This window comes from Schistocerca americana, chromosome 1, assembly GCF_021461395.2.
Source record: "Schistocerca americana isolate TAMUIC-IGC-003095 chromosome 1, iqSchAmer2.1, whole genome shotgun sequence".
Taxonomy (NCBI): Eukaryota; Metazoa; Arthropoda; class Insecta; order Orthoptera; family Acrididae; genus Schistocerca; species Schistocerca americana.
Window position 1 is genome coordinate 144,611,353 of NC_060119.1, and position 144,179 is coordinate 144,755,531.

Sequence of the window (144,179 nt, forward strand, 5' to 3'; positions counted from 1 at the left end):
AGGTTGAGTGTAACAAGACGAGACAGATTGCGAAATGTGTATGTGAGGGAAAGACTAAAGGAGGAACCAGTACAGGACAGGATAGAAAAATCAAGACTGCAGTGGTATGGACACATGAAGAGAATGGATGAGGGAAGAATTCCGAAGAGGATGTTTGATCAGCAACTGGAGGGGAAGAGGCCCAGGGGAAGACCAAGAGATAGATGGGTGAAGGGAGTGAAGGAATGTGTGACGAGAAGAGGAGAGAACTGGACGAAGGTGGAAGAGGGGGAATGGTGGAAAGACAGAACACGATGGAGGGGCTTGTGTTCCCGACAGACCCAGCCAGTGGCTGGAAACTGTCCAAGATGATGATGATAGATTAGCATTTTAGTCATGTAGACTCAACATGGAAAAAGGAGTTGCTACTTATATAAAAACTGGACACAAAGTCAAAAATATTGAAACAAATAGTTTTTGTGTAGATCAGATCCTTGAAGCATGTGCTTGTGAGTTGCTACTGAAATATACTTCTATTGTAATTGTAACAATCTACAGATCCCCTCATGGTACTTTCAGCTATTCATGAAAAATTAGAGGAATTATTGAGCCACCTGTCAGACAAAAAGAAGCAGTCAGTGGTCTGTGGTGATTTTAATGTAGATTTCTTAAAAGACACAGATAGGAAAAATGAGCTAGGATCTTTGTTTGGTTGTTTCAATCTAATAAAGCACTGCGTCTTCAGGCCATGAGTGGCCTACCGGGACCATCCGACCGCCAGGTCATCCTCAGAGGAGGATGCGGATAGGAGGGGCGTGGGGTCAGTACACCACTCTCCCGGTCGTTATGATGATATTCTTGACCGAAGCCGCTACTATTCGGTCAAGTAGCTCCTCAATTGGCATCACGAGGCTGAGTGCACCCAGAAAAATGGCAATAGCTCATGGCGGCTGGATGGTCACCCATCCAAGTGCCGGCCATGCCCAACAGCGCTTAACTTCAGTGATCTCACGGGAACCGGTGTATCCACTGCGGCAAGGCCATTGCCTTGTTTCAATCTAGTATCTGTTGTAAATTTTCCACTTCGTGTGCAGCAGGATAGTAGGTCACTTATCGATAACTTTTTCATAGACAGTGCTCACACAGAAACAATTATTGTGTACCCAGCTGCTAATGGGCCATCTGATCATGATACACAGTTAATGGAAATAACACATATAGCACCTTAGAGGTTTCAGGCAGGTTCATACAAGAGAGGGAGGCTTATTGATACGAACAGTTTTAAGAGCAGCCTAGAAGAGGTAGAATGGAATGAAGTATACACAGAAAATGATGCTGATGCTAAATTCAATTTATTCCACCATAAATTTGTCTCAATATTTGAGAGTGTCTTTCCTGAAACGTTTTTCAAAAAAGCCGTTACAAAGTCAAGTAAGCCATCGATTACTAAGGGAATTAAGATATCATGTAAGAGGAAGAGGGAAATATATGGACAAGCCAGAATAAGTCGGGATCCAACGTTACTTGCTTACTACAAAAGATACTGTAATATTTTAAGGAGAGTCATTAAGAAGTCGAGAAGCTTATGTGTTCTGACAAAAATTAATAATGCAGACAATAAGATCAAACCTATATGGAATATTGTCGAATGGGAGACGGGCAGCCTGAAAGAGCACAGCATACCATAGCAATAAAGCTAAATGATGATGTTGTGAGTGATAATTCACAAGTTGCAAGTATTTTTAACAATCGCTTTCTGAATGTAGCAGCAAAAATAGGGTTAAAGGGTTCAGTTGAAGAAGCATAAAAATATGTTAAAAATGTCATTCCCCAGGACGTAAGGCCTTAAGAAATAACATCGATATCCCCCACTGAAATTAAGGGAATTATAAATATATTGAAAAACAAGAGCTCATGTGGTGTTGATGGAGTCTCTAACAGAATTTTGAAGTGTTGTTCTAATTCAGTAAGCGGAGTCCTTAGTGATAAATGTAATAACCGAATTTGGAAGTGTAGTTCTAATTCAGTAAGGGGAGTCCTTAGTGATATATGTATTGCTTCACTGGCACAGGGAAGTTTTCCAGACAGATTGAAATGCGCAGTTGTCAAACATCTTCATAAGAAAGGGGACAAGAGTGACTTAAATAATTATAGACCAATCTCATTGCCGACTTCATTTTCTAAAATGTTCGAGAAAGTTATGTATTCAAGAGTAGTCTCACGTTTAAGTGAAAATAATTTACTCAGCACATCACAGTTCAGAGTCCAGAAGGATTACTTGACTGAGAATGCTATCTACACATTGACCCATCAAATAGTATAATCCCTAAATTACAAATTATTGCCAGTTGGTATTTTTTGTGATCTTTCCAAGGCATTTGACTGTGTGGATCAGGTCACACACCTAAAAAAACTTGGGTTTTATGGAATTGAAGGCTATACACACAGCTAGTTTGGATCATACTTAACCAACAGAAAGCAAAAAGTTGTGCTGAATAACACAAATAATGTTGGGAAGGTGGTAAATTCTAGTGAATGGGGTGTTGTCACAAAGGGAGTCCCACAAGGTTCAATTTTGGGTCCTCTGCTGTTCCTTATTCATGTGAATGACCTCTCACTTAATGTTCAGCAAGCAGAACTAGTACTTTTTGCAGATGACACAAGTGTTATATATAATAAATCCCATTCCAGAAAAAGCAGCTGAAGATATTGTTAAGGATGTCTTTCAAAGAATTATTAAGTGGTTCTCAGAAAATGGACTCTCCCTTAATCCAAAAAAAAAAAAAAAAAAAAAAAAAAAAAAAAAAAAAAAAAAAAAAAAAAAAAAAATATATATTCACTGTATCCAGTTCTGTGCAGTGAATAGTGTCATACCAACAATTGATGTGGCATATGAACAGGGCTCAGTTAACAGGGTAGATTTCTCCAAATTTTTGGATGACAACTTGAACTGGAAGAAGCATATTACTGAGCTTCTCAAACAATTAAGTTCAGCTTCTTTTGCTGTTCATATAATTGCTAGTCTTCGTAATAAAGAGATCAGCCTCCTAACGTACATTGCATATTTCCACTCAATAATGTCTTATGGAATAGTTTTCTGGGGTAACTCACCACTTAGACAAAGTATTGATTGTGCAAAAGAGAGCAGTGAGAATAATTAGTGGTGGTCATCCAAGGATGTCATGTAGGCATCTTTTTAAGGAGTTAGGTATTTTAACTGCACCATCAGAGTACATATATTCGCTAATGAAATTCATTATAAATAATCCATCTCAATTTGCGAAGAACAGTGATGTTCATACATACGACACTAGAGGAAAAAAAATGACCTTTCTTATCCATTATTGAAGCTGTCAGTTGCTCAAAAAGGAGTACATTATTCAGCAACAAAAAATATTTCATCGTTTGCCCAACAACAAAAAGTGTATGGCAGGTAGCAGATTAAGTTTTAAATCTAGCTTAAAATCATTTCTTTTGGATGACCGACTCCTTCTATTCTATGGACGAGTTTCTGTTTCAGAACTGGTAAAAGAAAGAAAAGAAAAATAAAATTTGTACCTCTAAATGTAGTTGCATGTGTAGAACTAAAAATTTCAGTAATGTTAATATTAGCACTATTCTATCTTCTAATCTGACTTGTTCGACATCATATTGATAAAAGAATCATAAAAATGATCTACGAAACATGACATAACTAAACTAAACTGTATAATTGGCCATCTGGTTTCAGATGTTGTGTCTGTGGATTTTTATCAAAATATAATGAGCCAAAGGTGATCATAAATCTGACTCTGCTGATTCTCTGTTTTCAAACAGTGGTCCTTTCTCCAAGTAGTGATGGAATCGGAAGGATTTCCCATTATCTGTATTTAATGACATTGTAAAGAAGACAAGAATTTTTTCTACATTTACAGCATCCCCCATCCCTTATATTTTTGCTTACGAATATATTCACAGTGTAGGCAGCCGCAAAATGCACAGTAAATTCTGCACTGCCTCGCTCTTTCCACAGTCCTAACGAATGCATATCACTCGTTGCAAAAGAAAGGCGGTTGAAACTGAAAGTACACGAGTGATAAAAGTGGACTGTATTTGGACATTACATTGCAGGACACAGTTACGTATGCGTGTGCGCTGCTTGGCGGTCACGGCCCATCTCCTGGGCCTCGGCGAGTTCTGGCGTGCATTGTGTGGACGGGCGGGCAGAAAAAATTCTTACTTGCAGCAAGCGTCCGGTCGCTGCTGCGCCACTGTGGCACATTACAGCAATACAGAACATTCTGCCCACCTAATTTATATAAATTACGCAAATACAAATAATCATATGCAGCACAAGTTACACCAAACAAACAAGGAAATAAAATGATTGAAGAAATTGCGACCAGTGTAAACAAAAGAAACACTTCAGTTAGTAATTTAGTAGTTATGTGCACTAGAGTCTATGTTTTCTGTGGAACAACACAGATCTTCGACAGTGGTCGTTTATAAGTTCCCATTGCTGTGCACGCTGAAACAACTCTTACCATACCATCAGGACCAGGGCCCGTCCCAACAATGACCTCAATTAAATCATTTTTTGCATTCTTTAAGTATATAACAGAGGTGTTGAGTTGCAGACAGGCACAACAAAAACACTACTAAACATGTACGCTTCTGGCCACAAGGCCGCCTTCTGAAATAGACAAATCATACACTCTCACTGCAACTGTCTCTGCTGCTGAGACCAGACTGCACAGTCTGGCCTCGGCAGCCACAGGCAGGGGTCGTGTGTGTGTGTGTGTGTGTGTGTGTGTGTGTGTGTGTGTGTGTGTGTGAGAGAGAGAGAGAGAGAGAGAGAGAGAGAGAGACTGACCTTCTGGCCAGAAGCTTATGTTTTTATGAGTCTACTTGTTGTGCCTGCCTGTGACTCAGCATCTCCACTATATGCTGAGCAGCTACCTATCCTTTTCATAATACTGTCAAATGCTTAAAAATGTTAGCCAGATAGGACTAGTGGCTCCTGTTGATGTTTATAGGAACCAGCCACAGCGAAAGTGGTAACTTATAAGGATTACAGAAAACCAGAGAAATGCTGTACTTGATACTGCATTTCATTTGGTTCATTATGTTAAGTCTCACTTGGTTTATTTACTTATTTCTAGCAGTGAGGTTCTTGATCATTATCATCATTGTCATAGTCATTGTCTGAGTAAGCAATGTCACAAATCTTGTGAACTACAGGGGTGTGAGAATACAGGAGACTCAGTTTTCATGGTCGTGTTCAGGGGCAGATACAAAATTTTCTTCAGGGGGGAGTGGGGCACAAGGATTAGAAGGGTGAAGATGTCCTTATAGACTTTGTGAGTCTAATTTTAACACACACACACACACACACACACACACACACACACACACACACACACACACACAGTCAGTCGTAAACTGTCGCATGCTGTGCTGGTTGGTGATGACGTGTGTGTGTGTGTGTGTGTGTGTGTGTGTGTGTGTGTGTGTGTGTAGAAATAAATTTTATTACTGTCATTATCACACAAGATACACATATTACATTTATTAGTCATAATTTTATCAATCATTATTATATATGATGCAGTGGAAATATCCTATTTAAATGATCTTCTGTCATCCTGCTGGGAAGCTATGTCTTCAGATGTTGTAAGATTGAGAAAGATCTCTCTGCAGTACTGGTTTTTACATGAAATGTGCTCAACAACAGACACAAGACTCTAATATTTGGCAGTGGTGTTGATCTTTTACAGGCCTCTGCTGGAGACTTTTTCATATTTTCATCCATTTGATGCCAAATGGTCGTAGGCTGCGTTCCAAAAATGAACAGCACAGAGACAGAAGTGATGACACTTTCTGCAGGACCTGGCCATCATTTTGCAGGACAATGCTCAACCACATACAGTGCAAGCTGTTACTGATTTGTTTGACCAATGGGGCTGCTAAGTGCTATACCACTTACCGCACTCCCCTGACTTAAGCCCTTGTGAGTTCAACTCAATTTCTAAACTGAAGGAAACACTTCACAGCATTCGCTTCAGAACTGCTACAAATTCGTCGGTCAATAGACTGCACCACTCAAACTGTCAATACAACTGGCACTGCTAAGAGTGTCCTACGACTTCCACATCACTTGCAACAGGTTATACACAATGCTTGTGACTTCTTTGAAGGTCAGTAAAACTTTGAAACACTTATCTATTTTGTACGAGCTGTAAATAAATAGTTGCCATTATTAATGTTCCAACCCTCATATATGTAGAAACTTACATTGACATCCAACCATTTCTTCTGGGTACTTCATAATTTTTTTTGTTACTTAGTGTAGTTACATTGCTAGCAGTTTCAGAGTAAAGTGGTGGCAGCTCGTGAGTAATCCATATTTGTTTGGCTTACCAGTGTACTTGAATTTTGGAGTTGTTATTAAGCAGTACATTTGTTTTAAATTGTGTATCACGTATTGAGTGTAACATTAACATTTCAGTTTGAGCATCTTTAACTTCAAACTGAAAAGTAAAATGAAAAATAAAGATACAGGTTGAAACATTTCCAATGGCCATGCTAATGGGAGTGAAAGAGAAGGTGCAAACACACCACTCAGTATTGCATACATTTCTTATCTTTCAAGGACTCTGATAGGAGCAGGACAACTGGCACAAGATGTACTGAGATTCATTTGTCTAGTTTTTCAGTGATGCTGTCACAGGAGTACTGCTAGAAGAGGTAAAATGAACACTTAATTGGGACCCCTGGAAAGGAGCTGATATGAGTGTGAGCTTAATAAAACATCTGATGAGCTAGAACAATATCTAAGACAAAATAACCTAAGATTGTCTGGAGAACCAGAACAGTGGTGAGAAAAACGATGAAGTAGTGATTAACCATGCCCAAGAAATGCTAAGTATATAAAACTCTCTGTCCGAACATGCCTAGGATGGTTCAATGGCACCAACTGACCACCGTGTCATCCTGAGTCAACATGTATCAGTGGATGTGGATATGAAGGGGCATGTGGTCAGCACACTGCTCTTCCAGGCATTGGCAGTTTTTGTGACCGGAGCCGTCAGTTTCTAGTCAAGTAGATCCTCAATTGGCTACACAATGGCTTACCAACAGCGCTTGGCAGATCCAAATGATCACCCATCCACGTGCTAGCCATGTCCGACAATGCTTAACTTTGGTGATCTGATGGGAATGGTGTTACCGCTGGGGTTAGGCCACTGGCCTAAGTGCATAGGTGACAGAGAATGCAATGTCAGAAAATAGATTGCATCATAGGACCCTTACGATCAATGACACTGAAACTTACATAATGTTGCCATGTGTCTGAAGGTTGGTTTGAACACCTTAGTACATTTCTAGACATTGCACTATTGAAAGTGGTAGGCCCTTGCTCTTCTCTGGCCTTTGAAGTGACCTATGCATTTAGTTATGAATTGACTTACAATTCAACATGGACTCTGGACCACAGTATAACTCGAGCACTTTCATTTTTAACAAACATATCCAGAGGTAAAAGCAATGATAAGTAACAGATAAAAATTCTAGGACTGAAACATGGACATTTGGATCCTTAGTCTGTCATCACAGAGCTGTTTACCACTGTAAAATTTGCATTGTATCAGATAATGTCATAAATCTTCAGAGTAAAATGGAAATTTACAAAACTGGGTCTGAAAGAACACAAAGACCTCAAGTTTTAAACTTACTAATATCCAAATTTGGACTTCGCAATGTGTGGACAGGAGATCAGGAAAATGGCGAACACAGACCATGGAGAAAAATTGGAAAACTGTACAGCTAAACTCTAGAACCTATACTGTAAGAATTTAAGTGATGTTAACTAGTGTACCTCCTAGATTTTCTGCTCATCTAGTTGTGGTTTGTTACTATAAACTGGGTATACTTTGCCTGCCGCAATTACTTTGACCACTCATACACCAAAAGTTTACAGCTCTCTGTGGGTTCTCAGTTGATTGTCTAATACTCATTTTCAGAAAAAACAGAACACCTTGAATGACTAGACATAGGGCATTCAAACTTACGGGACATGTACATTAGTATGTTCTGAAGAAATAATTAGCATTTGAACCATGTTGGCCTGCAGGTTCAAGATCAACATCTTTATCACAGGGCAACAACACCTACTGGTAAAATGTGCTTGGGGCTCTAGTTGTCACTATAACCTGAAGATAATGGATCAGTGTGACTTAAGTAGATGTGCAGGTTGCCTCACAGACATATGCATGAACTGCACCTTCAAATCAGTAAGTTTGAAAGAGGGTGTGTTATTGGTGTGAAAGAATGTGATGCATCCATCCAGGAAACTGCTGCTTGTGTAGGATGAAGTGTTTCAACAGTGCAATGGATGTGTGCAGTATGGTTCACAGGAGGCTGTAGAATGCTGGACCACCCAGACCTCCCCCACCCCCCATCCTCCCGAGAAGATTGACACACTGTCCAAATGGCATTGCAGTACAGATCTGCATCCTCCTCAACTCTGGCACAACAGTGGAATGGTGGAACACATAGTACACTGCCGTTTATTATGGCATGGGTTACAAGCCACCTCTGTGGCTTCTTTTGAAATGTGCAGAAATATGCTAGATGGCAATGGTGTATGGAATGACATCATTGGGGAACGGAATGGTGTCAGGTAGTGTTTTTGGACAAAGCATGTTCTGTTTATTTGAAAATGATGGCTGTGTTTTGGTTCCACAGACAATGGGAGTGGCATCACGGTGACTGCATTTGCACAAGACATACAACACCAACTCAAGGCCTTGTAATGTGGAGTGCTACTGGGTACACCCAGAAATCATACTTGGTGCCTCCCCAGAGCACTGTGACCAGTGTGACCTACATGAATGAAATCCTGCGACCCGTAGACATACCCGTTCTGCACAACATCCAGATGCCATTTTTCAGCAAGACAATGCATGACCATCTGTTGCTGTCTGAACATGTGTCTTCTTGCTGTCAGAGGGTGTCAGCATTTCACCCTGGCTCATCAAATCACTACACTTCTCGCAAATCAAAAATGTGTGGGCTATGGTGAAACTATGGGTGCAGCTCTGTGACCCAATGCAAACCACCACAGATGAACTTTGGAACCAGGTGAATGTATGATGGATATATCACAAGACACCATTCACGCCTTATTTGTGTCAATGCCATCATGCACGGAACAAGTTACCAGGCCGATGACAGACCCTGTGCCTATTAGGCAACAGGACATAATGACAGAGTGGACTGAAATGGTAATCATTTCTGCAGAACATACTAATGTTCATGTCCTGTGAATATGAACATACTATCTCTAGTCATTCAAGGTGTTCTGTTGTTTTCTGAACATGATTGTACATAATGTTTGGTGGTAAAGTTCCAGCAATATACACTAAATGATGCCATGTGGTAACAATTTTCTTGTGCAGCTGTTGGCAAACTTGTTGGGACTTGTAATTGTATACAGAAAACATATTAAAATTACGTTGTGTAAAAGCCACCAATATCATTTAATTGCAAAGCAGTCAGTTTTTTTAACTGCTTCATGAATGTTGCTCGATTAATCCTCAAAACAAACCACTGATTAGTTTTTTGTTCACATGTATGTTGTTGTTGTTGTTGTTGTCTTCAATCCAGAGACTGGTTAGATGCAGCTCTCCATGCTACTCTATCCTGTGCAAGCTTCTTCATCTCCCAGTACCTACTGCAACCTACATACTTCTGAATCTGTTTAGTGTATTCACCTCCTGGTCTCCTTCTGCAATTTTTACCCTCCACACTGCTTTCCAATACTAAATTGGTGATCCCTTGATGACTCAGAATATGCCCTACCAACCGATCCCTTATTCTAGTCAAGTTGTGCCACAAACTCCTCTTCTCCCCAATTCTATTCAATACCTCCTCATTAGTTATGTGATCTACCCATCTAATCTTCAGCATTCTTCTGTAGCACCACATTTCGAAAGCTTCTATTCTCTTCTTGTCTAAACTATTTATCGTCCATGTTTCACTTCCATACATGGCTACTCTCCACACAAATACTTTCAGAAACGACTTCCTGACACTTAAATCTATACTTGATGTTAACAAATTTCTCTTCTTCAGAAACGCTTTCCTTGCCATTGACAGTCTACATTTTATATCTTCTCTACTTCGATCATCATCAGTTATTTTGCTCCCCAAATAGCAAAACTGATTTACTACTTTAAGCGTCTCATTTCCTAATCTAATTCCCGCAGCATCACCCGATTTAATTCAACTGCATTCTCTTCCAGCTCCTTTGCTGTCTCTGACAGAATTACAATGTCATTGGTGAACCTCAAAGTTTTTATTTCTTTTCCATGGATTTTAATTCCAACTACAAATTTTTCTTTTGTTTCCTTTACTGCTTGCTCAATTTACAGATTCAATAACTTCAGGGAGAGGCTACAACCCTGTCTCACTCTCTCCCAACTACTGCTTCTCTTTCATGTCCCTTGACTCTTATAACTGCCATCTGGTTCCTGTACAAATTGTAAATAGCCTTTCGCTCCCTGTATTTTATCCCTGCCACCTTCAGAATTTGAAAGAGAGTATACCAGTCAACATTGTCAAAAGCTTTCTTTAAGTCTACAAATGCTAGAAACCTAGGTTTGCCTTTCCTTAATCTCTCTTCCAAGATAGGTCGTAGGGTCAGTATTGTCTCACGTGTTCCAACATTTCTACGGAACCCAAACTCATCTTCCACGAAGTCGGCTTCTACCAGTTTTTCCATTCGTCTGTAAAGAATTTGTGTTAGTATTTTGCAGCCGTGGCTTATTAAACTGATAGTTCAGTAATTTTCACATCTGTCAACACCTCCTTCCTTTGGGATTGGAATTGTTATATTCTTCTTGAAGTATGAGGGTATTTCGCCTGTCTCATACATCTTGCTCACCAGATGGTAGAGTTTTGTTAGGCCTGGCTCTCCCGCACTGTCAGTAGTTCTAATGGAATGTTGTCTATTCCCGGGGCCTTGTTTCAACTTAGGTCTTTCAGTGCTCTGTCAAACTCTTCATGCAGTATCATATATCCTACTGCATCTTTATCTACATTCTCTTCCATTTCTATAATATTGTCCACAAGAACATCGCCCTTGTATAGACCCTCTATATACTCCTTCGACCTTTCTGCTTTCCCTTCTTTGCTTAGAACTGGGTTTCCATCTGAGCTCTTGATATTCATGCAAGTGGTTCTCTTTTCTCCAAAGGTCTCTTTAATTTTCCTGTAGGCAGTAGCTATCTTACCCATAGTGATATGTGCCTCTACGTCCTTACATTTGTCGTCTAGCCATCCCTGCTTAGCCATTTTGCACTTCCTGTCGATATCATTCTTGAGACTTTTTATTCCTTTTTGCCTGCTTCATTTACTGCATTTTTATATTTTCTCCTTTCATCAAGTAAATTCAATATTCTCCTGTTACCCAAGGATTTCTATTAGCCCTCATCTTTTTACCTACTTGATCCTCCGCTACCTTCACTATTTCGTCTCTCAAAGCTACCCATTCTTCTTCTACTGTATTTCTTTCCCCCATTTTTGTCGATCATTTCCTAATGCTCTCCCTCAAGCTCTCTACAACCTCTGGTTCTTTCAGTTTATCCAGGTCCCATCTCTTCAAATTCTCACCTTTTTTCAGTTTCTTCAGTTTTAATCTGCAGTTCATAACCAATAGGTTGTGGTCAGAGTCCACACCTGCCCCTGGAAATGTCTTACAATTAAAAACCTGATTCCTGAATCTCTGTCTTACCATTATATAATCTATCTGATACCTTCTAGTACCTCCAGGCTTCTTCCATGTATACAACCTTCTTTCATGATTCTTGAACCAAGTGTTAGCTATGATTAAGTTATGCTCTGTGCAAAATTCTACCAGGCGGCTTCCTCTTTCGTTTCTTCCCCCCAATCCATATTCACCTGCTACGTTTCCTTCTCTCCCTTTTCATACTATCGAATTCCAGTCACCCATGACTATTAAATTTTTGTCTCCCTTCACTATCTAAATAATTTCTTTTATCTCATCATACATTTCATCAATCTCTTTGTCATCTGCGGAGCTAGTTGGCATATAAACTTGTACTACTGTGGTAGGTATGGGCTTTGTATCTATCGTGGTCACAATAATGTGTTCACATGTATGTATCTACAAGTATATTATGATTCCTGGGGTCATGTGCATGATTTCTCTGTTGCAGGGTTACTTTGACCACTGGCCATTGTTACCCCAAGATTAAAGATACACATTTTATTAGGGCTGATGACAATGACAGTGTGAATGTAAGGAGTACATACATTAACCATCGGTATATAGTCTGAAGGCTCATTTGTAATTGTCAATTTGCCTAAAACTAAGAAAAAAAATGTCAGTCATATATTGCTCAAATTCAAGCTGTTGTGGTTCAGACAGTGATTTAGGTGCAAAATTTAATATCAAATATCTCCAGAAGCAAGGAATGAAGTTTGTTTGGCCACAAGTGCCTTATGTTGTCTCAATAAACAAATAACATATAACCTTAATTCTAACTGCAATGGATGTTCTGAAATGAGGATTTATGTCCAAGATGGATGAAACTGCAGGCATTACGCTCCGCGAAATTTTTAACTCTGTGTGTAGTACTCCATCTAAATACCTTTCAAAATTGTAGAAAGCATTCTTGACTGGAGCACAGTGATTGATATAAAAATGTTAAAAATCAATAAAAACAGTTTTTATCACATTTTCAGATTTTTTATTTGTTGGCAACCGGTTTCGGCCCTTTCCTCAGACCATCTTCAGGCTTACACCACTATTATGGGTCAGTGACAACCATACTTCTACAAATCTCGCTCTGTCTGCCGCCATCAACAGCCATAATGGTGGTGTAAGCCTGAATATAGTCTGAGGAAAGGGCTGAAATAGGCTACCAACAAATAAAAAATCTGAAAACGTGATCGAACTTCTTATTGATCTTTAATACGTTTCATTATGTTTATACTTTTGATGATGGATCACACTGTTTGATTTACGGACCATACTAGGTTTTTTCCCTTTATGAGGCTTAACAAAGCACTTCAGAAAACTATAGATCAATGTGGTCAAAGTTTCATTTTGTTTTTGGGCTACTGACCGCAAATGGAATTATATCTGACAGTTGTGGTGGAAATAGAAACTGGTGAATGTTTCCCCAAATCCATGCTAACTTTGACCACCTACTTTTTTTCCATTACTTCCTGTGCATTTTAGAAAATGTATTGTACTAATTAGTATGTAATCTTTTGGGACAAACCACTGTGTTCACTAACTTAAATATCACAGTAGTTCAAAAAAAGCAATTACGATAATCATGTTTAAATATGAAAATTGGCCAAAGTAAACCCAGTTTACAGTGCCATAGAATACAGGTGGTTCTAGCTTATTAACACAGTGTTGCTCGATTTTCACTTGTCACTTACAAAAAATTTTTGTCGTAACAACTTCGAGGGATAGTCTTATAATTTTGCCTATCACCTCAATAAGAAAAAATAGGTAATTAATTTTTTATTTGGTAGCAAATACATGTCTGCACTCCTGGTTCATGCTGAAATCCCCTCACAGCAGTTCCACAGCATGATGTTTGAGTAACCATAACAAAATGGTGCAGCCCATTGGTAAAGCTGAGATGAGCTGTGCCTTTCTTGTTTGTTTCATCTAGCACCATGCTTTAGAACTGTGGAGTGGGGATTTCATTGTATACCAGGAGTGCAGACATATACTTGTAAACAAATAAAAAATTAATTATGTAACTTAATTTTTTTGAGGTAATAATTAAATTTTTGTGACTGTTCATACCCCTCATATCAACATAGCCTTACATTCAGATATTATTATTCCATGTCCGCCTTCATAGCTGAGTGGTCAGCATGGCAGAATGCCATACGAGGGGCATGAGTGTGATTCCCAGCTGGTTCGGAAATTTTCTCCACTTGGGGGCTCAGTGTTGGGTTGTCGTTATTGTCGTATCATCCTCATCAACACGCAAGCCACTGAAGTGGCGTCAACTAAAAAGATTTGCATGAGGTGACCAGCCTACCCAATGGGAAGCCCTCACCACATGGCATTTCATTATTATTCCATTACTATTATTTATTATTCGTCTCCCAAATAAGCTGACGTACAAAACATTAGAATAAAAGTAACTTTTTCATGATGTATAACTACCAAGCAAAATAGTCCAATAAAACTTGGACCATATGCAGAAGGAACTGCAACAGTGTGGTAAATAAAAGAAATAAGCAACAGGCAAAATACAAATTATTCAAATACAATAATTACATGAAGTCAGCACAATGTATGGTGGCCCCCTGGTCATTACAAAAGGCAGGACATGGTTCCTAATAGGGTGTGTGATCACCATGGAGAGTAATGTATGCTCTGAAACATGGTCTCGTGTTGGTTACAAGTTTGGTAAGGGTTTCTTGTGGTAGGGTGGGTGAGCCATTCCTCCACCAGTGTGGCTGACAGCTGCTGGATGGTTGTTGGTGCATGTGAACATGCTGCAATACTACTTCTGAATGAACCCGACATCTGCTCAGTGGGATGTAAGTTTGTGGAATGGGCAGGCCAGTCCATTCACCGAATATCTTCTCACTCTGGAACTCTTCCACATGCGCTGTTCAATAAGGTCGTGCATTGTTATCCTCAAAAATGAAGTAAAGGATGAATGCACCTGTAAAAAGATACACATGGGAAAGAAGTGCAGTATCAAAATAACACAGGCCAGTCAGTGTACTATGTTCAAAGATTTGGAGGTCAGCATATCCATGCATTATTATGCCTCCGCACACCATTATAACTGGACCACAAAAAAAATCAAGGTCGACACTGTTCTTGGGTGCATTACATCTTTACACCACTCACCATATGAGGGTACATCCAGAATCACTACTCAAACTGAATCTACTCTCACCCAGGAAGAACACAGGACTCCATTCCTTACTTGTCCAGACCCCACTTCTTACTGGTCCTGTCCCTATGGTCTTGACACCATCACAAAAGAGTTCTGTCGATGTGCGGGCCCCATGGAATGTAATGTATTGGTTTTTGGGCAAAGAGACCACCCTCATGCAGTCACAGATGCTGTACCATTGCCTTGCAGTCCTGTTAAATGTTGCTGCAATTTCTCCCACTGTTTGAGTTGGTCACTTCTTGCCTGTTGCGCAATACAGTAGTCTTCTGCTGCTGTAGTTGACCATGGTCAACCATCTCCTCTCCTTTGGGGCAGCAGTGCCTGCAGGTTGGAATGCTTCCCATGCATGTGAAACAATATTTTGTGAGGAACACAAAACTTTTAGCCTGCACTCATTAAACTTCACTCTTCTCCCAGTTCCCTAATGATTATTCCCCATGCAATGTCATCCAAATGTTGTCTCTGTGCCATGTTATAATGAAGAATGCCACCACAGTATACTGTAACTGCTCGCTGATTGGTGCACTGATTTTCCCATTCCTTCAACTGCCCTGTGTTGTGGGGCCAGCCCCATTTGCCGCTATAGTTCCATTGACTTCACACCATATGACGCCAGCTTTCACCACATGACTGGGAGACCTGTGATAACATGCTCCTGCACTTTTCTTCATTTCAACCAAGTAGCTAATGCATTATATTACTTTATGTAGCATGTCCTTAATTCTTTCAGAATAGTGTATTAATAGTATGATCTGTTATTGTGTTTTTGAGATCATATTTAATGTATGATCTGTCATTGAGCTTTTGAGATCACATTTAATATTTTTGTTTCACTTTCCTTTTGTTGTATTAAGTGAAATTTGTTTCCTGCCACCATTTCACTTATCCAGAGACTCTTACAAATCCATTTGATCTCATTCACATCAAAGAACATCTATTCATACATGCTCTGGCCAACAATTTCTATCTTATGACCCTTCCTTATCTAGGGAACATCAGTCTAACAAAACACTCATTTAGACTACAAAAGAAGGCAGTCAGAATAATAAAAGGTATAGGATATAGAGACTCTTGTAGGCAAGCTTTCAAAGAATTAAAAACCATGACACTACCATCTTTATACATATATGAAAGCATATGCTTCTTAAAAGAACACGAGGAATTTTCTACATTAAACAGAGAATTTCACAACTACGAAACAAGGAATAGGAATGATTTTCACAGAGAAATTCATAAAACAGCTATGTATCACAAAAGTGTACTATACCAACCCAAAATCCTCTACAGTGCTCTCCCCAAAGAACTAAAAATAATACCAAAACTGTACATATTTAAAAGAGAATTAAAAAACATGTTATTGAGCAATAGTTTTTACAGTATTGAAGAGTTTGTGAATCGTTGATAATAAAAGCGCAGTTAATATTTCCCTGACATAATAAATATGTGTAATTGCTCACATTTAAATACTTGCTGTTTCTATGAAAGTGTGAAACTGTTAATGTAAGAATGTAAATAATCTTTGATGTGAGATCACTAACCTTTTTTTTTGTACGTTGTTATCCTACTTGTATATTTTTATGTTAATGTTCTAAAAGTTCTATTAAAATTGTAATGTCTAAGTGTCAAGTAAATTCAATTACAAATTTTCATGTATATGTATTTTAAATTGTAATGTTTATTGACAAGTCCTATATCATTTCGATGGTGTACTACAAGGACGCTAATAAATTGAATTGAATTGAATTGAATCCTTTTGGCACATCACCTATGTAATGCAGCTGCTGGATGCTTGGCTAATGTCAATCATTCCATCCAGTTTTGTAAATATAGATTGATAAGTCTTTCCAAGACATAGTGGGTGTGACAGATGACTATCTATATTACAGACACATGTACTTGTTACCCACCACATTATATCTAACAGAAATGAGGACAGATATATTGAATGTATGTTTACTGATACCTGGTAACAGAAACTGCCTCATTTTTGTCCTCCAGAAACGTATTACAGCAGGTGGGATGACCTGTTTTGCACTTCTGCTTTGGGTCTCTAATCAGCATACATACATATAATACTTCCAGTGCCACCAGTGTAAATTTTCTGCTCAGCAGTGCCTATGAGAACTACTTTAGATTATTTACTGGAAAATTTAGGATGGAATGTAACAATATAATGAAAAGGATAGTTACTACTCACCATATAACAGAGATTCTGAGTGGCAGAAAGGCACAACAAAAAGACTGTTGCAAAGTTAGATTTCCGCCAACAAGGCCTTTGTGTAAAAAAAAAAAAAAAAAAAAACAACCACACACACACACACACACACACACACACACACACGTGCAAATGCCACTCACATGCACATGATCACAGTCTCAGGCAGCTGTGTCACGATACTGGAGCATGCTGCCAGAGGACTCAAAGCAAAATGGTGTAAGCCCACCGATGAAGTGAAACTGGGTTGCATCATATTTTTCCCCCTGTCAGAATGCTATGGAACTGCAGTTTGGGGATTTCAATATGTACTATGACTGCAGACATATGCCTGCAAACAAACAAAAAAGTAATGGTGTGATTTTATTTTTTGAGGTGATAACACTTTTTGACTTCCCCTTGTAAAAGTTGCAAATGAACCCATTGTCCTTACCGAGGAACTTCAGTGGTATTGAACTTGACCACTGACCATTGAGACTCAAAGAAAAATAATGCTCACTGACTAGTTTGTGGGGACAATCAACAATTGCTGCAACAAATTATTTTTAACGTGTTATTATCAGAACCATAAAAAATTTGGCACCTGTGCTGGATCAGAAGCTACTGGTCTTAATAGCATTACTGTGCAAATAAGTGCATTTTATTATGGACCCTAACAGATTATCTTTGAGCACTTGATGATTTTTCCCAACAGCCTAGAAACAGGGTCTTGTCAAACAACTGAACAAGAATCTTTCTGCCATAGAATCCTCTGACTCAAGTCCAACTGCGGCATGTAGGTAAGTACTGAGCCAAGCACCAAACGTCTGATCCAGAAATAATCAACAAAATGTGTGTAGCAGCTATACAAAAGTAGTATAAAAGTTGGGGATTGCAACACAAATGCAAAAACAATACAGGTGTCTCATCATATACCTGTTTTTATTCTGTGGTAGTAGGTTTAAGTACAAAATGATACAGAATTTGAAGGAAATGAAACTTGTATGCAATGACTTTAACATAAAGAATGACACACTTGCCATTGTGCCCATTTTCACTGATTTCACACGGTTCTCATAAAACCACTTATTATTATCTTTTACAAATGGAATCATTTTAGCCAAATCCCTTCTCTTTTCATCAGATAACCTAGGTTCACAGTGTAGTGTTTCCAGCTGCGCCTGTTTAAAATTAGAAGGCTTCACATTCCTCTTCCAGATGTAATGTTCTTTGAACTCTTCAACTACATTGAGAGTTGATTGAACTTGCAGTACTCCTAGCCATTCACAGTCAGTCTGATGCACTGTGCTTTTGAAATATGCACATGGGTGAAATACACATATTTTCCAGCAGCTGACTTATATTCATATAAATCTGTTTCTTGCATAACAGCCACTGTGAACGGTGTTGTATGGGCGGTTTCAGCAATGAGGCAAACTAAATCTTTCAGAACCTCACACATAGTTACCCTCTCTTGTTTCTCAATGTGGGCAAAGTCATGATTGCAAGACATAAAAAAAGAGTGTCCTTTCACCAAAAACGTATGTCGTGTTTCTGTAAAGTAACCCTTTGCAGTTAGGTAAATCCACAGAAACATAATCTTATTTTTGTTCCGCCCATGATAGTTGTCACTCCACATTATCAGTTTCTTTTTGCAAGTAAGCTTTGATGTAAAAACCTTTGTGCACACAGGAAGCAATTTCATTCCTATTCCTGTCACTTACTGTCACACATCAGAGAAACATGCGGCTGGATTATAACAAAATGAATGCAGAAGTTGTGATCTCAGAGCTGCCATAAATAGTACATTTCACTGCACCTTGATGAAGGACAAGAAATCACTTCTTTAAATCCATTGCTGCTGTACGCACTGCTGGATTAGGCTGTTGTCTCTCGATTTGTGTCAAGTTTCATGAAAACCATAGGATTCTTTGCTTTTCAGTGATATAGTATATTCCCTTTATTATTTGGATCGCATCTAACTTTGGCTTTAAGGAGATCACTTGTAGAACACGTATCACTTGACAAACAATGAAATTTTAGTTTGGGGACTTTGTCTTTAAAAACTTCACGATAGAAGCAGTATGTGATTTTAGTGTCTTCATGTGGCTTTTGAAATTCCTTGAATAAACAAAAAACAGTGAGGTCTTAAGTATTCTTTGTCAGCTGATTTTTCCCATGAATAGTGGCTTTCTTGTTTTGGTATGGTGTGAATACGACGAACAACCAGCTTTCAATCTTATTCTGTATATTTCCAGTGTTTTGTCTTATTTCCTCACTTTTCTTCATGGAAAACCTCACTCTTCTTTTTGTCAAACACAGAATGTCACAAAATGTTCCTTTACATACTCTCTTATTACATCTCCCTCACCAGCAGGCAATGTGTAGTACATAATTACTACTTTCTTCTTTGGTCTCACTGGCTGTTCAGCACATAGCTCAGTAGAAAGCTGAAGTTTTATTACTTTTGATCTCCACCTCTCACTTTGCAAACATGTATGTGAGACATTGCATAGGTATTTTGCTTCATTGTATCTTTTAGTGAGTAGATGGCTGCCACTTCCCCAAATGTGCCTTCTAAGATCTCCACGAAGAACAAGGGCTTTGTGGCCAAGAAGTAATCACTATCAGACCATTGTACAAACCAAGTATTGCAGGAAGTATTGCTCTGCTTGCTGCTTAGCCCTACATTCCTCCCACGGTATAGCAAGGGAAGGCAACATTTTGTGGTTGTATCTCTCTGCATTGAAATGGGACTGTCCTTTCATAGTGACTGTTGTGGCCATATGGCCACCAGGAGGAGGTAACTTCATCTGCTTCATCTGCGGCTGATTTGCCAGAATTTCACTCACTCTTAATCGGGGCTCTCCCCACGGGTGCCACCCAACCTCAGCAACAGCTACCTGGCCAGTAATCCATTGCTCTGGGTCCCCATGCCCCAGTCACAATGAGCACATACTCCTCGGCATACATACTCCTTTCAGCTAAGGCACCAACAGTGCGGTCCATGCATGGTCAGGGGCCTACCACCACATAGGTACTTGAAGACGATCCCCCCCCCCCCTCCCCCCACAATGGGATGGCTACCATGGAAGGCTGCACAGATGGAAAGCACAAAGGTGGAGCACACACCACATTGAGCGACCTCCCCTGCGTGATCTGCACTTCCGGGGAATTTTGAAAATTGATGGCAGGTCAAGCTCTTGGGAACCATGTTTTTATTTAATAAAGAGTTGTAAAATGCGCTGGAAGTGGAAACTCAAGGCCGAATCACATACCAGGTCTAAGCAGGGTCAGCACCAAGAAAACCATCCGATGTAGAAGCAGGGGGGAAAGGGATAGGGGTAGTATAAGCATGCAGCACAGAAAGTTAGTAATGCTACAAAGGCTGGGGCATTGTGGTAGCCAGGCACATACTTGCAAAAGAGTTGAAGGCTCCCTGGGCGGGATAAAATTACTGATTCCACAAAAGCAAGCAGTATGAATAATATGTGGTGTTTACCCCCATTTGTCATGTAGATGCCTCTTCAAGGAGCTAGGCATTTTAACTGCAGTGTCACAATACATATATTCACTAATGAAATTTGTCATGATAATTCATCACAATTTGCAAAGAACAGTGGCGTCCTGAAGTCCACACATACGACACTAGAGGGAAAATGACCTTTATTACTCATTATTAAAGGCATCAGAGGCTCAAAGAGGAGTTCAATATGCGGCAACAAAAATTTTTGATCATTTGACCAATAACATAAAATTTCTGACCGGTGGTAAAGCAGTCTTTAAATCTAACTTAAAAATCATTTCCCTGTGGCAACTCCTATTCCACTTAGGAATTTCTACTTAAAACTTGGTAGCCACCAACTTTTGAAGGAGGGGGAGGGGGGGAGGGGGGAGAGGGAGAGAAGAAGCAAGCAAGTTTGTTTTCAAGTGCAGTTGCATGAGTCAGACTAAAAAAATAAGGTGTTCATTAATGTTAACACTAACCATGTATGCATATCCCATAAACTGACTCATTCCACATCATTTTGATAAAACAATTGTTTAAATAATTTACGGAGCATGTAATTAACCTACAATGATGGACTGTACAACCACCCTTCTATATTAAGTGGAAACAGGATACCACATTATCTGCAGTGCATGACAACACTTGGTCATTTCACAATATATTAGAACCTACCAGCAAAAGTTACAGACTTCTTCTTTACACTATTCAGCTGAATCTCGGAGACTTCAGTTTCTATGTTCATGGTGGCATGGGGCTACTGGAATGTCCTCCTTCTTGGGGGATTTTTCTTGTCTTTCTTCTCCTTAGAGGATTTTGATGACTGTGAGGGCTTCTCTGAATTGGCTTCAGTAAAGGAGATGACTACAAAGCCCTGCAACCAGCAGCCTGTTAATCTGTTTTGAAACTTGGGAGACAGTTATCTTACAGGTGTCCTCACTAGCTATGTAGCAATGACTCTGGAGGAAATTGTGAACCACCTTGTCTCGATTCTCCTTAGAAAATAGTCACTTCCAGTATAGATCCAGGAAATTACACACCATCACCAACGAACTTCCTCATCAACTTTAGAGGAGGATAGATCTTATTGACGCTAATAATCAAATTTGTTTTTGCTACACCCAAATAGTGTACAAATCCATCATAAAATAATTAGTAGTTACTGAACCCTGTCAGACCTTGGGTTCTTTAGTATTTACAATATGTATTGCCATAACCCTGTACGTCAACACCTTGATACACACTGCGGCACCAGGCTGCTGGCATGCTACACTTCAAATAGTCTGCCAACAGCAACTGTGTAGGCCAGCCACCAGAGGCCACCTGCGGTAAGCCACAAGACAGGTGCACACGGCATGACATCCAGCTCGCCACCTACTGGAGCCCTCGTGTATAGAAAGACACAACAACCTACACCCCTCAGATCATGTTGTACTTCTTATTGTGGTCAGCACTTATGTTCATGGAATTAGTGCTCTCTCATCTCCTCAAGCAGCAGCAGGCTCTTACAGTTGTTATCACAAATTTGTTGGCCACATTGAGCCAGGCTTCTATGCTGACGGCATACCCACCACTTTTCCCCCCTTACTATGATGTCGCCAAAGTCTGGGAGGCTTATGAGAAGCAGTTTCAGCAACACTTTCTCACTTTTGGTGTCACAAATACAAACATGTGTAAGGCTTTGCTCCTTTTTTCGATTTCTCCTCAGAACTACCACTTGTTGGGCCAGTTGGCCCCGCTTCAGGTACCTGTGTTTCTTGCAGGTTGTTGTCCAATTACCACTAAATATGCATGAATGTCAATGCACCATGTGTAAAGTTCTGTCATTGTCGTAGGCAGCCGCACCAGTCCTATCGGGCTTTGGAAGCTGAACTCCATGGCCTGTCACAAATGTCAGTTTGTTAGTGATGCTCATCATGATTCATACACTGATTCTATAGTCTGTGATGCCATAATTTGGTTGACTCCTGATAAAGAGGTGTGTCAACATGCATTACAATGCAAGAATCCACCTTTGGGTGAAGTGCTAAATACTGCTCAATCTTTCGAGGTATCTCAAGCTCCTGGTGATCAAATTGAGGCTTAGTGTCACACTGCCGGTGTGGCACCTGTTCATGATCATTGAGCATCAGTTAGTTCCTGGGGAGAGAGGGGGGGCATTGAGCATCAGTAAGTTCCCAGGGGGACGGTGACGGGGTGGGGGTGGGGTGGGGGAGGGGGAAGTGGATGACATGGCAGCTGTGCAAATGCAGCCTCCATGCCACAGTGGACAGTGACATGCCAAACAACAACCACAGCAGCAACATCAGCAGCAGCACTCCCATTTTGCCTGTAGTTTCATTCAACACGACAGAGCTGCATGCCCTAAGCATCGGGCAACCTGCAACCATTGTAGGAGAAGAGAACATATAGTGTCTGTGTGTTGTTTCCCGCCCTTTCCTGCAGATATTGAAATGAATGTTAATTGTGTGTCTCCAGTGCTTACAAATAATAACAAACTGTTTATTGATGTGCGAGCGATGGACAAAGTGCTCCGCCTACAAGTGGACCCATGTGCAGCTATGACATTGCTAAACACACAAACTTATGTGGACTTGGGACCTCCGGTGTTGTCTCCGGTTACTTGGTGTTTGTCGAGTTACAAAAAGCAACATATTCCAATTTTGGGGCAATTTATGACTTCTACTGTTTGTAAATTTGTGGTCATTCCTTTACGTTCCTGGTAGTGGATGATGCTGGTGCCGACAATTTGTTCCATTTGGATGCTTTCAGTGGTTTTGGTTAGTTTAAAGTGTGTGTGTGTGTGGGGGGGGGGGGGGGGGGGGGGGACAAAACTGTAAGGTCATCAGTCCCTTGTTCCCAGTAGAGCAATAACCCTAGGGAAAGAAGAAAACAAAGAAGATGTACAGCACAATAACAGGAGAAAGGAAGAACCAGAAGAATGACGGGACAACAAACACTACAATCGACAAAGCAGGACAAGAAAACCACAGACAAACACAAGAAACAGGGAGAAGGGATAAAAACAAGAAAGCAGATTACCATGGCTAGCTGACCATGAGAATAAAAAAGGAGAAGCCAGCCACTCTGCAAGACATTAAACCTCCACCCTAAAAGCCCTAGGGTGGAGGACGCAGAGGGACAAAGAACATGCGCTAAAACTGAGATCAAATGATAAAACCCACCCTCACGAATAAAATGTAAAACTAAAGCTGCTGTTGAGGCATTGTCACCCAAAACCAAAGGTAGGGTGCTGGGAAAGTTAAGAGATTGGCTGAAAGTGGGCAGTCCAGCAAGAGGTGGACGACCGCCATTTGGGAGCCACAGCGTCACTGAGGTGCATCCTCACGATGGAGGAGGTAACCATGTCTGAGCCACGTATGGCCAATGCGGAGCCGACAAAGGACAACTGATTCCCTGCAAGAAGCCTGTAGGGAAGACTTCCACACATTCGCGGTCTCTTTAATGATACATAGTTTGTTGTGCATACTGTTATGCCACTCCGCCTCCCAAGGGTGAAAAACCTTGCGGCATAAGACAGAATGCAGGTCAGTTTCAGAGATGCCCATCTCCAGGAGTGGTTTCTGCGTAGCCTGTTTGGCCCGCTTGTCAGCAAGACCGTTGCCTGGGATTCCAACACGTCCTGGGGTCCACAAAAACACCACTGAATGACTGGACCGTTCCAGGGCAGAATTGGAATCCTGGATGTTAGCTACCAAAGGATGGCAAGGGTAGTACTGGCCAATAGCCTGTAACCTGCTCAGGGAGTCAGAACAGAGAAGACCATTGAGATGCTACCTGCACTCCCACTTAAGCTGACAAAGATGAGGTAGCCAAGGCAATCGGGCATCGAAAACCAGTCCTAAGAATCGATACATCTCCACTACAGTGAGTGAATCGTCATTAAGATAAAGTTCAGGTTCCAGATGAACGGTGCGATGCCGACAGAAGTGCATGATACACGACTTTGCAGCTGAAAACGAAGCCGTGGGCTAGAGCCCACAAATGCGCCTTATAAATGGCTCCCTATAGGTGCTGCTGAGCAACACCAGTATTGGAGGAGCAATACGAAATGCAGAAGCCATCCGCATACAAAGAAGGGGAGGCCGAGGGCCCTATAGCTGCTGCTAGGTCATTAATGGCCACTAAAAATAGAGACACACTCAATACGGAGCCCTGTGGAATGCCATTCTCCTGAATACATGGGGAACTATGGGAGGCACCAACTTGGACATGGAAAGTACGGAGCGACAGGAAGTTTACAATAAAAACCTGGAGTGGGTCCCAGAGACCCCACTCATACAATGTGGCAAGGGTATGATGTCACCAGGTCATATCGTATGCTTTATGCAAGTAAAAAAAGACGGCAAGCAGGTGTTGGCATCTGGAAAAGGCTGTTTGGATGGCAGACTCAAGGGACAAGATTATCAGTGATAGAGCGACACTGGCAGAAGCCGTCCTGACATGGAGCCAGTAGGCCACGTGACTCCAGGACCCAACCCAACTGCCGACACACAATACGTTTCCAGCAGCTTGCAGAGAATGTTGGTGAGGCTGATGGGCCAATAGCTATCCACATCAAGCAGATTTTTACCGGGTTTTAGCACCGGAATGATGGTACTCTCCCGCCATTGTGATGGAAAGATGCCATCACACAAGATCCACTTGAAGATGACAACGAGATGTCGCTTGTAATCAGATGAGAGATGTTTAATCATCTGACTGTGGATCCAATCTGACCCAGGGGCAGTGTCGGGGCAATGTGCAAGGATGCTATGGAGCTCCCACTCTGTAAATGGGGCATTGTAGGGTTCACTGTGGCATGTAGTGAACGAGAGGACTTTTCTTTCCATCCACCATTTGAGGGTGCGAAAGGCTGGGGGGTAGATCACCGACGCAGAGGCTCGAGCATAGCGCTCAGCAATTGTGTTTGCGTCAGTAGAGAGCACACCATTGATGTTAATGCCAGGGACACCTGTTGGGGTCTGGTAGCCGAAAGACGCCTGATCTTTGTCCAGATTTGGCAAGGTGATGTATGGCACCCTCTGGTTAACACATACCTCGCCAACACTCCTGTTTCCGTCGTTTTATAAGCAGGCGAACATGGGCACGGAACTACTTAAAGGCTATTAGGTGTCAATGTAGAGCTCGCCGACGCTCTTTAATTGCGTCAGCAACTTCCAGCAACCACCAAGGGACTTTCTTTCACCAGTGGCACCCTAGAGAACGAGGGGTCGCATTTTCCGCCACAGAAATTATAGTTGTAGTGACCTGCTCAATCACAACATGGGTGGCACCACATGGGGAAGACGCAATGGTGGCAGCAGAGGTGAAGGCTACCCAGTCTGCCTTGTTTAAAGCCCATCTGGATAGGCGTCCACGGGCATGATGCCGGGAGAGTGACAGGAAGATGGGGAAGTGGTCACTACCACAAAGGTCGTCATGTGCTCTCCAGTGGATAGATGGGAGAATCCTGGGCTACAAACTGATGAATCAATGGCTGAGTAACTGCCGTGAGCCACACTAAAACATGTGGCAGCCCCAGTAATTAATAGCCAGAGGTCAAGTTGGGACAGTAAATTTTCGAAGTCTCTGCCATGGCCAGTAAGCATGGTGCTACCCCACAAGGGGTTATGGGTGTTAAAATCTCCCAAAAGTAGGAAAGGTTAAGGGAGTTGATCAATCAGTGCAGCCAATACATTCAGGGGTTCCACACCATCTGGAGGGTTATTCCCTGCGCCATACGTATCCTGACAGCCACAGCTACAAGAGGAGTTTGAAGGGACACAGGTTCATTACATACAGAGTTCAGGACATAAACGCAAACTCCACCTGACATGCTATTATATTCACTGCAGTTCTTGTAACATCCCCTGTAGCCATGTAGGGCAGGAGTCCGCATTGCTGGGAACCAGGTTTCCTGGAGGGCAATGTGGAAAGCGGGTGTAAAGCTTAACAGTTGCCATAGCTTAGCCAGGTGGTGGAAAAAACTGCCGCAATTCCACTGGAGGATGACATGATCATGAGACTTGGGAAGGCATGGAACATTCAATGAGGCAATCTACATCTCAGGGTCACCTGCTGCCACCGACTTATTTCCTGAACAGGCTATATCCATTGTGTCTGAGAGTCTGGCGATATCTAGGTCCTCAGCAGACGTCAGAATCTTCACCTCATCCTGACGCAAAACTTGTAGGCAGCGGTGGTTTGGGTACCACCGCAATTCCCTTGGTCTCGGGGGGTCTTCTTCTGGATTTCTCTCGCTGATCCTTGGATTTCTTTGGCTGGGAGGGCTTCACTGATTCAATCTCCAGGACTGAGGATGATCATGAAGCCCTATGACCAGCTGCTTTTGGACACTTCAGCCACTAGCAGAAAGCTGGACAGGGAGTGACCCAAAGGACCCCTTCCTAGTGAGAGGAGTCAAAGAAGACTTGTGCTTCTCTGGCTGAGAAGTGGGGACTGGTGTCCCTGATGGTTGGGGGGACAGTGCTCCCGAAGTAGGTGGTGCGAGAGCAACAGGGAGGGAAGTGCCCCCCCACCATCAAGGAGGCAGGTGTAGTCTTCCACCTCTGAGAACCGACTGGAACTCGCGGAACTGATGGGACTACAACTGTTCTCGTAGCGGTGGCATAAGAGGAGATCATGGCCACAGGATGTAGGCGCTCAAATTCTCTCTTGGCCTCCATGTAAGTCAGTCGGTCCAGAGTCTTGTATTTCATGATTTTCCTTCCTCGCTGTAAAATCCTGCAGTCTGGTGAGCAAGAGGAATGATGCTCTCCGCAGCTGACACAGATGGGAGGCAGTGCACATGGAGTATTGGGATAGGACGGACGTCCACAATCACGACATGTGTTGCTGGAAGTACAATGGGAAGACATATGGCTGAACTTCCAGCACTTAAAGCACCGCATTGGGGGAGGGATATATGGCTTGAAATCACAGTGGTAGACCATCACCTTGACCTTCTCGGGTAATGTGTCACCCTCGAAGGCCAAGATGAAGGCACCGTTGGCAACCTGATTATACTTCGGACCCCGATGGACACGCCGGATGAAATGAACTCCTCGTCACTCTAAGTTGGCATGCAGCTTGTCGTCAGACTGCAAAAGAAGGTCCCTGTGGAATATAATATCCTGGACCATATTTAAGCTCTTATGAGGCGTGCTGGTAACTGAAACATCCCCCAGCTTATCATAAGCGAGTAATGCCCTTGACTGGCCAGAGGATGCCGTTTTCAGCAAGACTGACCCTGACCGCGTTTTGGACAAGCCGTTCACCTCCCCAAACGTGTCCTCTAAATGCTCTACAAAAAACTGAGGCTTCATCGAGACAAAGGAGTCCCCATCAGCTCTCGTACATAGGAGGTACCAGGGCAAATACAGTTCGCTACCATCCTTAACCTGGCATTCCTCCCATGGTGTGGACAGGGAGGGAAACAATTTAGGATCATACTTTCTTGCATTGTACTGAGACTTGGAACACTTAGAGACTGCTGGCATTTGATTACCAGCAGGTGATTACGTGGTACATTTCATCGCGCGTCATCTGCCCTGATGCCACCCATTCCAACCAGGGGCCCTCCCCACGGGCGCCCACCCAGCCCCTGCAAAGGCGACCTGGCAGGATGGCCATTGCCAGGAGTCCTGATGCCCCAGGGTGACGGGCATCTACTCCCTGGCATATGTGGGGGAGTTAATGGTGCAGGCACCAGCAGAACGATCCCTGTGTAGTGAGGGGGCTACAACCAACAGGGCACATGGCAGTCCCACCACAACGGACAGGCTACTGTGCTGGATGTGAGGTGCAAAGAATTCCATGGTCATCGTCGGCGCAGAGTGGTTGGAGGAAAATGCTCCCAGGATGGTGTCCTCGCTCAAGAGATGGAGGACGAGCAAGACTGCATGCCACAACGAGAAAGTGGGCTAAACATCTCAATGCACAATGGATACGATGCACCATGTTAAGGCACCCTTCTGCAATTGGCTTGCTCTTCATGAAAATTTTGAAATATAGAGGTCTAACCCTACAGGGGACCATCACATAAAGGCCAAAAGGTGAGAGACTCCTGTTAGTCGCCTCTTACGAAAGGCAGGAATACCTCAGGCCTATTTTAACCTCCAGGGGGGAGTGGTTTTGGTTTTTCGATTGTGGATGCAATGCATCTTGTTCCTGACCAGATCCTTTACTGTGTGTTCTGAGTTCTCCTTTTTTTTTTTGGATGGGTTAGATTGTGCAACCCTCTGTTCCATCAGGACAACTTCTTGGCCAAAATGGCTGGGGGTCAAGTTTTTCTCTAAAATTGATTTATCTGATGCCTGTTTACAGGTTCTGTTGTATGAGAATTCGAAAAGATTTCTTGTGACTAACATGCCCTCTGGGTGGCGCCAATATCAGCAGTTCCCTTTTGGTGTGGCTAGTGCCCCTACGATTTTTCAGCATTTTTTGGAACAATTGACAATGTCCATTCTGGGATGCATCAACTGTCTCAGTGACATTGTCGTAACAGGTGCATCCACAGATGAGCATTCATGCAACTTATGCTCCTTGTTCATGATCTTACATACTGCAAGGTTGAAATGCAACTCGTCATGTCACCACTGTCATAGCTTTGCCTTGCTCTTCCAGTGTCAAAGAACTTCAAGTATTTTTTAGGGAAAAGTGCTTACTACCACAAATTCATTCTGGGTGCAACCATGTTGGCCCATCTAATCCACAAATTGCTCCAAAATGACATTCCTTTTTGGGGGACACCGGTTTGTGAGCACACTTTTGAACTCTAAACTGCACTCTGCTCCTTGTCTGGCTACCTTCCATCCTGGCCACCACCTTGTCTTGGCTACAGATGCCTCTCAGTATGGCCTCGAGGTCATTCTTGCACAACAATGTGAGAATGATTCTGAATGTCAAAAAACAGCCAACTCTGCTTAGCAGTAAGTTGAAAAGAAAGGGCTTGCTATTGCCAACGCACTCAAGTTTCATGTGGTCATGTATGGATCTACGTTCCACCTCATCATGGACAACAAGCCCTTGATTTTGTTGTTTAACCCTTCGGCTTCATTGTCCAATAAAGCAGCCGACTGCCTCCAGTGTTGGGCCTTGTTTCTGTCTCACTATGACTATGAAACACATTTTCAACCTATTACACAGCATGCCAACATAATGCCTTTCACTACTTCCAATGGGACTAGATCCTATTTTTGATCAGGATGAGCTCCTTTGTTTTCACTTAGATGTTGAGGTACAACATACTGTGGCACAGTTTCCTATTATAGGCTTCCGGAACACTGCTGCTGTTGCTGATGACCCAATTTTGCACCAAATTGTTCACCTCTTTCTTTCAGCATAGTTGGCTGTACAGGCCTCAGAGTAGGGCTTGGCATCTGTTACATAACTATTTTGACCACTATCACTGCCTTTCGGTGTTCGATGGTGGTGTCCTCTTAGCTACAGATGGGCTGTTGCCCAGTGTTGTGATCCCAGCCACCCTACGGCGGGATGTGCTTCAGTTCCTACTTTTGAGGCATTGGGGGATCTCTGGCCTGTCAACATGTGTTTCAGATAGACATTGATGGTGACATTGTGTGTTTTGTCACAGCCTACTCAGTGTGCTATGCAACAGATGCTCTGTGTGGCCTGCACAGCAGTGTGTGTGGGAATGTGCCCACGTTTATTTTGTGGGACTGTTCATCAATTCTTTCTCTAAATTTCAATATGTTATCCACAGTCCTTCCACATTAGCCACAGCTACGGTTCAGGCTCTCTCAAAATTTTTTTCTACTTAAGGATCGCCTTATATGCTTGTGACAGATATCTGTCCACAGTTTGCGTCTCAGACCTTCCACAATTTCTGTGCACGTCAAGGCATTGAGCATGTGACAGTTCCTCCTTTTTCACCCTCCATTTAACAGTGAGGTCTACCGCGTGGTCTACGTTAAAATGAAGAAGTACACTGCGGAGTATTTCATGGACTACGCCTTGACGCACTTCTCAAGTTCCTACAGTTCTATTCTCGTGGGGGATCAGAGTCAGGCTGAGACACTACATGGTCACTAGCCACATATCATCCTGCACCTGCTCAAGAACCCCTCCAACTTCAGTCAGTGTGGCCCTCGCACTCTTTGCTCCTGGCTCCATGGACTGGGCTTGAGGGTTTGGCCACTGAAGATGTGGATTTAGGCCACGGTCCACAGCTGCTGCGACCGCCACCTCTGTATGGTGTGCACCAGTGAGCGGCTGGTTGTGTGCCATCACAATCAGCTGCAGCCTAGTGCCACAGTGAGGGCTGCACGCCAACTGCCACATTCACCTTATCCCTCAGCGCCTGTCCCACCCCGCTGCAGGAACAGATCCACCCTGTCACTATTTCCTGCCTCTCCTCCTGGATAAAGTGCCCTGATGCTTGCTGCTGCCCCTTCACTTGATGCTTCGCTACCAACTGTGACTCTGTCAATGGGGAAATCAGTCCTCAGGTCCTTCACAACTGGTATCCCCACCCGAGTGGCTGGCACCTTCACTGTCAGTGCAGTACCACCGCACTGAGGACCCAGACGTCAAGATGCTGCCAGTATCCTTATTTTCAGTCCTCCCTTACAGTACTCTGGGGGAGGGGGAGTCTCCACCACTGTAAGTGCCTGCGGACGTGCCATTTCTGCCTCTACTAACCACTTTCATCCCAGAATATTCTTTTGCTGCTGCCGTCACCAGTGGCGCCCACTGCAAAGGCTATGGATGTGCCACTGGTTGCCCCAACACCAGCATAAGAGGAGCGCCCTTTCCCCACGAGGAGAGGGGTGCTATAAATGTGTACCTGGATATCTGCTGCAGCACCAGGCCGCCAATGCATTACACTTCAAATAGTCCCCCAATAGTAGTTGCAGGGGTGGCCATTGGTGGTAGGTCGTAAGGCTAGTGCGCGTGGCACATCTGCCACACCACCTACCAGAATTGTCTCCTACAAAAGACAGGGCAGCTGGTGCTCCCTTTCACAAAGTCCTCTACAGTGTACTGTAGTGTTCCTATGTTTGCCGTTTACTTGAATATGGATCAATGAACTCTTGTTCTTAGAGGCTGTTCTATTGGTTGTATCTAACATTACGACATGTATCTGATCTTGTAGCTGGCAACTACCAATTTGCCTTCACCTGCAAAAACATTTTGGTGGACAATGATTTGATGACAGATCACTGTTATTCAAGCAGCAAGCAACTGATTGTGACCCTATAATACAGAGCCTAATGTCCAGGAATACCTGATGACATAGACATTGTAATGATACATTTATTAATATCATTATCAATCAATCAGAATCAGTTTTAATTTCATGAGCAGGCAATGGATGTATTCAGTGTGGGTGACTGAGGTCAACAGCAAAGTTACAGTGAGTTATGTGTGAGCATATGCCACCTAGCAGCAATAGTACGAAACGAGGTAGAGTGACACTGCGGGCCAAGAGCTTTACTGTAGGGTGCTGTCATGTCAAAAACATGAAGTAATATAATGTGACTGCGCATGACAATCGTGTACAAAAGGAGCTGTAATGAGAGAGAGAATCAGATGCGACAGCAGTCGCAGCATGTTGACATTACCTGAAAAGGCGCTTTTAGTGAAGCTGTATTATCAGAATAGGGAATGTGCTAGTTCAGCATTACGATCATATCGCCATAGGAAGAGGATTCGAACGGGTAAAGGTCCGTTGACAAATGCAGCTGTGGCGAGAATGATTGCGAAGTTCGAAGCCATGGGTTGTTTAGAACGACAGACCCCGTAGTGGCCGACCGAGCACATGGCGTAATGCTGCTGACACAGTTCAGGAAGAAATGGAGACTGTAGCGGGTTCGTCTATGCACGGGGAAGTCAGAGCTCGTGCAGTCACACGTCGCACCGGCACTCCATACAATACTGTTTGGTTGGCACTTAGGCGTACCCTACGATGCTATCCGTACAAAATCCATCAGCATCATGAACTGTTACCTGGCGATTTAGTGAAGCGGAGGGCATTTGCAGTGTGGGCGTTTCAAAAGACGGCGGAAGATGACGATTGGTTGAGTAACGTGTTGTGGACCGACAAAGCTCATTTCACGCTCCGAGGGTCTGTCAACGCCCACAACTGCAGAATTTGCACAATGAGAAAGTCGCGGTATGGGTTGGATTTACCACATGTACCGTTATCAAGCCATTTTTCTTCGAGGAAATGCGCGATTTTGGTTTTGTAACTGCTACCGTGATGGGTGAGAGGTACACCGGTATGTTACAGAATCACATCATCCCCAGCCTGGCTGATGAACACCTCCTGGAACATACAATGATTAGGCAGGATGGCACTCCACCCCATATTGCTAGACGCATGAAAGATCTCTTGCACGCGTCGTTTGGTGATGAGGTGTGCTCAGCCACCACTTTCGTCATGCTTGGCCTCCCAGGTCCACAGACCTCAGTCCGTGCAATTATTGGCTTTGGGGTCACCAGAAGTCAAGTGTATCATGATCGACCGACATCTCTAGGGATGCTGAAAGACAACATCCAATGCCAATGCCTCACCATAACTCCGCACATGCTTCACAGTGCTGTTCACAACATTATTCCTCGACTACAGCTATTGTTGAGGAATGATGGTGGCAGTCGCAGAGGGTGGGCTTACTGGTAGTTGGGAGCTCCAACGTCAGGCGCGTAATGGGGATATGGCAGCAAGAGAGGGGAAGAAAACCAATGTGCACTCTGTGTGCATACCGGGGGGAGTCATTCCAGATGTGGAAAGGGTCCTTCCGGATGCCATGAAGGGTACAGGGTGCACCCATCTGCAGGTGGTCGCTCATGTCGGCACCAATGATGTGTGTCGCTATGGATCGGAGGAAATCCTCTCTGGCTATCTGATTTGGTGAAGACTGCCAGTCTCACTAGCGGGATGAAAGCAGAGCTCACCATCTGCAGCATCGTCGATGACTGCGGACCTTTGGTACAGAGCCGAGTGGAGGGTCTGAATCAGAGGCCGAGATGGTTCTGCGACTGTGTGGGCTGCAGATTCCTCGACTTGCGCCATAGGGTGGTGGGGTTTCGGGTTCCGCTGGTTAGGTCAGGAGTTCACTACACACAGCGGGCGGCTACACGGGTAGCAGGGGTTGTGTGGCGTGGACTGGGCGGTTTTTTTAGGTTAGATGGCCTCGGGCAAGTACAGAAAGGGCAACAGCCTCAAAGGGTGCGGGGCAAAGTCAGGACATGCAGGGACCAAGCAGCAATCGGTATTTTAATTGTAAACTGTCGAAGCTGCATTGGTAAATTACCGGAACTTCAAGCGCTGATAGAAAGCACCGAAGCGGAAATTGTTATAGGTACAGAAAGCTGGCTGAAGCCAGAGATAAATTCTGCCAAAATTTTTACAATGGCACAGATGATGTTTAGAAAGGATATATTGCATGCAACCGGAGGTGGCGTGTTTGTCGCTGTTAGTAGTAGTTTATCCTGTAGTGAAATAGAAGTGGATAGTTCCTGTGAATTGTTATGGGTGGAGGTTACACTCAACAACCGAGCTAGGTTAATAATTGGCTTCTTTTACCGACCTCCTGACTCAGCAGCATTAGTGGCAGAACAACTAAGAGAAAATCTGGAATACATTTCACATAAATTTCCTCAGCATGTTATAGTCTTAGGTGGAGATTTCAATTTACCAGATATAGACTGGGAGACTCAGACGTTTAGGACGGGTGGTAGGGACAGAGCATCGAGTGACATTATACTAAGTGCACTATCCGAAAATTACCTCGAGCAATTAAACAGAGAACCGACTCATGGTGGTAACATGTTGGACCACTTATAACAAACAGACCCGAACTTTTCGACTGTAAGTGCAGAACAGGGAATCAGTGATCATAAGGCCGTTGCAGCATCCCTGAATATGGAAGTAAACAGGAATATAAAAAAAGGGAGGAAGGTTTATCTGTTTAGCAAGAGTAATAGAAGGCAGATTTCAGACTACCTAACAGATCAAAACGAAAATTTCTGTTCAGACACTGACAATGTTGAGTGTTTATGGAAAAAGTTCAAGGCAATCGTAAAATGCGTTTTAGACAGGTACGTACCAAGTAAAACTGTGAGGGACGGGAAAAACCCACCATGGTTCAACAACAAAGTTAGGAAACTACTGCGTAAGCAAAGAGAGCTCCACTCCAAGTTTAAACGCAGCCAAAACCTCTCAGACAAACAGAAGCTAAACGATGTCAAAATTAGTAAGGAGGGCTATGCATGAAGCTTTCAGTGAATTCGAAAGTAAAATTCTATGTACCGACTTGGCAGAAAATCCTAGGAAGTTCTGGTCTTACGTTAAATCAGTAAGTGGCTCAAAACAGCATATCCATACACTCCGGGGTGATGATGGCATTGAAACAGAGGATGACACACGTAAAGCTGAAATACTAAACACCTGTTTCCAAAGCTGTTTCACAGAGGAACACCCCACTGCAGTTCCTTCTCTAAATCCTCGCACAAATGAAAAAATGGCTGACATCGAAATAAGTGTCCAAGGAATAGAAAAGCAACTGAAATCACCCAACAGAGGAAAGTCCACTGGATCTGACGGGATACCAATTCGATTCTACCCAGAGTACGTGAAAGAACTTGCCCCCCCTTCTGAAAGCCGTGTACCGCAAGTCTCTAGAGGAACGGAAGGTTCCAAATGATTGGAAAAGAGCACAGGTAGACCCAGTCTTCAAGAAGGGGCATCGAGCAGATGTTCAAAACTCTGACGTCGATCTGTTGTAGAATTTTAGAACATGTTTTTTGCTTGCTTATCATGTCGTTTCTGGAAACCCAGAATCTACTCTGTAGGAATCAACATGGATTCCGAAAACAGCGATCGTGTGAGACCCGACTCGGTTTATTAGTTCATGAGACCCAGAAAATACTAGATACAGGCTCCCAGGTAGATGTCATTTTCCTTGACTTCCGGAAGACGTTCGATACAGTTCTACACTGTCGCCTGATAAACAAAGTAAGAGCCTACGGAATATCAGACCAGCTGTGTGGCTGCATTGAAGAGTTTTTAGAAAACAGAACACAGCATGTTGTTCTCAATGGAGAGACGTCTACAGACAAAGTAACCTCTGGCGTGCCACAGGGGAGTGTTATGGGACCATTGCTTTTCACAATATACATAAATAACCTAGTAGATAGTGTCAGAAGTTCCATGCGGCTTTTCACGGATGATGCTGTAGTATACAGAGAAGTTTAAGCACTAGAAAACTGCAGCAAAATGCAGGAAGATCTGCAGCGGATAGGCACTTTGTGCAGGGAGTGGCAACTGACCCTTAACATAGACAAATGTAATGTATTGCGAATACATAGAAAGAAGGATCCTTTATTGTATGATTATATGATAGCGGAACAAACACTGGTAGCAGTTACTTCTGTAAAATATCAGGGAGTGTGCGTGCGGAACGATTTGAAGTGGGTAAGGTGGGTACCAGGTTGAGATTCATTGGGAGAGTCCTTACAAAATGTAGTCCATCAACATAGGAGGTGGCTTACAAAACACTCGTTTGATCTATACTTAAGTATTGCTCATCAGTGTGGGATCCGTACCAGGTCGGGTTGACGCAGGAGATAGAGAAGATCCAAAGAAGAGTGGCGTGTTTCGTCACAGGGTTCTTTGGTAAGCGTGATAGCATTAAGGAGATGTTTAGCAAACTCAAGTGGCAGACTCTGCAAGAGAGGCGCTCTGCATCGCGGTGTAGCTTGCTGTCCAGGTTTCAAGAGGGTGCGTTTCTGGATGAGGTATCGAATATATTGCTTTGCCCTACTTATACCTCCCGAGGAGATCACGAATGTAAAATTAGAGAGATTCGAGTGCGCACGGAGGCTTTCCGGCAGTCGTTCTTCCTGCGAACCATACGTGACTGGAACAGGAAAGGGAGGTAATGACAGTGGCACGTAAAGTACCCTCCACCACACACCGTTGGGTGGTTTGCAGAGTATAAATGTAGATGTAGCTGTAGATGTAGACATATTGAGCAATTCCTGTAAAGATCATCATCTTTGCTTTGTCTTACTTTGTTATGCTAATTATTGTTATTCTGATCAGATGAAGCACCATTGGACATTTTTTGAACTTTTGTATTTTTTTGGTTCTAATAAAACCCCATGTCATTCCAAGCATGTGTGTCAATTTGTATCTTTCTATCTACATTATTCTGCGATTTATTCAGTTTTAAAATTTATACTGACTGATCACCCGGTACTAACAATTATACTTGTGAAGATGTCTATATAAAAGCTGTACACTGACTGAGTGGATTAATTTTGGCTCAGTTTCTGGATGTATTGAGAAGCCAGTGTTACAATGATGATATGGACATTGCAAGGCCTCAAATGGAGGCTGGCAGCAGCCTGTATGTGTTGCAAGCAACTTTCAACAGCCACATATTTAACTGAAACAGCTTTGTGAATTTATGTAGCTTTTTTTGATGGAGGCAAAAGTAAAGCTCACTACTGAAACTGAACATTTAAGTATTTATATTCTGAGTGTTTTAGAATTTGTGAACAATTGGAAAGCAGCCATTACTTAAAGTTAAGTTGTGAAACAGTCTCTCTCTAGAGCGATATTTGAATTATTACTTCATTATTAGCAGAATAGCGTGTCACGTGTTTTTATTCACAAAGCGTGACCTATTTTAAATTTATGTTTCCATTCATTAAAATAGATTCCACGTTCAACAGTTACTAGAGCAAATTATTGCCATAAAAGCAATTTCCAACATCAAAAGATATTAAGAAATCATGTTTATAAGTTTCTAGCTTTCAATATCTAATATATCATCTAGCTTGCACTACACCAGGAAGTTGACATCAAAAGGTAGGGTGCCAAATTCTCTATTAAAACAGCTTAGGCACTTTGGTGATTAAAAATAGAGAACCAGTACATCTTTTACAAGTGATGAAATTCCAGTGTTCTTAAAATACAGATGCAGGTTGTTAAAATTATGTTCAGTAAGTTAACTGTTTTCATATCATTATGAATAATGACTTATAAATAAATGTGTTGCAAGTTTCTGATTAAAACTCCAGTCACCACAGTGCATACTGAGCCTTCAGACGAATGCAGGTTAACTATAGAATTACTTTCTGAATATTAATTACTTATGCTAAGTGTGCATTTTTAAGTTTTTGTTGTTATGGTTTATGTTCTTCAGTGCAGACAGATTCAATTGTTCTGTGGTTAAATTGATATATAGGTTATGCTATGGTCCCTCCAACAGTCAGCTCAAAAGTGAAGAAACAGTAGACAGATCAGATACCATTTCTTCATCTATGCACCTACAATTATAATTCATTATAATTATCTGTGTGGTAGCTTGCGTGCACAGTCGATTAACAAAATGCACTTTGGTAAAAGCAAAACTGAGCAGCTGCTGCACGCAATCAGTATCGTTTTAGAGTTTGATGCCTCATGGTCAAATGCAGGTCATTCCTAGTTAAGAAAGGATTAATTAAAAGAAAAGGAATGGTAGCTTTACAACATCTATCACGAAAAGCAAAGCATATATATATAAAAACAAAGATGAGGTGACTTACCGAACAAAAGCGCTGGCAGGTCGATAGACACACAAACAAACACAAACATACACACAAAATTCAAGCTTTCGCAACAAACTGTTGCCTCATCAGGAAATATATTTTCATTTTCATTTTACCTCATGTTACACTTTCCACCTTCTTAACCTCTTTCCTGATAAGGCAACAGTTTGTTGCGAAAGCTTGAATTTTGTATGTATGTTTGTGTGTCTATCGACCTGCCAGCGCTTTCGTTCGGTAAGTCACCTCATCTTTGTTTTTATATATAATTTTTCCCACGTGGAATGTTTCCTTCTATTACATATATATATATATATATATACACACACACACACACACACACACACACACACACACACACACACACACCTGTATCTACCAAACACACCTTAGTCAAGTCATTTTGCAAAGTAGAATTGATTTAGGTAAGCATAATCAGTCTTTTCTTTGTTTGACTTACCAATGACTAAACATGCAAGCCTATTTTGATGTGATTGAACATACATTTTGTTTATTCACAGGATTGAATTTCTACTCTATGTAAAGGCTGTTAGTGGCACTAAAGTTAGTGTCCAGTCCCTGGTGAATGAGATAGGAACTGAAACTAAGGATAGCAAATCAAAAGCTGAAATGCTTAACTCCGTTTTCAAATGTTCCTTTACAAAGGAAAACCTAGAAGAATTGCTCCAATTTAATCCTCATGCCACTGAAAAGACGAATGAAATAACTATTAGTGTCAGTAGTGTTGAATAAACAGCTGAAATTATTAAAACTGAACAAAGCTCCAGGCCCTGATGGAATCCCTTTCAGATTCTATAATGAATTTGTGGCAGAGTTAGCCCCTCTTGTAACTATAATCTATCATAGACCCATAAAAAAATAAAAAAATTGTGCCCAGTTCTTGGAAAAAGGCACAGGTCACATCCATCTACAAATACAATAGTAGAAGAGATCCACAAAAACTACTGTCCAATATCCTTGACATCAATTTGTTTTAGAATCTTAGAACATATTCTGAGCTCACACATAAAGAGGTATCTTTAATAGAATGACCTTCTTTGTGCCAACCAGCATCACGTGAAACACAAAACACACTTTTCTCTCATGACATACTGAAAGCTTTGGATCCAGGCAACCAGGTAGAGGCAATATTTCTTTACTTCCAAAAAGCATTTGACTCAGTACCATATCTATTCTTATTGTCAAAAGTGTGATCATATGGGGTATCAAGTGAAATTTGTGACTGGATTGAGCACTTTTTGGTAGAGACACAGCATGTTATCTTGGATGCAGAGCCATTGTCAGATGAAGTAACTTCGGATGTGACCAGGGAAGTGTGTTGGTACCCTTGCTGTTCATATTTTATATTAATTACCCTGCAGACAATATTAATAGTAAAATCAGGTTTTGCAGATGATGCAGTTACTCTTACTGAAATACTATCTGAAAGAAGCTGCATAAATATTTAGTCAGACTCTGATAACATTTCAACATGGTGCAGAGATTGGCATCTTGCTCTACATGTTCAGAAATGTAAAATTTTGCACTTCACAAAAAACCTGTAGTATCCTATGACTTTAATATCAATGAGTCACTGTTGGAATTGGCCAACTCATACAAATGAGTGAGTGTGACACTTTGTAGGGATAAGAGACAGAATGATTGCATAGGTTCACTCATGGGTAAAGCAGGTGGTAGACTTTGTTTTAATGGTAGAATACAGGGCAAGTGCAATCAGTCTACAAAGTAGATTGCTTACAAATCACTCATACAACCGGTTCTAGAAGACTGCTCAAGTATGTGGGACATGTACCAGATAGAACTAACAGGTGATAATGAATGTATACAGAGAAGGGCACCATGAATGGTCACAGGTTTGTTTCATCTGTGGGACAGTATCACAGAGATACTGAAGGAACTGAACTGGCAGACTCTTAAAGACAGATTTAAACCATCCCAAAAAAGTCTATTAACAAAGTTTTAGGAACTGGCTTTAAATGATTGCTCTTGGAATATACTACAACCCCCTACATATCGCTCACATAGAATTGTGAGGATAAGATTAGAATAATTACTGCAAGCACAGAGGCATTCAAACAATCATTGATCCCATGCTCCATAGTGAATGGAATAAAAAGAAACCCTAGTAACTAATACAATGGGACGTACCCTCAGCCATGCACCTCACGGTGGTTTGCAGAGTATAGATGTAGATGTAGATGCAGAACTGCGTAACACTAACACTACTATCGTTATGCAATACCACACAGCAATCTGTATTGTGCCTGTTATATAACCATTAAATTTGTAAGCGAAATGCGTTCCTTCAGTGGTTGAATGATAAGTCAGAAGAAACAAGATCAATATACAAGGAAAAGAAGAATGAAGTGATGAAAAAATAAGGATGGCAAAAAATGAAGAATGGGAAAGAACATGTGCCAAGGTGAATAGCAAATTAGGATTTGGGAGAGCAAAAGAAGCATGGTCAGTATTGAAAGAGCTTCGACAGGATACAAAAAACAAAACTAATCTCCAACTGATAACACAAAAGGAATGGGAAGAGTATTTCCAAAAATTATTAAATGAGGACAGAGAAGAATATCTAGAAGAAGGAACAGGGGAAGATAAAGGACATGAAGATGATGAGATCCAGATTTTAGAAAGTGAAGTACTTCAGGCGTTGAGAACAGGAAAGAATGGTAACTCACCGGGACCAGGCAATATCAATCTGGAATGTCTGAAATATGGTGGTGACAAAATTGTGAAACTGATAACACAGCTCTTCAACAAAATGATACATGGAGATTCAGTACCCAACGAGATGTAGCTAGGTTACATTAATACAACATTTAAGAAAGGGGATTGCAAAATTTGTTCAAACTATCGAGGAATTTGTGTTACAAACACATTAATGAGAATTTTTGCGAAAGTAATTAAAAAGAAACTGGAAAAAAATTTTAGAACCCAAGAAGAACAATGTGGATTCACGGCTGGGAGATCATGTGTAGACCATATTTTTACATTACGACAGATTTTGGAGAAACATAGGGAAAAATCAAAAAATACAGGATTAATTTTCATAGATCTAGAAAAAGCGTATGATACTGTTCCAAGAAAATTACTTTGGAGAGCACTACATATGGCAAACATAAACCCTTCCTTGATTAAAATAACATAACAGATGTATAAAGATAACATTTGCCAAGTGAAAGTTGGTAATAAACTTTCACAGAAATTTAGAACAAGCAAAGGCCTTTTACAGGGCTGTCTCATGTCACCATCATTATTTAAAATCTATATAGATATTAGCCTTAGAACATGGTCTCGTAAATGTAATATTATGGGATTAGAAATAAGAGATGGAGTCTACCTACATCATTTATTATTTGCTGATGATCAAAAGTAGTCATAGCACAAGATGGGGATGATGCTAACTATATGTGCAATCAACTAGCAGTAGCATACAAAACTTGGGGTTTGAAGATTAATTACCAAAAAACAGAATACTTGACTAATGATTCAGACGAGCTATACATTGAAGGAAAGAAAATCAAAAAGATAAACACTTTCTGTTATTTGGGATCCATTTTAGAAATCGAGGGAAAATCAGAGTCAGAAATCAATAAAAGAATTAGTAGCGGATGGAGGGTCATTGGGATGCTTAACTCAGTCTTATGGAGCAGGAATGTAATGAGCAAAACTAAAAAATTAATATACAAATCCATATTAGAGAGTGTGGTTGTGTATGGAACGGAGACCTGGACAATTAACATGAAGCACATTAAAAAATTACAAGCTCTAGAGATGGACTTTTGGAGAAGATTGGCAAGAATCTCCAGGAAAGAAAAGATAAGGAACACCGAAGTAATAAGGAGAATGGAAATAAAAGAAAGAATATATGACATAATAGATAGGAAGAAATTACAGTGGTACGGGCATGTATGACAAATGGAGAAAACCAGAATACCAAAATTGATACTGGAGTGGGAACCGGAGGGGAGCAGAAGAAGAGGACAACCTATAACCACCTGGCTCCAAAATGTACAGCACATAATCAGGAGAATGGGCGCAGAGGAAGAAGACACACAAGATCGAAACACCTGGAGAAATATTTTGAGATTATAGTTTAAGAATGTTTATTGTTTGTATTGTAATTTTCAAGTAAATTATTATGTTGGAGATAAGCCTCTGTAATGAGGAAAAGCTCAAAATAATAATTTAAAAAATTTGTAAGCGAGACTCCAGAAAAGAAATGACAATGACTAGTAATGAAATTGATTATGTGCTGCAATTACTGTCAGCATTCTCAGGACACAGGCCCTTAACAATACACTGTTTACATTGTAACTGCAACTGCCTGTTTACTCAATAGCAGCATAAATTAAGATGCCTATTCACACTAATCTTAAAATTTTTCTTTACAAAATTTAGTCCTGTACATGGTTAAAGAATCCAGCTTCTAGTTAAAAAAAGGTACATGAATAATACAAACTTAATATGGAGTGAGCGTTACTGTCAACAGTAAACAAGAAGACAAAAATGTTCAGCACCAAGTGTTGGCATTGACACTAAAATAATAAATCTACAAATTGAAAACAATAATATTTATTAACACTTTGCGAGTTCTTTTGTACCTATTCACAGTACATTTTACAACTCAAATCTCAGTGATATATGCACACCACGAATAACCAGTACATTGTACTTCATGATTAACTCTTACACATGCTTGTTCACTAACATGCATTTTTACAGAATTATTGTGAAGGTAAAATGTTACCACACATCTACGGACTGCATCTTTTACAAATTTAACAATCAATTTCATACATAGACTCTTAAATCAACAACATTTCTATACAATCGTCATGTATCCAGCAGAGCCACAGAGAGTAATACAACATATCCCCAGGTCCACAAATAGGCTGACAACTAACACACTGACCTAAATTTACAAAGTTTAATCATTCATCCTTTTTGGTATCATCTGATTTAACTGATTTTTGTGCTCCTGTAGCCATTGTCTCTTCTATCACAGCATTCACTTTATTATGCAGTTTTTCATTTTGAGCAGACATATCATTGGGCATCTGAAACAAAATCAATGCATTTATGATACGTTAAGACAACATGATTATTCTAGAGACTCATGTTTCTTTTGGACCATTTCATGTATCAAACAAGGAAAGTCCAGGATGAAATAACTACAATATTAATAGGATAGATTGCTAAATGACATACACAGGTAGTGCCGAGTCACAGACAGGCACAATGACAAAGACTGTCTGAAAGCTTCCAATATTTTTGCGAAGCCACTGTCTACAAAGCCTGACTTGCAACTGCAACCTGGTGGGATGGGTAGTGGGTATAAGGAGGCAGCATGATCTGGCGAGGGGGGGAGGGGGAGTGCTGCCTGCAAAGCATGCAGGGAATTTGTGGGGACAGATCTGCTAGGTCCAGTGTCTAGAGCCTGTGCTGGGGGAAGGGAGAAGTGGGAAGGAGGATTGGTGTGATAGAAGACATGTATAGTGCATGCCTCTTGCTGCCTCCTATCCCACCACTCATCTTAGCAAACTTCTGCTCAGATAGACAGTCACAGTTAGACAAAGTGCCCTGAGACAGAGGCTGTGTGTGTGTGTGTGTGTGTGTGTGTGTGTGTGTGTGTGTGTGTGTGTGTGTGTCGCAGTCAGGCATAAAGCCCTGAGACAGTGCCCATTTCGTGTGTGATTTCTACTGCAGAAGGATTTTGTCTGAAAGCTTTAATATTTTGTGTAAAACAAGATATGCGCAGATTTTAATGTTGTTGTTGAATGTGAAAGATATCACGTTAATCTGACAGTCTGACAATTTCATCTGTGGTCAGAAACAAATCTAAGATATTTTCCTTTGCAATAGAAAGAACAGACAGTCTTATCAGAGCACACACCCATTCATGTGCCAAAACTGTAATACTGATGCAATCAAGAGGCAGTGCAATATTTATTTGCAGTCTACATTGGTGTCAATCACATTTTTTGTTTTAATAGGAATCATCACACAATGAGTGGCTACCTTTTGACTAAAAAGAAAGATGGGGAAGGAAAGGGGGGGGGGGGGGGGGTAGGAATTCTCTTATCTGTACACAAAACTATAATCTGGATGGGAGAAATTTTTATTTATCGGTGACATGCAGGGTTTGCATGTCCCACATCTTATCATTGAGGCATTTGGAGACTTTAGAGCTTCGAGATTCCTCATCTTAAAATACCCCTCGAGTGGAAACTTTCCTTAAGGAACAGTCTCCTAAACAAATTTGTCAAAGTGAACAATCAGTTCCATAACAGAAGAACCATTCTGCCAAAAATATTGCAAAATGCTGGCTGTTAACTGTGGATGCCAGTTGTGAAATTACGATGTTACTTATGGAAATAACACTCTTGGGTAAATTTTCTACCTGTCCAATAAGACAGCTATGAAGTGTTGTTTGCACAGTAAAGACACTCACAGCAGCCTCCAACTGAACTGGCTTACATTAACCCAGTCTGGAAACAGTTTACCATTAGTTTTTACGAAACATACTAAAACCATTGCTGCAGTAGGGTGGCTTGCGTGCCATAACAATACAGTCATACACCAGGTACAACCCCAGCAGAGGTGTACCAGGGAAGAGGCCAAACTAAGAAATAATTCCCAAAACGGGGCAGCAGCCTTTTCGATAGTTGCAGAGACAACAAACTGGGATATTAAGTGACATGGTACTGTGAATGGCTGAAAGCAAGAGGAAGCTACAGACATATTCCTGAGGACACAGGACTCAACTGTATGGTTTGAGGACGATGGCATCCTCTTGGGTAAAATATTTTGTAGGTAAAATAGGCTTTTTTTATACATCTAGGTGGAGACCACTCAGGAGGATGCTGTCATAAAAAAAATAAAGAAACAATGAAGTTTGATGTGCCTTAGGTTGGTGTGTGGATGTAAGACCCTAATCAGGTAGCAAGGTTAGAGAAATTAAGAAGGGAAATGAGCAGGTCGAGGTTAAAAACATACAATGGAAATTCCAGGATGGGATAACAACAATATGAGAAGGATAGATTGCTAGTCACCACATAGAGGAGGCACCGAGTTGCAGACAGGCACAATGAAAAAGAACCTGGAGATATTTCAGCTTTCAGACAGAGTGCTTCTTCAGAAGTTGGGGGCGAGGGGGCGGGGACCATGCACATGCGTGCACGCACACACATACATTAAAAAAAATTACTGATTTGTAAATCTATACAGCAGTTCCAGAGACTCTGAACATAACAATAGTGTCTATGTAGCCTTATTGCAATCATCTCTGTAATTAGATTATTACATATATAATAAACCACCGATTTTGCTCTGTCTTCTCCTTGAACTCATAGGTGAAGGATTTAAGTTATCAGTGTACACACCAGCCTTATTGTATTAGTCATTGTATGATTAATTAAATGCTGAATAATAATTAGTTTCCTTTTTTCCATCTGCAGTACTTCAAAGGAACACAAATTCTGGGAGTCTCTACTAAAGAACTACTCAGTGATTTACATGATGGTGAAACAACTGAGCTCCAGATGCTCTATCATTAATCATCTTGTTATTAGAGTCGAATATGCATCATCTGGTAACATTATCTGGTTTACAGTTAACAGCTGTACATGTAGTTGCTTGCACACTGAAATTACTCACATCATCAGAGAGGTGGTCACATCAACACGGTCAGTATAAAAGCAAATAACTGCACTGGTTACAGTTAACATGAGCAATAATTAAATATACCAAAATTTATCTAAGCAGATGTTAACCAGCTGATTGAGCCACACTGCAATTAATTAAAATTTCTAATGTCTGTCTTCCTCAGTTATTCATAACACAATGAAAATTAAACAAACTATGTGATAATGAGAGAGTTCAACACCACAGTTTTACAAAAGTGTGACAATGTAAAAGAAATTATGATGAGATGAAATAAATTATTCACATAGTTAACTTAGGTGAAAATTTAACTGACAGGGAACTGGTACCAATAGTAGGAAAAGTAAGAAAATGGAAAATAGCAAGAGAACTGACTGGGAAATAAGAATGAAAGGAGAAGGCACCTGGTAGTACTTTTCCAACAGTTTATTTAAAATCATGAAAGAAGGCCGTATATGTGGAAGAAATATGGACAAAATGCAAGGTTTCAGATAGGTTATATAATGGTACCAGAGGCTGAAACCAGCATAGCATTTATACAGCATAGCATTTCCAAGGGCAGATATGGACTGACCATTATTTGTTGTTTATGAAAAGCCTGAGGAATTTCAGAAAGATAGGAAATTGACGAGATAGGACTAGGATAAATTGAAAGAAATAAATATTGTTGAGAGTTGCAGAGGGAGCATTGCGCAACAACTGATAAAGAGGGGATAGGAATACAATAGATGGCAAATGGATGCCTTTGAGAGATGAAAGAGTGAAGGCTGCAAAGAAACAATAGAGGCATAAAGACAAGTCTCTGCAAAATTCACAAGATATAGAATTTTTGACAACATAATGTAAGTGGATAGATAAAAAAATCTACTCACCAAGCAGCAGCAGGAGAACACACATATATATTTTAAAAAAAGATTTTACGTATGCAAGCTTTCGGAGCCAGTGGCTCCTTCTCCCAGCAAAAGGGTTGCAGGGGAAGGGAAGAGAACTGGACAGGTGTAGGAATAGGGGTAGAGTTTGTAAAATGTCACCCAGAACTCTGGGTCAGGGGAGACTTGCCAGACAGGATGAGAAGGAAAGACTTATTGTTGGGGACTGCGCTGGAAGAGATTTGAAAACCTGGTGGCTTAAACGTGGAAGACAGGGTGATATGTAAGACAGAGAGTATTGCTGAAACAGTGTGAACAAGTTAATAAGAGTGAAAAAGCACTGTATGTAAGAGAGGTGGGAAGGAGGTGGCGAAAAATAGACAGGTCAGAAAATCAAAGATGTAGAAAATTTAAATGGAGTGAAGAAAGGAGCAGTTACTGGGAAGAAATGCTGAGACAGAAGAAATTAAAGTAAGGCCAGGCAGGCGGCTAGAACCAAGGATATGTTATAGCACTAGTTCCCAACTGCGGAGTTCTGAGAAAGTGGTGTCTGGGGGAAGAATTCAGATGGCGCATGTTGTGAAACAGGCATCGAGGTCACAACTCTCAAGTTTTAGAGCACAGGATATTGTGTGTTGCCTGTATACACCCTCTGGCTATGCCCATTCATCCTAACTGACAGCTTAGTGGTAGTCATGCCGAGTAAAATGTCAAACAGTGTTTATGTAACAGCTGGTATATGATGTGTCAATTCACAGATGGCTCTCCCTTTGATAGTATGTTTTGACAGTTACAGAGCTGGTATAGGCGGCAGTAGGAGGGTGTATAGGGCAAGTCACGCAGTGGGTGGTCACAGAGGTGGGAGCCATAGGGTAGGGAGATGGGTGCAGAAAGAGCACAGGGTCTGATAAGGATATTGCGGAGATTGAGAGGGCAACGAAAAGCTGTTCTACATGTGGTGGGCAAAAACTCAGGCAGAATGGATCTCATTTCAGGGCATGATTTTAGGAAGTCGTGGCCTTGTCGAAGTAGCCGGTTAATACATTCAAGACCAGGATAATACTGTGTGACAAGTGGTGTGCTCCGAAGTTGTTTTTGGAGGGATCAGCAATACCAGGATTGGATGTGATGGTTTGAGAAATCTGTTTTTGAACTAGGCTGGTGGCGATTAGATCCAGAGAAGGCTGAGGCAAGAATGGTAGTTTATTGCTGTAAAGAGTCTGCATCCAAACAAATACATTTGCCTAAAATCCAAAGGCTCTATGGGAGGGAACATTTAACTTGGAAAGGGTGGCAACAGCCAAAATGTACTGTTGTTTGTTAGTAGGCGTAACACGGAAAGAAGTGTGTAGCTGGCCTTTGATGAAGATGAGATCAACATCAAGGAAAGTGGCATGGGATTCAAAATAGGACCACGTGAAATTTAAATGGAAGAAGGTATTTAGAGATTCAATGAATTTTAACAGGTCAGCCTCACCACGAATCCATATGGCAAAGATGTCATCAATGTGTCAACCCAAACCAAGGGCTGAAGGCTTATGGATCCCAGGAAAGCCCCCTCCAAGCAACCCATGAAAATGTTGGCCTGTGAAGGAGCAGTGGAACACAATGGACAGTGTCTTGAAAGCAAAACAAGGATCATGGAATGTTGTCAAATTAAATCAGGTGGTGCTGAGGGAATTAGATTAAGAAATGAGACACTTAAAGTAGTACGAGTATTTTTGCTATTTGGGGAGCAAAATAACTGATGATGGTCAAAGTACAGAAGGGTCAAAGTACAGAGGATATAAAATGTAGACTGGCAATGGCAAGGAAAGCATTTCTGAAGAAATTTGTTAACATCAAGTATGGATTTAAGTGTGAGAAAGTCTTTTCTGAAAGTATTTGTATGGAGTGCAGCCATGTAGGGAAGTGAAACATGGACAATAAATAGTTTAGACAAGAAGAGAATAGAAGCTTTTGAAATGTGGTGTTACAGAAGAGTGCTGAAGATTAGATGGGTATATCACGTAACTAATGAGGAGGTAATGAACAGAATTGGGGAGAAGAGGAATTTATGGCACAACTTGACTAGATGAAGAGATCGGTTGATAGGACACGTTCTAAGGCATCAAGGTATCACCAATTTCGTATTAGAGTGAAGTGTCGAGGGTAAAAATCATAGAGGGAGACCAAGAGATGAATACACTAAGCAGATTCATAAGGATGTAGGTTGCAGTAGGTACTGGGAGATGAAGAAGCTTGCACAGTCAAACCAGTCTCTGGACTGAAGAGCACAACAACACATCAGGAAGGAGTCATCCTGGTTCCAATGGCCATACCCCTGATCTGTCTGTCTGTCCCTCAAAGGAGAAGTACAGTCGTAGTTGGTAAGTATGAAGTTGATTAAGATGAGCAGGGAGATGTCATAGGTTTGGAATCAGATGGATGCTGACTGAGGAAATGTTCAGCAGCGGACAGCCCATGTACTTTGAAGATATTGGAATAGATGGAGGTGGCATCAATTACGGCAAGCAAGATTTGTGGTGGAAGTGGGATGAGCAAGGATTTCAGACAATCTAGGAAATGGTTGGTGTCTTTAATATAGGAGGGAAGTCTTCGTATTATGGGATGCAGATGCTGACTAAGGCAGATACGAGTTTGATGGGTTCTTTGAAGCCCAAAACTATTGGACAGCCAGGATTATTGAGTTTGTGGATCTTAGGAAGAAGGTAAAAGATGAGGGTGCTTGGTTTGGGTGGTGTAAGAAGTTCTATGGATTGGAGTGTTAGTTCTTGTAAGGGGCCTGAGGTTTTAAGGAGGGACTGTGGGTCAGTTTTAATCACAGAGATGGGGTCTTGATGGCATATGCTGCATGTAGAGGTGTCAGACAACTGGTTTAGACCTCCACTAACATACTCCTGTCAGTCAAGTACCACAGTCTTAATCCTCTGTCTCCTGGGAGGATAATGTGAAGTCATCAGCTTTTTGGGACCAAAGGCCTGGAGTTCTGCAGGGGACAGGTTAGGGTCACATTGTAGGGACCTAAGGAAAGGTTGTGAAGCAACACTGTATGTGAGGAGCTCTTGAAGGGATTGTAAGGGATGATTTTGAGGTAGTGGTTGTGGATGAAGTTGGGATTGTGGTCAAAACTGCTTAAAGCAGGGTTGAATGGCAGGTTTGAAAGTGGTATTTCCAGCTGACATTATGGGTGAAAGAAAGTAGGTCCTTCACACAAGCAACATGATTAAAGGCAGGTTTACGGCTGATAGACAGACCCTTGGATAATACAGTTAATTAAGGAGGGGAGAGTGCTTCACACAAGAGGTTGAGAAGACTGTATTGTTGTGACTGGTTCTCGTGATTATGAGTTGTTATCGGTCTGGGAGGCAGTGGTAAAGGCGGTGGGATGTTAAGGAGGTTGGGCAAGCTCAGTTCATAGGAAAGGAATGGTGGTTGATGGAGTGGCTGTTTAGGGAGCTGAAGAGGGACACTACAGGAAACACCACTGTTGAGGTAGTTTAGGAGAAGGCAAGATAGCTTTCAGAGGTGCAGTCTGGCATGCTGTTGTGTCTGAAATTGGCTTGGTGGATAATACTTCCAAGGAAACATGAGAGGCAGATAACTGCAGGATTTTGTAAGAGGAGAGACATCTGGTCGAGTGGAAACTGGCAGATGAGGCATATAGGTCACAGGTAAGCAGAGTAAGTGCAAGAGGTTTCTGTAATTAAAACTGTAAAAGACCATGGTGGAGTAGGACTTTCAATGTTAGGCCTTTGGGAGTAGCTCAAGGATGAAGCAGTTTTCAAGAAACAGCATATGGGACCATACTTCTGATAGTGCAAATGCATATTTCCAAAAAGAATGAATATAATATGTGACAGGACAGTTTACAGTGTTAGAAATGGTAGAAGTGGCAAAAAAGAGAAGCAGACGGTGGAAAAAGATAGAAAAATGGAAGAAAAACAAGGAAAAAAATTCTGAAAACTAAGAAAACTTTGTACAAAAATTGTGAGAACAGACAATGGTTCACGAGAGGTATTGGGTGGATGAGAATTTTTCACAAGAAAAGTAGTCCATTTGATATAAAAAATGATTGGAAGAGACAAAAATTTATAGGGAAAGTCATGAAGAGAGAGAAAATTTTAAAGACTGGCCAAAGAGAAAAAGAAAGTCGTACCAGAAAACGTACACTACAACATAATTGTTTGGATGCAGACTCTTTACAGCAATACACTACCATTCTCACCTCAGAATTCACTGGATGTAATTACCCCACCAGCCTAGATCCAAAGCAGATTTCCCAGGCCATCACATCCAATCCTGGTACTGCTGATCCCTCCAAAAAACGACTTCGGAGCCCATCACCTGTCACTCAGTATTATCCTGGTCTTGAATGTACCAGGTGTACCGGCATGAAATGAGCGTAAAGATACAAATGTGTCAATAGCGAACATTTGTTGTGAGCGGGCCTTTTTTGTTTGTTTGTTTGTTTTGTTTGGTATGACGTCTGTCAAAGATATTTAGTATACACCAAGTCATAGAACAAACAACATCATATGTTTTCATCGTGTTAACAATGTCGAATTTTGTACCAGAAAGTGATGATTTGCGGAAAGCATTAATTTTTTGTTTTCATTTGAAAAAAAAAAAAATGCTGCAGAGTCGCATCAAATACTTGTCGAGGCATATGGTGATCATGCTCTATCAGAAGCAACATGCAAAAGATGGCTTCAATGGTTCAGAAATAATGATTTGGATGTAAGAAATGAAGGACGTGGAAGACCACAAAAAGTTCCAAGACGCTGAATTGCAAGTAATATTGGATGAAGATGATACTTTAGTCAGAAGCAAATCGCAGCAATGCTAAATGCTGCACAACAAACAATTTCTGACCATTTGAAAGCTATAGGAAAGATCCAAATGTGGGGAAGATGGGTGCTACATGAACTGAATGAAAGACAGATGGAAAACCGAAGAACCATTTGTCAAATTTTGCTTCAAAGACATGAAAGAAAATCAATTTTGTATCGAATTGTTACTGGCGATGAAAAATGAATTTATTTTAAGAATCCTAAACAGGAAAAATCATGGGTTAATCCGGGACAACATCAACATCGACTGCAAAACCACATCGATTCAGCAAGAAGACAATGCTCTGCGTTTGGTGGGATCAGAAAGGTGTGGTGTATCATGAGCTTCTAAAACCCGATGAAACTGTGAATACTAATCACTACAGACAACAAATGATCAATTTGAACTATGCATTGATTGTTTTATTAAAAAAAAAGGAGAGAGAGAGAGAGAGAGAGAGAGAGAGAGAGAGAGAGAGAGAGAGAGACCAGAATGGGCCAGAAGACATGGCAAAGTAATTTTTTTACACGACAATGCACCTGCACACAAAGCAAAACTGGATCAGGATACAATCAAAACACTTGGCTGGGAACTGCTACACCACCCGCCGTATTCACCAGACTTGGCCCCTTCGACTTCCATTTGTTTTCATCAATGGGACACGCATTGGCTGAGGAACACTTTGATTCCTACGAAGAAGTCGAAAATTGGGTGTCTGTCTGGTTTGCTTCAAAAGATGAACATTTCTATTGGCGTGGTGTCCACAAATTGCCAGAAAGGTGGTCAAAATGTATAGAAAACAATGGTCAGTACTTTGAATAAAATGTTTTTACTTTTCAATTCAAAATTAGTGTTTCATTTTCACAAAAAAATGCTCATTTCAATACGGTAAGCCTGGTATTAACCAGCTACTTTGACAATGTTATGACTTCCTAAAATCATGCCCTGAAATGACATCCATTCTGCTTGAGTTTTTGCCCACCATGCATAGAATAGCATTTCGTCACCATTCCATTCCCCACAATATCTGTGTCAGACCCTATGCTCCCTATGCTCCTTCTGCACCCATCTCCCTACCCTATGGATTCCACCCTCGTGACCACCCACTGCATGACTTGCCCTATACACCCTCCTACTGCGACCTATACCAGCTATGTAACTATCAAAGGGAGAGCCACCTGCGAATCGACACGTCATACACCAGCTATTATGTAAACATTGTTCAGCCTTTTACATGAATACCACCAAGTTATAAGTTAGGATGAATGGGCATAGGCAGAGGGCATACACTGGCAACACACAACATCCTGCTGCAGAGCAGTCGTGACCCTGGTACCTGTTTCACCACAGGCACCATTTAAATTCTTCCCCCAGATACCACTTTCCCAGAACTCTGCAGGTGGGAACTAGCACTACAACACGCCCTCGGTTATTGCCACCCACCTGGCCTCCTCCTGTCTCAGCACTTCTTCACAGTAACTATTCCTTTCTCCATTTTAGTTTTCTACATCTATCACTTTCTGACCTATGTATTTTTCGCCACCCCCTCCCACCTCTATTACATATGTACTTTTTTGTTTACTCTTAGTAAGTTGTACACAATGTTTTAGCAGTACTCTCTGTCCTGCATATTATCCAGTCTTCGAACTATAAGCTCTCAGGTTTTCAAATCTCGTCTGGTGCAGTCCCCAATCAGTCAGTCTTTCCTTTTCATCCTATCCAGTAAGTCTCCAGACCCAGGGTTTTGGGTGACTTTTCCAAACTCCACCCCTTTTCCTAAAGCTCTCCAGTTCCTTTCCCTTCACCCTTCTTCGTTCCCCTTCAACCCTCCTGCCGGTAGGAGGAGTCACTGACTCCTAAAGCTTGCATAACAAACCTTTTTTATATTTGTGTTCTCCTGACGCCGTTTGGTGATTAGATTTTTTTATCTACCCAAGATGTACAGTTTGTATCAGAGGGAAAGTTTTCCTAAAAAAAATGATAAAATTATGAGGCTGAATTGCTGATCAATACCTATCTTCAGCATAAATGCTAGTACTGTCGATGGACACCCATTAAAGTACATACACTAACTTAACTTTCTGAATTAATAGTTCCTTCCATCTCTCCTCCTAGATTAAGGAACTATTAGTTCCTAAAGCTAGGCTAGTGCACATACTTTAATGGATGTCTATTGGAAGTACCAAAATTTCTCCTGAAGACTGGTACTGGCCAGCAATTTGTTTCATAATTCTGCTAGATACAGAATTTAACCGATGAAAGACTACATACAAAAATGCAACAAATAAATCGGGAAAAATGGAATACATACATCTGAAAATGAAACTGACAGGAAATACAAACTGGCAAATCAAGAATTGCTAGAGGAGAAATACAAAGCTGTAGACGCATGTATGACTGTAGGAATGGTAGATGCTGCCTGTAGCAAAATCAGAAAAATAAATAAACAAATGGAGAAAACAGCAGCAGGTGTACACATCATGAGCTCAGATGAGAAGTCTGTAATAAGGGCCATATTGCACTATCAAACATTTTTGAAAAGTCTTTTATAAAAGCTACGACACCACTCTAAACTTTCACAAAAAATCTGTTAAAAGTACTCTAGTACACTATCCAAGATTTTATAAAATTTCTTTTAATAAAATATATGACAACATTCTTTTAGTATAATATAGGCATAAGCAGAGAAGGGAAGGCTGAAAGGTGAAATGAATACACAGAAGTGCTATACAAGGGAAACGAACTTTAAGTCAATCAAATAGAATGGGAAGAGGAAGCAGAGGTGGGAGATACAACACTGCGAGAAGAATTTGGAAGGAGCCCTGATAGACTTAACTCAAACAAGGCACATTGAGTAGTTGAAATCCCTCAGACTTATTGAGATCTTTGGGAGATCCAACAATTGCAGAAGTATTCCACCTAGTCTGCATGATGTGATACTAGTGAAGTACCATAAGACTTAAAGATGAATGTAATAATTGCCATTCTAAAGAAGGCAGATGTGAATATTACACAACCTTTAGTTCAATAAATAGCAGAGTTTGGCTGCAAAATACTAACACAAATTATTTAGAGAGGAACAGAAAGACCGGTAGAGGCTGACTTTAAAGAAGACCATTCTGGGACCTAAAGAAATGTACAAATTTACAAGGCAGTGCTGGTCCCACTTATCTTAGAAGACATAATGGTGTAAAAACATACCTACATTTTAGTATATGTAGACTTAGGTTTTAGAGAATGCTTTTGAAAATGTTGACTAGGACTTCTGAAGAAAGAAAGGAAAAATTCAGAGTGTAAGAGGTTATTGCGACTTGTACAGAAGCTGGACTGCAGTTATTGTTTTACAGTTGGGCATGCAAAGAAGACAGAGTTGTGGCCTATCCCAATGTTATTCCATCTGTGCATTGAATGGTGTGTGACGGAAAGCAAGAAGAAATTTGGAAAGGGAATTAAAGTTGAAGTAGAAGAAATAGAAACTCTGAGGTTTGCCAATGACATTGTAATCTTGTCAGAGATGGCAGAGGATGAGCAAGATCAGTTGTATGGAATAGTGTCCTGAAAAGAGGGTATACAATGAACAATAAAAATTAAACAAAGATAATTGAATGGAGTCTAATTACAACAGGTGATGCTCAGGGGATTAGATTAGGAAATGAGGCACTGACAGTAGTGGCTGCATTTTGATATTTGGAGAATAAAATAACTGTCAACACCAGAAGAAAAGTGGATGTAAATTGTAGACTTGCAATAGCACGGAAAGCTGTTTGGAAAAAGAGCAATGTTTTTAATATAGTTGCAAGTGTTAGCATTTCCTCAAATTATATGTCTAGAGAGTAGCCTTACATAGAAGTGAAGCACGGATGATAAGAGAACAGAAGTTTTGAAATGTAGTGATACAGAACAATGCTTAGATCAAACAAGTAATGAAGAGGAACTGAATTGAAATTGTGAGAAAAGGAATCTATGCTACAAGTCAACTAAAAGAAGGTATCAATGAATAGAATGCATTATGAGGCATAAAGGAACAGTTAATTTGGTAATGGAGGGAAGTGTAGGGGGCTAAAATTTGCAGAGCGAGACCAAAGCTTTACTACATAAGTAGGTTCAAATGGATTTCAGGTGCTTTATCCAAATAGGTTTCTTTTTTGAGGGCAGGGGGTGGGGAAAGAGGCTTAAATGACTAAACAGTGACAACATCTGTCCTTTGTTCAAGGGATAGTCTACTTGGAGAGCCAGAAATTTGTTTGAAATGAGATTATATATAGGAATGGTAAAAACCAAGACCTTGAAACCAATATTGATGCCAGTGATGATAAAAACTTAAAGAGAAGGAAAGATAACATGCAATGTTTCAGACAGGCACAATTCCAAGACACTTACACATAAGATTTTGAAAAAAAGAGAAAGACACACACGCACACACGATGCAACTGCAACTATCACATGGGATGGAAGTAGCAATCTGGAGAGGCAGGGAATAGGAAGAGAGAGCAGTGTACGGGTGGAGGAAGAAAGGAGTGGTGTCTGGTAAAGTGTGTAGGGACTAGAATCCAATCAGGCACAGAGTCAGTAGGTTGTGGTGCACAGAGATGGGGAAACAGGAGCAAATAAGGAAAGGAGTTGGGAAAGATTAGCAGGTGCGTTGGCAGAGGGTGGCAAATACGGAAGGTGGGAGACAAGAATGGGGAGGAGGTGATAGGACAGAGCAGGTGTAAACTGTTGGGTGGCGGGGACAGTATGTTACAGTTGGTGGAGGCTGGGTTGATTACAGAAGCGGAGAATGTGTTTTAAGGATAAGTCCCATCTGTGCAGTTCCGAAAAGCAGTGGTGGAGGGGAAGATCTAGATGGTTTGGATAGTGAAGTAGCCATTGAAATCAAACATGTTATGTTTAGCTGCATGTCGCGCCACGAACTGGTCTACTTCACACTTGGCCACAGTTTGGCAGTGGCCGTTCATCCTGGTGGACAGCTGGTTGGTAGTCATATCAATATAAAAAAGCTCCACAAAGATTGCATCATAGCTGGTAAATGACACTGGTACTTTCACAAGTGGCCCTGTCCCTTATAGGCTAAGATAAACCTGTGACAGGACTGGAATAGGAAATAATGGGTGGGTGGATTGGGCAGGTCTTGCACCTGGGTCTTCCACAGGGATATGATCCTTGTGGCAAGGGGTTGGGATTGGGAGTGGCATATGGATAGATTAGGATATTATGGAGGTTGGGAGGGTGACAGAACAACACTTCATGAGGGATGGGAAGTATCTTGGGTAGGATGTCCCTCATTTCAGGGCATGACGATAAGTAATCAAAGCCCTGGTGAAGGATGCAGTTCAGTTGTTCCAGTCTAAGGTGGGACTGGGTGATGAAGAGGGAACTTCTGTGTGGCTGGTTTCCAGGATTTTCAAGATTTTTGGGGGTGGGGGATTTGGTGTGCAAGGGGAATTGGCACGGGAGGTCTGTTTGTGGACTAGGTCTTGGGGGGATAGGGCCTGTCTGTGAAAGCCTTGGTGAGGCCCTCGGCATACTGGGCAAGAGTGTTCTTGTAACTGCAGATACACTGTCCCCAGGTGGCCAGGCTGTATTGGGGGGGGGGGGGGGGGTGGGGGTGGAGGTGGATTTTTTTGTTGTCAAAGGAATGACAACTGTCAAAATGCAGGTACTGTTGGTGGTTGGCAGGTTTAATGTGGACAGAGGTGCGGTCGGGGCCTTCAGAGAGGAGGAGGTCAACGTCTAGGAAGGTGGCACGCCGTGTTGAGGAAGACGAGGTGAGGTGGATGGGAGAAGAGATGTTGAGGTTTTGAAGAAATGAAGATAAAGAGTGTTTTTGTGCTGAGTCCAGATCATGATGATATCAATGAACCTGAACAAGGCTAGGCATTTGGCTAGGAAGGTCTTCTCTAGATAGCCCATAAACAGGTTGGCATAGAAGGGTGCCATGTGGGTTCCCACTGCTGTGGCACAAATTTCACAGCACATACTCCACTCCCATAATCATCCCGGCCTCAACCTACGGTAACATATTGCCCTACACATTCCACCCAACAGTTTCCACCCCCTCTGCCCAATAACCACCTCTTCATTCTTGCCTCCCACCCTCTTTGTTTGCCACCCTCTGCCAATGCACCTGCCCATTTGTCCCTGCTCCTCTCCTTTTTCACTCCATTTTCCTTGCCTCCCTGCCCCACAACCTTCTGCCTGTTGGCATTCTAGTCGCTGCATACACCACCAGACAGGACTCCTTTCTTCCTACACCCGTACACTGGTGTCACTTCCAATTCCTCTTCCCCTTCCCCTCCCCTCCAGATCGGTGCTTCCATCGCATGTGATAGTTGGATTCTGGCCCGATCTGGCGGAGTTGGAGGTCATGTGTGTATGAGGTGTGCTTGCTTGTGTGAATGAATGGTGTATGTGTTTCTCTTTTCCGATGAAGGCTGAGGCCGAAAGCTTATGTGTAAGTGTCTTACTTGTTCCTGTCTGCAACTTCGTGTGTTATCTTTACTTTATGTAGCAATCTATTTTTTCATGCACTGTTCATATTCCTGCCTAGTATTTTCCCTTTTTTAAAAAAAAGAAAAATATCTGAAGTGGGACAGTAGGAGTGTCAGAGCAGATGAGGGCTCAACTGTGGATACAAACACCTCACCCACATCTGACCTCCCTGCCAACCCAATCAAATGCTAAGACAGCAAAAGCAAAAATAATGCCTTGTAGCAATGAGATTTGTAGTAGTGAAAGCAAGAAGGCTAAAAAAGTAATGAGCATCAGCTGGACCAACAACAGTAAAATGTGATGAGATAAATAATCATGTCAGTAATTGGTTGGGTGCGGTCTAGTATTCCCCACGGCTCAGCTTGAGTCAAAATGTTACTGATGTGGAATAGAACTCACTCACTCTAAAGCAGCACAAAAAGCTGTTCAACTGTTATTTTGTCAAGAGTTAATATCAAGGGTAACAAATCCTTGAAGTCTTGTCTTCACTGGGATGATAGCCCTATAAAGTAAAACAAGGTGCCACAGAAATGAGGGCTAACTGCCTCTAATAGCAAAACAGACTAACAGGGAGGCACAGAGACAGCTGATAGAGGTGGTAGGGCTGATGGGTTGCTGGGCCAAGCATTTGGTGAGACACACCCCAACATTAACTGCCACACCCAGAAAGCAGTTTAAAATGTTGTATCTGAAAATAAGAATAAAAACTACTTTCTTGGAGGAAAATAAGAATCAGTTCAACAATTCACATGTCTTCTGCCAATATTGGAGGCAAAGAACCGAGATCATGCTTGGCATGGAGAGCCAGAAGGAGGGGGTAGTGCACCGAAATGTGAGCTACTGTCTGTAAGGCTCAAACTGGAACAAGGGAAGTGGCTAATTATGTAAGATAAAATTGAGTTAATCTGGTAGACTCCCTCCTCCTGGGAGGAACAGAAGGAAGATGGCACCTTGCAGCCATAGTCTCTTTGGCAAGGTGGATTTATTAGAGGGGTACTAGCTTACTAGATGTTGTTCCACCTCCAAGTCAGCAGAGGTCTTATTTGCACTTTCAAATCCATACCTAGCATTGTTGACAATATCTACTTCTTGGTGTTGTGTTATTACATTCCTTCTGAAGAAATTGCACCTGAAGACACCCAAGAAGATTATAATTTATATTACAATATTGTTTATGTATAAAAATTCTATATTTATATTTTGACATATTGTTTGTAATACAGTATTTGCCACTAGAGAAAAAAATAAAAAAAATAAAAAACCACCATTTGACTAGCTGGACAATTAGGAAATTGTCGGATGATGATTGCGTAAGTGAGCAAATGTTGGTATTGTTGGAACTGAGGAGGGAAGATCCCCACTTTGGCAAGGAAACTGTCTATGAGACTATTCTGGAAGGCGCCAATGGCCAGTCTTACCCCATGACGATGGTCTGGATCCAACAATTTCAAAGCTGAATGTGCCACTGAGCCATAAACCAGGCAATCATAGTACAAAATGGACAGACTAGGGACTGGTAAATACGGAGTAGAGTAGTGGGATCTGCATGCCACAGGGTGTGGGCAATGAAGCGGAGCATTAAGCTTTCACTGGAGGGTGGGAGGAGGAATGAAGGAGGAACCCAAATGGTAGAATTTTGCACAGAGCATAATTTAGTCATCGCTAACACTTTGTTTAAGCATTATGAAAGAAGGTTGTATATACTGAAGAGACCTTGACACACTGTAAGATTTCAGATTGATTATATAACAGTAAAACAGAGATTTTTGGAACCAGATTTTAAATTATAAGACATTTCAGGGGCAGGTGTGGACTCTGACCACAATTTATTGGTTATGAACTGTAGAGTTAAACTAAAGAAATTGCAAGAAAGTAGGAAATTAAGATGGGACCTGGCTAAGCTGAAAGAACTAGGGGTCACTCAAGAGTTTCAGAGGGAGCATTAGGCAAGAGTTGACTGGAACAGGGGAAAGGGGCAAAGTAGAACAATCCGGGTAACATTAAGAGATGAAATAGTGAAGGCAGCAGAGGATCAAATACGTAAAAAGGCAAGCCCTAGTAGAAATCCTTGGATAACACAAGAGCTACTGAATTTAACTGATGAAAGAAGAAAATATAAAAATGTAGCAAATGAAGCAGGTGAAAGGGAATCCAAATGTCTAAAAAGTGAGACTCACAGGAAGTTCAAATGACTAAACAGGAGAGGCTAGAGGACAAATTTAAGTACTTAGGAGCATATATCAATAGGGGAAAGATAGATACTACAATCAGGAAAATTAAAGGTGTCTTTGTAGAAAAGAGGAGCATCTGTATGAATATCAAGAGTTCAGATGGAAAGCCATTCCTAAGCAAAGAAGGGACACCTGAAAGGTGAAAGGGTTTATACAATGGAGATGAAATTGGCAATATTATAAAAACGGAAGAGGACACAGATGAAGATGAGATGGGAGATATGATAATGCGAGAAGAATCTGACAGAGCACTCAGAGACCTAAGTTGAAACAAGGCCCCGGGAGGAGATGATATTCAGTTATAACTACTAATAGCCTTGGGAGAGCCAGCCATGACAAAACTCTTCCATCTGATATGCAAGATGTGCGAGATACCATGAGACTTCAAGAAGAATGTAATAAAGCCAAATCCGAAGAAAGCAGCTGCTGACAGGTGTGGCTATACTAATACCAATTCTTTACAGAAGAATGGAAAAACTGTTATAAGCTGACCTCGGGAACAATCAGTTTCAATTTCATAGAAATGTAGGAAAATGTGAGCCAATACTGCCACTACAACTTTTCTTAGACGACAGGGTAAGGAAAGGTAAACCTATGTTTTTAGCGTTTGTAGACAAAGCTTTTGGCAATGTTGACTGGAATACTCTGAAATGCTGAAGGTAGAAGGGGTAAAATACAGGGAGCAAAAGGCCATTTACAACATGTAAAGAAACCAAATGGCAGTTGTATGAGGTGAGGGGAATGAAACGGAAGAAGTGGTTGAGAAAGGAGTGAGACAAGGTTGTAGACCATTCCTGATGTTATTCAATCTACAATGAGAAAGCAATGAAGGAAACCAAAGAAAATTTTGGCGTAGGAATTACAGTCCAAAGAGAAGAAATAAAAATTCAGGTTTGCAATGAAACTGTAATTCGTTCACAGGCAGCAAAGGACTTTGAAGACTATTTAAACATAATGGACAGTGTGTTGAAAGGAGGTGGTGAGGAAATTAGATTATGAAATGAGACATTGAAAATAGTGGATGATTTTTACTATTCGGGCAGCAAACTAACTGATCACAGCCAAAGGAGAGAGGATATAAAATGTAGGCTGGCAATGTCAAGACAAGCATTTATGAAGAGGGGAAATTTGTTAACATCAAATAGAAACTGAAGCATTAGGACATCTTTTCTGGAGCACACACCCCTCGGCAGGCAGTGGTCATATATACGTATGCGAATTACATTTGCATGAATGAATGTATGTGTGTGTGTGTGTGTGTGTGTGTGTGTGTGTGTGTGTGTGTGTGTGTGATTGCCGTTAGTTTAAGTAGTGTGTAAGCCTAGGGACCGATAACCTCAGCAGTTTGGTCCCATAAGAACTTACCACAAATTTCCTATTTTTTCTAAATTTGTTTAAGTCTTTTAAAAGGCATTATCTTTTTAAATAATGGTGGTTTACTACTAGTCTTTTAGACCAATAAATTTGAATACTTTGTATCTGACTTGAACCATCAAAATGCACAGTGCATATTACACCTTCATTTCATCAAAAGTAACAAAGTAATAAGTGTTGTCCTTTTTCGGGTTTTTCCACTCATTGTCTATTATCCGACGTGTGAAGAGATTTGTTTCTGTAATAAGTGTTCCTCAAAATTTTTCATCAAACATAACTGAAAATAGTTCTAATAATCCTGGGTGTTCACCCAACAGATTTGAAACAGATGCTTTTATGCCTTGAGTCTCAGAATATTTCCAAATTATTGGTGTGTGTTTCTCTTCCTGCCAAATCCAAGACAGACATTACTTAGGTATTAAATTTTCCTCTTCTATTAAATTCTGCATGCTTTCTATTTTGTACAATCATTTTTCTGCCACTAGATTCTTCCATCGCTACATTCACAACACGTTCTCTTAACATTATGCAGGGTCTTATTAAATTTTTCTTCAATAACTGAAGTACAAAATCACTAGTACACTTTCTTTATAACACATATTTAATGCATTGTGACTAATTCTTGTGGTGTAATGGTAAGAACAAGACCAAAATTTTAAATGACAAGTGTGTCTCACAAGTTAGACTCACGATGTTTTATGTTTGAACCGACTTTCGTTCCCCGTGAGTGTGACTTCTTAATGTTTACATTAGGTCCACATTTGTTTCCTCGAGTGACTCGAGATATTCATGTTCGGTCCAAAATTGTTATCACAAGTTAGACTCATCAAAGTATGGCACGAGATTAAAAGGGTTTTCAATTTCCAAGTTGCATGTTATTTGATACTGGTGGTTTTTTTTAAAAAAAAGCACTTTGTCTTCAGGCCACGAGCGGCCTACCGGGACCATCTGACCGGCTTGTCATCCTCATCCTCAGTAGAAGATGCAGATAGGAGGGGCGTGGGGTCAGCCCACAGCTCTCCCGATCATTATGATGGTACTCTTGACCGAAGCCGCTACTATTCGGTCGAGTAGCTCCTCAATTGGCATCACGAGGCTGGGTGCACCCCGAAAAATGGCAACAGCGCATGGTGGCCTGGATGGTCACCCATCCAAGTATCGACGACGCCCGACAGCGCTCAACTTCGGTGATCTCACGGGAACCGGTGTAGCCACTGCGGCAAGGCCATTGCCTTTGTTTTAAAGTAAAGCATACAGAAAAAGAAAGCACCATTTTTATTCACAATTATTTTTGCTTATGGAGCTCTTTGACGTAAATTTAGGAAATTACAATATATCGTCCATTTTATTAGTCTTTAAAATCATTTAATCACATTTCATTTACAGTTCATAACAGTGGCAACTGTATTATATTAGTGAGTGAGGGGTATGTTTAGGGGTTAAAACTGTCTTACCTGGGTCTTACTGTGGCTCCCCAAGGGTTTACTACCACTATTGTACTGCTCTCTCAGCTTTTGGGGAATAACCAGTGATGTGGTGACAGCATTGCCAATGAATAACACAAAGAATAATCCCGAAGACACTGGGACCTAGAAATGAAAAATTACTTAATTGCTTCCAAAATGTCACGATCCACCCTTGGCCATAGAATGTTTTATGAATTAGACATTTATAGTCAATAACAATCAATGTAAATTTTATAATTTACCTGCCAAGTTGCTTCAGGGTGGAATGACAAGTTGTACAATGTGTATGCATTAACGAGCTGAAAAACGTATCCAACAAAAAGGAAGGGTAGAAGAAACCCCAGACCACGCCACATCCATGAATGAAAGCCTTCAATAGTTATATCCATATTATGTCGTTCCCCAAGAGCTTTCAGACGGTAAAGAATTCCTTGCTGATACCTGAACTGCAAGTACTGTACAATACCTGCAAAAGACATTCATATATTGTGTATAGTTTTACAGCAAGTGTTTCACTAATTTGTGAGAATAATAAATCAAACTGAAAAATCACTATAGCAAAGACGTCTGACTTTCAGATACAAAGGCGCCCACTTTGCGGAACTTAAGAAGAAAATCAGAAAGCACGAAGTGTGTAAATGTATCACAGTTACACAACACTGAATCCCAAAATGAAATGAAGTGAAATGCTAATAAAATGGCAGTGTTAAAATCTAGAAATGTATAAAAAGAGTCAGAGAAAAATTAAACACAGAAGAAAAAGAATGAATCATTAACTCACAAAAAGTTAAGCACAAAAAACATTGAAAGCACGTGAAAATACATCAAAAAGCAGTTAAAAGTCTGAAAACAGAAGAAATACTGAAGGAAACAAAATCTGCCAAAACAAAAACTTTGCAAATGTGATGTAGTGCAATTAGTGTGTGTGACCTTCAGAAATCCCTGTTTCAGCAGAAAATGGAAACAATTGTGTAATCATATACAGCTAAGAAGATGCAAAGAACAGTAACTGTACTAGACCTTGCCGACTGTGTATCTCAAACAACATAAGGTTAAAGTAAAAAGTCCGAGACGTACTTCTCCATGAAGACACTAAAGGCCTCAAACTTTATCACAAAGTTATATTAACTTTTATTTCATGCTGTGAGAGGAAAAATGACATGGCACTGGACGAATTATTTCTAAATATCACTAAATTTAAAAATAAGGTAATTCTTCATAAAATCATTCCAGTGTATACCAAAACTTTCATGAAATATTTAGTACTGCCAAGCAGTCTACCACTAGCAATGTCCTCTAAACAAGAATCACATATAGGTCACATCATTCGGAATACTTATGTCATCACTTTTCAGTTTCTTATATCAGAATGATACACAAAAAACTGTTAATAAGAAAGACATTTACTCTCAGTATACACAAGTAAGATTATGTCTGTCAGAGAATGTAATAGCAAGAATTTGATATATTTGAGAAAGAAATACAAATTCCCTGCATTTCCAAAGTGCTATCTAAGACTGATACAATGTCTGTGAGTAGTTTCATCAGGAAAGCTTTCTTAAGTGACAGCCACTTTTACATAACAGCACTCAACTGTAAGCAAATTGATGGTGATTTCTTTCACTTTTGAGAAAAGAAAGAAATGAAGTGGAATGAAATATAGACAGCATTGTGGTTACAAAAGAGTGTAGATTTGACCATGAGGAAAAGCTTAGACCATTTCAAGTCCTGTAAGCAAGCAGTGTTTTAGTGGAACAATTCCTTACAGGTCAACCTTAAGCTGCTGCTGGATTCTTATGGATTGATTAGGAATCCCAACTCCAACAGTTTTCAATTACAGTCTTACATTCTGCAATTACCATTGTAATGATTGTCCATTAATATTGAAGAAGAGACATAGTACTTTCCTGACAATCTTTGCTCTATTTACTTTTATTGGTAAAGCATAATCTAGGAACCCACAGATACACAAGTGTTGCTTCATATTCGGTTGAAACTTTACAACAATTTTACAACTTTAACTATAATATAAAAATACTGATTTTGAGCTACTGGAAAAACCCATCAATTACCTGTCTCGATAACTTCAAACACTGCAATTTCTGCTCTGCTTTAGATACTATGGTATATCCAGCACACATTTTAGAGTTCCTGACGAACTCTAAAGATCTTAAGTATGTGGATTTATTCTAGTCTCAAGAACACATTAAATTTGCTGGTGGCTGCAATTTCCATCACAACCTATTTTTGCTCATTAGTGGCTACTGTTGAGTGCTCTGATTGGCTTTGCTTTTCAAAATAAATCCCTAAAATGTTGAAGCAACTAATAATGTTTACCATGGAAGAAGAGCTCCCAAGAGCTCAATTTCTCTTCCACTTTTCCCCGTTTACTCCTTGTCCTCTGCCTTTGGCTCTTATTTTAATTTTGTTATCTGACTACTTCATTCCTTTTCACTTCCCTTTCTGATTTTCTTCCACTAAACATGGTCTCTGTGATTACCTCCCAATTTGACCTTTCCTTCTGTATTTGTCCTATCAGTTTCTTCTGCTACCTTTTACATATATTGTAATTACAATTAGAAAAGATTTCTACTTTAACAGTGGCAACAGTTACGTAAACACGCTAGTGGCCTCAAATGCACTAACTTTTGTACTAGAGAGTCCTCAATTGGCAAAGAGAGAAGAAACGCGCTGAGCAAATAACACTTGCCATATAGCTGACAGCCATTGAGAATTCCAGGGACACTGAAGTAACATAGGGCAAGATGAGAGAAAAAACTAACAATGCAATTCCTTTAACAGAGGACTCGAAAACCACATAGGTTATTAGCTGAAAAACAGACAAAAATCAAGTAACAAAAGGGGATGTATAGAAAACAGTGCCCCTATGAGACTGAAAACAGATTAATGAAAAGAAAACAGAACCACGTAAAGCAAGGGTGGCCTGGGAGTGATTGTGTTGTCATGACATGGCTCCAATTAGCAGTGATGTAAAGATGCAAAAGGTAAGTACTAGATACTTCTTCAGGCTGTCCAACGGTACAGTAATGCCATCCTCAAAACCCACAAAGTTGGTTTTAATCACTCCCAAAGTTTTTGTTAATCCAATTTGGTTTTACAACTTTGATATGTTAAGTTCCACTTCTCATACCCATTTTTAACATACAGTTTAAAGTAAGTTTTAATGGTCCATCCGCCATGTGGAGAGTAACAATCAGACTGTTCACTGATGGTGGTGTTTACCGAAAACTGTCGCCATTGAGTGACAGATAGGTTTTCTACGTGGTACCATGAATGACAGCTTACTTAAACGTGGATAAATGTAAGTTACTGTGGATAGGTTGTAGAAATATTTGTGATGGCATAAACTCGATCACAGGGAACGAGAGAGAAGAGATGGCTGTGAGAAGACATCAGCCAATAGCACGCAGACCAACTCCTCTCCAGGACACAACGCGACAGCCGTGGGCCCTACGTGAAGAGGACACAAGCACCGCGCCCGACTGGTCGCGGCCCACTTGAACAGCAGCTTCAAGATTACGCACTTTTATAGCAGTGACTAAGGAATCGTTTATACTGAAGCAGCTTGTTTATTTCGTATGTCACTCTTTGCTTGAGACATGTCTGTGTAATAGTCAAAGTAAAGTATTGTAATCTTTTCCTTTTGTAATAAAACTCATTAATACTATTTGTTTGAATGTTGTCTAGTGACCTGAGAAAGCGGGTTTCCTAGACACCATACATTTGATTATGACTAGGATGGATTTAACAATATTCCTGTAATGTTCAAATACAATATTAATGGTATGTCTCTCGGCCGTACTGAAGATCAATGTGTAGCGTTACAAAGTGACATTAAATGGAACAAGCATGTTATGTCAGTTGTAATGTAGGTGAGTGGTCAGCATTCATTTATTGGGAACATTCTAACAAGAATACAGTCAGCCTAGAAAGGAGACCACATGCTGAACACTTTGCAAACTGCTGAAATGTTTGTTGTCCAGACCAGTTTGGATTAAAGGCAAACATTGAAACAATTCAGAAGTGTACTGCTAGACTGGTAATGGGTCAGGTCGATCAATATGAGAATTGTAGGAGAAAAACATTGTTTTTACAAAATCCTATTTAAAAGTTTAGTAAACTAACATCTGTGACAGAATGCAAAACAATTCTACTGTCTCAAATGTGTATCTTAAGAACAATATAAAAGAGATGATGGCTTGAATAGAGTAATGCAGGCAAATCTGTTACCCATACCCCATTTGCAAGTGGAAGAGGAAAAGGAATGACTAACAATGGTACAAATCACCCTCCACCACACACCATATAGTGGCTTGAGGTATATGTATGTAGATGTAACATCCCGTGCAAAGACAGGTATCTCATGTTCTCCAACCCTGAGTTTGTACTTTTTAGGAGCTCTCTAATGTTAATCAGTTTAATTTCATATTGGCTGATAATCTTGCTAAAAATGGAACCCAAGATATATCTCACTGATTAAGAACTTAATTTTGCAACTGCAGCAATGAAATCTGATCACTGATCACAAAATAATGAAGTTTGAAATAACAGCAATCTTTATAAACATAATTTTTTTTTTCTAAGGGCAGTGGAGTGCAACTGATATCAATGTAAAATAAAGCCATTGGTTGTTAGATTTTGAGGAGGGGACCAAACAGCATGGTGATCAGTCCCATCAGATGAGGGGGATGGGGAATGAAATCAATTGTGCCCTTTCAAAGCAAACATCCCAGCACTTGCCTGAAGTGATTCAGGGAAATCACGGAAAACATAAATCAGGATAGCCGGACGCGTGTTTGAACCGTCTTCCTTCCAAATGTGAGTCCAGTGTGCTAACCACTGCACCATCTCACTCAGTAACAAAGGTATGTTAAGAATTCTGCACACATCAAATATCATTGCTGTGAAACCCTCCTCTTTTCACAGACAATTATACTGTACCAGAGTCTATGTGTGTATTTCTTATGACCACATCCCCAAGTGTATTACAGTTTGAATGTGAAATAACTGCGATGCTCTCAGTATGTCTGGCATTTGCTTTTATAATACCACACTAACGGTGCATGTAGTCGTTTTCGCTCTGGTTAGGATAATCTTATATGTAATATCTCTCTTCATTTTAGAAAATTCTCGCATTTCAATCATTTTTGCCTACATCAAAACCCAGTATATTCAGATCGTACAAACAGAATCCTGAACATGTTATGAATAAAATATATTAACATGTGTTGCTGTAGCAAGTTTTTTGGAACCTAAAAATTTGTATTTGTGACAAACATGCATAGGGATGCAAGTTCCACCTCAAACTCAGAAATCACCCAATAAATGCCTTTTGTATTGATTTGTTTCAAGACTAGTGATTTTAAAAGTGACATCTACCCCATCCACAAGAGATCTTAAGGCATGTTCCCCCTTTCCTGTTCCATTCAAGAATGGCAATGGGAAGCATGACTGTTGATGAAACACTTGTGTGGCAAATTTCTCTTATTTTCTCAATGTGATCATTTCACGAGACACATGCAGGAGAAAGTATTATGTTGTCCGACTTCTTGGAACATGTACTATCTAAACTTCAACAGTGAACCTGTCCATGATGTATAATGCCTCTTTGTAGTGCGTGCCACTGGAATTTGTTGAGCACCTCCATAATGGTCCCATTTCAAGTGACAAGACACGCCATTCTTTGTTGAAGCTTCTCCATCTCTTCTGTAAAACCAGCTTGGTAACATTCCCAGACTGAGGAACAATATTCAAGAATCAGTCTAACAAGTGTTTCATAAGCCACTTTATTCATGAATGACAAATTTCTTAAGATTGTCCTAATGAATCTCAGTCTGGCAGTAGCTTTTCCTACTATTTGTTTTATGTGGTCTTTCAACTTAAGATCACTCTGGATGATTATACCTACATATATTACAGTAGTTACTGTCTCCATTGATCTGTTACCAACACTGTACTTTGCTGCCAGTAGTGAATCTCTTCACCTGTTCCTGGGCAATACGTTACATTTATTCATGTTCAGGGTCAACAGCCCATGCTCTGCAGGTCTTCTCCATTTCAATTGTCTTCTGGGACTGCAACCTTCCTACAGACAACAGCATCATTCACAAACAGCTTCAAGGAGCATAGGATATTATCCCCTAGATCATCAATACAAATTGTAAATAGACACACTCCTACAACACTCACTCACGGTACTTCCAAAATTATATTTGTCGATTTTGTTCCATTAGGGACAGTGTGTTGAGTTCTATTTGCAAGGATGACTCATATCCTATCACAAATCTGGTTTGATACTTGGTAAGCTGGTATTTTGTTTACTAAACAATGGTGCAGAGCTGTATCAAGCCCCTTTCAGGGATTTTGAAATAGTTTCATTAGCTGCAAATAAGAATCACCTTTTCAGTTACCAACACTGTGCAATATCTGACCAAGGCCAATTTGAAAAAAGAATGTGTAACATACTGCTTGTAAAATAATATGCCCACCTGTCCACAAATAAAGCAATGTATCAGAGTGCTCTAAGCTATGATCTGGTGCCATGTCAATTGTTGGATAGCTGGATGATCTCTACAACATACATATTACACATAACAATATAAGAGTCAGCTGAGAGACCTGGCATTGTAAGAGAAAGTTTATTTGGTTCTGTCTATACAGTTGTCTAGTAAGTGTCATGTAATTGCAAGTGTATACGAAAGAGATCAGTAGTATGCTAGTCAATGCTTTGTATCTGACAAACTGCTTTACCTAAAGTACAATCATATGGGCTATTTAGCAAAATTTGCAACTTGACTGAAGATTTTTTTTTGGTAAGGAGGATGCAGAATGTTATCTTTGACAGAGAGTCATCAACAGATGCAGAAATAACTTCAGATGTGCCCCAGGGAAGTTTGTTGGGACCATTTCTGTTCATTTTGTAATATTAACGACTTTGCAGATAATATTAAGAGCAACCTCGAACTTTTCGCATACGATGCAGTCATCTATAAATCAGTACTGTTTGAAAAAAGCTGCACAAACATTCAGTCAGCTCTTGATAAGATTTCAAAGTGGTTCAAAGATTGGCAACTTGCTTTAAATGTTCAGAAATGTAAAACTGTGCACTGTACAAAACAAAAAAATGTAGTATCCTATGACTACATCATCAATGAGTCACTACTGGAATCAGTCAACTCATACAAATACTTGGGATATGAAATGGAAGGATCACGTAGACTCTTTTGCAGGTAATGCAGGTGGCAGATTTCCAGGCATTTGTAGAGTACCTGGGAAATGCTATCAGTCTTCAAAGCAGACTGCTTACATAACATATCCCAGAATATTGCTAAAGCATGTGGAAGACAAATCACATAGGACTAGTGGGGTATATTTGACATGTATGAAAGGCAGGCAGCACAGATGGTCACAGATCTTTTAGGTCCATAAGAGAGCATCAGTGAGATGCTGAAAAACTGACCTCACAAATTCTTGAAGACAGACACAAACTAACCCATGAAATGATTGGTTTGTGGGGCACTCAACTGTGCAGTCATCAGCACCCTTACAAAGACCCAAACTATACACAGTCCAATCTAGCCACTTTCACGTATGATGATGAAATGATGAGAACAACACAAACACACTGTTCCCGAGCAGAGAAAGTCACCAACCCAGCTGGGAACCAAACCTGGGACCCAATCTCTGAGTATACTTCAATTCCCCACTTATCACTCCCATAGCACTCACAAGAATGAGAATACACCAGCTACAGCATGAACTGACATTAAAGCACCAATTCTTTGTGCTCTCCATATATGAATGGAACAAGAAGAAGCCCTGATAACTTGTTCGACAGGAAGTACACTCCACCATGTACTTCATACTGATTTGCAGAGTATGGATGTAGATGTAAATGCAGAGGTAAAGGAAGAATGTTGAGGAATATCTTAAAGTGGAGAAGCACACTTCATGGTTGAGAAAGTAATGCTGCTTCTTAACAGACATAATCATCAGTTGCTGAAAGCTTGAACGGCCTAAAAAGACGAAAAGAAGACCAAGATCAACTTGGAAAAAGAACTGTTTAAGTTACTGCAACAGATCACAGATCAAAAAGCTGGGGAATTGCATTAAAGGTGTGGCTTTCTGAACACTTGTATGCATAGTTACCACACTGAAGGACTGTGCGAGAAAGCTTGCCAGGCTACAGATTAGGATATATGTTGGAAATAGCAAAAATATATTTTTAGTGAACATAACAAAATGATCATATTATCTGCAGTCATTAAGCAGATACTGTACTGCAGAATCAATTCTTCTATTCACTGTTTGTAATAATTCTGTAATTTCATAACTGGGATTATCTGAGCAATGGGCATAAAAAATCAAGAACACGCATTTCTACACATATTACATCATGGTATTTAGCTTATACCACCCAGAACATTTTTCATGAGCTTTTGCAAAATTGAGAAATTCAGAAAACAGTAGTATAAAGTTATGGCATACATGTTTCCTACTAGCAATTCACATTTTTTATCCAATTTTTCACACACATATCACGGTAACTCGCCATGTAAGGTCTGCAGCAACGTTGTATCTTAAAAGTGGTCAAGAACTGCATATTCCAGGTGTACAATTGGCATAAACCACAGTCTATAAAAAAAGTGGACTTACTTTTCACGCATATATAAAAACCATTTGCAAGTTGCTAGTCTTGATTTTGATTTAATTTATCTTGTGGAAAATAGTTTCCATTGTCTGATATGTTTTTTTACTGATTATAATATCTCAAGAGTGACTCGTTCCAAAAAATATAGATATCAAAAATAAATTTTGAGTGTCCGAACAAATACATTACTAATCATGCTTAATATATCAATGGCCCTCAAAATTAAACATGGTAATCTAATTTTACTCCCAAAACCAAACTTCAGACACATAATAGAATAAATGAAATAACACAGCAATGTTAAAAAATTCTGAAAATTCTCCGACCATGTGATACGTCAATACCCAGTTTTAAAAGCGGGCACAAGCTATGCAGGACGCCACTCATTATTAACATAACACGGAAAAGCAACATTAGTATCGAAACATATATAAAACATGCAATAATTATAAAAGACGGAAATGAGTAACCCATTAGAAATAGAGTACATATTCAATTTAATGTAAGATTGTTACTAAAATGTTTAGGTAGGTGGATAATAAAGGGCAAGTTTCTTACTAATGTATACATTGAACCACATGAATTGCGTTCGGAACTGATACCAAGCACTGTTGTTAGGCCATATCAAGAGAATAGCTGCTTCAACCGTTGAGATAAAGTGGTGTAGTCGCCACCATCCTTTGATGCGGGATCCATTAACTTTCAATATACTTTCTCTTATAGTCAGAGTACAGTAGTACCAAACCAACAGGAAAAGCAAACAAAGCTCCAAAACCCTGAAAAAGAATGATGTTAAAGTAAATGTGTCTGCACATCTCAGTCTGTAGAAAAAATACTAGTTACAAATGCAATATAGGAAAATTGTCACTTTTATTACGTATAAAACAAAGTGTTATGAATAGATTGGCTAACTGCTGAATTTACTCATTAGTTAAATTTTTCTAGGAATTACTTAAGATTAAATGTTACCAATATCACCCCTCCCCCCCCCCCCCCTCTCTCTCTCTCTCTCTCTCTCTCTCTCTCTCTCTCTCTCTCTCTCTCTCTCTCTCTCCCCCTCTCTCTCTCTCTCTCTCTCTCTCTCTCTCTCTCTCTCTCTCTCTCTCAACTGATGAGCAGAACAATGTGATGAATGGATTCAAAGTGTGGAAAACTGGATTGGTGGGGGAGTTAAAATACATAAACTCTAAAATGTCGCCTAGCATTTCGAAGCTCATTAATTTCATGTGCTTCTGCACGATATAGAATAAAGTAGAGAATGTGGCAGCTGCATGCAGATTATATAATTGTGTTCAGAGTGTGCCAGATGTCTTGCACAAAAATGCATAAAGTCTTGTTTCATTCACAGCTGCTCTGATGGAGCAGCAATAAAATCGACTGTTTCCAGGTATACTTAACAGTCATACATTGAAAAAGCAGCACAAAATTTGCAAATTTAACACTAAATGCTATGCTTCATACTGACAGTGGCAAACATCCTTGTTTCTCAGAAATTCCCAGAAAAATTGACATCAAGAGTGTCATTTTGGGGCCAGTCGAGGAGCTTGTCACAGTTTATAGGAAAAATTCTTTTCCTACTCGATTCAAATTGCTGCAGTACATCTACATTGGTTCTTTCCAATTTGTTTCAGAGTCCACACTCCACGGGAAATTTTATCACTGCAATATTTGTAACAAAATTGTATTTGAGTTTGTTGTTTACTTTTGCCTATAAAGCTGCCAGTTACAGCGAGCAAAGAGATCAACATTTGTACGTACAGGATTGGGTAATTGCAATGTGATCATGAAAGTTACACTTCTGCCTGTATGTGAATGTTTGCATATCAACATCATATATTTTGGAAAGCCTTCTTTAGATATTTTAATTACAAGAAAATGATTCTTTTCATTGGGATTACCCATGTGTTGAATCAGAATGAGTATAGAGGTACAAAAGAACCCTGGTTTCGTATTTATCATCTACATAAATGGTGTAACATTATTAGCCATACTTCCCAATATTACAATCCTCATATATGCCATTATGACTTCATGACATGAAGAATATTTATGGGGAACCACAGACATTTAATGGCTTGCAAAGTTCATGTAGTTTAAACCAACTGACAGTCAGGAAAAATGTTCTGAATGCCACACAATCTGGCCAAGCTGTGTGGGTTGTGGCAGGAATGGTTGGACCTTGATGACATACAATCAGAATTTTTTTCATTGAAGTCACAGCAGTTTTCAGCTGTTATCAAGTTTCAGTGAGATGTTACATTAGTAAGATCTGATTCCTCTGCCAATGAGTTCATAGTTTTGTTGTGTGTGCTTCAGCGTGCGTGCGCGGGGAGTTGGGAAGGAGGGGGGTAGGAGGTGGAGCAAGGAAAAATATGCGTTACATACGTAGTAGAAAAGTTAAGGTTATGGAATCTTCAACAATAATATAACTACTTCTGTACTGTAACTTCACATTTCCACTACCCTGTCTCGCATAACATTAAGTTGTATTTTGGTAACTCATACTTCCAAGTTATATTAAATCAAGCTACAAACTGTGTAAATGCAACAGTGATAGAATATAATCGGAATCTAACGATGCTAAGCAAACAGAGACAACATGCAAAAAAACTAACAAAAACTAAGTTTTAGAACAAAAGATACTTTTAAGTGGCAAAGGTGAGGAAAGGGTTCTGGAGGATATGAGACTATTCGAACGTTATCAAATGAATCCTAACAAATTGCACAGGATCAATAAAACAAAATGCACAGAGTGTAGGGAAGGTGAGATCGGAACATCTGAGAAACTGAATGGCAGGCTTCAATCTTAGTCACAGATAAGGAAAGTGAAGACAAAGAACAGAGAAAGCCAGGTGAGAAAAGTGGTCAGGAAGAGGAAAAAAAAAGGGGCAAATACAGGAGTTACTTCCACTACCATGTTTTCCGCTTAGAATGAAAAATAAATAAATTGAAAACATAAGAAAATAAATCTGCATGTGTACTAGGTTAATATTGTTATTGTGATATGTCGATGAATCTGACATATACAGGGTGAGTCACCTAACATTACCGCTGGATGTATTTCGTAGACCACATCAAATACGGACGAATCTATTCCACAGACCGAATGCAAGGAGAGGGGCTAGTGTAATTGGTTAATACAAACCATAAAAATGCATGGAAGTATGTTTTTTAACACAAACCTACATTTTTTTAAATGGAACCCCGTTAGTTTTGTTAGCACATCTGAACATATAAACAAATACGTAATCAGTGCCGTTTGTTGCATTGTAAAATGTTAATTACATCCGGAGATATTGTAACCTAAAGTTGACGCTTGAGTACCACTCCTCCGCTGTTCGATCGAGTGTATCGGAGAGCACCGAATTACGTAGGGATACAAAGGGAACAGTGATGGACCTTAGGTACAGAAGAGACTGGAACAGCACATTACGTCCACATGCTAACACCTTTTTATTGGTCTTTTTCACTGACGCACATGTACATTACCATGAGGGGTGAGCTACACGTACACATGGTTTCCGTTTTCAATTACGGAGTGGAATAGAGCGTGTCCCGACACGTCAGGCCAATAGATGTTCAATGTGATGGCCATCATTTGCTGCACACAATTGCAATCTCTGGCATAATGAATGTCGTACACGCCGCAGTGCATCTGGTGTAATGTCGCCGCAGGCTGCCGCAATACGTTGTTTCATATCCTCTGGGGTTGTAGGCACATCATGGTACACATTCTCCTTTAACGTACCCCACAGAAAGAAGTCCAGAGGTGTAAGATCAGGAGAACGGGCTGGCCAATTTATGCGTCCTCCACGTCCTATGAAACGCCCGTCGAACATCCTGTGAAGGTTTCAAATAACTTCCGGGAATTCAGCCAGGTAACACTTTCAGCGACCGCCGATATTTCGGCGGGAGAACACCCCGCCATTTTCAAGGCAAAAGGCCTTGAAAATGGCGGGGTGTTCTCCCGCCGAAATATCGGCGGTCGCTGAAAGTGTTACCTGGCTGAATTCCCGGAAGTTATTTGAAAGTTGTATACGCCAGGAGAAACTCAGGTCTCATCCTGTGAAGGGTCAGCCTAGTGTTAATTGCGGAATGTGCAGGTGCACCATCATGCTGATACCACATACGTTGACGCGTTTCCAGTGGGACGTTTTCGAGCAACGTTGGCAGATCATTCTGTAGAAACATGATGTATGTTGCAGCGGTTTGGGCCCCTGCAATGAAGTGAGGACCAATGAGGTGGTCGCCAATGATTCCGCACCATACATTTACAGTCCATGGTCGCTGTTGCTCTACCCGTCTGAGCCAGCGAGGATTATCCACGGACCAGTAATGCATGTTCCGTAGATTCACTGCCCCGTGGTTTGTGAAACCTGCTTCATCGGTAAACAGGTAGAACTGCAACACATTCTCTGTTAATGCCCATTGACAGAATTGCACTTTATGATTAAAGTCATCACCATGTAATTGCTGATGTAGCGACACATGAAATGGGTGAAAGCGGTGACGATGCAGTGTGCGCATGACACTACTTTGACTCAGTCCACCGCTCTCGCAATGTCCCGTGTACTCGTGTGTGGGTTCATGGCAACAGCAGCTAACACACCAACTGCACCCGCTTCTCCTGTGACGGGCCTGTTACGGACCCATTTGCGTGCTACGACCATACCTGCATACAGTTGGCGGTAGATGTTTTGCAATGTGCGGCACGTTGGATGCTCGCTGTCCGGGTACCGTTCTGCATACACCCTGCAGGCTTCAGCTGCATTTCGTTGACACTCGCCATAGATGAGTATCATCTCCGCCTTTTCAGAGTTCGAATACACCATGGTCACAGTTCCTACAACACTACACTATCACAGACGTCTGTTAACACGGTGTACTACAGTTGGTCTGCGTGCAGTGACGAATGCAGAATAACAATAGCAGCAAGCGCTACATGCGGACACTGCGACAGCTAGACCTAACTACAACAGTGCACTACAGCCACACTCGTAAACACGGTCGTCATCGCAAACATGTCCCTGCAGATGCTGCTCGCCGACCGTGGCCCGTATTTGTTACAACACGCAACTGAACGTCCGACGTTTCAAGCGTCAACTTTAGGTTACAATATCTCCAGATGTAATTAACATTTTACAATGTAACAAATGGCACTGATTACGTATTTGTTTATATGTTCAGATGTGCTAACAAAACTAACGGGGTTCCATTTAAAAAAATGTAGGTTTGTATTAAAAAACATACTTCCGTGCATTTTTGTATGGTTTGTATTAAACAATTACACTAGCCCCTCTCCTCACGTTCAGTCTGTGGAATCGGTTCGTCAGTATTTGACGTGGTTTACAAAATATATCCAGCGGTAACGTTAGGTGACTCACCCTGTATATGAAGTCAGATTCTTCGACATATCAAAACAACAATATTAACCTAGTACACATGCAGATTTATTTTAATTAATCACACATAACAGCTAAAAATTCACCCTACAACAGTGTGAGTGTGTGTGTGTGTGTGTGTGTGTGTGTGTGTGTGTGTGTGTGTGGTGTGTGTTGTCTACCCATACCCATTTAGCCTGTTATTTTAATATCAATCATGGCACACACTGATCATCCTTCCAATCTTGGCCAAATCCTTAATCCCTTCTCAAACTATTTCCTCGGATACGGTTAAACAATATGGAAAACTTTAATTCAATGCCTGAGCAAAACTAACAATGTTAAATAGACAGCAGTATTGCAGTAGCAAAAGAAGAGAAAGAAGGAAATCAGTTATGTCTTAATTTCTTCAATAAAGTTAGCACCTGTGTTAAATGACATAGAAAATCACATTGAATCAGGTTTGTCAGAAGGAAATCTGACCACCACACCACTGGTGTAAGTGTGCAGTTTTGTAGCCACATTGCCTCATCTTGGTTGATAAATTGAGACTGATCCATGCTGGAAAGGGTTCTTTGTAATTTGCCCACTAACAACAGTATTCACTAACTTTGATGCTTCTTCCTGTCTCAGTAACTTACATCTTCAATATGGGAAGCCCAAATCAATCCCAAGTGCCAGGTTCTGACCAACCACTTGGGCACAATTAAACAGATCCCTTTCAATTGTTTTCTACTTTTCTCAGCCCTTCCCCTTAATTCTGAAATCATCCTCCCTTTCTCTTTTTGGTTTCTTGCTCTTTACTCAATTTTTTACTAGAATTGTTTTCTCATTCTTGTCCCCCTACCTTTGATACATGAAACATATTCACAATTTTTGGATACAATTATATCCAGCTGTACCATTTAATAGAAATACACAAAAATGTGCACCTGGATTTCCAGCTTACTGCAAGCAGTTTCCTTAATTACTTCAGCATCTGAGTATGCCTCCAGGACTGATCCAAACTCCATTATGTCTTAGTATGCCTGCAGCACAGATCGGTTCTGGAGGCATGCTCAGATAGCTAAAGTAGTTAAGATGACTGCTCGTGAGAAGCAGGAAATATGGGTTTGAGCACAAATTATCATGCGTTTCTAGTAAATTGTATAGCCAGTGCATAGCCACATTCACAAATTGTGAATACATTTCATGTTTTTAATATGGCTGTAGAGTGTCAGCAGTGTCTGTTCCTTCAGATATGCATGCATGTTTGAAGGATAACTGCATCGAACTACAGACACGATAAAATGCACACAATGCAATAACCTTATCTTCGACTTTGGCTCTTCTGCCTGCCACTTCTTACTTCTACACAAACTGAAAATGAAACTCAATACTCACCGGAAATTAACTAGCAGGTTCAGAACAGCGAGAACAAATCCAATAATACTTAACACCAGTTTGAATTTTTCATATTCATCTTTGTATCTAAACCTGAAAAAGAACAACATAGTAACAAATTTAAAAAATCCCAGATTTAAAGTCAGCAGTTAATATTAACAATAACCATTAAAAAAGTGAAGTATCACCTTACCAGCAGCCAAAACAGCTAATGATGTGGCAAATAAAAACACACAATTTCTGCATTTAAAAAGAGTTAGCTAATACAGAAAATATGGAAGAATAAGAAAGATATACATCTGTAAATGCAGTGAACTTTCATTCCAAGGCCTGGATTAAATGATAGCAACAAACAATCTGAAATTCAATTGCTGTGACATTACTAATGAGTGACCTGCAACCAAAAATGACGATTTTTGCTCAGCAAATACAAAATGACTTCTTGTAAATCATTGTTCCCTCACAACATAATTACTGTCAGGACTTAACTAATGAACTGTAGCAAGAATGGTTCAGTACCTCCTGCAGCAGCCATGCTACAATGTACAGCTGAATCAGTGTTTGGCCACTGTCATGCAAATATCTGATACCAGCAAAAGGAAGCAATTCTTAGTCTTTTTGGTAAGTTACCTGCTACATTCCTTTTATTGTGTTGTAATGGCTGGCTGTGTAGATTGTCACTCCCTTGGTGACATAATTAGGCAGAAGCTCCCAAAAGGCCGTTACCAAAGATATTTTCTTCATGAATGTAACTGTTTCTGTATTTCTTCAACAATGGATACAGAGCATCTTTTCTTAATGAGAAACAATGCACCCTTGTTACATCCCCTATAATGATTTCAAAAAAGTATGGCATTGCTTCATTTAACCACGTTAACAGACTATCATCTGATGATGACAAGCAGGTACACCTCAGAATTATTGAAGTTTCAGTAAAACCACCCAATGCAGAGCTTCAGTAACAAACCATTAACTGTTATGAAACTGAACATCTACCCTACATTGGGAGGTGCAAATCTACATTTGTTTAGACAATATTTTGGATCCAAAACAGTTAACTGGTTATGGTCCAGACATGGGAGCACCACAATCTCTTGGAACAAGATGTCAAAGCATTTTACAAAATTTTGGCCACAGTGTAACATCCAATCTCTAAATCAGGTTGTAAAAGAACTATACAAAAAAAGCATGCTTCATGGGAAAGGCTACTCACATATCCTTGTACCAAACTGGAGGATGGGGAAATCATTGCAATTTCAAATCTGAAAAATTTTGGTCAGCATATAAACGTGCCTCCCTAGATTAAAAACCTGAAAATTCGATATCAAGGCACACGACTTCACAAGTAATTATTGCTTAATTACCTTTCCCTTAACTGACTCTCTCAGCAATAAGAACAATGATGCACTGATATTGATCCTGTCCTACAGTTGCATATCATTTCATTCATTTCATAGTAACGAAAAATTATTTATTAACAAGAAGTGCTGCTAAAAACTATTACATTTAGTTAATAACAGATCTGTAAAATTTATTATGATGAAATTTTGTCATACTTGTCATTTTTGTTGAGAATGGAAACATTCACACTTCCCACAATAATTCTCAAATAGAGACCATTTGGCTTTGGTAAACATTGCTCTATTTCATTTAAATTAACCTCTCTCCGCTGCAAGTCTTTATCCAGGTCCGAAACAGTCTTCACATCTTTCTCCTCAGCTCTTTTTCTTAATCTGAAAAAGTAAGATTATTAAGAAAAGAATTTTTAACATCCTATAATAAATGTAGGATATTATAATTAAATTACTCATTGAAGGTACAGTAGTACACAGACTCATTAAAAAATTCAGATTTCTGTTACAGAAACATGAGGAGTAGATTTATAATTGCCACAACAACACAAACTCAAAAGACAATTCAAGTATTTAACATCTTAATTTTAGAGTGCAATCATGTTAAAAATAATGTAACTATATTTGTTACGTAACATAGCATGTTTGTGAAGTGATAAAACGATTTAAGCTGAACACTTGCTCCACAAATAGTAAAAAAAATTAATTTTTTTAAGCTTACACTGGGAGTGTGAGAAAATTGTGTCCAATCACGTTTAAGACAATTCCCCACTCAGAATTTTGACAGAAATGCAATGGAAATCCATCTGGATGCCACAAAACAAGGAAATTATTAATACTCTCTGGTACTTTTGTCAGACTGTGATGAAAATAGTGAAAAATCCTAATTTCTAATGAATGCTTATTGTTGGTGCTCAATTAACTGGATACAGTACTGGATAGTGCAAGTGGGTTACATATATTTAAACAAAGCTGCTTGTAATGGAAAGGTAATCAACCAACAAGACTGAACAGATACCAATCCCTCAAAACCAGAAGAATGTTGTCAAACAGAATAGTCAAGCTATTGCAACCATTTTCATCAACATTTAATTAGCATCTCATTTCACAGTGAATGACTGGATATAAGAAAAAGGTCTTTCCAATTTGTGTATCACATGTCACATCTCTTTGTGATGTGAACTTTAATGTTTTCTGTTACGCTGAAAGTTCAGTGGGAGGAGGAGGAGGAGGAGGAGGAGGAGGAGGAGGAGATGGTTTAAGGCCCTCAACTGCAGAGTTTTCCATTGTCCTTCCCAATGAAACATACATCGGTTAACTTGTATTGTTTTACCTTTTCCGAGTTGGAACAATGTCACAAAACAGAGGTGAGGAACAATGTAATAAAGGCAAGGAACAATGTCAATGGTAGAACTGATTCTGGTGCATATGTAGCTGTCATAAAATATTTACAAGCAAATAGCATCCATAGAAAGCAAATTTTATAGTATACATTAAATCTTCCATGGTAACAACACGAACTGAAGTGGTTAGCAGAAGGAAGTGCTAACCCCCAGTTTCGTAAAGATTAGTCTGATCACAGTATCTTTGCATTTTCGAATTCATCACATGCTGATAACAAGCAGTTCTATATGCATTGCTGGAAAGTGGTGTCTACTTTTCAAATTATTTTATCTTGTATTATGTTCTTTCCTTTGAATTAAACCAAACACATAACATACAACTACTGAATATGCTGTTGTGGTTTAGCACTTTACTTGCCAACCCCTTCAGTTTACCAAATTAGTGTACAACTGTAGGCATGTGTTTTAATACATGAAAGATATTCAACAATATTCATATCACATTATGCAGTCCTGGACTTAACAAGGTGGAGGAGACCTGTATCTCTACCTCGGATACCCTCCAATGCACTAACTAAAATACAGTTGGCTGTTTTTCAGCAAAGATGATTCTGTGAACAAAGAAGGAATGGAAGGTGGGGGATCATAATTTTACTTGTGGCAGTCCCAGCACCCCATACTCCCAGATCATACATCAGAAAACATCAGTGAGGGATTTACCAGGTACTTTGGCCAACTACCTGCAGTAAGATTGCCAGTATCTACACTTAGGCAGTGACCTGGCCAGACTGCAGTTTAAAGCTCAACTCTGTACATAATTACACAAATATCATCTACACTTATTTGAACCCCACAATTGATGAACCCAATGTAACTGGAACATGTAACCTCAGACAATTATCAGCCAGCCCAACAAAATCACCTGAATTTCAACGCCCGATTCATGACTCAAATTTGGCACATCAGCAGCACTGAATACATGAGTCATGGTGCACTGCTGTGAGTTGGCACCATATCTCAAGATCTGAAAGAGCTGGCAGTGGCACAACTGAAGGTTTGCTTAAAGAACTATCAGCCCTTCAATTATGGCACATGCCACATCCAGAAACCAATGCAGGAGCCACATGCTTGCCCAGGCCATGTACTGGAATCGCTATGTCACTGCATATTCAAGTCCTTGCATGGACTGAGTCTTACAAGCTCTGCATTATGAGGGCACTGGTGACAAAACACTGAATTGCCTGGCATGCAAAATGGCTTGCTCATGGACCCCAAGAGTGCGTCTGAGTTGCAAAACAATATGTTATGTACAAGTACCACTCTAAAAATTGCTACTCACGACATGTTCTGCACACCTAAATGTGGTTAACATTATCTCACCACCTTTTCCTACAACTTCTGCTATTGTCCGACAGAGACTGACAAGATCACGAGATGGCCAGAAGTTATAATCTCAGGAAGTGGAATTTGTGGCCCACACCTTTACTTTGACCTGGATAGCACATTTTGGCTGCCCAGAACAGGTTACATCCAATGAAAGGTGCCAATGACAGGGACAGGTGTTCTGTACCGTGACACACATGCACACCCTATCACACAGCTTTTAATTTTGTGGTAGAATGTATCTGTTGTTTACTTAAGGCAGCAAATCTGTTCCTTGCGACTTGATCTTCAACACAACTAGCACTGCCCAGACTGCGCAGTGTCTTGAAGAAGAAACGTAAAGCATCTAAGGCAAAGCTCTTGAATGATAAGCTTTTGCAGTTGCTGGGAGAGTTCCTTCTTCCATCTGTAACACACCCCTACACAACACTTGGATTCATAATATAATTCCGGAAGAAGATGGGAAAGTTACAATCAGTATCTTCACAGATCCACCTACAATGTAACACAGCTATTTGTGTCAAGGTCTGTTTCATTAAACTTCAGAGCCATCTTACTAGTACCTGTAGCCGACTGAAGAACGGGATTAAAGGACACTGACTTCAGTTAAAAGGGGGAAAGAAAGTAATTTCCATCAATCTATACAAACCAGCCAATCTAAGCTCCAAAGGCACAGCAAAACTGTCGGCCGTTACTGGATTGGCTCACGAACACCCCCACCCCCAGCAACTTAGGCGGAATTAACAAATCATTCAGTCGAGGATCATACTGTACCAGAGGAACAACTGTGGAAAAACAACGCAGATGATGAGAAAAACTCCACCTGGACCCAGGGTCAATTTCATAAACTAACAATTATTGTTTGTTTCTCCCTGCAGGGGAAGTTTTATAGTGGGCCGAGTACCCCACACTTGCATGGCAGAGAACTGGCAACATTGGTGCATCTTCCAGGCACTGCAACAGACTACCAGTAGTAAGAACTACAGTGACGGTGTACACAATGAAAGATTATCATAACACAAAGTGTTCAAAGTCATAAGTGTTGTAATGCATGTTAATAGTGTTAGCGTGACCATAAGCATGAGAACTTCCTTGGTTGCTATGTTGTATCTACAGATATCGCTTACTCGTGTTAAATGTCAGGAATAAATTTCTTGTTTAAGACCCAACATTTATTGGTGATCCTGACGTATTAGTTGGATAGAACTGGATACAATGTGATTAGTAAGAAACAACAGCGCCACGTGCTGTCACCAAGACTCAACCACGCTGTCTGATTAGTTTAAGCAACTGTGCCGACTACAGCATTTGCATTGGAGTGTGAATGTGTAACAGCCACACCACATATTTCCTATGTGATTTACAAAGAACACTATACTTGACAACGGCAGCACCAACAACCGCAGATGAGGAGCCAATGAGCATAGTAGTAAGCCGCATCGCACTTCCATTCTGGCAACAAAATATGGTGGTTTTGTCCACACAGTTGGAGAGCCAGTTTGTGTTGGCACATTATTGCCAACAAGACCAAATACAGTTGTGTCATCACAGCACGTAACGAAGAGACGGTCACTGAAGCACAAGACCTTTTAGCCACATTATCAGCTACAGAATAGTACAAAGCGCATAAAAATGCACTGATCAACAGTGTGCTGCTGTCAGAAACCAAGAGATCAGAGAAGATACTGCAGACAGAAGAACATGGTAACTGCACACAGTCGCAGTTGCTACATTGTCCTTGAACACTGGTGAATAGTGCAATCAGTGATGACATTGTGAGAAACATTTGGTTGCCGCACCCACTATCAGATATGCAAAAGACACTCACAGTGTGAATGGGAGAATTAGATGCACTTGCGCAGACAGCTGACTGCATTGTTGGACTATATTCATTAGAGTGTCGCGGCCGTCAGCCCACAACCAGACACCACCACCATGGTGACATTTGCATCACTTCAAGCACAGCTACTTAACTTTCTACAGAAGTTGTAGCTTTGCAGGCAAGTACCAGCTGATGATGACACTATCACAGAACAAGGAGTCACAGTCACTTGGCATCAGCTACCAAATTATGCTGGTACCAAGGCTGGTTTGGGACAGAAGGAAGGAAAGAAAGAAAACATGCCATGCAAAATGGTAAAAGGGGGTGGAAAGTCAGTAATGACTGCGAGTGATTCTCTAGATAACAGCCATCAGTGTTTTGTTCCCAAATGATACATGAAACAACCGTTTTTGATGGACACAGGAGCAGATGTGTTGGTTTATCTGGCCACCTGCCTGCCTCACCATAGTCTGACGATTATCATCTGTTTGCTGCCAATGGCTCCATCATTCAAGGCATGTGGATGGGTAACATTAGCCCTCGATCTGGATCTCTGGCATAAATTTGAAGGGCAATTCATAGTTGGCAATGTGGTGCATCTAACACTAGGAGCATATTTCTCATCATTTTATGGGCTGCTCCCAGATCTTTCACACCGCCATCTTTCTGGACATTAAGACCAGCCTAAGCAGCCCGGGTTGATTTCCTCATAATGACTGTGCTGCAGTATGAACAGTAACAAGAGATCTGCCATATATTACACATCTTAGGCCATTTCCAGAAATTAAGGGACAGTCACCCACACTTGCTTTAGTGCAAAATAATACATGGTGTCCATAAAGTCCCTTTATAACTTCAAAATTTTATTACAATGGCAGTTGTTGAAATATTTTAACAAAATTTCTTTTATTGTAATCATTGTTTACTAAAGTTTTTATATATACTAAAATTTTGTGTTTCAGATACTCCATTGATGGAAGGAACCGAACCTCTATAAAATGGCAACTCCTCAAGAGAAGGCACAATATGTGTCTTGGTTTATTGAGACAAAATCGGATGTTCACACTCAACGAAACTTCAGAACGAAGTATGGAAGATATCCACCATCGCGTCCTTCAATCCATTCATGGCACAAAAAATTTATGGAGACAGGGACAGTGTTGGATAAAGGGAGGAGCGGGCGAACAAGAAAATCCGAGGAAAACATTGATCACATTTTAAACGTCTTCACTCGTTCACCTACGAAGTCTATATGCACTGCTGCCAGACAGTTGCAACTACAACGTTCAACTGTGCTTAAGGTCCTCCACAAGAACTTACGGTTGTATGCTTACAAAGTGCAACTGTTACAGACAATGGAGCCAAATGACAAGCCAAAACGGATAGAGTTTGCACTCAACATGTTGGAATGCCTTTCGGAGGATGAAGCATTCCTCAAGTGAGTTTGTTTCAGTGACAAGGCAACTTTTCATTTTTCTCGGACATTAAACAGACACAATGTGAGAATCTGGGGAGCTGAACACCCGCATGTGACTAGGGAGCTCTACCGGGATAGTCCAAAAGTGAACGTGTGGTGTAAGTGAATAGTTGGTGCATTTTTCTTCAACGAGTCAACAATTACTGCACATGTTTACCTAGACCTTCTGAACAAATATGTAGCACCACAATTGATTGACTTACAACCAATTATCATTTTCCAGCAAGATAGTACACCACCACATTGGGGACTGCATGTTCGACGGATCCTCAATGAAACATTTCCAGGCAGATGGATTGGGAGGGATGGGCCAATTCCTTGGCCACCGCATTCGCCAGATATCACTCCCTTGGACTTTTTTTATGGAGGTATGTAAAAGATATCATGTATCCCCCACAGATACGGGACACTGCTGACTTGAAGCAAAGGATTTGTAATGCCATTGCCACCATTGATGACACTATGCTAAAGCGAACATTGCAAGAAATCGAGTACCGTCTAGATGTGCTTCATGCAACTAAAGGTGCTCATATAGAAGTCTATTAAACACTGCCAAAAAACTTTTACAATAAAAGAAATGTTAAAATATTTCAACAACTGCCATTGTAATAAAATTTTGAAGTTATTAAGGGACTTTATGGACACCCTATACAGTGCACCACATACTGACACCACCGGGGTCACCGATTCACGTGCGACCACAAGGTTTGCAATCCAAAAAGTTCGAAGCAACTAAACAAAAGTTTGCCTTCATCCTGCCACAGGGAATCTGCAAACCATGTAGAAGCAGCTGGGATTTGCCATTTAATTTAGTGCCAAAGAAAACTAATGGATGGTACCCCAGCAGCAATTACCGTCAACTTAATAGCCCGACTATACCTAACCAACATCCTGTGTTGCACATCAAGGACTTCACACATAATGTGAATGGTAAATGTGTCATCCCTATCATAGATCTAGTGTGTGTGCATACTACAAAGTATCGGTTGCACCAGAACGCATCACCAAAACGGCTGTGTGTAGACCATTTTTTTTAATTCACCAGGATGTCTTTTGGACTGTCTAATGCTGCATGAAGTTTTCAAATATTTGCGGACAAAGGAAATTTCGATTTTGAATTCTGTCTCATTTGCTTTGACGATGTGTTAATTATGTCCAGTTCAGAGGCAGGACACTGGAAACATTTACACCATCTTTTTGACTGTCTTTGCGCGTACAGCTTGCTCATTAATCTGGGAAAGTGTGTTCTTGGAGCAACAGAGATGTAGTTCCTGGGCCAAACCATTGATCCCATGGAATATGGCCACCACAAGAGAGCGTCCCTGAGGTGCAGTTCCTGGGCCACACCATTAACACCAATGGAATTCAGGCACCACAAGAGATAAATCCGGTGAAAAAAATAGAGTGGACTGACAATGCACTAGCAGCTTTTGCTAAACTGAAATCCTCTATCGCACATGCCACACTGTTGGTACATCCAGTTCCACAAATGCCTCTTACCCTTATGCTCAACACTTCCAAAACACCAGTGGGTGCAGTAGTGCAGCAACAGGTGAATCAGTGCTAGCAGCTGTTGTTATTCTTTAGCCATAATGCTTTCTCTGGCACAACAAAGTTGGTTCACATACAATCGTGAACTATACACTATGCATGCTGCCATTAAAATGTTCTGAAACATGCTTGATGGAGAATAATTCACTGTTGTTACTCACTACAAGCCTCTCACATACATGTTACAACAAAAACCTGACAAGCCTTTGCTGCACCAGCTCCATCAATTAGGTTACATTGGGAAATTCACAACCAACATCACACACATTGACGAGGAAAGCAACGTGCAAGCCAACGCCCTACCTTGCATCCAAGAGCTGATGAGCGCTATGGGTTATGAAGCACTCGCAGCAGCATAACTTTATTCGGAGTTACAAGATTTTAGTACACCCCGTGGCCTATAATTCCATCACAACTACCAACAGCAAAAAACATGAATATACAGTAATGTATGAATTCAAAGGTTTTTGCTTTTGCCACAACTGGTTTCTGTCAACAAGCTGTCACTTCACTACATCAACTGTCACATCAAGGGATCTGCAATACTACCTCATCGATCAAATGAGTTTTTGTGTGGCTGAGTTTGGGCATAGATTTCAAGACTGAGTGCCTCAACACACCACAAAAAAATTACTCTGTACATTTGTACCACATAATGTTCAAAGGCATACATCTCGATATAATAGGATCCCTACAACCAACTGAGGGGTGTACCTACTATACTGCAGTAGTTGATCGATTTACATGCTGGCCAGTGGCTTTCCACACGGCAGATATCACAGTAGTGAGAGTAGTTATCCCCTGTTTCAGCAGCTGGATTGTCCATTTCAGTGTTCCTTTACGTATCACCATGGATCAGGGCAGACAATTCGATTTACCCGTTCAACTCTCTCACCGCACTGTTTGGCAGAAAGGTGATTAGAATCACAGTGTACCACCCAGTGGCAAATGAATGGCTGGTACCACAATATTGGTAACTCAAAGCATTAAAACATCAATTTACAGCAATTTCTGTCCATAAATGCTATCTACTGTTCTATTGGGCATCTGTGCATATATAAAGGAGGATTTAGAAACCATGGTAGCTGACCTGAATTAAGGGCAACAAACTGGCCTACCAGGCAAATTCTTCAGCAGCACTCCAGTGAAGTTGTCATAGCATCTGACGTTGTTATGCTGCGGTCGCACATACAGCAACTGAGTCTGGTAGTAATGAGAGTACAGCAATCTCTTCATCCATTTGTTTTCAGTGAGTTGTCAAAACGCAAGCAGGTTTTTGTATGGCACGGCACTGTGCTTTATCCTTTACAGCCAACTTATGATGGACCCTACAAAGTGCTCCACTGAGGAGACAAGCAGTCTAAGTTAGATGTTGATGGAATCTCTACTACAATTTCAGTTGACAGTTTGAAGGTCATGTACTGCACCACCTCCACCAACTGGAGCAAAACACCCAGACAATCAAACACAGGCATGCCATTCCCACTCCACATCTTAGTGCACGCACATTTCAACCTCTGTCAAGCAACAACTCCGGTGATGTATCAGTGGATAAAACAAACGAAGTTGTTATGCAGCTGGGATGCCACATGCGATTCAATCGACAATTTTTGCTCTTTTTGGAGATGATCAGATTTGGCAACAGCATTGCAGATACTTCAGTAACTCTTCAGTTGCCTCTATGAGTCAATTGCAGCCTGTAATATTCAATTATTCTTAGAGATTAGATCTGAATTATTTAACTTTTCCTTAAAAAAACTTAACTACCATTTCACAAATCATATATTCTTTAATTTTTTTATGGTTGCAGCTGGTTTCTGTTGTAGATCCCCATAATAAGCAACAAAGCATTCAGCAGTTTCCTCATTAGCTGCAACGAGGCACCTGCTACATCTATTTTTAATAATCAACTTTGGTCAGAATAAAGCATTTCACATAATTACTCAAAACTGGGAAAAAAAAAAGACTGGTGTTTGCTTCAGTTTCTGACACAGCCTTTAAGTGGTGTGTCTTCCTCAGTGAGTCTGTGTTAATGTTAAGACTGCTACACTTTCCAGACATCTGGCACCCTTTTAAAATGGTGAAAAATCCAAGGGTTTCACCTGTCATTACAGGTGTCACAACAAAAAAATAACAGTTTTTGCAATTTTTAAGGTCTTTCTCAGCACCTAAAATTAGACATATGGATTATTCGTGCTATTAACCATCACCCACAGAGGAATTACATGTATCAATGTGGTACACCAGATTGTTCTAATTGCAGTACACAATATTCTGTAGAAGTCTGAAAGTTGCATTAGCAAATATACTAAATTTACTGATTCTACCTAGTATCTTGACCACATATTAGCACCAACAAAATTTTAAATAGAACGTTGGCAGTCTACAAAATTCCTGAAGTGCCAAAGACGAGAGGAATAACAGATTCACACCTAACAATGAAGAATGTTTGGGAAATGACATAAAATGAAGTTAATCTCAAAACAAGCAACAATCACTGAAAAACGTGTACAGACTAAGACGAAACTTCATACTTTGAGTGTACATACATTTAATACGAACCTTAATTTTGCAATGAAAAACCACAGTTCAGCTGGTTCATATTTACCCTGCAGGTACAACATACACACTTTGTTATTAAGGACAAAATTAAATTTGGGGCTGAATGTGATCACAATAATTTAAAATACACAGCAAAAAAGAATAATCTATGCTAGAACTTTTCTAATAATGAAATTATAGGTAAACATGTACATTTTATGAGGTAAAATTTGAAACTACAGGTAAGAAACTAATGCTGTTGTACCAAACATGAATCATGTAACTCTCATTCAAGGACTTATTATTGAAATGTTACCCCCTCCTCTGAAATTCTTTCTAGCATCTTTCCACATCTTATTAGCTCTCTGAAAATCTGTTCCAGAGACTACTGCTAATATATTGGTGACACACTTAACTTTTACACCCAATTTATTGTTAAGTAGAAATGACTCCAGACTTCAACTTCTTATTTTTATTTTTTTAAATCACTGTTTAGATATTACAATTGATCCTAGTACCTTTTATTATAGTATTAGTATTTTTGTGTATTTATATTAAAATTAAGAATAAACAAAGTAGAGGAAGCCAGAAATATTTGCTAGAGAATTGGAAACTGATTGTGAAATTGCTTTTTAACTTTTAAATGGAAAGCATCATCTACCTGTGGTCGTCACAGGCATCTTGCATACATCCATGGAATGAAAAAGAAACCTGAAAACAATGATGCTGAGTTAAGCTCCACATCTTCTACTAGGCATAATTGTACTGCATGTCAAAAGACTGTAATCAAAGAAGGTTACCATATTACACCAATAAATGGAATCCCTAACCTGTCAATAATAAAATGATGCTACTTGTGGTCAAGATTATGCAATACTAAGATGACAAAAAATCCTTTGCTTAGTACGATATCAATATACAATTACTGTGTTAATATCTGTCCTACCCAGAACTGATTCTATTTGAGTAAAGATGAAAAAGATTACTTTATCAATATATTAGCCAAGTAGCCATTGGTATCATAAAATCCTTAATATTCACAAACATTTGAGGGTCCTAAGCAATAATTTCCAACAGCTCTACAAAAACATTGTCTTCACTGGAGAAAACATTAAAACCTTGGTGTTATCGTCCTCACAAGGTACCCTAATAATCACCAATAAATCAATTAACACTCAACAAAGAAGTCTCCATCAATCTTGAACAAGTTACAGCTTGACTACTTCCCAATGTCCATAATATTCACCATAACAGTAACATGAAAGTGAAACAACAAAACATTAACTCTAGTGGGAACAGTGTTAGCACCTGAAATAAACAAATGCCATTGTTTCTGTATCAGATCAGTCAATTTCATGGGCAAACTATGAATAAGCTTCCAGAAAACTGTCATCCACTAAATGTCTGGATTTAATATGCATGGAAAAGCTAAGCTCTTTCCTTTCCCTGAGTAAAAATCATCATGAGAGTTATAGAGGTCCAACCTTAAATTTCTTACATATACGACGTATACAGCCACTTTGTGCGGGAGGGTACCTGTGAGGCTGCTTAATCATACCCTACACGGCAATTCTCGATTTCCAATTGTAAAGCAGTGGAGAAAAAGCTGAAACTTACATTATCATGTAAAAACACTACAAAAACCTCGCAGAAAATTATCTGTTGACACTACCTCCTCCAAGTCAGCAATGTTATATCATGAAAGCAACATTCTATATCACTAACAGCCAGTGCTAATAATGTGTTGTGCTGTCAAAATAACTAAGCACTAATGCACTCATCTCCCTGAATTAGTTGATTCAAACATTGACTGTGGCAAAAATTAATCTTATAACTGCATATTCAGTAATCTTTGGTCAACTGGAGAGAACTATTTCCTTCATTGATGAACACTTGTCTTTTTTAATTATTAAGATAAGCTCTGAAGTACCACAGTAAATAAAATATTCCAACAGATAGAAAAATAATGGTGAGTCAGACCCTACAGGGAGGGCAGCACATGCTGATCAGACGAGGTTAATCAAAAACAATACTAACTGCTATACAACAGCAGTTCTTTGCAAGCAGCCAAGTTTTTCACATTCTTTTGCATTATTCAAATAACAAGAGCCTATAAATATCTGAGACTATTTTACAAATTAATTATAGCTCTAAGTTTATTGAATATTTTTTGTGAAACAATGATTTACTTTGCAGTTCCCCCTCTAAAAATGCCTTGTGTATATATCTGTTTCCTGTGACTGATCACCACTGCCTGCAACTAGCAAGTTTCAGTTTAGAATCAAAGCAGTACACTTGCTGTCTTGATATGACAGAAATGTACCAACAAAACAAACTCTGAAAATTTCCATATCTCATGAGGCACAAGAAATGGCAGGACCAACTAGTTTTCAAGAGTTATTAAACTCCAAACAAGGAATACAAAAACTGCATTAAAAAAAACCACACACAATTTTAGCCTCTTTGAATAACACCCTGATAAATGCTGCTGCTGTGACAAGGCAAATTTCGTGTCTGTGCAGTACCTAAGGGATTCAAAGTTCCAGAGGGGGCAGAAGTTAACCCCCATGAATTTAACGAAACTGTTGCAAAGCACACATGTAGTTGTCTGGTTTGTTATTACTGAATATTGTGTATGGAGACATTTTCAGGGGAAGTTGAAAATAACTGTGAATCATTATCGTGGGACATGTTAGACAACTTTCTGCAGCCTTAAATGGAGGAACTCTATAAGAAGAAATGTTTCAACACGGCCCCCTCTTACCCCCATGCTTCTGCATTATTCACATTCTGTTCTTAAACAAATGTATATCTGCACAGTAACATAGTGAGGTCCATCTGGTCATACGATATGGCCCAGTACAACTCTCCTCTCTGGTAATGCTAAAAAGGAAAGATCACACATTCCACTGTACAACAACTTAACAATTGGAGGGCAGAATAAAACAATAATTTGTTATCCTTAAAGAGTGAACAAAAACAGTTTATTGTATGTGTTCTTTAAATGAAGAAGAAAATGAAGATCTAAATTTCATACGATTTTATGAGGGCTGTTCAAAAAGTATCTGATGATATTTTTTTTATTGGCAAAACCAACAATGGTACAGGGTGTGCATACACACTATGTTTGTAAGTATCTGTAGTGTAAATACCTGTTTCCCCCCCTCCACAACTGTGAAAACAATCAGTCGTTGGCTAGCTGTAGATTAATGAACACCTGTAGTTGTCCGATTTTGTGTTGTGCACAAAATGGCAGAAAAAGCTGAACGAAGTTATTGCATCAACTTTTGTTTCAAGCTTGGAGCTTCTCAAGATGAATAATTCAAAAGATTCAGCAACTGTATGAGGTCAAAGCAATGGGTACAAACACTTCAAAGACGGCTGCTCATCAGTCAAGAGTGAAGCATGTTCAGGTAGGCCCTCAACATCTGCAAATAAGGTTGTTATTGATCATGAAAGGATCCTAGTGACACAGGATAGACAAATCATGATCAGAGGACTTACAGACGATGTTAAAATTAGCACTGGATACATTTATTCCATTTTAGTAAACAATTTGGACCTCAGCAAAATTTGAGCCAAAGTTGCTAACAACTGACCAGAAGCAACTTCATTCGGAGATCACAAATCCTTTGAACAGTAATCTCAACTTTATTAACACAGTGACCACTGGTGATGAGTCCCAGGTTTATGGGTACAAACCAGAAACAAAGTTCCAATCATCGCAATGGAAGTATGCGTCATCCCTGAGACCCAAAAAAGCAAAGAAGGTCCACAACAATCTGTCATGGTGACTGCCTTCTATAACTCCAATGCTGTGGTCCATCACGAGCATGACCCAGAATGCACTAATGTCAATAAGGAGTTCTACCACGAGGTTCTGCATCACCTTCAGGAAGTAAACGGCCAGAGTTGGGAGCAGCGAGCAGCTGGCACCTTCCATCACAATAACACATCTGCTCATTGTTCTCAATTAATTCGGAGGGCTGAATACAACGTGGCTGAGGTTTGCCAGCCCCTTTATTCCCCTGATTTAGCACTGAGTGACTTCTGGCTTGACCCTAAACTAAATAAGACTTAAAAGTACCATATTTCAAAACAGGAAAGACATTGTGTAGAAGTCGATGGAGCAGTGATGGTTCCGGCAGCAGCACCAGCAGCAATGGTGAACAAGATGTGTAGAACCTGAAGGGTAGTACTTTGGAGGTGACTCATGTCAAACAACTGCATCTGAATAATGACCGATTTTGTAAATAAACGTGATACTTCTTGGACCGCCATCGTATTGGCATTCAGAATATGATGGTCACTTCTCCAACCAAATGTGCTAACTGTTTCTTCCTCAATCTGCAATTTTCATTATACTACCAGGGCTTGCAGTCTGCCAATAGTTCCAAAACATTTAATGTACAGCGAATACTGAAACATGGTAGGTGGATTTGTGCTCTAGTTCAATTTTGCCTTGAGCTCCAAAACCAATGACAACTCTTTACTTCTTTCAGATGCACCTCCAACTGCATTCCATTTCAATTTAAAGCTTTTCTGCCTTTTGGTGTGGTAAGAAGCATCTAGACAATGTTTAATTGAGTGCATGCAAAGTAAATATGAGGATGGAGGAACAGAAAACTTAACTACCAAAGAACATATCAAGAAACACACAAAATATGAATTTCCCAGAGTAAGAATCCAATACACATTACTCGATATTTTCTTTTCTTTTGTAAGTTACATACTAATGTGTATTGTACATATATGTTAAAAGTTTAATTTACTTTCATACAGTAAATGTTGAAGTTTAATTTACTTTCATAGTCTTTCTGGTAAATACTGATCAAATACCAACCCATTAATGTTTCCACTGATCGAAACTAACTTGACCTGAATATATTTACAAGGATTATTTAAAGTTACAACAGACTTCTGTGTAGAGGTTACAGGAAGAAATTTTTGTTTCGTTTTGTTTGCTTTAGGGTGCAAAAACAACTAAGGTCATACCAAGTAGTAAAATAACTCAAAAGCGACTATAATTAAGCACATCCAGAGGAAGGAAAGTGAGCGATGGACAAGGACTTCCTCGTGGAGAAAGGTCCACAAAATACGCTGTAGAGACAGTGGAGGTCCCAAACTAAAGATTAAATTTCCTTCGCCACATTGCTATGACGGATAAAAAGTAAAACACGATTGACAGCCAGCGCATCGTTCTCTAAAACAGCCAATAACTCAGACAGCAAACATTCATGAGAATGTAAATAGTTAGCAAAAGGGCATTCGGCCAGGAAATGGCAAACCATCAAAGGTTGATGACAATGAGCACAAAGTGGTGGGGGATCACCACTTAACAAATGACAATAGCTAAAACGACAATGCCCAATATGCAACCAAGCTAAAATGATCTCCTTGCAGCGAGAGAGCTGAGATGATGTTGGCCAAGCCACTGGGAGAAGTTTAATTCCCCAGAACTTGTTCCCGCAAAGAGAAGATCAGGGGTTATGTCAAAATGATACCAGCTGCCAACACACGGAGATCATCCAAAGGGATGGAAGAGCTAGCGGACCAAGGTAGGACTGCAGCCTTGGCAGCAGTGTAAGCAGCCTCATTTCCCTTCTGACCAACATGACCAGGAACCAACATGAACTTCACAGTTGTTGCACTAAGAGATGGACTGTGTACAGCGCGCACCCAAGCTCTGAAAGGCACAGAGATAATTGGGGCATAAGACACAATTAAAAAGCCTATGTTGCCGAATGTACTGGTGGCCTGATAGAGAACAAAGGACTCAGTTGTAAATATTGAGCAGTGTACAGGAAGCCAACACCAAAAATGTTCAGAGCCAACAACAAAGTACTATTGCTAAGTTCCATGCGAATGTTGAGAAACTTAAAACAATGATCAAATCCATAGTAGTTTCCTTAGGAAGCAATTGAAGTCCAAAATTAACAAGGCCGCTGCATGAAGCCAAGTTGGTGCAGGATTAACACCCATCGGAAATGTGGCAAGTAGTGAGAAGTTAAGCTGCCAGAGCAATAGCTGAAAGTTAACTTCAGGAGGTAACAGAGAAGAAGGAAACGCCCCATACTGGCAGTCAAGGGGGTCATTGATAAACGAGGCATAGAATGGGTGGCTGGGCATGGCAGACATACGGCATGCATAGACGCTGAGGAGAACATCATGCTAGTACAACAGCTTTAGTTTGGCAGCTTCAGCACAGAGACTTGTAACCAGGCTACTGTAGAAAGCACCAGTGGTCTAAGGGATTCCATAATGGTGGATTGTATTAAGGCAGCGTAAAATGGCCAGATGTGCAGATGCATAAATAAAACACCCATAGTCAAATTTCAAAAAGACAAGGGTTCGGTACAAATGGAGGAAGGTGGTCTGATCTGCTTCCCAGGAAGAACCCCTTAGAAAATCTATGATATTGAGACACCGGATACAGTGTGTGGCCAGGTAATACACGTCAGAGGATCAAGAAAGTTTTCTGTAACTCATGAGCCTCAGGAATTTCATAGTTTCTGTGAACTGAAGAGCAAGAGGCCCAAGATGTAAAAATGGTGGAAGAAACCGATTGCACTTCAGAAATTCATACAAACTGTTTGTCATTGAAAATGTGAAGCCACTGTTGGTACTCCACGAGTGAAGGTGATCGAGACAATGCCGAAGATGCCACTCGAGGAGACAAGTCCATGGAGAACTACAAAAGAGCGCAAAGTCATCGACAAAAAGTGTCGGAGATGCCTGGCAGGAGACATGCCAAATAGGGTTAACGGCTGTGGTTGGTTACGAAGATTGTGGGTATCGTATTTATTTTTCTCAGAGAGAGAGAGAGAATGGAATAAAGAAATGGAGGTTAACATGAATTCTCTGAAGAAAAATAAAATGTGAGAATTAAGAAAACTAAAACAATTAAAGCGATTGAAAATCTATTGGTTTTTGCTACAAAATTAAATGCAAATAACAAAATGGTTCAATATAAGGCTCAAATGGTGGCATAAGGGTTTACTCTATGATTTGGAGCAGATTATGCTGACATTTAGCCTTGTCACAAGATTTGAGATGGGGAAAGCCCTGTTGAGTGTTGTGGTAGAACTTGAGTGATGTATACGGCAATTTGATGTGAGGACAGCATTTATGAAGGGTATTTTGAAGGAGGAAATTCAGAGAGTAGTCATGATGGTATAGGACATGTACGTAAATTGCTGAAGGGAGTGTACAGATTAAAGATTCAAAATGCTGGTATGAATGTCTAGCTAAGTTTCTCAGTGAACTGAATTGATGAGACAGCTGTTCAGATCCGTGTATGTTCTGTAGTGAAAGCCTTGCTCTACAGTTTTATACTGATGGTGGATTGACTGTGTACTCCTGACAAAACAAATTTATTGAACAGTACAACAAATATTTTCAGATCTCTGTAGAAAATGCAGATTACTGCTTGGGCTTAAAATCATGAAATCTGACAATTGTCTTCAAATAAATATTCGCATAAGTGAAATGAATTTTAGGGAAATACGATATGATACCCCCCACGAACCATGGACCTTGCCGTTCGTGGGGAGGCTTGTGTGCCTCAACGACACAGATAGCCGTACCGTAGGTGCAACCACAACGGAGGGGTATCCGCTGAGAGGCCAGACAAACGTGTGGTTCCTGAAGAGGGGCAGCAGCCTTTTCAGTAGTTGCAGGGACAACAGTCTGGATGATTGACTGATGTGGCCCTGTAACAATAACCAAAACGGCCTTGCAGTTGTGGTACTGCAAATGGCTGAAAGCAAGGGGAAACTACAGCCATAATTTTTCCCGAGGGCATGCAGATTTACTGTATGATTAAATGATGATGGCGTCCTCTTGGGTAAAATATTCTGTAGGTAAAATAGTCCCCCATTCGGATCTCCGGGCGGGGACTACTCAAGAGGACGTCGTTATCAGGAGAAAGAAAACTGGCATTCTACGGATCGGAGCGTGGAATGTCAGATCCCTTAATCAGGCAGGAAGGTTAGAAAATTTAAAAAGGGAAATGGATAGGTTAAAGTTAGATATAGTGGGAATTAGTGAAGTTCGGTGGCAGGAGGAACAAGACTTTTGGTCAGGTGAATACAGAGTTATAAACACAAAATCAAATAGGGGTAATGCAGGAGTTGGTTTAATAATGAATAAAAAAATAGGAGTGCGAGTAAGCTACTACAAACAGCATACTGAACGCATTATTGTGGCCTAGATAGACACAAAGCCCATGCCTACTACAGTAGTACAAGTTTATATGTCAACTAGCTCAGCAGATGATGAAGAGATTGATGAAGTGTATGATGAGATAAAAGAAATTATTCAGATAGTGAAGGGAGACGAAAATTTAATAGTCATGGGTGACTGGAACTCTATAGTAGGAAAAGGAAGAGAAGGAAACAATAGGTGAATATGGAATGGGAGTAAGGAATGAAAAAGGAAGCCGCCTGGTAGAATTTTACGCAGAGCGTAACAATCAGAGCTAACACTTGGTTCAAGAATTATGAAAGAAGGTTGAATACACGGAAAAAGCCTGGAGTTACTGGAAGGTTTCAGATAAGATTATATAATGGTGAGGCAGAAATTCAGGCACCAGGTTCTAAATTGTAAGACATTTCCAGGGGTAGATGTGAACTCTGACCACAATCTATTGGTTATGAACCGCAGATTAAAACTGAAGAAACTGCAAAAAAAGGTGGGATTTGAAGAGATGGGGCCTGGATAAACTGAAAGCACCAGAGGTTGTAGAGAGCTTCAGGGAGAGCGTTAGGGAACGACTGACAAGAATGGGGGAAAGAAATACAGCAGAAGAAGAATGGGTAGCTTTGAGAGACGAAATAGTGAAGGTACCAGAGGATCAAGTAGGTAAAAAGACGAGGGCTAATACAAATCCTTGGGTAACAGAAGAGATATTGAATTTAATTGATGAAAGCAGAAAATATAAAAATGCAGTAAATGAAGCATGCAAAAAGGAATAAAACGTCTCAAAAATGAGATCAACAGGAAGAGCAAAATGGCTAAGCAGGGATGGCTAGAGGACAAATGTAAGGATGCAGATGCGCATATCACTAGGGGTAATATAGATACTGCTTACAGGAAAATTAAAGAGACCTTTGGAGAAAAGAGAACCACTTGTATGAATATCAAGAGCTCAGATGGAAACCCAGTTCTAAGCAAAGAAGGGAAAGCAGAAAGGTGGAAGGAGTATATAGAGGGTCTATACAAGGGCGATATACTTGAGGACAATATTATGGAAATGGAAGAGGATGTAGATGAAGATGAAATGGGAGATACGATACTGCGTGAAGAGAGTGACAGAGCACTAAAAGACCTAAGTCAAAACAAGGCCCCAGGAGTAGACAACATTCCATTAGAACTACTGACAGCCTTGGGAGAGCCAGGCCTAACAAAACTCTACCATCTAGTAAGCAAGATGTATGCGACTGGCGAAATACCCTCAGACTTCAAGAAGAATATAATAATTCCACTACCAAAGAGAGCAGGCGTTGACAGATGTGAAAATTACCGAACTATCAGTTTAATAAGCCATGGCTGCAAAATACTAACATGACTTCTTTACAGACGAATGGAAAAACTGGTAGAAGCCGACCTCGGGAAAGATCAGTTTGCATTCCGTAAAAATGTTGCAACACTTTAAGCGTCTCATTTCCTAATCTAATTCCCACAGCGTCACCCGGTTTAATTAGACTACATTCTATTATCCTCGTTTTGCTTTTGTTGATGTTCATCTCCTTTCAACACACTGTTCATTCTGTTCAGCTGCTCTTCCAGGTCCTTTGCTAGCTGACAATTACAATGTCAGCGGCAAACCTCAAAGTTTTTATTTCTTCTCCATGGACTTTAATTCCTGCTTCGAATTTTTGTTTTAGTTTCCTTTACTGCTTGCTCAATATAGATTGAATAACATTGGGGATAGGCTACAACACTGTCTCACTCCCTTCCCAACCACTGCTTCCCTTTCATGCCCCTCGACTCATAACTGCCATCTGGTTTCTGTACAAATTGTATATTACCCGTTTTTCCCTAGAGCTTACCTTCATTGTTCTCAGAATCTGTAACATCTTGTACCACTTTACTATATCTAACACTTTTTCCAGGTCGACAAATCTTATGAAAATGTCTTTATTTTTCTTTAGTCTTTCAACCACAACATCAGAATTACCCCTCTGGTGCCTTTACCTTTCCTAAAGTCAAACTGAATGTCCTCTAACACAGCCTCAATTTTCTTTTCCATTCTTCTGTATATTATTCTTGTCAGCAACTTTGATGCATGAGCTGTTAAGCTGATTGTGTGATGATTTTCGCACTTGTCAGCTCTCAGAGTCTTTGGAATTGCATGGATGACACTTTTTCAAAAGTTAGATGGTATGTCCCCAGACTATACATTCTATACACCAATGGGTCAATGTGTTGACAGTTTTCCCAATGATTTTCGAAATTCTGATGGAATGTTATCTATCCCTTCTGCCTTAATTGATCTTCAGTCTTCCTAAGCTCTCTTAAATCCTGATTCTAATACTGAGTCCCCTATCTCTTCAAAACTGCCGTTTCTTCTTCTATCATCTGATAAATCACCCCCCTCATAGAGGCCTTCAATGTACTCTTTCCACCTATCCCCTCTTTCCTCTGCATTTAACAACGAAATTCCTGTTCCACTCTTAATATTACCATTCTCGCTTTTCGTGTCACCGAAGGACGTTTTGACTTTTCCGTATGCTGAGTCAGTCCTTCCAACAACCATTTCTTTTTTTATTTCGTCACATTTTTCATGCATTTCCCTGAACATTTTTGTACTTCCTTCTTTTATTGATCAATTGAAGTATTTCTTCTGTTACCAATGGTTTCTTCGGAGTTACCTTCTTTGTATCTATGTTTTTCTGTCCGACTTCTGTGATTGTCCTTTTAAGAGATGTCCATTCCTCTTCGACTGTACTGCCTACTGAGCTGCTCCTGACATATCTATAGCCTTAGAAAACTTCAAGCATGCCTCATTATACCTTACTGCTTCTGTGTCCCACTTCTTTGCATACTGATTCTTCCCGACTAATCTCTTTAACTTCAGCCTACTGTTCACCAAGTTTGTATCTGCTCCTGGGTATGCCTCATAGTCCAGTATCCTATTTCGGAATCTCTGTCTGACCATGATGTAATCTAACTGAAATCTTCCCGTATCATCTGGTCTCTTCCAAGTGCACTGCCTCCTCTTGTGATTCTTGAACAGAGTATTTGCTATTACTAGTTGAAATTTATTACAGAACTCAATTACTCTTTTCTCTCTCTCATTCATTGTCCCAAGCCCATATTCTCCTGTAACTGTTTCTTATACTCCTTTCTCTACAACTGCATTCCAGTCCCCCATGAGTATTAGATTTTCCATCTCCTTTTATGTTCTGTATTACCCTTTCAATATCCTCATATGCTTACTTTCTCTCTCATCTTCATCATGGGACACTGGCACGTATACCTGCACTATCATTGTTGGTGTTGGTTTGCTGTCGATTCTGACAAGAACAACCCTATCACTGAACTGTTCACTGTAACACACTCTCTGCCTTACCTTGCTACTCATAACGAATCCTACAACAATTATACCATTTTCTGCTGCTGTTGATATTAACCTGTACTCATCTGACCAGAAATCCTCGTCTTCTTTCCATTTAACTTCACTGACCCCTATTATATCTACATTGAGCCTTTGCACTTCCCTTTTCAGATTTTCTAGCTTCCCTGTCACATTAAAGTTTCTGACATGCCATACCCCAACTTGTAGAATGTTATCCCATTGATGATTATTGACTCTTTTACTCATGGTTACCTCCCCCTTTGCAGTCCCCTCCCAGAGATCCATATGGGGCACTATCCAGGAATCTTTTGCCAATTGAGAGATCACCACCACACTTTTTCAGTTACAGACAATATGTCCTGTGCGTACACATTGTGTGTCTTTAATGCAGAGGTTTCCATTACCTTCTGCATCCTCATGCCGTTGATCATTGCTTATTCTTCCACCTTTAGAGGCATTCTTCCATCCCAAGGACAAGAGTGTGCCCTGAACCCTCTGACAAAGCCATTAGCAGAATGAGGGTACGTTTTATGCCGGAAGTCTTTGGCTGCCAAATGCTGATTATAATCAAAATTTAAGTGGTGGATGGTTTTGAACCCGGGACCAAGGACATGTAGACCTTTAATCAAAGACGCTATCCCTAGACCATGGGACCAACACCTAACATACCCAATCATGGAAATTTTATTTACATTTCTAGACAACGCTTCAGTGCTAAGCAACTGTGGCTTTCACGCAGTATGAAGGTATGCCTTTTGTGCCTTGTCTCTGCCAGCTATCAGTGCTCTTCTTTTAGCATATGGGGTACAGTACTGCAACTATGTCATGGGTATCACTATATCTTAAGATGCAGCTGTGGCAGAACCCCTGTATGTGCCACACCAAACTCATTAGAAATTTAGCAAAACAGAATAAGTTTCAAATAATTATAAAAAGGGTATGTGATAACATAAAGACTCGTCTATTAAACTGATTACATATATATGCCGGTCCTAGTTACCACATTTCATGCAAAAGCTGAACAAGTGTCCACTCCCACTGTACTCCAGTACAGATACCTATACAAAAAAGGAAAGAACACTCAACTACAGATGAAAGCTGCAACATGTATGCAACTTAAGATCATTTTTAAAATGAAATGATTCAGTTAAATTGTTTTCCGATAGTTTCAATTTTATTTTGTAAGAAACTGCGCTGCTTCTTAGCCACCCCTTGCACAAAAATAAACTGAGTTGGTTGATTACTTACATATCTGATTTACGGTGTGATCAATCTGCTGCTTTCTATTTTTATATAGTATCTTATTGGCCCGAGATCACATCTTTCACAGTTTCCCCACTGTTAGACAAAATTAAGCACATGCATTCTCACTTCCATGACATACCAAGTTCACCACTTAACATTCTTTAGTTTCTTTCATCCCTTTGCATTAAATATCTCATTATAAAATTATAGTGGGAACTGCTCTCATTTATAAGTATTTACGACAGCTCACTGCTATCTCAAACGTCTCTATCAGAATAGGACCTTATTACTTCTTATACGTGAACTCTTTGTGTAGTAAATCTTTCATTTTTAAAAAGTTTTGATATTATGCCACATTCCTTCAGTACTCATAAGATTGTAATGTTAGTCTTGTTTACCGTTTATCAAAGCCAGCACAGACATCAGATCACCCATCTCTTCCTGTTCATTCGTGATAGATTCACTATATCTCATTCAATGTTATTTAACTGTATGAACTCCACTAAATTATCTTCTGCTTCTACAGTCCTCAAATTTATCATCCAAACTAAGTAGTAGCAGATGCAGCTATGTTTCTAGGGTTATGGCCTGCTATGTTCTCAGAGTACTAGTCCTACGTCATGAGAAAGTATTTTGCATATATATCTTTACATTAATCTTTGAAAGCCTGTTGTACAATAAATACTTCAAAATTATATTTGATCTGTTTATGAGCTCTTGGAAAAATAATTTATTCACAATTCTTGAAGCATTCCTACCCGACAATTACAGAAACAACCACAGAGCCCTATGATTGTCCAAAGCCCCCATCAATTAATCATGTCTCTCAGACTGGCAGTATTCCATTTCTGTAAGCTACTAATATAAAACATTACTGAGTTCAGTACGGTTTCATACTCACTACAGAATTTAAAGGCACACATAACAGATTTGGCTCTTGCTCATTTCCTGACAAACATGCATTACATGAAAACTTTTAACAATTTCATATAGTGTACACGTTCATTGCAGATCCTTACCTCTTTAGAGAGCGATTAATGATGTTCATTCGGTATCGCTGGTGATTTATTTCTTTCACACATTTTGCCTGCAGGTCTGAAACCTCATCCAACTTTTTAAGATACTCTCGATTAAGTTCCTAGAAAAAGAATCTGTAGTAATTTCATTATGTACTAGACAGTAATAAACACTACTACAACTACAGCTTAAACTATTTTAGCTTTATTAATCCCAGTTGTTGTTTAATCAACCATGTTTACCGTTGGTGTGACTACAACTACAAAAAGTCGAGTATTTAATTTGAAACGAATCGCTAGCGACTGTGTTTCTCTAGAACAGTTGTTGGATTGCTGTACAAATGAAAGAATATCAGCAAAAATTCAATGATGTAAGCATAAAACAGCTTAGCAGAGCTTACAATCAAAGTCTAAAAAGTAAAGCCACAAGACTCTGACTTGACACCACGAAAATTCGTTGCTTCATAAAACAAATCGTGATGGGTTGACATACATTAATCGGGCGCTAACACTAAGAAATATTTTATGCAGTGTCTTGCCTTGGATAACTGCACATTAACGATACATCCAAACAGCCACTGAATAACTGGAACGGAACAAAGTACACAACTTACCTCCAGTACTTTAAAATCGGAACCCAAATCATTAAAATCCTGTAAACACGACGGAATGTCAGAAAATTCCATTGTTAAAATGTAACGCAGCCCACATTCACAACATCAAAACTAATCTTCTCTTTCGACAGTAGTGTCACTCATGTACTTCAAGCAGTACGAAAATATTGAAAACGTGTAGTGCCAACTGTTGAAAGTTGCTCCTGACCGATAAGCACACAACAAAACGTGACGGTTGGATGTCGCTCGGCGATTAAGAATTTCACATTTTCTGGTCAACCTCGTAAGGCTTGTCCTTAATATCACCCTTTTCTACTTGGTACCATCAGATTCCCAAAAAAATTGACTGTAATTCTACGTAAAAGCCTCACAATTCCCTTTTGCCGAAGATTCGAACACAAAATAGAAACTACGTAACGACAGATAGCAACAGTCACATACCGCCAAATTCAAGCTGCGAAGTTCTGCTGTAGGGACCGTCATAATTATGTAGTATAATATAATTTCATTATCTCCAAAATCAGTTCGCACTGCTCATTTACTAGTCGCCCATCTGGAGAAACAAGAGAGTTTGAAATACCATTGTAGAAAACATTTTACATGTTGTATAAAAGCAAAACTGCCCTTAAGCTATCGGATCGTCAGGGAAATGTATTCCCCGTGTTTTCCAGAACTCGTGTACCAATGACCAAGGTAACTGAAACAGCATACCACAATTTTTTTCTTATCTGCCCATACAGGAAAAACTATGGGGAAATCAGTATACTGTGGTGAAATTAAGATACCTGCAGTGTCGGTTTCTAGGATGCCAAATAGAGGCACTATTCGCATGTATGATGTGCAAGATGGTCTGTTTTTTTTTTTTTTTAAAAAAAAGCTGAAAACAGTATGTGACAACATTTTATGCTCTCCGTAATTTGTTCATTTTACAACTCTTTTCCCTTGAGGAGATCACGTCTCACGCTCAAGGTACTTGGAAATGATAGAGTAGATGACTATAATACCGCTTCTTGTGTACATAATATTCTACAAAATCATGATAAGAGCTACCACTGTAATCATAAGTTTAAAATTTCACGCTTTTACAGCACAGATACATAAGAAACGAAGATGTGCCTTTTTGTTATGGTATAATTTGGTATCAACTAAGAGTGCTTAATATCTCAATGTACCCGATTCTCCTCATTCTCTGTCCGCCTGCTAAGCTAAGTAGCAACATGCTTGCCTTCCATGCAGTGGGCCCGGGTTCGATTACTGGCCGGGTTGGAGATCTTCGTCCACTTGTGGACTGGCTGTTGTGTTGTGCTCCTCATCGGCATGCAAGTCGCCCAATGTGGCGTCGACTGAAATAAGACTTGTACTTAGCGGCCGAACCCAAATGGAGCCTTCCAGCCAACAATGCCATACAATCACTTCATTTCATTTTTCCTCATTCCCTAAATCACACTACCTTCTGGTGAGCTAAGTAAATCAAAGTTTCATAGTATCATCAAATTCTTTCTTCGTCACACCTTTTCCTATCTTACGATGCGCAGGGATCTCCCTAGGAGAAGAACTCCACCAACTCTGAGGTAGCAAAGCAGAACCCCAAAGAGTAAAAATACCACGGTAGAAAATATAGTGTACTGTCACAGCCTTAGCAGGAACTGTTAGGTGTCTTAGGGTCTACCATGTTTGTTTTCTCATTACACAAAGACTGGGTCATTGCTGTTGTATGTATATGGACCATTTTAATGCAACTGTTTATTTGACACATTAATGGTGAACTGCTGTTGCTGCTGCTGATGCAGAGAGATATACTGCAGGTGAAAGGAGGAACACTAATTTTCGTAGGAAACCACAGCTTATGTCTACATTTGTATGCTGCAAACACAATAATTGGAGTCATGAACGATGGCTTGTTCTGCGCAACTACGTCACGCATTCTCCTAGAGCCAATGAGTAATGTTCAGACAGCTCTTCTGTGAATGCCGTAGCCAGTGTGAACATTAAACGTGATCGTAGCGAGTTGTTTAATAAATCATTGATGCATTTGTTGCGAATTGTCATCTTTGGTGGCGGTGGTAAGCGACAAATTGTGCATAAGCAAGCATGAGACATGATTTGCAGCTTACACGATTTCTTCAAACGCAGAGTGCTTGTATGTGAGAACTGAAACTGTCGCTTGGAATCGGCACCAATGCAATCTTCTACTGCCTTGATCTGCAAGAACCGTTATCGTTCGTGAATCGGACTGTGCGTCAGATGGTAGTGTACCACATATTAGGATTTCTTCCCATTCAGTTCACACATGGAGCACAGGAAGAGTGACTGCTTGTATACCTCTGAGCTTGTGGTAATTAGTCCAACCTTGCATTGGTGGTTCCTTTGTAACCAATAGATTGGTGTTAGTAGAATAATCACAGTCTCCTCCCTTTATACTGGTTCTCAAAACTTAGTAAGAAGGCTTTCATTAGATATTTGCATCAACCGTCTGCCAGATCGGTTTTTACAGCAATTCAATGACACTTTCTCATGACTCTAACGCCATTTGTGCAGCCCTTCTGTGTACATGTTTAATATTCGTTGTTGGAACTACAATTATGAGGCAACACATTATAACCACTGTGAGACAAACATGCCTGGGGTCACTGTGGGCACATAACGCAGTAAGAAAAGTTTAAGGGGTGTTCAATAAGTAATGATACACACTTTTTTTCTGAAGGCATGTTTGTTTCACATGGGATTCCAATACTCCATATTATTCTCCACTCTTTCGGATATAAACCCTATTTTTCAACAGTCTCCTTTCAGTGTGACGGCCTTACACCACATTACTGTGAGGACCTGTATGCCCACCTGGCACCACTATACTGCTTGATGTCTGAGTTAATACTTTGCTGCACCGGTAAACTCGCCATCATCCAACTACTGCTTCCCAAAGAGCGAATCCTTCATTGAGCCAAACAGATGGAATTTGGAAGGTAGATCTGAGTTGTAGGGTCAATGGGGAGAGCAGTCCAATGAAGTTTTCTGAATTCCTCTCAGATGCACAGACTTGTGCGATACCTTGCATTGTCATGGACAAAGAGAAGTTCATTTGCATTTTGGTGTCGATGAACACTCTGAAGTCGATTCTTCCTTTTCCTGAGGGTAGCACAATACACTTCTGAGTTGATCATTGCACCATGAGGGAGGACATCAAACAGAATAATCCCTTCAGGGTCCCATAAGACCGATGCCATGACCCTACTGGCTGAGAGTGCAACTTGGAACTTTTCTTTCAGAGGAGGGGTGGTACGGTGTCACTCTGTGGGTTCCTGTTTTGTGACTGGTTCGAAGTGATGAAGCTGTGTTCCATCATCTGTGATGATATTCAACAAAAAATTGTCACGATCAACCTCATAATGTCAAGCAATTCCCCACAGACAATCTTTCGTTGCTCTTTACGGCCTTCTGTTTGGTGTTGAGGAACCCTGCAGGCACACAACTTTTGGTACCCCACAGATGGACACATTCACAAGCACTGCCAACAAAGACATCTTGTTGTGCAACAAAGTCTTTGATTGTGATCCTTCGATCACCTCCAATGAGAGTGTTCACATGTTACAACACTGCAGGAGTCACAGCTGTGTGTCAGCATCCTGCATGAGAGATCGGACAGGTTTGCGTAATCTTGTGACGGTAATGACATACACTTCGCCCAGTGACTAACCATGCACTTCTTCACTGCCAGGTCTCCTCAGACATTCTGCGAGAGCCTATGAATATCTGCAATGTTCTGCTGTTCTGTGGGAAAAAAAACTCAGCTGTCTGCTTGGAATGCACCTCCATTACAGACGTCATTTTGACTGCTATGTATAACATCACTATCTATTGGAACTTCATGCCACTATAAGGGTTGAAGCGGGAATATTACACGATGTTTCACAACAAATTTCACGTTTTTTCGACCGCAATTGGCCGAAAAAATGTGTTGCATTACTTATGGACAGGTTCGCGTGACACTGTTGTGGGCTTGTGCGTAAAGTGATTGAAGTATGACGAAAGCATGAGTAGGTGACAAGGCATTGGATGTCTGCGCTTCATCACAGAATGCGGAGAAACTACGAAGGTGGCAATCTGTGGCGGGTCTGGCAATAGAGTACAATGTTGGTGTAGGCACAAGTTAGTGGAGCACATCATTCAGCACACAGCGTTCAACAGGAAGCTCCAGAGCAGATGACCCCTAAATTTCCCCTGTTCAGGGCCAGTAGTTGCTATCGATACAGTGGGTAGTTTTACCAACTCTAAAACTTCAGAGTGGGTAAAATACCCACTCTGGATTTAAGGGAATATAGACACAGACAGAGAATGTTCACAGAGCAGCTGTTACAATGACATACTTATGTGTTACCATGATTTCTCTGAGACCTTTAGGGGAGTTGCTCTCCCAAATGGCAACCAACTTCTCCAACATGCCGGACTGTATCCATATCTCCTTTGGCTGAGCTGGCTTCCAAATAGTAGTGCAGCCACCGCAAAGTGTGAAAGCAGTCTGAGTAGTAGGGCAAAGGCTATCCTGGTGCACTTTTGATATCAAATTGGTAAGCTAACTAATTAAATTGATCAATTGACCCCTTAACCTATAGTTCTGCTAAGTGGTTATGACCTCCTGAGGATAATCTATCCTTCTGAGAAACCCTTCCATCCCTTCCCTCCCACTCCTCTTCACACTCTGGGGAAAAGTACAATTGTTCCACTCTGAGCCACTTTTTCCCCTCCTAGGAAATCCACAGCCCTCCCCTCACCTTCTCCGCCTCCCCCTCCCCTTCCCATCTTGAAACTGGCAGGAAAAACACTCAGTTAGTGTTTAAGAGGAAGGACTTCAGGTAGCGAAATTCAGATTAGTGTCAATAATACGAGTACATTGCTGCATATTCGTTATTAATAAGTTTGCAGAACATAAGGTTCCTCCCTGGTGGGAAATAGCTCAATTTCAGAGTTCTGGAACGAATCACAGTATCTAAAGTGCACATAATTTTCCACATAAAAATCTCTCTCATACCCTCGTGGTTATGCCACAACATAAGCCACAGTAACATTACACTACAATGTATAGACAATTTACACAAACAGTGCAGTTATCTTTTAAATCTGTCCAGTGGCTGAAAAACGTATGGTAGGTCTTCACTCACACTGGCTATATATCTCGATTCTCGTCAGTCTTAGGAAATTATCTGACAAAGTCTTCGAATCAGCGATTCTGAAAGGTGCTGCATCCTGCCAATATTCTCTCAAACAAGTGTTATGAAGGACAGGCATCTGGCACTATGTGATAATGAATACTGCACCTGTGGATGCAATGTTTGGAAAGACAGCACCAATGTGGGTTGGTGTACTGTAATCAACATCACTATCGGTAGAACAAGGAAAATGCGAGGGTATGCTTAGGGCTGCTGATGAGGGGACATATTGTTACAGTCATATTACCAGTCCTATCTGCACACTATAGCAGGTCCAGTTGAACACTTGCATTGCTGTATTGCACAGCTGTTTACGAAATAAATCTATCACCACTTACGTTCGGATATACTCCTCAATGCACTGAAATCACAATTCACCATGTCCAATCTAGGCCTCCATTATGACTAGACATACGTAATTTTTTTTTGTTTTTACATGAATAGTAGTTTGGTTACTTCCCAGAAACATATGTTGGAACTAAAACCATAGCCCCTTTGCGTCCAAGCATCAGCATAACATTTCTGACTATCAAGTACAAGTGTAGAAAAAATTTATGATATGTCCACACTTGCTCCAGCTGAGTGTCATTTTTGCACTGCAAGAAAGCCTCCAGCCATCACATACTGATGAGTAAAGGATGTAATTACAATTTTAAAAAAGCGCTAGTCTTTTTGGTTTATCGATTTCACCACTCCCACGAAACTTTTTGGTATTTTCGACACTTGTAAATCTAGCCAACACACAGTGGCGTCTTTTTTTTATATATATATATATTCAGATCACCAAGTCAGGGTTTGTGTCAGTGCATTCCATGCATAGCTTCCACCACGCAGATCACACAATTTTCCACTGACTAAGAAATCATTGTGACCCATTGAGTAACTAGAAACTTACCCCATCTGCGAAGACCTTTACGTGAAAACTGATGTTTCCACTCGCGAATACCGATGTCGGTGATATAACAGATTACAAATCATCCTTATAATTTATAAAGTCAGCTAAGGTGTTTCTCATGTCCAGAGAACCAGCAAACATGCCCTCCCGCCGTCTTTCACCTGCTAGATGCACAGAACACACACCACAATCGATCTTCTCTCAACCAAATAAAGACAGGAAACGTGAAGAAGCAGTCAATGGGACAATTTGCACGGGAGGGAATAATGGTCCAACGCAAACACATGTCCATATTGAAGCTTCTCAAATTTCCACACGATCACGAAAGATGTCCAACACATACTAAGTATTTGTATGCTATTCGGCTGTCTAGAGGACGACATGGATAAGTCAACTACATTCCTGCATCCCAACAGGCCTCTCCATTTGGATGGCTCCTGCTGTTAACGGGAAACCTGAATCACTCCCACCACAGGCCACCGCCACCACCGCGCCAACCATGCATAGACAGAATCGTCCTACAAAATCTGTCACATATATATTTGATCGCTATACTTACAATTAAATGCTATGATTGTGATCTCAGTTGAATGACATTAGACAATGAGCGAAGTATCGGAAATACACCCTGATGATGACAGTGGTTCTAGAAATAGAAATATCTGTACCATTCTCGTGACTTGACATACTCTTCTCTTTGGTATCACAGTATTCCACGTCATAACCATACCTTCCTTAAGACTGGACATAATCATTTCCTTTGCACATATCAGAACACAGGCTGACATTTAAGGCGAACCTATCACACATCCCCTACTATTAAGCATAATATTTCGTCAATAACGGATTCCTGACAGTACAAAATAATACTGACCGAAAATCAACGATGGGTGAACATGTCTCATAAGTATTCTTGCGAGTTGTACCACTGTGTCTTAGAAAGAGAGGTGTAATCATCTTACAAACCACCAGATGTTAAAAAAAACGGCCATACTACCATCACAAGCGGCCTTGGTTCTACAGGTGCATACAAGTATCCATATTAAAAGCTATACTGGCTTTATAAATCTTAATATGGCATTACCTCTGAATGAAGTTGTTTTTTTCCATACAAATACCATGACACTGATTATACACAGTGATCGCCGGAGTGTACAGTATCAGACCAACAGTGCGGTTACATGTAGCCGACGGTGAAACCTCATAATAAAATTAACGAATTTTGAAGGTGATTTGGCTACGGAGCATGGAATGAAACCGGTATTTGCAATTCCCTCACGCCACCGCCGCTAGATATTTCTCCAGTATTTGTAATGCATTCCGTCTCGATGCCATGTCAGAGGTTCTGTGATGTATCGACTGGGTTACAGGCGATGGTTGATTGAGAAGGATCACAAACGGTAGTAGATGGTGTGCTGATTGAGGTCGTAAGAACTGTACACTAGCTTTTCAGATCTCTAGTGCTACGCTTTCGGTAGAAATGCTATCTGGGATTTGGAATCAATTCTTTCCATTCAACCACATACTTGCGTTGCATGCTATGGAGAAGTCCTTTAATGATTACAGCCACTAGTGAATCATATGTCTGGCACGCTCATATCTCGAAATGAGTCACCTTTCTCGAACCTATCTGCTACCGTAAAATTCCAACGTAGTTTTAGGTGTCCCTGTGCATCTTGCAACTGCCCCTCAGACTATGTGCTACCAACCCTGCAGCTTTGCGCATGTGATCATTTCAATGTAAGTCGCAACTGAGTAGAAGTTGGAGAAAGTTATATCTACCATCTTCTACGACCTACGTAAAAACAGGCTAAGCTGAGTTATTACTGTGACAGGACTGTGTTTTGACCATTTAATGGAAACGGGAACTGGGACAAGGACAAGGATTTTGCTACTGCACTGTGGTGCATCCCCAAACTACATGCAAGTACTACAGATCCACATTCCTCAGGGCCCATTCATGTCTTTCACCCCAACATGCTGTCTTCGTTATTCTATACCATCCAACAGAGAAAAATTATGAACTATAAAAGCTCCACTAACAAGGGGAGCCCGCCAATTGTGAAATTCAGATTCGATTCATACTGCGCATAATAAAAGCTCATGGCCAGAGGTGTAATGTGGCAAAGCACCAAGATGCACTTCTCAGCCGTTGTCGAGAAAATCGACAGTTAAAAGAAACCGTTGCGGCGAAATACTCTCTACGATTAATAATTTTCAGCAGCGTCGTGGCGCAGCGGTAAGCGCTCAGGTTTGTAATCCGAAGGTCACCGGATCGAATCTCGCGCCATGCAACTTTTTTTTATTATTTGTTTTTTTGTAATTCAAATATATATATATATATATATATATATATATATATATATATATATATATATATATAATGTCTGCTCGTGTCTGTGTATGTGTGGATGGATATGTGTGTGTGTGCGAGTGTATACCCGTCCTTTTTTCCCCCTAAGGTAAGTCTTTCCGCTCCCGGGATTGGAATGACTCCTTACCCTCTCCCTTAAAACCCACATCCTTTCGTCTTTCCCTCTCCTTCCCTCTTTCCTGACGATAATAAGTTGTTGAAAGTCGTTTGTCGTGGAAAAATAAAACACAAATCACAAATAGTATTCAAGTGGATACAATTTATTGAAAAGTTCGGTATACACTCGCACATAATTAACAATTAGTGACCAGAAGTAGCTGGAGTACCGCACGAACCAGAGTGATAGTTATCATAGAAACATGGAAAGCAGAAAGCAGCACGACATCGAGCACGTCTGATAAACGATGCGTTTTTACAAGAACAATTGTTTTTTAAATTATCTGTTGGGAAACGCACCTGATTGACATTCTGAAAAATTGTTCTATCGTTCGTCAGGTTTGATGCATACCACGCGTATCGTATCATATCGGCAAAAATCGGAGAAGACAGTTGGTGGTGGACGATGGATTGGATATGTGTGTGTGTGTGTGTGTACATTTGAATTGCAAAAAATAAAAAGAAAGTTGCATAGCGCGAGATTCGATCCGGTGACCTTCGGATTACGAACCCGAGCGCTTACCGCTGCGCCACAACGCTGCAGAAAATTATTTGTCGTATAGAGTATTTCACCGTAACGGTTTCTTTTAACTGTCGATTTTCTCGACAACGGCTGAGAAGTGCATCTTGGTGCTTTGCCACATTACACCTCTAGCCATGACCTTTTATCATGCACAGTATGAATCGAATCTGAATTTCACAATTGGTGGCCTCCCCTTGTAAGTTCATCCAATAGAGTACTCGATAAGAATTTTACCGCATCTCTCTCCTCCCATATATCTAAAACAAATATCACTGCTTTCCGACATAGAGCACATGTGACAATTCTATTAAATATACAGCTATTGATCTATTGCATGGACCAGTGTAAAGGTGCATCACCTGTACTCTAGGATGACCATATCCCACAAACTATACCATAAGTTGAAGAGACCCTCCCTGTGACCCTGTGTCGTTGTTTGAAACATTGTTTTTTTCCTGCTGTAACATGCTTTTTACACTGCCATTTCTAAACTGAGATTAACACATTCTGATCCATTGCTTCTCACAGCAAACTAGACGTCGCACAGTATAAGTCATGTTGCTGCTGCTGCTACCATAAGACACCACACACACACACTGGATGATTTTAAATAAAAGACAGTTACAACATAAGTAAACTGGAACAGTTTGGCGGCATTGTGGAGAGTTTCCAAACTGCTGTCCGAGGGTGATTGACGACCTCTACATTTAAACTCATCTGTCACAGTGACAGAATAGCTGGCGTTCCATTTCAAGTGATTCCTCATACTGCAGTCATGTACGCATTCACTGTTTTGGTGCTAGCCATCCCCAGAAGGTGCTGCCTCTCCTCCAAAACTCTTTCTGCAACTCAAACAAGTGGTGTCAGTCAATCATTATGTGGTAACCAACAGTGTTCCCATGGACGGATTGGATGGAAAAGACACCATTGATGTAATGTAATAATAAGCAATACAGTTGACAGTGCAAACATTTTGAGCAATTTTACAGTAATTTCAACACCGATCAATGATGTGACAGCATGTTTCCCAATTTCAATCTCATAGCTAAACCGCCCCTTCTCTACTTCCCGAGTATCATTGTGAATGTAGATAGATGACTGTGCAGTACATCCATTCATTGTTAATTCTTGAGCATATACATCATCAAAGTCTACCAGTGTGCATATTTCTAGCACCTCGAGCATAGTGCTTAATTTATGATCTATCTCTATATGGATGGGAGTCACAGAGCATTCTCGCAGTCTTAGGATAGAATTAGAGACTGAAAGACCCTCTTGCACTGTCTTTGTTTGACCAACCCGCTCTGCAGAACCGTTACCGATTTAATCTGCAGCTGACAGAAGTAGACCACTAGATTCCGCATCTCGTGAATCAAGGGAGCTTGCCGAGTCCTCCCCCACCCAAGTGCACAAGATTTCTCCAGATGCACCCATGTTGAGGAGGTTAGCACCCCCTATCGGTGTATAGTAGTAGATCTGAAAGTTTTGTGATGTAATACAGACGGTTAAGAAGAACAAGAAATGGGTGATTTTTATGCATGATGGAGCTCCAGATGGATGGAGTTCGAAGCATTTTACCTAAGTTAACTACGCTATCAATTTTATTGTTCTAGTGTCTGGGATTAGTACCATGAGGATACTGGTAAGAGGGAACATAAACACACACTCTTCTATGGCTACATGGTTCTGCAGATAGAACAGGCCATAATGTTAGATCGTTTTAGTTTCCGACCTATCAGTCATGGGGAATGCAGCGCTGTTAAGATTCCAGTGTAAGAAATATATTTCCAGCGCATGACATACATCCTTCCTGCAGGCTTCTCTACGATAAACTGTGGTAACAAACTGTAAAATGAAAAAAAATTATGTCCTTAAAATATCGATTATGTGTGATATTTGCACAATGTAACTTTCCAGAGTTGTATAGCATCCACTTTTCACATCCGATCACGGTTCAGAAATAATACTATGCTTGCATTAGCCCCATATAAAATTATTGTCAGTAACGGAGAACACCTCTTACAAGGAAACAGATAAACGCATAACAGCGGAGTCCAACGTGTGAAATTACACGTCACGCCGCCACTAACTCTGTAAACAGGACATTGTCAAGCAGATGTATACATGGGGATTGCAGTATCTCACAAACACCTATCACTAACTTAGAATCATCTTAGTTAGGGAACTGAAGTATCGATTTTATACCCAAGATGCGACAAGGGAATGGAATACATCGCATAAATCTTCGTTTGTTAGAGGAATGTGTCGAAACAGGATGGTCACGTTTCATCACACATGAGATGGAGAGGTTTGCTGTTACCAGTCACAATTAGACAGTGCTCTAAGTCAAATACAGAACATGTGGTTGTATATGAGTCGAATGCAGGCTATGTCACATGACTGATGCATCCTGACAGAACAACTGAAAAAATGGTCAAGTGACCTGCGCCAACATCCCCCTCCCTCTCTAGAATGCATCATCAGTCTGCCATTAAATCGTATCTCATTACAGTTCCATCTCAATCGATCACCCCGTCCACTCTCTGTTATCCTTTAATGCAGATGCATGTAAGTTTAGAGGCAGATGGTTTTCTGTTTTCCTTAAAAGCATCAAATACAGTAGTCAACTCGCGTGTAACACTGTTACCTCAATAGACATACAGTAGAATGCTGCCTTCCCTCTGCTTCCATGACGACGTTTTCTCGGATTCCTCTTGCTGTCGCATAATTGTCCCCATGTACAAGAATTGTCCTGCGCCAACCAGAAGACACGCAATTACTTCCTCAATTTCCACACATTTCAGCGTATTTTCCTCCAATTTGTACGTATTTTCTACCATTTTTCGCAATTCTATTGATTTTTTATGTCACTTCTACCCACGCTATCAGGACATAACCCTTCATTCTGTGTTCTAAAACTGCTTGTAAATGTGGCACAGCTGCCAACACCTAGCGCAAATTCACTATTTTTATGATCAGGAGACATAGTATAGCACTGTACTCGAATGCATACAGTCTCTTCCACCCACATATTCCACATTTGCAATGCGTTTGCTCTGTTATCTGTATGTCTATGTATGCGCATGTGTCGCATACACAGTTATGTGACACATGTTATGAGATCCTTCCTCTCCACCAATTTCCATATATTCCATACACAGGAATCGATTTTTGTACAAATTCTTTAATTAAATATATATACTATATTCCATACACTGACATAAATAATTAAATAATATTCTATATATTGTCTAAAGTGTTTAAACAATATTCCACACGCTGCAACCAAATTCCCTCCAAATGACTGATCAACTGAGTCTTTTTCCTGCCAATTTCTGGGAAGGAGGGTGGGAGGCGAGGGGGTTTACCAGAGGGCGAGAGGTTAATTCCACACGCTGCAACCAAATTCCCTCCAAATGACTGATCAACTGAGTCTTTTTCCTGCCAATTTCTGGGAAGGAGGGTGGGAGGCGAGGGGGTTTACCAGAGGGTGAGAGGTTAATTACTTGATCAATTTATTTAAATAGTCAAAAATTGATAGGAGTGAGAGAGGCTATCCAATAACTCAGACCTGAAAGTGTACCTGTAACAGCGAGGGGTGAGGTTTCCTGAGAGGGGGAGGTGGAGTGGGAAAGGGGGGGGGGAGAGAAACAATAGGTTAATTACCTGTCAAGCAAAGGAGAACAATAGGTTAAGTACCTGTTAATCAATGGAGAACAATAGGTTTGCCCCTGAGTGCATACCAGCCCTTGACGTAGGCAATCCGCATTTAAAAAATGGGCTCACTCTCTCTTTGGTCGATTACTTCTCTGAATACCAGGAATATGGTAAAACATCAAATCTGCAACATCGCTGCAGCCGGAACAAGATCCTGCATGAATGAGACCAATGATGACTCAAGAGAATCGTTCAACATGATAGAGATGCAACCCTTTCGCAAATTGCTGCAGATTTCAATGCTAGGCCATCAACAAGTGTCAGCGTGTGAACCATTCAACGAAACATAATTGATATGGGCTTTTGAGGTGAAGGCCCACTCGTGTACCCTTGATGACTGCATGACACAAAGCTTTACATCTCGCCTGGGCCTGTCAACACCGACATTGGACTGTTGATGACTGGAAACATGTTGCCTCGTTGGACGAATCTCGTTTCAAATTGTATCGAGCAGATGGACGTGTATGGGTATTGAGACAACCTCACGAATCCATGGACCGCATGTCAGCAGAGGACTGTTCAAGCTGGTGGAGGCTCTGTAACAGTGTGGGGCGTGTTTAGTTGGAGTGACGTGGGACCCTTGATACATCTAGATATGACTCTGACAGGTGACATGTACGTAAGCATCCTGTCTGATCACCTGCATCCACTCATCCCCTTTGTGCATTTCGATGGACTTGGGCAATTCCAGCAGTACAGCATTGCTACAGAATGGGTCCAGAAACACTCTTTTCAGTTTAAATACTTGCACTGGCCACCAAACTTACCAGACATGAACGTTATTGAGCATGTCTGGGATGTCTTGCATCGTGCTGTTCAGAAGAGATCTCCACCCCCTCCTACTCTTACAGAGCACTATTTAACACATTAGTTGAGTCCATGCACATGGCGTGGTGGCACTTTTGTGTGCTCGTGGGGGCCATATACGATATTAGTCAGGTGTATCAGTTTCTTTGGCTCTGAAGTGTATTTCCACACTTTCTTTTCCAGCATTAATTTCCAGATGAAGTTTATTGTTAGCCTGTATGACATTCAGAATGCCATTGTATATTCCACTCCCCATTCCCTAAACAAATTGATGGGAAGTAATTGGGGAGTAATACTGACGATCATTTTTTTAAAGTCAGAATATACGACATTGCATCTGAACCTCAACTGATGGTTGGATGCTTAATGCAGCTACTTGTATATATTCCAGATGCCCACATAAGTAGGAACTACAGTCTTGGTAGAACACACATCTTCTTTGGGTGAAATATTGTTGTAACTTTTCTTGTGGCTAAATGTCTACAAATGAATCGAAATAGTAGATGTTATTTGTATTTTTCTTAACAATAGTGTTTTGTCTTCTTATGAAAATGTAAAATTAATTTTAAATTGGATGAAAAATAAATGATTTTTTTTATTTCACTATCTGTGTATAATTTCTCTTCACCCTGTTCCCACTTTATTGTATAAGCTTTGCCCACATACTATGTCTATGGTTCAAGCACTGGTGATACAATTTTAGACATGTTTGCTATGTGTCTTTGGATGTGAACATGGTGACGTGCCTCCTGTTCCTATAAGCCAATTTGTGGTAGACTATAGGCACAATCCTATGCAACCATTCTATATATTTTGTTAACTGCCACGTTAAACTTCATCTTCATGTTCAAAACAAATGACATTTGTGTCTTGCAGATCCTTTATATATACAATTTGGACTGTTTTTTTTTTATACGAAACAACAACAAAAAATGTACAGTAACGATTTTTTTCATTTTTTCAATTCTCACAGATCCAGTTTGATTCTTGAGATGCAATATGGTCCTCGAGGTACAAATTGCTTGTAATGTTCAACAGAGAGATACTTTTTTTTTTACGCAAGAACAAGAAAATTCACTGGTTGAAATATTTACAATTTTCAGATATATAAATCTATACCAAAATCTAATGCAGAGATACTTTTATTTTTACATTGCAACAGTCCCAATAATAGCAGTTACGTGGTTGTTATACAACAACAATTCTGATGGACTGTGAACTATGTATACATTTACATCTACACTTAAAAACTAATCAGTCTTGGATGGCTAGCAGCAGATGAAACTTAAAACTATTTACATGACATGTAACGTGAATATATATATTTCCGACATACAGTTTTTTTGTTGGCGCACATGGTGCACAGATATTTTTCAATTTTTTGTCAATGAACATTGTGCTAGCCACAGGATTATTACTACTATTACTATAACTCAAGTAGTTGATGATGCTGCTGCTGCTGGCTGTGATGAGGAGCAGGGAGATGCACATACCTTGCATTGGCGGTTCGGGCGAAAACATGGGGAAGGAGGAAATGGTGCGTTGCCCCAGTGTGAACAGCCTGGCTGCGGCTGCAGTGATGGTTGCTGTTCCTACAACCCTGAGCCAGTTGCTAGAGGGAGGCTGGACGATGGACAGGCCGGCCGAAGTGGCCGAGCAGTTCTAGGTGCTACAGTCTGGAACCGCGCGACCGCTACGGTCGCAGGTTCGAATCCTGCCCCAGGCTTGGCTGTGTGTGATGTCATTAGGTTAGTTAGGTTTAAGTAGTTCTAAGTTCTAGGGGACTGATGACCTCAGAAGTTAAGTCCCATAGTGCTCAGAGTCATTTGAGCTGGACGATGGACATCAAAGCGGAGCTGGCAAGGGAGTGGCATTAGCGGGGCGGCTGTGGCTGATGCGGCTTCGTACGCAGTGACAAGGTCCATCTTAAACAGTGGAGCATGCTGCAGAGGACCTCGTCTAGACGATTCTTTCTTCACTGCCCCCAATATCGGTGCCACAGCATATTGTGGGGACTGCCTTTATCCCACAGATGCAAGTACTGAAAGAAGAATAACGAAAAATAAGTACAACATTTCAGACATCACCTGCTGCTGCAAGGAAAGAAAGAACACTGATTATTTATAAGTAGATCGAGTACATGTATAAATTAGCTGTACCACATTGGCTTTGTGACATATCGGTCAGGTCATCTAGCATCTTCTCACAGTGACACACCTATCTCTCCATCTTCTCCATTCACCCAGGCATCTCCTCACCCAAACCACTGTGTGTCTATCAGGTGAGATCTCCAAAATCACCTACGACAGCAACATATTTATTTAATAAAAAAGTACACATACATACAACTATGAACATTCTGTTAGAATGCACACTTACAGGATAGGTGTGATGTGGATTGTGTCACAGCCTCTGTCCCTCCCTGCTCCTGATACTCAAAATCATCTACAACAACAAAGAATATGCATTAGACTCGTTGGCCGTGGAGTAACAGCAACATATTATGAAATTTTAGAAAGAAATTTTTTTAATGAAAAGGATATGTCTCAGACTCGTTGACCACTAAATAACAGCAACATGTTACGTATACACAGTGCTAAGAAGAAGAAAATATATATACTTACGATGTTGATACTGCTGCTTCTGCGACTGCTGCCTCTCAGCTTCCAGCTGATTCATGATTTGGCGGATGTAGGCTGAAACAACAAGAAAAAATTAACACCGAAATCTGAATAAATGCAGTGAAATCAGAACACATGTTACAACACTTTTTTAACTTCAGAATCTGAAGACACAGTGATTTGATATTACACAACTTTTTTACGAAAATGTACTTCTAAATCTGAACACACAGTGATTTGACACTACAAAACTTTTTTTTATGAAAATATACTCTGCGAAATCCGATCCCAAGCTATAAAATTAAATATGTGCTTACCTGGTTATTGCCGGCCGGTGTGGCCGAGCAGTTCTAGACGCTACAGTCTGGAACCGCGAGACCACTATGGTCGCAGGTTCGAATCCTGCCTAGGGCATGGATGTGTGTGATGTCCTTATGTTAGTTAGGTTTAAGTAGTTCTAAGTTCTAGGGGACTGATGACCTCAGAAGTTAAGTCCCATAGTGCTCAGAGCCATTTTGAACCTGGTTATTATCCTTGCCTCTGGCATTTGGTGCTGCCACTGGTGCTGCTGTTGGTGCTGCTTGAAAAATGCTTCATTGCAATCAGAGTAACATGGAAACAAGCAAAATGATGAAGAAAGAAACAAAACTGTGGATGACAGCAGAATGAGGCCGAATTTGGAGGCGGTAGACTTTATTTACCTTCACTGATTAAGGATTAACCAATAGGAATGCGGTATTCTGTGGAGGAATGAAAACCTCCTTATGTGTGTTTTGACATGGGGGTTCACTCACAAACAGGAAGTAGACACTTAAGAGTAAGTTTCCCAGGTACCAAATATCAAAGGACGCAGACTTCTGGTCTTTGGTCGCTGGACTGTCCAGGTGGCGAAGCTCGAGGCGCCCCCTGGATGATGAATAGCAGACTGCTGCTCAGTATGCATTTCGCTGTCTTCATGATTACACTGGTTACGGACAATGCACGGAGGATGGTGCCTGTGTTCTCAATCGTCTCTGCATACAAGACCCCCAATATATGGAGACTGTTCTTGAAATTTAATTACTTGATTTGCTTTCCTCAGTCCATACACATGGGGATGTACCATGTCACTCTTTGTTATGTGATCTCTAGTCAGTAGTTCCCACTGATGTCATATGGGGCACTGGGCTCACTCACTAGTTGTCCAGAGGCGTGGGTACAAGGCTTCCAGACGTCATGAGAAGCAGACATGTCGATGTGACAGTCCCAGCAAAGTGCAGTAGGGGAGTTATTTTTTCAGCGCCATGCATCTGCTTGGAGCTGTTAGTGGGTGCACGTTTTATACTCTATTTGCAGTATATGTGTTAGGTGGGATTTTTTTGTGATACTTGTGGAATGTTTAAGTCATTATTAATGATGTTTTTTGGTGATATGTTATTCCCTGGAAAGCTAGTGCTTCCTGCCACCTCTTGCCTGTCAACGCAAAGGCACAAAGGTTTGCTGTCACCTGAAACTTTGTTCTGGGATTAGCACAACTTCTGGGGTGTGCACCACATGAGCTAGCCATGTATGTGAGCCTCTCTCCCAACCTGTGCATGCGGGAATACACGAGGCAGTCAGCACAACTTCCCTACAGCTTATTCAAAGATGCAATTGGAAGGTTTTCTTTCGCCACACATGGGTTATGGTGTTTGAGGAGGATTCTTCTGTAATCATGTGTCCGTGCATACAAGACCTCATACATATGACAAGTGTTTTTCCAGCAAACTGCAGTATTCCACGTAGTCAATCACTTTGATGAGATGTTTCCCACCAAGTATGCAATCAATCAATCAAAAGTGCCTCGTTATTTTTAGGGTACTGGTGGGTTGTGAGATGATTGTAGTAAGGATTTTGACCTAACTGCACCAGTATCCACCAATTTCCACAAGAGTGGGGTGAGGGGGAAGTGTGGGAGGGGAGGAGAGGGCTGTGGGATTTCCCAGTGGCTCAGAACTGAACTAATGCCCCTTTTTCTAGAGTTGTAGGGGGAGGATGGGGAGTGTGGTTTCTCAAAAAGACTGATTATCCCTATGGGGTCATAAATCTACCCTTAATGGTCATAAACCAATTAGCAGAACAGTAAGTTAAGGGAAGGGGGAAGTGGGAGCAGTGGTTTAATTGATGAATTTAATTAATTAGCACATCAATTTGATATAAAAAGTGTACCAGGATTGTCTTTCTCCTGCTACTCTCGCCTTGTGGGGTGCATAATGTTGGCAGCACATTCAAGTCTTGCCTGCATGTGTTCTGTGGATCTGCAGTAGTAGGGTGGAGTTGGTAGTATTGTGTATGCAGTGCAGCAGTTAGTTGTGTTATTGCCCAGTTTTTGTGTAAGCTGAGTGTAGTGAGAATGCTTACTATTGCAGAGAAAGCATTTTTAGTGGAAGAGGTTTTCCATGCAGGAGGAAACTTTACAGAGCATGTGAGGTGGCAAATTAGACTGCATTTTCCTGCGTCAAGGTGTCCACATTGTGACAGTGCAAGTGATTTAATTCGCCAATTCCAGACAATACAGGTTCAATTCATGATGCACCACAGACTGCTAGATTCACAATTTTAACAGAGCATGAAAAACTTGACGACATTTCGGACATCAAGCTGCAGAGTGGACGTAAATTTTGGAACCTCTGTGAATTTTTTAAGCAGTGTGAATACGATAAGGCAAACAAAGGTGCAACGAGTAAAAAGCTTTGTTCTAAAGTAATTATTTCATTTTCTGATTAAATTGTTCCTGAAAACAATATTATCGAATTTGCTTCTGATGATTGTAATTCTATGATGGTGTTAAGAAACTGTTGTCACTCGGTTATTACCTGAAGAATGTCGGCCGGCCGATGTGACCGTGTTGTTCTAGGCGCTTCAGTCTGGAACCGCGTGACCGCTACGGTCGCAGGATCGAATCCTGCCTCGGGCATGGATGTGTGTGATATCCTTAGGTTAGTTAGGTTCAAGTAGTTCTAAGTTCTAGGGGACTGATGACCACAGATGTTAAGTCCCATAGTGCTCAGAGCCATTTGAACAATTTTTTTTAAAATAATGTCCTGGACTAATTATTTGCAAATGTTTATATCACTCGCTTCACATAGATGCCAGTCAAGCTTGTAAATATCTTCCCAGACTTGTGAAGATCTAGCTAGGAATATTAACAACCATTTTAAAGCTAAGAGACAGACACAACTGCATGAATTTCAAATGTTTTTAGATATCAAAATTCATGAATTGTTGCATCCATCGGAGACTAGGTGGCTACCTTTGCGAGCTGTTGTAGGGAGAATTTTAGAACGGTGGAAAGCTTTGCGTCTCTGTTGTAATTCTAAATACCTAGAGGAGAGGCTGGTTGCGGCAGAAGAAATTCACCAATCCGTCAATAATAATTTTTAAAAATTATGTTATTTATTTTTTGTCTAAATTTTACCGAAATTCACAGATTTAAATAAGTATTTCGAGAGTGGTAAAGTTGTTATTACTTACGTAGATGAGAAGATCGTAGAAGGGAAACAAGGAAATATGGCTTTGCTACATGTACCGATAATGACGCCGACAACAGGTTATTTTCTTCCTAGCAGCCAAATGTATTTATGAGGTGAAGTTCTGAAGGTAATTCAGAAACCAGAAATGTATAATAAACGGGATGGCGTGAAAGACTTTTATCACAGATGATGTAATGTAGACTGGATGTTCAGAACCGTAAAAGAATAAAACTTCGATGATGATTTATTTCCATTGCCTGTAGTTTTGACGCCTAAAAGGGCCGTTTCAAACAAAGAAAGAGAGAAAACCTCCCTCTCTTGTGCCTCTTACGTGAAAATTGCGAAGAATAGTCTCTCTAGATGATGATAAGCATCTAACGCAAATCGATGATGATTGGAGGAAACGTCCTCTCGTAAAAATAGAAGAAAATATCAAGAACTGTTCAGTGGACGTATTTTGGGAGAACATGCTCAACAAAAAACTTTATTTGGCGAGAGAGAAAACCTAGCCTTGTGATAGTTCGTACTCTCATGCTTATGCCTTCCACGCTTAAATGCTGACTGAGAAAGAAATTTTAGTCAGATGGTTGGTTGGTTTGTGGGATTGAAGGGACCAGACTACTAGGGCCATCGGTCCCTTTTTCCACGAACTTGAAACACCCACAAAGAATAACAAACAATAGAAATTACCAGAGACAACACAGGACAAGGAAGACACAGACAAAGACCAGAAAAAAAGGAATTAAAATCACACCGAGTGTGACAGTGGTTGGCCGACCATAGAAACAAAAAAGGAAAAGCCAACCACCAAGAAACGCACTAAAAACCCCAATCTAAAACTGTAGGCCAAAAAAGGACAGACACTTAGATCAAGCGATAAAAACCCCCTGCTCGAATAAAACTCAAAACTAAATCTGCCATCGCAACGTCATCTGCAGGAAGCGTATCAGGCAGGTCAAACGTCTGCCTGAGCGGAGTTAAAAGCTGGCAGTCCAACAAGATGTGAACCACCGTCAAAGCTAACCCGCAGCGACACAATGGTGGGTCCTCGCGGCGCAATAAATAGCTGTGTGTTATCCAGGTGTGGCCTGGAATAGGCCCTTTACTTCCACAGCTAATGGATGTTTGCTTGCCAGCCAATGTATGAGGAGCAGCAGCTGGTTCAAAGATTTTGTTCGTACTGAAAACAGTAAGCTCAGCAGCATGAAGAAAAAAATGCAAATGGCTCTGAGCACTATGGGACTCAACTGCTGTGGTCATAAGTCCCCTAGAACTTAGAACTACTTAAACCTAACTAACCTAAGGACAGCACACAACACCCAGCCATCACGAGGCAGAGAAAATCCCTGACCCCGCCGGGAATCGAACCCGGGAACCCGGGCGTGGGAAGCGAGAACGCTACCGCACGACCACGAGATGCGGGCAGCAGCATGAAGAAAGCGCAGTTATATTCGAGGGGGTCCACTTCCAGTTCTTCTGTTCCTGGCCCTCTAGAGGATGCTACTGTTGCTGATGATGTGATGCTTTCCATTTTTAAGTCTTCTTCCATGGTAATTAAATAATGATGATGAGGTCCCATACTCCGAGAAGCGTAGGGGACGATGCGGGAGACCCGCACCGCTGTACTAGGCAAGGTCGTAGTGGAGGTGGTTTGCCATTGCCTCCCTCCGACCGTAATGGGGATGAGTGATGATGATGATGAAGACGACACAACAACACCCAATCATCTCGAGGCAGGAAAAATCTCTGACCCCGCCGGGAATCGAACCCGGGACCCCGTGCGCGGGAAGCGAGAACGCTGCTGCAAAATCACGAGCTGTGAACGTAATTAAATAACGAAGTAACTTTTTATATAATTTTATGAACCACATTTAATTTTTATAAATTGTTTCGTAGTAAAAAAGATTAAAAATTAATAGCATTAAAATGTAGAGAAGTTGACGCGAAACCCATTTGTATGTGGTACCAGTATAAAGCCCCAGCTGAGGTCGACCACGAGTTCTTCCCAATGCACAGCAACAATCATAATAGCTGTCTGATTCCATCATCCTTGATGATAACCATGTAAGTGACAAAAAGTCTAGAAAAGGACTGAAATTAAGCTAAAAGTTGGTTACAAGTCGCTAAGTGCTTTCGGTATGAAATTCTGGGTAATTATAGGATAGGCGCTCCATTTTAAGTAGAAGCGCATTTTTGGCACCCTTCATTATTTCTGACGTCATATATCATGAACTATTTGCCGTATAGTGATATCATGCTACAGGTGCATTCAGTGATGTATGTAGATACTACATGCAAAATGTGTTGCGAATGACGTTAGTTGTATAGAAGTAAAAAATTAAATCGTCATGGTAGATGCTGAAGTTTGAGCACATTTACAGCGAAAATGTAGAAAGCAATAAACTTTTTTCTTTCCATCATTTTATGGGAGTTGTCATCGAGAAAAAGTTTCGTTAAGGTTTGAAGTTTGCTGGGAGTCGCTAAGTGTTATAATTTTCGAGTAATGGATGAACAAAGTTAGAATATTTGAGCGCCATCAGCTTCAAGACAAATACTTAGCTTCTAATACTTATCGTATTGTGTTAAACTTAACTTACTCTTATTGAGCAGATTATGATGGCAGGTTAAATTTTTAAATTTGGCCAATTATTACGCGAAATATTGAAAATGAACTATTTGTGGCCCCTGGAAGCCGCAAGATAGGCCACCTGCAACAAAAAGTCCAGGAAATACATCTAAAAGCTGATTTTATATTGTACATTATAGATATGTATGATGCCTTAACGAAATGTACGGTAATTTCGGTGCAATTATGCGATTCAGTGACGCTGAAAGGTTGGCAACGCTGGGAATTTGTCAAATCTGTACCGAAGTGAGAGAGCAGAAGTTAGTAGTCACTTTCAACACACACCATAAAATCGAAAAAAGCTTGGGTTGACCACAGATTTTCAAAGTGGAAACATGGAGCGGAGCAGTTAAGGACTTAAGGAATAAGTTATTTTCACAATAATTGAACCGAAGCAATAAATACGTTGAAATTACTAACGCTGTTCAGTCGGTCCATCAACGACGAAAATGCCAACTTTGTGACGTTTTTAAGGGCTCAAACAGAAGTTGTCGCAGAGATAAAATTTTCTTTACAAAGAGATGGAAACAAATGGCTTTACCACTATACTCAAAATGATGTTCTCGATCTATGATGGCAACTACAGTCTTGTCAGGAACAATGGATAAAAACTGCTGAACACTTTTCAGTTTTATTGGATGAATGTTGCGACGTGTCCCAAACCGTGTAAGTCTCTGTTTGTCTCAGACTCGTTTCTAAAGCTCTGACGGTGAATGAGTGCTTTATTACACCGATAGTACTTTCGCAGATTTTTGATGTTGCCACAGACATTTTAGTCCTGCACAAGTTACCACTCTCAACGCTCAGAGCACAGTGTTATGACGCGGCTTCAGATGTTTCGGCAAAGTCTCAGGACTGCAGTCACGAATACGCAAAGAAGAACTTCGGTCATTTTTTTTTTTTTACATTGCAATGATCATAATCTTAATCTTGTTGTGCAGAATGGAAATGAAAAAAATTTACTGGGAATAAAATTTATTAAAAAAGTGAAAGATTTAATAAACTTTTTACAGCTCTTACCATGAGCCTGTGTTCAGTTCAAAGCGCAAGCTGAGAAAGTTCAAGCAAAGAAAGAAACTGAAAATTTTTTCGTTCTTTATCAGCCTTCTGTCCAACAAGATACATATTACGTTTAAAAATTGTATTGAATTGTGCTTAATGTTTTGTTCAAATGTGTGTGAATTTCTAAGGGACTAAACTGCTGAGGTCATCGGTCCCTAGACTTTGAACTAACTTATGCTAAAACAACACACACACACACACACACACATGCCCGATGGAGGACTCGAACCTCCGGCGGGAGGGACGGCGCAATCCGAAACATGGCACCTCAAACAGGGCGGCCACTCCGCGCGGCTTAATGTTTTGTGTTGACACATATGTATACTTTTATTTTGCGGAGGGGTAGTTCAATGGAAAGAATCATCCAAAGCATTAGGATTCTATGATTCCTTGCAAAAGTTCGAATACTATTGTAACTAACAACGCTTAAAGTTTTTCGTCATATTTTAAGCACAGAATTATATGGTATTGTATAAAAAATAGAAGCAGTTACTGATGTTCTAAGCGCTCGTGGTGATTTTAAATTTGAGGAAGTCTGGCGTAGAGGTGAGCAAGCTATTGCTAAACTTCATATTGATGAACTTCCACATCAGCACATATTCGAAAGGATCGGGATCAAGGTACGGTATGTAATAACTAAAAGTCAAATTGCAAACGCTTCAAGAATTTGTCAGAAAATCACATTTGAAGTTTCCGTCCATTTGACTGTGAAACTGGAAAACTTTACGAAAATTAATTTGATGGAGACAGAATGATAAATAACAGAGATGATATTTTTACAACTTTAGAAGGTACAAAATTATTAAGCAAATATCTTGAGAGAAGTTGCAGATCTTTCTAAAATTTATGAAGGAATAAGGGAACTAATCCCAAGGTTTGTTCACGATTTGTGGATCATCCATTTCTAATGAGTGAAGTTTTTTACATCGATTGAAGACTTATTTTAGATTAACTGTGTTACAAGGTTATCTCAGTCATACGTTATTTTGCATGTTTTCTGCAGAATTACCGATGAATGAGATTTAAATCATTTGTAAATACATTTATTTTCCGACGGACAAAGCGCAACACAGTTTTTGCGCTGTACAAGTGGCTTTTTGTATTGAATAGCATTTAAATAAATAATATTTTAAGAATAACTTCGTAATTTTATTTTAATTTTTATCCCTAAAAAGTTACCTATTTACAGATTTTTCTTCTATTTAAAATTTCCTCAGGGGAGAGGTGAGAGGTGTAATATCTTTTTTTGGTCAACTACCCACTCAGACAAAATAAGGAACAGGGCCTGCTCGTGTTGACATAATACCACAGTCAATTATAACTGCAGCGGACATGGGATCATCTAAACCTGATCGTGGATCAATGCAAACATATCGCCTGGTCAGATGAAACATGTTTCGTGTCATAGGGATCTTCAAGGGGACAAAAGGAGGTACTTGACGTCCTTCCCATAATCTGGAGTACAGAGTTTTTATTCCTCACAGAATTTTTTCTGTGATTCTGATAAACCTCTCGTTTTGCAAAAGTCAAGTTGTACTACAAATTTCTTTTTTCCCCCCAATTAGATTCAGTACCTCCTCATTCAGTATTCGATCTACGCATCTAATCGCCAGTAATCTCCTGTAGCACAACACCTCAAAAGCTTCTATTCTCTTCTTGTTTGAACTGCTTCTCCTCCATGTTTCACTTCCATACAAGGCTACACTCCAAACAAATACCTTCAAAAAAGATTTTCTTAAAACTTATATTTATCTTTAGTGTTAGCAAATTCCTCTTTTTCGGAAATGCTTTTCTTGCCACAGCCAGTCTGCATTTTACATCCTCTCTAGTTTGCCCGTCATCAGTTACTTTGCTGTCCAAATAGAAAAACTCATCTACCGGGCGATCAAAAAGTCAGTATAAATTTGAAAACTTAATAAATCACGGAATAATGTAGATAGAGAGGTACAAATTCACACACATGCTTGGAATGACATGGGGTTTTATTAGAACCAAAAAATACAAAAGTTCAAAAAATGTCCGACAGATGGCGCTTCATCTGATCAGAATAGCAATAATTAGCATAACAAAGTAAGACAAAGCAAAGATGATGCTCTTTACAGGAAATAATCAAAATGTCCACCATCATTCCTCAACAATAGCTGTAGTCGAGGAATAATGTTGTGAACAGCACTGTAAAGCATGTCCGGAGTTATAGTGAGGCATTGGCGTCGGATGTTGTCTTTCAGCATCCCTAGAGATGTCGGTCGATCACGATACACTTGCGACTTCAGGTAACCCCAAAGCCAATAATCGCACGGACTGAGATCTTTCACGCGTCTAGCAATACCTTTTTTGGTTATAGTAAAACCCCATGTTATTCCAAGCATGTGTGTCAATTTTTTACCCCTCTATCTACATCATTCCGTGGTTTATTAAGTTTTCAAATTTATACTGACTTTTTGATCACCCGGTACTACCTTAAGTGACTCATTTCCTATCTGATATCCTAATCTTACTCTTTCTGCATTGCCTGATTCAATTGCATTTACCTTGTTTTGCTTTTGTTGGTGTTCATTTTATAATCTCTTTTCAAGACGCTTTCCATTCGTCTAACTGCTCTTCCAAGTCCTTAATCATCTCTGAAAAAAATTACAAACCCCCTGAAGTTTTTATTTTTCCTCCCTAAATTTTGAAACATTTTCCAAACTTGTCCTTTGTTTACTTCACTTGTTCACTTGCTCAATGCACATACTGAAAAACATCGGGTATAGGACATAGCCCTGCGTCACTCCCTTCTAAACTAGTGTCCGTTTGATGTAGCTTGACACTCGCAACTGCAGTCTGGTTTTTGCACAAGCTTCAAATAAACTTTTGGTTCCTGTATTTTATCCTTGCTATCTTCAAAATTTCGAAGAGTTTAGTCCAACTAACATTTTCAAATGCTTCCTCTAAATCGACAAATGCTATAAAGGTAGCTTTGCCTTTCTTCATCCATTCTCCTAGGATAAGGCAGTACTGCCTAGCATGTTCCTACATCTCTCCACAGCCCAAACTGACCTCCCCTGAGGTCGGCTTCTACCTGTTTTTCGTTTTCCTGTAAATATTACATTTCAGTATTCTGCAATCATGACTTATTAAACTGATAGTTCATCAGTATGCGCACCTGTCAACACCTCCCTTTCTTGAAATTGGAATTATTATAGTCCCACTGCAATCTGAGGTATTTCACCTGTCTCATATATCTTGCACACTACGACAGTAACTAACGGTTTGCTGCTGCTGACTTGCTCTTCTAAACGGCATCCCACATGAGCAAACCAGTTGTGTCTTTACCTGTGGTTACTCGTACTTTAGGTACTTCTCTGTGTAAAAGAAATAGGTCGATGTAGTCATAGGGTCAAGTAGCAAGCGTCAACCCATAGGGTGATCCTGCAGACAAATAGTCTATGCACTGGCTAAAATGATGAGTTAATAAAATACACAGAACTACAAAATAAAAGTTAAACGAATAATTTAATAACAAGGGTTCTAGTCTAACGTCTGTAATGGATATAGACAACAGAGAATGTATTGAATAATGTCTATTCATGAAAAGACATCTTAAATACACTGGAAGTGGTCCTATGATATTCGGTTAAAATAAAGACAGAAATACCCTTATAATATGCATAAATGTAAATTGGGAGCATTACGAGAATGGTACCAATCCCCAAACTAAACTGTAATCAAAGATGCGTGAAAACTAAGTCCATTTCGTAATCACAATTCATTAAATATTCACCAGCTCAAAACAGTTCAGAGTTTAACATGATGAGTTATGTTGTGACTTGGCAAGACAGCCAAGCCACTAGGAGGTAGCCGAAAGGCACGCGCTCAAGCCCACGCAGGCCGGCGCGAGGTCTGGAACAGTCAAGGGAATTTATAGTAGCAAAGAACGTAAGTAACTACTGGAATACCCAACCTTAATTCACAATTGGTGAACATCGGTCTGACGGCACATGCATCACAAGATAAATAACAAATGATAACGGCGCCCCGCCAGGTCGCAACAAATGACGTAGCTGAAGGCTATGCTAACTATCGTCTCGGCAAATGAGAGCGTAATTTGTCAGTGAACCATCGCTAGCAAAGTCGGCTGTACAACTGGGGCGAGTGCTAGGAAGTCTCTCTAGACCTGCCGTGTGGCGGCGCTCGGTCTGCAATCACTGACAGTGGCGACACGCGGGTCCGACATATACCAAGGGACCGCGGCCGATTTAAACGCTACCACCTAGCAAGTGTGGTGTCTGGCGGTGACTCCACAAGTTACAAATTATCACATGCGATACAAGGTGTAGTAACTCATATCCTCAGTTCCATAACACAATCAGTAAAAGTTGGAATCCTACTCTGGAGCACATTCCGACCTCTCGAAATATAAAGTCCCTTCAGAAGTTAAAGACTGGTAGCGATCGCTCAACGGCCAGCATCAAACACCTCCACATTATAATACCACTTATAACCACAGGCAGGTCTGCCTCCCAGCAGAACTTGCGAAAAAGTGCCCAGAATCGCTCCCTTGAGCTCTTCAGTCGAAAAAGTTTCAGTTACACTTGACTCCCATTGTGCTCTGCTACTGTCTGCTTTTCCATTGGCTGAAAGCTGTCCCCACCAAAAACACATCGTCTTCAAGTCCTACAGACGTGATCTGGCTCAAATTGACCACTTTGCAGACTGAAGTAATAACAGGGTGAGTCAGGAGAAAAGGTACATGCTTTGAGGGGTGGTACTAGTGGTGATTCAGAACCAAATAACTCCTAATAAACATATGACCTTTTCTTAACCGTTTCCGGGTAAACCAACGAAAACAACTAAGAACGGAAAACGTGTAGCGTCGTCCTTACTAACCGTGTCAGTACGCAGTTCACTGGCGCATGGTGCAGTTGTTTACCTCAAGTCTCAGTCCGACAGTGCTTGTCGTAGTGCACGGTACTACTGTGTTTCACGTGAACAACGAATACAGTTTTGCGTAGTGAAAATGCCACGGATCTTCACAAAATGGCTCTGAGCACTATAGGACTTAACATCTATGGTCATCAGTCCCCTAGAACTTAGAACTACTTAAACCTAACTAACCTAAGGACACCACACAACACCCAGTCATCACGAGGCAGAGAAAATCCCTGTCCCCGCCGGGAATCGAATCCGGGAACCCGGGCGCGGGAAGCGAGAACGCTACCGCACGACCACGAGCTGCGGACGGATCTTCACACATGCAGAGTATGCTGACATGGTGTTTGTCTATGGTTTGTCCAATGGGAATTCCAGAGCTGCTGTGTGAGAATACCGACAACGACTTCCGAATCGCAGAGTGCCAGATAGGGTGCTTGCCAGGGTGTTTCACGGATTGCGTGAGCGTGGTACGCTTCCCAGCGTCTCTGAATGTCCAGTACAACAAACTCTTAATGAAATGGAGAACATTCTTCAAGTAGTGAACGCAACCCTACTACTAGCTCTAAAAGAATTGGTATTCCACAAACACGAGTGATACGCACAGTACACGAGCACGGTCTGTATCCCTTTCATCGGCAGAATGCGCAACATCTTCATGAAGGAGATGCCGCCGCCCGAAAGAACTCTGTCAATGGATCATTGCCAATGAGCGATTAATTCCACGTATTCTGTTCGCTGATGAGACAACATTTACCCGCAACGGAATCAACAACACGCGCAACTCTTACGTGTGGGCGAATGAAAATGTGCACGCTACTGTGGAAACAAATTTTCAACGACGCTTCTCAGTCAACGTGTAGTGCGGTATTATTGCTGACCAACTCATCGCTCCATTTGTTTTAGGTAACCGTCTTTTAGGTAACCGGTATCTTGAGTTTCTTCAAAATGTGTTACCAGAATACATGGAGGATATCCCTGTCGCAACACGAGCTCGTAAGTACTTCCATCACGACGGAGCTCCTACATATCCGTACGGCCAGTATCTCAACACAATGTATCCTGGCCGTTGGATCGGTCGCCATCGAGTCACTGTTTGGCCACCGAGGTCACCCGATCTCACCCCACTGGATTACTGTTTGTGGGAGTGGCTGAAGAGCGACGTCTACAAGCGCAGTGGACACAAGAGAGGAACTTCTCGGTTGTATTTTACATGCTTGTGCTCAGGTAAAGGAATTCAAAACTGAGCTCCAATTGGCGACACAAAACCTACCTTCAGGAGCAGCAACATGCATTGAAGTTGACAGTGGACTGTTTGAACATCTTCTGTGAGGGAACGTACACAATTAAAGAAACCATAACATAACAGTATCTTAATTTACCGTCACCTGCACCTTTCCCATTCCCAGAAGTTTTCATTGGTTTACCCGGAGACGGTTAAGAAAAGACCATATGTTTAGTCGAAGTTTTTTGTTCAGAATCATCAGTAGTATCACCCGTCAAAGCATGTACCTCTCCTCCTGACCCACCTTGTATATAACAACAATATTTAAATAAAGAAATATTACAAACATTCGGTAACACTCAGATGATTTACAGTAAATGTAAGTAAAGGATTCTTCATAAATAAATGACTTACGATAAATGACAATTGAGTGCCATTAAATATTGTTTAAACAAGTATTTAGGCTTGCTCATCAGAAGCCTCTTTTGGCACTCTTTTAGAAAGGCGGTGTCAGCAAAGATATGTGATTGACTGCTTCTTAAATTACCAGGATTTTGTATTATCAATTGCAATCAGTATTTAAGTTACTGGCAAAACAGAAAACTGTTCATTAAATTAATATACGAGTACGAAAAAATGTGAGATATTCGTGCTGTATTCATTTGCTGTGTGGTTGTGGATGACACACTGTTCTGACTAACATTTGCATAATGAAAAGGTATAAAAAACGTAATAAATCAAGAAATAAAATAGATACTGATATGTAGCTTTTGGAGATGATGGTTATAGTCCAATGCTATCATCTGAGATTTTGTAAGCTGAAATCACATGAAGTGTCTAAAAGTTGATTCAGAGGTTCACCGTGAAAATGTTTATTCACTGCGAAATATTAACTCCTGTAGTTTTAATGATACTGAAATATTGTTGTGTCACTGGATGTGTCTCATTTTGCTGAGACCACAAATGTATCAAGATTTGCTTTAATACTTGACTGTGGATTATTACAGATTCTCAAAGAGCTGTAAGAAACCATGTTTCAGCTTGTCTGACACTGCCATTGGAGCATTGTCTGTTCTCAAGTATCGACATTCCCTGTACCGGGAATTTTCAATTTCTGGCCATGTTCTTCTTGTCTCCACACCCGGGCTCGCTCGGACCGCCCCGTTGACTCGAATCCAACCAAGCAAGCAAATTCAGGTCTCTTCAACACCTGCTATAAGGATAACTCCGCTACGTACTCGCAAAACTTTTGTCATAACTAGGGATGTCGTCTACTCCAGGGCCCTCATTTCCACTTATTTCTTTCACTGCCCAGTCAAACTCTTATCGCAGTACTGTATATCCCACTTCGTCTTCACCTACTTCTTCTTCTTCTCCAGTATTGTCAGGTTCTGTTACATAGTGAACATACTGACACAGATTGTCAAGTAGCGGCTATTTCTATAGGCAAGGGTTAATGACAATTTTACTTGCGTCTTACGACAGACAGCTTTTGAAATGTAAACCTGCAACAAACAGTTTACTAGCTACTGACTGCTGTACGTTTCTCAACTTTAAATCTTACCATATTATCCTCAAGTTTGTTTCCCTTACGTAGACCCTCTATATACTCCCTTCAGCTTTCCATTTTCCGCTCGTTACTGCCTTACTGTCTGAGCTGTTGATATTCATACAGTTGGTTCTCTTTTCTTCGAAGGTCTCTTCTATCTCTCTATAGGTAGCACCTATCTTTCCCCTAGTTATGCATGGTTCCATAGCCTTGTATTTGCCCTCCCATTCCCACTTAGCCGTTTTGCTCTTTCTGTCGATTTCATTTTTTAGAAGTCTGTATTCAATTTTGTTTGATTTGTTTGCTTTATTTCATTTGTAAGTTAAATTCGACATCTCCTGTGTTAATCGCGGATTTCTACTAGGTATTATCCTTTTATCTATATGATCTCCTGCTACCTTCCCTGTCTCATTCCTCAGAGCTATCCATCCACTTTCTGCCATATTCCTTTCCCCTGTTTCAGTTAACCATTTCCTAATGCTGTCTCTGAAACTCACAATAACCTCTGTTTTCTTCAATCTGCCCGGACCCAATCTCTTTAACTATCTGCCTTTTTAAATTTCTTTAGCTTTAATCTGCAGATGATAACCAATAAACTATGGTCAGAGTTGACAGAGCTCCTCAGACTGTCTTACTATTTAAAATCTGGTTTCAAAATCTTTGTTGTAACATTATGTAATTAATCTGAAACCTCCTGGTGTCCCCCTGTCTCTTCCACAAATAAAATTTTCTTTCATGATTCTTAAATCAAGTTTTAGAAATAATTAAATTGTGATCTTTACAAAATTTTACCAGGCGGTTACCCTTTTCACTCCTTTCCCCTAGTCCATGTTCTCCTATGTTTGGTTTTGCTTCTCTTCCTTTTGCTCCGAATTCCACTTACCCACCTCTTAACTTCTCAATAATTTCCTTTATCTCATTACACATTCTTTCAACCTCTACATCATCTGCGAAGCTGCTTGGCATATAAACTTGTACTACTATAGTGAGTGTCGATTTTTTGTCTATCTTGGCTATGATAATGCGTTCACCGTGCTGCTTGGTTTCGGCGTGTAACAGTATGGCCACGACTCATCAGCAGTGACGATTCCTTTCAGAAAGTCTTGCCCTTCTGCGGCGTAGCGTCGTAAGTGATCCAAGCCTGTCATCATTCGCTGGCCTTTGTGGTTGTCTTTCAAGCTCTTAGGCACCCAACGAGCACAAACTTTACGAAATTTCAACGTCTCATGAACAATATCTTACACCGCACCATAGTAAATGTTGAATTGCTGCGGTAAGGTTCGCAGTTGCACACGCCGGTCGTTCAAACTTGCTCCGACATTCTGCGGGGTTGCAACTGTTACCGGTACCAGTCGCAGGGAACATGGCGAATCTACACTCCTGGAAATTGAAATAAGAACACCGTGAATTCATTGTCCCAGGAAGAGGAAGCTTTATTGACACATTCCTGGGGTCAGATACATCACATGATCACACTGACAGAACCACAGGCACATAGACACAGGCAACAGAGCATGCACAATGTCGGCACTAGTACAGTGTATATCCACCTTTCGCAGCAATGCAGGCTGCTATTCTCCCATGGAGACGATCGTAGAGATGCTGGATGTAGTCCTGTGGAACGGCTTGCCATGCCATGTCCACCTGGCGCCTCAGTTGGACCAGCGTTCGTGCTGGACGTGCAGACCGCGTGAGACGATGCTTCATCCAGTCCCAAACATGCTCAATGGGGGACAGATCCGGAGATCTTGCTGGCCAGGGTAGTTGACTTACACCTTCTAGAGCACGTTGGGTGGCACGGGATACATGCGGACGTGCATTGTCCTGTTGGAACAGCAAGTTCCCTTGCCGGTCTAGGAATGGTAGAACGATGGGTTCGATGACGGTTTGGATGTACCGTGCACTATTCAGTGTCCCCTCGACGATCACCAGTGGTGTACGACCAGTGTAGGAGATCGCTCCCCACACCATGATGCCGGGTGTTGGCCCTGTGTGCCTCGGTCGTATGCAGTCCTGATTGTGGCGCTCACCTGCACGGCGCCAAACACGCATACGACCATCATTGGCACCAAGGCAGAAGCGACTCTCATCGCTGAAGACGACACGTCTCCATTCGTCCCTCCATTCACGCCTGTCGCGACACCACTGGAGGTGGGCTGCACGATGTTGGGGCGTGAGCGGAAGACGGCCTAACGGTGTGCGGGACCGTAGCCCAGCTTCATGGAGACGGTTGCGAATGGTCCTCGCCGATACCCCAGGAGCAACAGTGTCCCTAATTTGCTGGGGAGTGGCGGTGCGGTCCCCTACGGCACTGCGTAGGATCCTACGGTCTTGGCGTGCATCCGTGCGTCGCTGCGGTCCGGTCCCAGGTCGACGGGCACGTGCACCTTCCGCCGACCACTGGCGACAACATCGATGTACTGTGGAGACCTCATGCCCCACGTGTTGAGCAATTCGGCGGTACGTCCACCCGGCCTCCCGCATGCCCACTATACGCCCTCGCTCAAAGTCCGTCAACTGCACATACGGTTCACGTCCACGCTGTCGCGGCATGCTACCAGTGTTAAAGACTGCGATGGAGCTCCGTATGCCACGGCAAACTGGCTGACACTGACGGCGGCGGTGCACAAATGCTGCGCAGCTAGCGCCATTCGACGGCCAACACCGCGGTTCCTGGTGTGTCCGCTGTGCCGTGCGTGTGATCATTGCTTGTACAGTCCTCTCGCAGTGTCCGGAGCAAGTATGGTGGGTCTGACACACCGGTGTCAATGTGTTCTTTTTTCCATTTCCAGGAGTGTATAATGTTCACATGGCCCTCTTGGGAGAATGCACACCACCTGGAGACACTGCTACTGTCCACACAGTCGTCCCCATGCATATCACTCATGTTCCCGTGAATTTTACTCTGTTTATTCCATTTGACGTCGTAACACGCACACCATGTTTATTTCGTAGTTCAGGCATCTCTCTCTAGAGCTGCATGTAAAAACCGAATACCCTCTGTAGCACAAACTCGAAACCATATTGTGAAATTTCAACATTCCAGCTGTAATACCAGGGGAGAAAAAAAAAACATTGTGCTTTGCTTTCCAGTCTTCCCTCGCACTTTGCGGGAAGAACCTGTATTTATCCATTTCGAGACAACTGGAAGCTATTTTGAAAGCCAACGGTTTTCCTGCATCGTATTATGCATGGTAATGTGTTGTGTTTGGTGTTTACATATTTTTGCCCACCCACCTGGGAACAGGAAAATCTCCAGGCGTTTTACTCAGCCGCTGTCTGTGTAAGCCGCCACTGATCAAGCTGTGGTGAAAACTTGGTCGCAGATGTACTTGGATGGTATGTCACCTTACTGGTTGAAAAACAAATTCTGATGATAACGTTGATTCTAAATCTACATTTACACTCCGCAAGCCACCCAACGGTGTGTGGCGGAGGGCACTTTACGTGCCACTGTCATTGCCTCCCTTTCCTGTTCCAGTCGCATATTGTTCGCGGGAAGAACGACTGCCGGAAAGCCTCCGTGCGCGCTCGAATCTCTCTAATTTTACATTCATGATCCCCTCGGGAGGTACAAGTAGAGGGAAGCAATATATTCGATACCTCGTCCAGAAACGCACCCTCTCGAAATCTGGACAGCAAGCTACACCGCGATGCAGAGCGCCTTTCTTGCAGAGTCTGCCACTTGAGTTTGCTAAACATCTCCGTAACGCTATCACGCTTGCCAAATAACCCTGTGACGAAACGCGCCGCTCTTCTTTGGATCTTCTCTATCTCCTGCGTCAACCCGATCTGGTACGGATCCCACACATGAGCAATACTCAAGTATAGGTCGAACAAGTGTTTTGTAAGCCACCTCCTTTGTTGATGGACTACATTTTCTAAGGACTCTCCCAATGAATCTCAACCTGGTACCCGCCTTACCAACAATTAATTTTATATGATCATTCCACTTCAAATCGTTCCGCACGCATCCTCCCAGATATTTTACAGAAGTAACTGCTACCAGTGTTTGTTCCGCTATCATATAATCATACAATAAAGGATCCGTCTTTCTATGTATTCGCAATACATTACATTTGTTTAAGTTAAGGGTCAGTTGCCACTCCTTGCACCAAGTGCCCATCCGCTGCAGATCTTCCTGCATTTCGCTGCAATTTTCTAATGCTGCAACTTCTCTGTATACTACAGCATCATCCGCGAAAAGCCGCATGGAACTTCCGACACTATCTACTAGGTCATTTATATATATTGTGAAAAGCAATAGTCCCATAACACTCCCCTGTGGCACGCCAGAGGTTACCTTAACGTCTGTAGACGTCTCTCCATTGAGAACAACATGCTGTGTTCTGTTTGCTAAAAACTCTTCAATCCAGCTACACAGCTGGTCTGATATTCCGTAGGCTCTTACTTTGTTCATCAGGCGACAGTGCGGAACTGTATCGAACGCCTTCCGGAAGTCAAGGAAAATAGCATCTACCTGGGAGCCTGTATCTAATATTTTCTGGGTCTCATGAACAAATAAAGCTAGTTGGGTCTCACACGATCGCTATTTCCGGAATCCATGTTGATTTCTACAGAGTAGATTCTGGGTTTCCAGAAACGACATGATACGCGAACAAATAACATGTTCTAAACTTCTACAACAGATCGATGTCAGAGATATAGGTCTACAGTTTTGCGCTTCTGCTCGACGACCCTTCTTGAAGATTGGGACTACCTGTGCTCTTGTCCAATCATTTGGAACCTTCCGTTCCTCTAGAGACTTGCGGTACACGGCTGTTAGAAGGGGGGCAAGCTCTTTCGCGTACTCTGTGTAGAATCGAATGGATATCCCGTCAGGTCCAGTGGACTTTCCTCTGTTGTGATTCAAGTTGCTTTTCTATTCCTTGGACACTTATTTCGATGTCAGCCATTTTTTCGTTTGTGTGAGGGTTTAGAGAAGGAACTGCAGTGCGGTCTTCCTCTGTGAAACAGCTTTGGAAAAAGATGTTTAGTATTTCAGCTCTACGCGTGTCATCCTCTGTTTCAATGCCATCATCATCCCGGAGTGTCTGGATATGCTGTTTCGAGCCACTTACTGATTTAACGTAAGACCAGAAGTTCCTAGGATTTTCTGTCAAGTCGGAAAATAGAATTTTACTTTCGAATTCACTGAACGCTTCACGTATAGCCTTCCTTACGCTAACTTTGACATCGTTTAGCTTCTGTTTGTCTGAGAGGTTTTGGCTGCGTTTAAACTTGCAGTGAAGCTGTCTTTGCTTTTGCATTAGTTTCCTAACTGTTGTTGAACCACGGTGGGTTTTTCCCGTCCCTCACAGTTTTACTCGGCACGTATCTGTCTAAAACGCATTTTACGATTGCCTTGAACTTTTTCCATAAACACTCAACATTGTCAGTGTCGGAACAGAAATTTTCGTTTTGATCTGTTAGGTAGTCTGAAATCTGCCTTCTATTACTCTTGCTAAACAGATAAATCTTCCTCCCTTTTTTATATTCCTATTTACTTCCATATTCAGGGATGCTGCAACGGCCTTATGATCACTGATTCCCTGTTCTGCGTTTACAGAGTCGAAAAGTTCGGGTCTGTTTGTTATCAATAGGTCCAACACGTTATCGCCATGAGTCGGTTCTCTGTTTAATTGCTCGAGGTAATTTTCGGATAGTGCACTCAGTATAATGTCACTCGATGCTCTGTCCCTACCACCCGTCCTAAACATCTGAGTGTCCCAGTCTATATCTGGTAAACTGAAATCTCCACCTAAGACTATAACATGCTGAGAAAATTTATGTGAAATGTATTCCAGATTTTCTCTTAGTTGTTCTGCCACTAATGCTGCTGAGTCGGGAGGTCGGTAAAAGGAGCCAATTATTAACCTAGATCGGTTGTTGAGAGTAACCTCCACCCATAATAATTCACAGGAACTATCCACTTCTGTTTCACTACAGGATAAACTACTATTAACAGCGACAAACACGCCACCACCGGTTGCATGCAATCTATCCTTTCTAAACACCGTCTGTGCCTCTGTAAAAATTTCGGCAGAATTTATCTCTGGCTTAAGCCAGCCTTCCGTACCTATAACGATTTCAGCTTCGGTGCTTTCTATCAGCGTTTGAAGTTCCGGTACTTTACCGATGCAGCTTCGACAGTTTACAATTACAATACCGATTGCTGTTTGGTCCCCGCATGTCCTGACTTTGCCCCGCACCCTTTGAGGCTGTTGCCCTTTCTGTACTTGCCCGAGGCCATGTAACCTAAAAAACCGCCCAGTCCACGCCACACAACCCCTGCTACCCGTGTAGCCGCCTGCTGTGTGTAGTGGGTACGTAATTGTACACAGACAGAGTAATTGATAAAGGATGCTTCCACAATTTGAGAATGTACATCCGATTCTCTATTGGATGCAACATTCTGTCTCTTTTTAAATGTATGAGACTTCGTCTGGTTGTTCATATATTTTACAGTATCAATGACATTTTGTCAAGGAGGAAATGAGATATTTTCAAAATTCGCTTTTCGGCATGTTAAGTACCTTTTAGTTCACTCGTTTAGAATTTTGTCTGTGCATTTTCGAAAATCGTTGATGCATTTGAAGCAGCTGTTTCACGTTGTGTCCGTTCTTTGAAACAAAATCTACGAGGATGGCGCGACAGACGTAGCCGACAACAGACGCTAGAGAGCGCTTCAGTCACAAATCACATTACCAAGTACTCCCCATGTTTCGACGTTCACCTACATGCAACATCCCTTCTGAAGATGAAAATCGAATTTCGTACCCCGATTTTCGCTGACGGGTTTATGGGTTACGGCGTGAATAAATTTTAGCTAGCCTGTCTAATGTCGGTTTTCCGATTTTCAGATGTTTTACGTGACTGGACTCTGAAAAATCAGTTGTTCTAGTTTACAGTTTAGTCAGCATGGTAACTGTTTCTCTTGAGTCAGATATAGGGAGTGGATAAAATCTTGCTCAGTCTAACAATTTTTCTTCTCCTTCACTGCAGAAAAGTCGCTTCTTGCAGACTGAATAACATTTTTAAAAGCAAATAAGAACCCGACTAGCTAAGCATGTTCTTTAAACAATTGAGCATTTACATGGAAACGAATACCGATTGCGGAAGAGGAGAACTGGCAGCTAGAACCAAATTCCCAAAATCGATATTTGAGTATTTACAATTTACTTAATCAACAAAAATCATATATGTGAGACTTGTTTAAATATAGAGTGTGACCATTTCTGAGGCAACCACATGCTCTTTCCCGTCTACCTCTAATAAACATTAAAAACTTAATTTAGTAGGGCTTTAGTATGATGCTCCACGAAGTTGAGCCCAACAGGCAGACTGACATTGCTCAGTCGATCTCATCGAGTCCAAATAAATAAATAAATAAATAAATAAGTAAAATAAAATAAAATTAATTACCTTTAATCTAAGGCTGTCAGTTCATTAAATAAACGAAGTTGTTGTAGTCATTGTCGTTATAAAGTCACAAAAATATACAGGGTGTCCGAAAAGACTTTCCCTGATTACATAAATTGATAACTCAGGCTAGAAGTAAGATACAAATATGAAACTTGTGTCGAATTGTTTACAACTGTCAAAGTTTTTTCTGTTTTAGGTTCACAGTACGTAAGTAGTGGATGAGGTGCAGTGCCCAAGAAGCCATGTTAACCAATCAGGAGAAGGCACAGTGTGTCCTGTGGTACCATGAGACACGATCACCAACCACAGTGCAGAGACACTTCCACACAACATTTGGAAGGAATCCACCTGATGTCAAGAGCATCAAAGCCTGGTATGAGAAGTTCAAGAACACAAGATCGGTTGCTGACCTTCCGAGGTCTGGTCGACCAAGAACCTCGACAGACAGGGTGGAAGCTGTAAGGCAGTCTTTTCCGCGAAGTCCGAAGAAATCGGTGCGCAGGGCCTCACGTAAATTACAGATGCCAAAAATCTCTCTCCATGACATTTTACACAAACGTTTATTGTTTCGTGCATACAAAGTGCAAATCGTTCAGGCCTTGTTGCCCAATGACAGTACACGTCGATATGACTTTGCGGTCGAAATGCTATCATGTATTGAGGACGATGATGGTTATCTCAGACGAATTGCCTTTTCCGGCGAAGCGATCTTTTTTGTCAGTGGAGTAGTGAATTACCCACATTGTGCGCATTTGGGGTTCACAACTCCCTGGTGAGGTCATGGAGTGCACCAGAGGCAGCCAAAGGTGAATGTTTGGTGCGCGCTATTGCACGATCGAATTATCGGGCCATTCTTCTTCGCTGAGGCTACCATCACATCTGCAGTGTATCTGGACATGTTGCAACTGTATGCTGTTCCTCAGCTGCTTCAGTATCATCCCGATGTCTTGTTTTACCAAGTCGGTGCACCGCCTCATTGGGGTTTGGAAGTCCGTGCCTATCTCGATATGACCTTCCCTGGGCGATGGATTGGTCGTGATGGGCCAACGGTTTGGCCTCCACGCTCTCCTGACATAACCCCA

At 40.8% G+C, this 144,179-nt stretch overlaps 1 protein-coding gene and 1 long non-coding RNA gene across 3 annotated transcripts; both read right to left on the reverse strand.

The window, feature by feature from the left end:
• Nucleotides 1–42,780: 42,780 nt before the first annotated feature.
• Nucleotides 42,781–104,700, reverse strand: LOC124551193 (transmembrane protein 120 homolog). 2 transcript variants are annotated; one of them, XM_047126186.1, is made up of 8 exons: nt 104,512–104,700; nt 103,901–104,019; nt 80,143–80,319; nt 78,587–78,679; nt 72,381–72,598; nt 63,394–63,617; nt 63,140–63,274; nt 42,781–43,281 (listed from the first exon to the last, which is right to left on the reverse strand). In XM_047126186.1, the coding sequence occupies exons 1-8, from the start codon at nt 104,581–104,583 to the stop codon at nt 43,156–43,158; spliced, it is 1,164 nt and encodes a 387-aa protein (XP_046982142.1). In that variant the 5' UTR covers nt 104,584–104,700; the 3' UTR covers nt 42,781–43,155. The 2 variants fall into 2 exon arrangements, with proteins under 2 accessions (XP_046982142.1, XP_046982150.1); XM_047126194.1 differs by lacking the exons at nt 103,901–104,019; nt 104,512–104,700 and adding an exon at nt 90,717–90,750.
• A 15,285-nt stretch (nt 104,701–119,985) lies between these two features.
• Nucleotides 119,986–120,632, reverse strand: LOC124602526. Its single transcript, XR_006978588.1, has 3 exons — nt 120,567–120,632; nt 120,347–120,487; nt 119,986–120,228 (listed from the first exon to the last, which is right to left on the reverse strand). It is a non-coding gene; the product is annotated as an uncharacterized LOC124602526 (long non-coding RNA).
• Nucleotides 120,633–144,179: the final 23,547 nt, after the last annotated feature.

What these genes read in the sequence shown, in the direction of transcription:
- LOC124551193 (XM_047126186.1), bottom strand. Translation starts at nt 104,583, where the DNA reads ATGGAATTTTCTGACATTCCGTCGTGTTTACAGGATTTTAATGATTTG. An exon ending in ACCCTGAAGCAACTTGGCAG is followed by an intron (nt 63,275 to 63,393) that starts GTAAATTATAAA and finishes TTTCATTTCTAG; the next exon opens with GTCCCAGTGTCTTCGGGATT. An exon ending in GGAGCCACAGTAAGACCCAG is followed by an intron (nt 43,282 to 63,139) that starts GTAAGACAGTTT and finishes ATTTTGTTTCAG; the next exon opens with ATGCCCAATGATATGTCTGC.